This window comes from Protomyctophum bolini (genome assembly GCF_963924005.1).
Source record: "Protomyctophum bolini genome assembly, chromosome: 8".
NCBI classification, from domain to species: domain Eukaryota; kingdom Metazoa; phylum Chordata; class Actinopteri; order Myctophiformes; family Myctophidae; genus Protomyctophum; species Protomyctophum bolini.
The window spans coordinates 4,820,680-4,964,858 of NC_137869.1; the positions used below are offsets into that span (position 1 = coordinate 4,820,680).

Genomic DNA, 144,179 nt, shown 5'->3' on the forward strand with positions numbered 1-144,179 from the left:
TTTGTTGGTTCGTAAATTGTTGTCAGTGTTATTCAGCTCCTCGTGATTCCTTGTATTTTCCTAGTCCTAGTGTTATGTCCTTGCTCCTAGTGTTCCTAGTTTATTTTCCTGTTCCTGTGTTTGTTCCTGCTCCCCTGGTTTTTGGTTAATAAACCACGTGCACTCGACCTGCCTTGTGTCTGCCTCATCCTCTGCCTTGTCCTGCGCTTGGGTCCTACACACCTCTGACTCTGATCGTGACAGTGGAGTTGCTGGCCGGCTCCATATATGCAGATCTAGGTGATGATCCAGTCTTCTTCTTGTATGGTTATCCAGGGTTAGATGAGGTCAGTGTCGTGATATTCATATATGGAGATGGCCATATATGGTGGAATGACATGTCACGAGGCGTGACCATATGGATGTGTGATGTCATTGGTCGTGACATATATGGAGGTGTGATGTCACGAGGCATGACCATATGGAGGCATGATGTCATGAGGCGTGACCATATATGGAGGCGTGATGTCATGAGGCGTGACCATATATGGAGGCGTGGGTGACTATAACGGACGGACGGACGGAAGATTCAGGTTTTCATAAATGCGAACTACAGTCACAATTAACTAACAATCACATATAAACTAAAAAAATAACAAGTGAAAGTGACTCCCTGACATTTTAGTCTAGTTTGAAGTTTCTATTTGTCGACGAAATTGTCAATATATTTAGCCTTAATTTTAGTCATCAAAGCTTAGTTTTTGTTCCGTTTTTCATTTTGTCTCAGTCAAAGACGGACGACAAACCTTGTTGTGTGAAGCTACATACAGACGCCCCTGATCAGCCTGCTGCATGCCAGGCTCACTTCACATCATGTTGCTACAAGTCAACCTTATGTCATCTGAAAGTATTCACATAACGTTATGGCCAGAGGCCTGTGGCACTTACCCTATAGCTCATCTACAGAGGAATGTACTGTGCCGTTTATTCACTGCATCTCATAGGAAACTATGAGATGTTTTTTACTCCATTACAATTATTTGGAGATTATTTTTTTGTTAGAGGTTACTTTTTAGATTTGGATTATTATTATTACAACACATACATTAAACACCCAATAGGCCTGCATATACTTTGATTATCTTTTGACAATGGCAGATCTATAAGCTCACAACACGTGGCGATGCGTTGTGAGCCTGTAGATCTGCTATTTTCAAACGATGTATTTGGAAACTTGAGAAATGGGACATTATACTTAATGAGTACCTTTAGTGTTGGTACTTTATGGATATTATTTTGATGCCAATATTGATGTACTTTTACTCAAGTAAATTTGGAATACAGACCTTTGACTAGTATTTCTACATTGCGGTATTGATACTTTTACTTAAAGATACTTTTCCCCCCCTAAAACATGATCATTCATCTGCTGTGGAAAACTGAATTATCTCTGACATGATATCCCTTCTGTTTGCTTATTTGTGGTTCTTGGAAGTTGGAATTGTCAGAATATCATATCAGACTCATTTTGTGGGAAAAAGAACATTGAATGTCAAATAGTCTAGTCCCCGATTATAAGACCCTGTTTTATTTTAGGATATTTCCATTGGGGGGAAAAAACCTAGTCTTATATTCAGCACAATAGGGTAAATAGAAGAACGTTTAAAAAATGACATTTAAATATATGATTTTGTGTTCTTTCTTTTGGAACATTAGGCCTACTTTAACTATGCACTCAACCTGGCACAGGTCATTTTATAGGCCAAAACATATCTCTATGTTCTGATAGTACTCATTACTAGACTGTTTGTTCATTACGTTTGTTCAGTACACCCAGCTCTTTATTAACCATTCTGACCTGAGATCAGATTCTAAAAATGTCTTCTACATCCTGACAGTTTTCTGAAAAAACTATGTTTCTATGTCAGTCGTCCTTCGATTTTTCAAAAATAGCAGACCTACAAGCTCGTAGCGTGCCACTCGGTGGCGCGCTATGAGCTTGTAGATCAGAAGGATGAAGTTATAGATGCAGACTTCCAGTATGCACCGTGGGAAAATAGTAATTATTAGTTTGCGCTCAGAGACAACACTCCTTATCTTAGCTGTCTCTATTCAAAGGAGTTTTGGCAGAAAATAACGTTCCTGTGATTACCACACCCCTCTGTAGTCAGCCCATCTGGTCCCCTGTGGTTTGTGTTTTCTGATCCCCCCAATAAGCCAACGTGAGGCTGAACTCCTGAAGGGAAGGAGATGGTTTGAGTAACGCTGCGACCGCGTCCATAATAATGATACAGATCTAAAGACACAGAACAGTTTGAAGTCTTTATAGAACGTTGCTTCTGAACATCGCAGCGACGTTGGGATAAAAATAGACATTTCTAATCAGCCTCTCGTGTGTATAAAAACAATACAAAGGAAGGTGTCATTTTACACGTACTGCCTGGCCCTGGAGCATCCTGTCTGCCAGCAGCCAGACGATCAGATAGATATCTCACACGTTCGTTTGGTGTGTGCCTATAAAAATGTGGAAATGTGAGTAGGCCTACTTTGAGATTTGGGATGTGCGTGCTACCTTTTGGGGATTATGTTTTTCTTTTCAATTCTGATAGATAGCTCACATCTGTGACCTGTCTGGGGCAAAAACAATGGAAAAGTATAGTCAATGGACCTAAAAGATGAGTGTGAGTGTGTGACATTATGAATTGACATAACACGGAAGACCAGTGGTACTCAAACTGACAGTGGATCTACTGTATGACGTCTCCAGTAGATTATGGAAACCGAGAAGAACAGAATGAGCAGCAACACGCATGCATCTCATATCATATTGTACATATACAGTCAGTCCAGTCCCATTGATACAGTATAGACAATCAATACATCATCATGTCATATGCTTATGCAAATAAATGTGCGCCAATCAGAGGCTTACCAGACCTTTTTCCCCGGGAAAACCTGGACATGATAATGATTTGTGATTCAGAGCTGATAAGGATCATCTGACTACATCATTCCTCCATTGATCATCTCCTGCAGGGATTTTCAAACTTGTCACAGATGGGAGGAGAGGACGCCCCCAAATATCATTAATTTATTGTTTGAATTAATTTCAGAAATTAATTGGATTATAAAGTGACGTTACAATACCACTACCATTTTGACTATATAGACCCATGCCTGTGAAGTTAACCACCCAAGGACTTGGGGGTCCCTATAGGCTGAAACCCAGGTGGGCGCCCTTTCTTGATGTCTTTCCAAATGATGTTGTTGGATCTTCTTTTGAGCTTTTCCCCACATTGTCTGAGTCTCCCCATGTAAAAAGGTGGCGAGAAACAATAGAACAGAGGAATGTCCTTCTCTTTTAATTTGAACCCAAGGAGCAAACAAACAATCCCCTCCCAGTGCCCCACCGATGATGATGATGGTGCTGTGGGGGGGGGGGGGGGGGGGATGGGGGGGCCTTTGAAGTAAATAGAGGGCTGGTGTGAAAGCTTGCAGCTCCTTGCAGGCCGGCCACTGAACAGCAGGCCGGCCACTGAACAGCAGGCCGGCCACTGAACAGCAGGCCCACTTCAAAAAGCTTCCCCAATTAGTGTTAGCAAACATGCGGCTCCTGAGCGCTCTGCAGCCGTAGGTCAGGGATGACTAGACTGCAGTGTTGGAAAAGGTATACTCACATGTTTTACTTAAGTAAAAGTATCAATACTGCGATGTAGAAACACTCCGTGTTCAATTGTTTACTTGAGTAAAAGTGCAAAAGTATCGACATCAAGTACAAAGTACTAATTATGCAGAATGTCCCATTTCAAGTTTTGAAATGTATTATAAATCTTTTGAAAATAGCAGATCTATACAAGCTCACAATGCGTCACATCGCGACGCATTGTGAGCTTGTAGATCGGTTATTTAGGGCTGAAGTGGGTAATGTATGATTAAGTAATAATAATCTAAATCTACAAAGTAACTAAAGTTTTCAAATTGCTGTAGTGGAGTAAAAGTACAAGATTTGTCTCTGAGATGTAATGGAGTAGAAGTAAAAGTACTGGAAATTGAAAACACTCAAGTAAAGTACAAATACCTCAAAATTGTACTTAAGTAGAGTACGTAAGTAAATCTACTTAGTTAATTTCCACCACTGGACATGTAACCCCCAGGGAGAGTTTGGAGCAGGTGACTAGTTTGGCCGGGACTGTCCCGGCTTCACGCTGGGTGATTGTGGTGAACTTTTTACTTTTTAGTACTGACAAATATCTCTAAGAACTCTAAAATGTTGTCCTGCAACATTCGTAACACCAAATAATAACACCTTTGAGTTTCTTAGATAAGTGATTCATTAAGGGTCCCTGGTTTTTGAAAATATGGTTTACCTCCCTCCACAGAACTGCAATTTCTATAAGAAACATGCAATGAAAGCACTTGTTTTTCCACTCTTGTGCTTTTCAAGTTTTACAGGCTCTGATGTCTGCTCTTTGTTCACAATGCTTTGGGGTCAGTGACAAAACTAAAACAAATTTAAAAGCTTATTTTAAAGACATGAATCAGGTGTTGTGTTGGTTTCATGTCATTTGAAAAGGCAGAGTAGTAGGGCGGTTCTTCAGACAGTCTTCATATAGTTCAGATCATGTCTTCTATCATATTGTGTGCTGTAGATTGTAATCTTTTTTTACCTGCCACATCTCCCTTCAACCTCAAATATGTCTTAGTTATCACATCTCAGTGATGTGAAGAAAGGCCTGCAAGGCAAAAGAGAAATAGATTCTTCACAATCTCATGATTGGGGGTTTGACACCATCAAGCAGGATGTAATTAGGTTGATTGAGAGCATGCCAGTCTCAGAAATCCCCTTGGCTGTGTCAGTAAGTCACTATTCTGTTTACTTAATGATTCAGTGATTATATTTGGGATTATGTGATGCATAAATTTGATTAGGCTACTTACACCTGCATGGCTGATAGGTGTAGGTAGACCTTCTATATTTTTAGTAACATGCTGGAAGGAAAACAGTTACTTAAACCTGGAGAAAATGTTACAAAATGCAGTGTGGTTGCCCACCTAGCTGTTACCCCTGTAGTGGTTTCCTTTTAAATATTTGAGTATCATCTGTATGATTGTTTGTTTTCAATGTCAACTTTTCTTTAGGAAAATCCTGCCAACTACTTGCTAGCATTAACTTGAATTAATTCAGTTCCTGCTCACTTCCTGTTCATGTCATAAAAAATGAAGTCATGTGCAATACTTGCCAAAAGGCTACAGTACTGTTAAGGTTATAATGCCATAATACTTGTAGGTACTTGTTAGACTAAATTGATCACAGCACCACAACTTTAATCACATCTCTGTTCAGATCGCCATGGTTCAAATTTGAAAGATTTATTTTGACTTACCGATAGTCTCATCAGATCTACAGTAGGCCTACATGCAGATACATCTTACAAAAGGTGGGTTTTATCTTTCCATTTTTATAAAGATGTCTTTTGTTTTTTCTGCCTTTATTGATAGGTTCAAGTGAAGACGAACAGGAAAGAGGGATGGGGAGAGACATGCAGCGACGGTCGTCATGAACGGGACTCGAACACGCAACGCAACGTCAGTCCAGAGCATATGGCATATGCCTGGACCGCTAGGCCAGCAGGCACCCCAGGTAGGGTTTTATCTTATCCACTGTATACAACCATATGGTTCCTGTTAAATCAGTTCTCTTTCATGCTCTTCAGTGAATAATAAAACCACAAATGTTAGACTATACTAGTGGATACTCAAAAATAATAAATAATGCAAGTAACTTGTAGCTCAAAGTGGTTTACACAAACACAGCAAAAGGCCAAATTATATAGAAGAAACGGCATAAAACAACGTTAAGATAAAAACATGATGAAGAACAGAACATGGCGGGCTGGTGTGAAAGCTTAATTGCGGCTCCCTGCCTGGAGCCTGCCCAATGGAGTGGTTATTAAACCACTCTCCATTTTATTATCACATCTCTGTGCTTTCAACTTCCTCTAGTATGTCGATGGTGTGGCGCTGGCCTGGGTGGTAAATCATAGCTATACCTACACTGTCAGCTCACATATCGTTGCTGCGGGGCAGAAACCTCACATCTTTAAAATTATCATGTTTTTAAATTTTATGTAAATTTAATGTCCTACTTCATCATATAAGTGTCACACAAAACCTACAAAGATTATTATGACTTTGAGTTCCTATACTGTACCTCAAGTCTAAACCCTGAGCATTGTAATGCAATGCATTTTTCACAAACAAACATTATCGTCAAGGAGCCCCAATTTGATAGGCCTATTTGTCCAAATGTCAGCGCCCCCCACCCCCACCCCTCCTCTACAAAAATGGACCAACACATGACCCTGAATTTCACAGGCTGACACCAAAAGGCCCCATGGCTGCACTTACAGAAGATAAAGTAACCTACCTTATTGTCAGCTCGCACTGAAATTTGTCTTTCCGACGCAGCACAGTGACATTTATATACCGTATACTCGCATGCATGATCAAGAGGCAAAGTAGGCAAGTAGGCTACCTGGGGGCAAGATAGCCCTGGTCCAGAGTAGGGGCAAGACAAACAAGGGTATAAATGTATGTACTGTATATAAAGTAGGCTATTAGGCAAATCCCATTGCAAATATTGAGTGTTTTGGAAGTCCTACAAGACCAAACTAGTCACCGTGCTCCAAACTCTCCCTGGGGGTTACATGTCCATTAACTAAGTAGATTTACTTACGTACTCTACTTAAGTACAATTTTGAGGTATTTGTACTTTACTTGAGTGTTTTACACTTTCAAAGAAATTGGAGAAACGGCTGGATGGCACTTAATTACACCCGCCTTCTAATGAGAGCACAACATCTCTCTTGGAAGAGCCACCCAATGACTAATCTAATATACGGCAACCTTGCCTGTGTTGTCCGATCCAGAAGAACACAGTTTGCTGGGCACTGATACTGCTACAGAGCTGACAATGAGGTTATATCTTTGTTTGTTTGTTTACTCAACAGTAAACAAACCAACATACAGTAGGCTTAATTAAGTGTATACAGGCTATCTGCACACGTTAAAATGTAATGACTTGACCTTTTTAACACCAAATTGGCCAAATTGCTATAAGGCTTTCTTACCTTTATTTGTAGTTGTTACGTCCCCACAAAAGAGGTCCAGGTGTTATTTTGTGCAAAAGCGCATTATTGGCTATTTCCCCTACCATAAGCCCTCAATGAATTGAATTGAATTGAATGGGGCTATGGGGTGTCATAAAATCTATTTATTTTGTATATATCCTCTCTTCATAATGTAAATAGTATCCAAGCGGCACACTTTACTACTTTATTTAGATGGAAATAAGCGAAATAGCACAAAAACACAACCGCCATTGAGGGCTTATATTAGGGGAAATAGCCAATAATGCACTTTTGCACAAAATGGACACACCCATGGACCTCTTTGGTGGGGACGTAACGACTACAAATAAAGGTAAGAAAGCCTTCTAGCATGGAATTCTCTTTTAAATATACTGACAAGCTTGTCAACAAACAAACTAGACTAAAATGTTATGGAGGGAGTAGTGGAGACGTGGAGAAGGTTTGGGAGCCCTAATTGTCGAGTAGAATGTTTGCACTTGTGGGTGGGAGGGGGTAATTTGCGTCTGACATATTAGCCTGAGACTCCTCACAGACTCCTCACACAGCCCACCATGACTCCTCACACAGCCCACCATGTGCTAAAAGCATACGTATCTAACGACCCCACCTGTGTACAGTACTTCTGCATGTATGCATTGTCATTATGTACTGTACATCTTGTGCTTGTTGGAGGCCTGCTGTGTTGGGGACGTAAAATCAATAACCCTGGGGGATTCAGTTCAATGAACAACTTTCTTTTCCTTCTTTCTGTATGCTGAGCTGATCTGGCCTTGGGGGCACTCCCAAGAGTCGCTGAAACAGGATCATAATAGTTACAGTAGGATTGAATGTTGGCTCCTTAGATCTGAGAAGTACAGTCGTTTGAATCGAACCGTACGGTACTTTCTCTGGTGATCATCCGAACCACGACTCGCATCACCAGAAAAACATGTCCGATTCATCATCATTCATGTAACGTAGACTATTGTGAAATCAAATGATTTTGTGCCACTTGTTCGTACAGTAGGCTATCCGGTGTCTGCGAATGCATCTTGAATTATGCAGTCACCTTCACAAGGACAATGGAAGGGGGGATAATCTGCTTAACCCATTTTGTGCGGAAACCCCTTTTGGTGTTTTAAACATTGTTATAATTTAGCTATTGAAAAATAGCAGATCTACAAGCTTGTAGGTCTGCTATTTTTGAAAAATCGCAAAAATATTTATTTCAGAAAACTGGAGGATTTAGAAGATTTATTTTTTAAATTTTGAGGTCAGGCATAAATGGGTTAAGCTATGCTTTTTCTGGCACTATCTACAGAGAGACAGAGTTTTTCTTCTGCTTCTCTCAAAGATAACATCCTTTATGTGACTGCTCTGTTCCTGCATGAAACCGTATATAGCCTGGATCCAGTTTCCTATGGCTTTCTTACCATTGTTAACCTCTGCGACAGATCGCGAACAATAACGAGAGTGTAATTGTTTTGTTTTGCGATGGCCTGTTTGTCTTTTTGGGCCAACATAAAGCACGTTACAATGCGCTCCACATCAGCTGGTGGTATCGCTGTCGGCGCAGCGTTGCAGAGTGAAAAGATACACAATATCTCGCAGGGAAGAACAACATAAACAATGTGAAATCACACACCATGTGCAACCTTGTATAAACCTCCATTTTGGAAAACCAATACAACAGTGATTGTGGGAAGAAGACTAAGAGAGAAGAAACGGAAGAAAGGGTTTTCTAATTTCGAAGAATTATAAATGCTGTCTTATATTTCTTAGATTCAGTATAAAATATAGGGTTTAAGTGGTTTATCGGGCTTATTGATTAGACAATTATAAAAGATATAGATTTTTTCTTGTTGCATTGATTCATTGATGTATAAACAAATTAATTATTAATTAAATATAAAGGAATCGATATAAATAATTGCTCAGTTTATGTGTCGCTGTAAATTGAAAACATTTCTTCAGTCTTAAGCTATGTTCAGATATGGATACCATTACATTTTAAAGAAACTAATTCATATTCCCTCGATCTCATTCTTGCCGGAATAGTCGAGTACACTACAGTACTTGCTACTCATGTGAGATATGACAGTAAGTGCACAGATGAGATGAGAATTATTATCAATATAATCACGTGAATTAACTTCCCCTGCCAAATTCTCATTTAGATCTTAATGCCATAATAACACTTAGATCTATTCATGAAGAAATAAATGAAAAAAAAGGAAGATGCTTTATGCAAAGACTTTTCCGGCAATAATGTAGGTTTCAAGCAGACATGAATACTGAAACTCAAAATCCGGTGCACGATCACACACGACACCAACATCAAATATGCCGACACAAATGTTGTATATCTTAACGGGGCTTTACTGTGATTGGCCTAGGAGCAGGAGCTGAGCTGTGACTGGTCTACTCTTGTGAGGGGAGTAGAGACAGATAGCCTACAGAGTACACAGGACAGATCCCTGTCTCAAGGCTGCCAGACCCCCCCCTCGGTGCCGTGTCACAAAGATGTCGAAATGTTGACCTGAGCAGCTGAAGCAACACTTTTGTCCCACAGACATGTTTTCGGTGATCGTCAGAAAAACAACAACAAAAGAAAAAACATAAATGGAAGTCTTGCTCTAAATCAGGGTTTCCCAAACAGTGGGTCGGGACCGGTCAAGAGTTTTGAAAAAAATAAACGGTTCAGAAGAACTCCAAGAAAACCCATAGACTTCATACACGTTGAAATGGGCCTTGAGTTATTCATCCATATATATTCTTGTTCGTTTGGGTCTGTAAAGGTTTGCGTCCCCGGGGTCTCTAAATGACCACTAATTGAGTCAGTTACCTGAGGCTAGTATAGGCTATCTATCTGTCATCCGACTCACTGGCAATGTAACCAATACAGCTCCTTATCATATCTTTGATCCTGTGTCACTGCATCCATTGTCGGGTGACCCGTTTAACATCGTCAAAACCTGCGATTTCCACTGATAAGTCCCAGACAAACAAAACCAAGACGTCTAATCTAGGACACACTCTGGGAAAGGACAATGGTGAGGAGGGCCACGCTTTTCTTTTTCTTCTGGCGTTTATTTACAAACATGAGTCCTATGTACATTTTGATTTCTTTCAATCAAATCAATGTATTTACATCATCCACACATAATCACCACCCACTACACACCTTCAACATTCAGTACTATCATCAGTGAACATCATTGAATTAATACCATTAAACTCCCCCCACATTAAATTAAACGTCACACACCCTTGCCTGCCCCTCAAACCCCCTGTCGTTCTTTTTCCCAGGGGGAGGGACTATTTAAGTTAACATGTCATAATACGCAGTACCAGCAGTAGTTACTAATTTGTTTCACAGTTTCATTGTAAACCCCTCAACCCCAAAGTCATGTCAAGTATATCAGCACATTCAAATTCAAGGACGACATTACAGTTTAGACAAGTTTCTCTTTTTCTTTCATTTACAGTAGTATGTTAGTAGAAGTCCAGAGCATTGAGCTTCACTGCAAAATCCTGAGGGTTAATTTAACAGTGGAAAAAAAAAAGGTCAAAAAATTGACCCGTAAGAGTAAAATGTTTAACCCCCTCAAGAGTCAAATTAACACTCAGGATTTTGGCAGCGTGTTAAAAATATTAACATAAGTGTAAGTTCTCCTGCTTACATCAGCCAGGCTAAATCTCACTGGAGACGTGAAGAGCTACGTCTGTTAGGTGATGGAATCATGGAACAGTTTTCACAAAGAGGAAAATATTTCAAAAATATTTAGCTATGATGAGCAGTAGTGGTGGACAGTAACAAAGTACATTTATTTGAGTACTGTACTTATTAGGAAAACATTTTTACTAGTATCTGTGCTTTACTTCATAATTTGTAGTCTTTGGGTACTGATGACTTAAGTTTAACTATTTCAAAGACAAATGTAATTTAACTAAAAGGTACATTCTGAAATAACCACTTAAGCCCTGTTCCAATTAAGGAGTGAAAATAGCTGACCAACAAGCTCACAAAGCGACATGACACATTCTGAGCTGGTAGATATGCTATATTTTTTATTACATTATTTTTATTGTTTACTATTATTGATATTTTTGAAAATTTCTGGAAACTCTTAAAATTTTGTGGGGAATGTCCAAATGTTGGTACAAGTAATGCATTATTATTAATAAATACAAAAAAGGAAATTAATTTTCTGAATACTTAAGTCTTTTTTATAAGCATGTACTTTAACATTCTTTTTAGTAGTATTGCTGTTACAAATCTAACAGAGCAACTCTCAGCCTGCTTTACACTTGGTTGCACACTGGTGTTGCCTGCGGTAAATAGCAGATCTACAAGCTCACATGACATTTGTGACGCGCTGTGAGCTTTTACTGAGCACAACACCGGCACACAACCAGGCTACAGTGATCAAATTCGACCATGAGTATCCATACATTGACTCCAGTACTTTTGTCCACCACTGAGGCCCCTTTTCCACCACTTTGGTTCTAGAACTGGTTCTGTTCTACATTCTTGGAACCGTGGTGCTTTCGTGGAACCGGAGGCCATTTTTTTTGTTCCAGGTCCGAACCAACTTTTAGGATTCTGGTTCGATATTAGGAAAAAAAGAACCAAACCAGTTCAACCCCCGGTGGAAAATGGGCCTGACTATGCTGAGATGAGTGGCTGTTTAGAACGACACACCGCTGAGGTAGAGACACAAACGTTTCTTTCTCTGGTCTTGAGACCCAGTCGAGGCTACCAGACCAGCGCATGTCGAGCTCTGGTCCACATGGAGCTCAGGTACAACACTCAGTACTTAAGGTCAAAAGCCTGACAACGTCGGCGGAGCAACAGGCTGTTGTGTCCTTTGTGTTGCAGAACTTAATGCCACACTGGCTGAGCCTTGGGGTCATTATAGTCTCTGGGATTTGCCTGCTGACAATAAAAAGAGTCCTTCAAAAAAAAAAACTATGCCACGGAGAATATAAATAATTCTAAAGTCAACATAGAAAACTCCATATAATTTACTTTGACGGCAGTGGCTGCCACTCCACACAACCTGGGTGTCGCCGTACTTAAATAGAAATTCAAATATTGAATTGGTCCTTCTCCAAATAAAGGAGAACTTTGAATCACAGTTAACTCGGAAGTTAACATTTCCCCCCCTCTCTATCTCTCCCCTCCGACTCTCGTGTGCGTATCATGTCACGCGCAAACACTGGTCGTACACCGACCGAGGCAGAGCTGTATGGTCCGTATCGCCTGCGGGCGACCTGCGCTCTGGGGGCTATAATAAGATCTCCACTTTCTGCGAGCAGATCAAATCGCTGCTTTTCACCAGTTTCCACATGTGCTCCAGGTCCGGCGGCAGCAGCTTGTGCACCACGATCATGCTCCGGAAGAAGCAGGGTTCTCTGTTCAGCTTACTGCTCTTGTTTTTCACCAGGCCGAACGTCTTGAAGGCGTTGTGCTTGACGGGCGTGACCTGGAGCACCTCCAGGCACATGCCCAGGAACACGTCGTCGATGGGGTACAGCTCCAGCGTGTCGGCGGCCCCGTGGAGCCGCCGCGCCAACGGCCCGTCCATCAGGAAGCCCCCGCCGCCGGCGTACGGCGGGTAGTTGGTCTTGTTGTAGAGCGCGGGCGGAACGTAGTACTTGTTGTCCTTCTTGCGGATGGGCTTGGCCTTGAAGAGCACGTCGCCCACGAACAGGTTGCGGCGGGCTCCGCCGCCGCCGCCGCTGCCGCCGCTGCCGCCGCTCATCTCCAGGAACTCCAGGATGTTGTCGACGCTCACGAACACGTCGTCGTCGCCCTTGAAGACGTAGCGCACGCCGGGGCAGTACGTGTCGAACCACTTGAGGAAGTGCGTCTCCTTGAGCGTCAGGTTGAAGAAGCTGTCCAGGAAGTCCCACTGCAGGATGTCGCCGTAGATGCGGTCCTCGTACTCCAGCAGCTTCTGGTGGTTGCCGCGCTCCGCCTCGCTGGACGGCGTGCCGAGCAGGAAGAGCGTGCTGACCCTCTTCCCGTCCACCGTGCGCTCCTTGCCCCACGTGCGGCGGATGGTCTCGCGGCGGTCGTGCTGCGTCACCACCGACTTGACGACCATGAGCAGGTGCGTGTCCCCGGCGCACTTCTCCGGGTGGTTCATGAGCATGGGGAAGTAGCGGCAGTGGCGGTACAGCAGGAACTGCTTGAAGTTGGCCTCCAGGCCGGCGAACCAGTCCTGCCGCGACAGGTTGTGGTTGGCCGTGCAGTTGGAGCTCGTCACGTCCCAGGTGCGGGGGCGGCCGTCCTGGGTGACCGCGGGCGCCTCCGTGGTCTCCGCCGTCTCGGGCGCCGCGGGGGGCTGGGGCTTGCTGGTCTTCCAGAAGCTGCTGGGGTAGCCCGGGTAGAGACCGCCGCGCCTCTCCTGCGAGGACGCGCCTCCCGCCTCCCTGTCCCCTCCTCCTCCTCCTCCTCCACCCAGGGAGCCCTCCTGGCGCGTCTGCCTCTCCATCGTGAACGGAGCCCCCGTACCCACGTTCCCCCGCTGCATGACGGTCAGCGCCACGACGGCCAGGAAGAACATCACACTGACCCGCTTGTACACCCGCCAGCGATCCCTGGTGTTCATCCTGGGGGGGGGGGGGAAACACCACACACACATTTCAAAGTCTGTTTGATAGGACAGTGTGTGTATCTGCTGGGTGAAGTACAACAATGTGCAAACACAGCAGCAAGATTTGTGAGTTGCTGTGATAGGAGAAGGATATCAAATGGAGCACAACCACCCTAAAGACTAATCATTGTGTATATTCCTGCACTATACCTGCATCGAGTGATCTTGGTACATAGAATTTGATCTATTGAAGATTCTGACCTTCAAATGTACATCATTTTTGTTTTGATTGTATAGCTGTATTGTTGTATTGTTCTTTCTGCTTTGGCAATGTAAACATATGTTTTCTCATGCCAATAAAGCCCTTTGAATTGAATTGAATTGTGTGTACAGTATAAGGGATATATCGTTGCTGTCAGGCAGAACGCTCTCATCACTACTGCTTCACACCAAAGCATCAAAAGTAGCAGTTCCACACGCTCAAAGTGTTGAGCTTGTAGACAAATTTTGCCATTCTTTGAATTTGAATCATGAAAAGTTTTGCACCCGTCAGAGATGATATACTGTATATATACCGAATATTCTGCTAAGAGGTCCAACTGTATATATTTCCGAGTGCATAATAATAGTTGCGGTGGCTTGCTTTGCAATGAGGTGCCTCCCTCTCACTCCCTCAATTTGTTCATTGCCCACAGGGGAATATTTTTACCTCTACATGTATCTAGCCTGGAGCATGGAACGCGTTAGAACGCATGAGTGCAGATTTCCATGTCCCAACAGTGTATTGCATATTATAAATAATGATGTTGTTATGGTAGCTTTTTGGATGGGCCAAACATTTAACAACATAAAATAAACCAGTAGTGTATATAGGGCCTAAAATGACCAAATCACTGCATGTTTTGACCAACTTAAAGCCTACATTTTAAACAAAATGTTGTTGTTTTTTCTAGGACCACAATGTAAACAAGCCCTTGTGTTATCCTTTTAGCATCATTGTATCCATTATATAATCTGTATACAATACAGTACATACAATACATACTATATGCAAACTGTTATTAAAGTATTCAATCAATAAATCAATCAATCCATCCATCCATCAAAAAAACACGTTTTCCCCTTAAGAGTATGTTTTCCCCCACCTAGATCTATAATTATTAACCATTTTGTTTTATTAGATCGACCTTCTACACTAGCCTACTTATTTTCAATAGGATATCTCACATAAATAGGCCTACAATGTGTTATTTTCAAGTCGGATGCATCATTCTGTCAGTGCTCTGATTGATTTATCGCTTATTTGTTTTAAGTTAATCACTTTTTAATCACCAAGCCTACTGTATGCGAAGCGCGCTTGGAAAAAGGAAACATTTCCCTTTGCACTTGTTCACTCACGATGTCATCACGCCACACACTGGGCTCGTGCAGCCCCGACACTCCCTACGACTGTATAGCCTACATTAAATAGGCCTACTAAATAATAAACATCCAACAAATCCACCAAAACCTAAATGATGTAGTAGCCTAGCTCTATACTGTACTGTAGGTATGTAAACTACTTACAAAGTAGCCACAACAAAGATCCACCTGAGATAAGATCTGCATTGCAGACTGTTAATTACTTTAATACTTAATTAGTTTGACGCCAGCCTTGGTCTTGGATCTAGAAAGACTATCATTTAGATTTGATCGATTTTCACATTTTTATATCGTAGATAATATAGTAAAGTAAAAGTCAGATTATAGTTTTCCAATCAAGGCTAGTTTGACGCACTTGATGCTGTGTGTGAATCTGGTGTTGCTCTATTGCTTAAACACCGAGTAGAGAGATTCTGTTCTGTGCGTAATTACGCTTTCACGGAACGCACGAACAAGCTAACGATCACACCGGGGATGTGTGAGAACTGAGAAGTTCAACGTAAAAGACCATTTATTTAACAAAGAAACGGTTGTAAATGATGAATGCCACTTACATTGTCTCCTGTGCCTTTAGAGATCTGTAGAGATTTGTAATTCTTGCAAGACACGTAAAACGTAAAACAAAATCGATGGTTTGTTGAGCCCAGCCAGAAAAAGAAATCGGGGATAATTATAAATGCAGTTATCCGTTTCAGCAGTTTCTCAAGTTATATCCGTTCCATTCGAGAGAGAAATCTAAGAGCGCTGTGGGCGAGGAAATGCAACTTTTCTCTGCCTGGTCCACTCTCGTCTCGGGGGGGTCACTCAGCAGCGCGCCGGGGTGGGATCTGCATTAACTAAACGCTCCTGCGGGCTAACTGGAGCTTTTGAAGGCACGGTGGGCGTTCCTGAGGCCGGTGGGGGCTGTCTGATAGAGAGGAGGATCGTCCCAGCCAGCAGCATCATCTCCGTCCCAGCCAGGTGTTATCTAGTTGAGATCTAGATCTACTCGACCTCTCAGCGTCGTACTGTATAATAAGAGACCTAAACTAACTGTATAATAAGTAGGCTGCAAATAGCCACATGGTGGAAATTGGAATGCAGAGCATAATAGCATATTCATTACTCAAACACAGTGCCGCCTGCTCCAGGCAGAAATCACCAAGGGGACATTGGGCCCCCCCCTCCCCCTATGAAAACAAATACTATTAACACAGTAGGCAGCACCAACAACAAATACAATTATGTTGAGCAATTATAATGTCTTCGGCATATATTAGCCTACCTTGTGTTTCTATTAACTATTAAATTAATTAGAAAATGTATATATTTATAATAATCAAGAAGAACACATAGGCCTAGATTTAACATTTTGTAAACATAAAATATTGGTAGGGTACTATAGGCCAATCTGGACTGGGCAGTGCCCCCCAATATGCCCCCCTGTAGAGCCACCACTCAAACAAACTGTCCATGTGGCAGCAATTCAGAGGTGCATATCCCTCTATATTATATAGCTGTACTTTATTTGAGTGTAGACTATTTCCACTTCTCTAGCCTACTGCACTGGCACCGTCATAGCTCTAAATTACTTTGTCAACAATGTAGATATAGATTATTAATGCATACGTTATAAATCAACCTTATGCATTATGATATCTTTTCATATAGTCGGTGGTTCTCAAACGTTACAGATCACGACCCCACCCTCAAATTAATCATATTTGAACTGGGACACCGCGCCCCAGTATGCTTATGCATATTGATAGTTCCATGACATGGACAACTCGGTGGCAAAATATTTATTTGCATAAGCATATTGATAGTTCCATGACATGAAGACTGTCCACTGCATGCTTGTTCCTGCTCCTTATGTTTATAATCTGCTAGGGACGCCATAGATCCACTGTTCTTACTGTATATATTTGTTTATAATCTGCTAGTAGAGACGCCATACTGTAGATCCACTGTTCTTACTTTATATATTTGTGTGTGTGTGTGTGTGTGTGTGTGTGTGTGTGTGTGTGTGTGTGTGTGAAAAACTTCAGAATGTACTCATGGACACTTCTAGAGACCTCATAGAAGGCCAACCTAACAGGGGTTACATTTTCTTTGACTCGGGTCCACAGATAAATATTGTTTTGCGAGGCGTTGTGAGCATGTAGATCTGCTATTTTCCATCGTACTTGGGTAACATTTGACAATGTTTGACTATTGTTTTGTTTGCATAATTTGTTGATTTAGTTTTGACACAGTAGGATAATGACATTTATTTATATTTTAGAGGTAGTAAAACGGTCTTAAAAGTCCTTAAATTGTAATTTTAGAAATGTGCAGTTACCCTACATAACAAAGTAGTATAGGAACGCACACCACTAGTGGGGAGGTGCTGACCACGGGAGACACAACTTGTGAAGGAAGGAGAGGTCGCACAGCTCGTAGGCAAAACACTTGTAAGACCAACGTTTTGGCACATATTATTATGCCTTCTTCAGGTGTATATGTACCCTAAATACCTGTACACTTACACTGTATGTTGGTTTGTTTACTGAGGAGTGTATGCCTTCTTCAGGTGTATATGTACCCTAAATACCTGTACACTTACACTGTATGTTGGTTTGTTTACTGAGGAGTGAGAAAAGTATGTTGCACATTAAGCTAATCAACTGGGTGGGACCCCCCTGGGGCTGCTCCTGACCACCCGACCCCGCAGTAAAGTCATTAACATGAGCTCCGCCTTTACCAGCAGCAACATTAAAGCCATTAACACGTTGATGATCATCATGGGCTATAACCCATCGTTTTTTTTATTTTTTCATTTTTGTCAAATCATCAAAAATGATGAAAAACGGCGCGCTATAGTATGCCGTACGATATAGGCTATAGCCCATGGTCCAAAATGATGAGAAACGAGGATAACTTTTTTTTTCAAAATTTCAAAAAACATGGGCTATAACCCATCGTTTTTTTCATTTTTTCATTTTTGTCAAATCATCAAAAATGATGAAAAACGGCGCGCTATAGTATGTGGTACGATATAGGCTATAGCCCATGGTCCAAAATGATGAGAAACGAGGATAACTTTTTTTTTCAAAATTTCAAAAAACATGGGCTATAACCCATCGTTTTTTTTTTTCATTTTTTCATTTTTGTCAAATCATCAAAAATGATGAAAAACGGCGCGCTATAGTATGCCGTACGATATAGGCTATAGCCCATGGTCCAAAATGATGAGAAACGAGGATAACTTTTTTTTTCAAAATACTATTCCAAATGATGGAATGATTCTGATTGTGGTTCTGAAATGGGCATTCTTCTTCTACTGCATAATGTGTTCAATAACCAGGAACCAGATTCACTGTTTCCTCCAGGTTTCATCACAGGTTTATAAGGTCAGGTGTAAAGAAGTGTGTGACATTTGCACAAGCATGCTCATTATTATCGTTTGTTGTTTTCAGAATGGTAAGAACAAGGATGGGGAGACGGGCATAGAGGGAGAGCAAGTAAAGACAGTAAAGAAAGTGTAAAGAAATGTCAAAGGGGCAGAACAAGCACATGCGGTTAAACAATTTAACATTTGGTGTTTTTATGTAAATTAATGCCCTACGTGATGATCATATACAGTGCCACACGAAGGTTTCAAAAGTAGCAGATCCACAAGCTAGAAACGCAACTTTTGTCGAAATAATAGGGTCCAATACTTTTCTACTTTGACTTGAGTATATATTTTGAGTCCAGGTCTTTGACTTGTAACAAAGTATTTGTTTACACTGAAACATAATCATCTCAAGTGCCTCACTCAAGCCGCTCCACTTTGTTTTAGTTTTTTCTTCCCCCGGTCCTATATGTAAAAACAAGGCTTGCTCCAGCTAGCTCACTGTGATGGAACGGGTGGTTCTTGAGGTGATGGATGCCACACTCGGGACGACACAATCTCAAGTGGACATGTATACTTTGCCGTACAACTAGAGAGCCTGCAGTGTGCGCCGAAAAAATAACAGATCTGCAAGCTCACGACTCGTCACATCCGCAACGCGTCGTGAGTTTGTAGATTTGCTTTTTTTCCTTTTTTTGCATGCCAGACACCATTGTATGACTAAGTATAAATCACGCATATTACTGGCACCCTGTCAGCTGTGTTTATCAGCAGACAGCCATGTGCTTATAGCTGATAAACGCAGACGCCATGCCTTAAGAGGCAGCTTTTACGCCTCTCTCCATCTCCTGTTCCCAGTGCCGTCTCCAGGCACAAATCAGTTTTTTCCAAAGGGGGCACTTCATTTTTCAAACCCCCCCTATGTATAACAAATACTCGTCTATTAACAAAGTGATGCGTTGAAAATGGCCTACAATTATGCAACAACACCAACAACAAACAAACAAATACAAATATGTTGAGCGTTGTCTTCTGCACGGCATCATATATAACCTTGTATTTCTATTAACTATTCAATTAATTTGAACATCTAGACTGGAGGGGCACAATGCCCCCCAATGCCCCCCTGTAGAGATGCCACTGCGTGTCCCCCCCCTCACTCACTCACTCACTCACTCACGAGCAGCTCTCCTTTGAAAACAGCCCAACACAACTGGACACCCCTCCTTCTTCTTCACAACAACCGCTTCTTCTCGGCAAACATTTAAGAAAGCGGGACTGTGTCCTCCTTTTGAGATTGATTTATGTCCCGTCCGTGCTCAACAAAAGGGCAACAAGAAGCCCAACGTGAGAGAAGGTTGTCCATGGCGATTCCTTATAAACATCTCCTTTTCACAAGGGCCCGAGAGACCCAGCCCGGCGCGTTATATGCCACTCGGTCACGAGAAAACCATACGCAAACGTTTGCGAGCTTATTTGGAATTCGGTCCCCTTTATTTCTTTTTTTACATTTGTGAATTGTGACCTTCTCGGGAATGCAACCTGTTAACCGTGCCTGTATACGACTGTATGTACAGTACATAGCTGTGGGTCGGTGTGTTTGAAGGGCCGTGGTGGGTCAATGTTGACCCAAGGCTGCATGGTGGCTTCAACCGACGGGACAGGAAGGAGATAAAAGTTTAATCATTCTCCGTCACACTGCTCGCTTCGGCCTGCATCAATCCAACAGCAAAAAGGCCACCACGCTGGTTCCAGCTTCCTGTGGGCCTTCCTGTGCAGCCGCTGCGTGACGTCTTGCTGTGTGGACCACAACATGCGTGAAGTGGCGCACACACACACACACGCGTCGCACACACTACGCACACAATCACAGACACACGCACGCACGCACGCGCACACTAACACACACACGCGACCGTTTCCACTGAAGGACCATTTTGATGTTGCAATATAAGTTCAGGAAATTACCGGTTAGCGACAGTTAAGAGAAAGTACACCGCTGTGTAAATCATTGATACTTTCAAACCTGCGACTCGCTGCATCTAAAAGTTATCTGAAGGTCACTCACGCTGTCAATTAGCCACTGTTTTGTACTTCTCAAACAATCAGGAAATCCGTATATTTTTTAAAACAATTCAATACTACCTATACTACTGTCAATTACTTGCATGAGAGGGGAAGAGGTGGTGGAGTTTGAGGTTCCAATGGACTGGGTTGTCCGAAGTGCTTTTTCATACTTTTATTCACTTCATTTGTGAATATATATTTTTAACCAGCACACATATGTAAAGGGTGTTCAATAGCATTGATTTATTAAAGGAATACAAAAGAAAAAACTCAAATTGAGTTATGTGGTTTCCTACTGACAGCGACATATTATATGGGATTGGGAACATGATGAAAGCTCAACAAAGCAATAGGCCCGGCTACGTGTCGTGCACGGCAAACAACTTGTAAAACTGTGTAACTGCTGCATAAACTCCATTGCTCTGTTTTAGGTGCCTCTGGCAGGTTTGGAGCATTTGTTTCCCTAAGCTGCCTGTCGGGGGCAATTAAGGGGGGGGTGTTACGCAAAGCTACAGTTGACAGGGATGTTCACACAGCGCAGCCTGAGCGAACTAGGGCCTTGCTTTATTCCATCAGCCAAACCGGCAGTAAATTCTTGTTCAGTGACTGAGGAAGGCTGCATGCCAGCTAGGGCCCCTTACATATCCAAAGGTGGATGGGTTGGGGCAGGGAGGTGCATTGGGGAGGGGTGCAAATCTACCAGAGGTAATCCTATACCCTTCAGTCTCCCCCAGGTGAGCTAAAGCCTACAAAGGATTAGCACAGACTTCCTTCGGGCCAAAGGTTACCCAGCGAGGTTTTCCACGTCTTATTAACGGTGTACTTTTTGACACCCAATCCTCTCCCAACCCCCAGATGACCGTGATCCGCCGCCATCCCACCCCGCGTGGCTGAACTTCCTCATTCCACACACACAAACACACACGCGCAGAACAAGGCATTTAGTGAAAGTGAGACGCGCAGTGAGAGAATGTAGAATTATATAAGTCAAGGGGTCGGTGACTACTGACTTTGGGCAAAGGCACCTGTGTCTGCGGCGTGCGGTGGCTGGGGCAAAGGGAACCGAAGGGCCTCACCCGTGTAGGGAAACCGTTTCCATTAATCCACTCTCCTTTCCAAGAAACACACTGTTCTCATTCAGTGACACACCTTGCAGGTAGCCTGGAGTGGAATCTTAATCATTGTCTTTGGCATGGTTCTTGCAATCTTGTAAGGTATTACCCCAGGCTTATTGTGCAGTCCATAAATACAATCACACATTGAAATCACAAAATATCTCTTGATAACAGCACCCCGACCTCTCTGCTTTATTTCTGCATATCATCAACTGATCCTCTCATCTGCCCCCAAATTCTAATCACGGTTTGAAGAACATTCAACACAAGAACGAACTTCCCACTGTGTGGAAACCTGTGATGTGACGATCATCAATTTGATTCTGATTCTGAACCAATGTTCACACGGCCACTCATGTGGGGGAGGCAGAGTGTGTGTGTGTGTGTGTGTGTGTGTGTGTGGGGGGGGGACCAGACCAGTGACAGGATGCACATGGTCCGTACAAGGATGACTGGCTGGATGCAGGAAAGGAAATGGAGAGAAAAGAAAAGGAAGGGGGCTGAGCTTTTCGGATCACAGCTGTGTTCAGATTGGGGAAAAAAATCCTGTTTTGAAGCATGAGGGGGACATATTGTTGTTCTTTCCCTGGGTTGGGGGAGTGGGGGGTTGGAAGGGGTGACTTTCTGAAGCGAGGGTTAAATGCGGCCATGGGATATTTGTTGTCGCTGCTGTGCTGTGCTGTGCACTCAGCAACTGTAACTGTTCTCACACCAACCGGCCCCATTGTTTAGGTTTAAAAGCATTTGAAAATACAAATTTTACACATCAAGTTGAGTACTTTGTTGACGGCCCTGTGTGGAGATATGCATATCTGTGATCCAATATAAGACGATGTTTACTGGCTGGAAATAAAAACCTGTTCAGTACAGACTGTACCTGTCTCTAGAATTCTAAGCTGTGTACTTGTAAACTGGAGGTGTTATCCGTGGATGAACTAAGCAGGGGGCTCCATCTCTTTATCCATGGGTTCCAAGTTGCAGGTTTGGTATGTATTTAAATTACCAAATTAATTGGTAAAATATTGAGTTGTTTGAAAAGAGGGGCAGAATGAGCAGACCAATCACTGTATGTGGCAATCCTGCAGAACGTAATAAGTTTACATTCAATGAGACCATGCTGAGAGAAAACAGAAGAGGTGTGTTCCCTTTTTAATGCCTGTTCCCATAGTTCACCAAAAGATTCCTGACCCACTTCCTCCTCCAGGATTTTATATCATTTAATAAGGGGGGGATTAGTAAAGCACAAATTATTCTGTAGATATTATTATAGATTATTGTCAAGATACCTTTCAGAGTCTGAAGTGGGGTAAGAACTCGGTCAAACTCTTTCACCGCGAAGGCTGGGTTGGGTATCGACGGATCAAATGCAACTTTGGATGGGTAACTTTACTGATAGTCGGTCAAACGTACAGTAGTAGATGTATTGTCAATACAGAACAAGGGCATGGATGGATTAAGGACCGGGCCAATGGGGCCAGTGACTACCCTATATGTATTACAAGACATATAGGTTAACACGACAAGATTTGGGATGTAGTAATAAGTCCTCGCCTACATATTGCAGCAGTTAGTCTACAGGACTAACTTCTGACTAACTGAGCAGTAATACTGTTTATTTGTACCTTTTTACACGCAAGTATCATGAAAATACTGTATAGTAGGTTATAGACTGTAAATCCTGTACGATAAAATGTCTACAGGGGCTTTCTTCAGCCCACACATGCATTACAGCTGGAGTATTACAGTAGCATGTGTGTGTGCCCACTGCCCACCCAACTACGAGTATAGCTTGGGGTTCCGGCTGGAGCATGGGGGGCTAACAGATCATTGGGCCTCCTTGAGCCTTAAGGCCTTAATACTCCAGTTTCATGTGATAAGGTGACCACTGTGGTGGTTGGGAAACTACGTGATGTCACTGAGCTGCGGTGATAATTCACCACTGACCATAGCACTCCTCTCTGTTTTTACTAAAACTACAACCTAACTTCAACTCATCTCACCCTAGCACTTCTCTCTGTTATTACTAACCACCACGTTCAACCTGGCTAGCTCCGGAGGGAGGTGAGGCTCTCCTAAACCACGTTTAGGTGATGGACTATGAGCGCCTAGTATTCAAAACCACCATTTAGGTGAAAACGTTCCCACCGAAAAGGTACTCACCTTTTCGGTGGGAACGTTTTCACCTAAAATCACCTAAAACAAGTATATGCGTGGGCCATTCATTTTCCCTGGACCGGAGTTTCCAAAATGTTTTCATCTCGAGACCCAAAAGAGAAATCAGGGAGGTAGCTGACCATTTGGTTGCCCTACTCATAGGATATGTTTGTGAAGCCGCTGAGAAATGTGTTATTTTGAGGGTCGGCGTGGCACTTTTTGGCACATTTTGTTGCCCCCCTTGTCGCCCTACTCGCAGTGCGTATTGCGCGTATAGACAGCCACGGCACTGAGAGAAATTATGGTGTCTCCTCGATATCCAAATAATACATTATTGACTTCCAATATAAAATATACGGTAAGCTAAAATATAAACCATACTGTACAGTATACAGTGTCGCGTGGCGACAAGTTGTGAGCTTGAGCGATCTTCAACAATGACCGTGCCCCCGAATAGGGATGCTATTCAAATACTTAAAGAAATGAAAGCGATGAAATGGGTCTTCAGCAATCGGCATGTACTGTACGCTGAAAAGGACATTTATGTTTGCACGGATGCTTTTCCAATTCTTTTCCACGTCCGTAAGCTTAATTCCCTCTCACTCTGTGGCCACGGCTCTCTTGTGTTTGGCTTGGGACGCGGTGTGCTTCCTCCCAGGCCTGACGGCTGCTGGGAGGATATCGGCCTGCAGGCCGGCCCTCGGCAGACGGACACCCCCCAGGGTTATACGGCCACCTGCGTGTACTGTGCATGCGTCACGCTGTCATGTGCTTGTGTCTGTTTCCTCACATTGTGCTGCTGCAGCCCGCTGGGCTACAAGCATGACATTGATGGTGAAGTATATAGCGTCCCCTGGGCTGGCTAAATGCAGATCTTAACCTAGTGCTGTGGTGACACTGCCATCATCATCATCATTATCATCAACCTGTCCTCTCCAACAAGACCTCTCCGAGGCACTGTGCATGAGGGAGAGGATTGCAGTGGTGGAAGTACATTTACTTACGTACTGTACTGTACTGTACTGAAGTACAATTTTGAGGTAGTTGTACTTGAGTATTTTCAATGTCCAATACTTTTACTTCTACTCCACTATAAGTCTGGTATGCAAATATTGCACTTTTACTCCACTACATTTGTTTTAAAACTTTAGTTACTAGTTACTTTGTAGATTTTGATTATTATTACCGTACAAAACATTAAGCATTTCAGTCCCATGTACATTATGGCCATTTGAAAATAGACGATCTGCAAGCTCACAATGCGTCGCATACGGACTTTTACTTGTAACAGAGTATCTCTATATTGCCGTATTGATACTTTAACTTTTTCCACCACTGGAGGATTGTGAATTTCCACTCAGCTGACATACATACTGTACAAACGGAACAACGCACGCGCTCTCTGTACAACCTGAAAACATATTATCTAATAGTACATTTAATGTAGAACAGCACCGTGAATAAAACCACATCAAAAGAGATGGATGTACAAATACCAGTACAACTAGTTCAAAGCAATTCTCTGTGGACATCATTGAACGTTTTTCCCAATGCATGCATGGCTTTTGAAGATTACGTCATTTGCCAGCCAAGTCTATGGACTTTGATGATATAGGACTCATGACAATAAACAACATTTTTTGGGAAGAAAAAAAAAGGGCACGTTTTGTTTTTCTTTTGTTCTGACCAACAATTGTGTTTATTGTCATGATTTGTCACCATCCGAGTTGGCTTTGTCCAAGGCTTACAGGTCTTTAAATAAATACTTTCTGAAACGTCTATGGGACAAATTAATGGGAAATTCTCTTCCGGGCTGCACGTCGCCATGAAATGGGGTGGGAGTATTATTACAATGTTTATTATTACAATATATATATTACAATGTTTGTTTAGAGCAATTAAAATCAAAGCGTGCGTGCGTGTGTGTATAAATTATAAATAAAAGGAAAACTTTCACATACTTAACGCAGCACTATGTAACCTTTTTCTGAATAAAATGTTAACTACCGGTAAACCAAAAAAGTGGTCACAAAATGTGACTGGTGAGATTAAACAGCTGTGGGTGAGGCTTAATTCAGGTGGGTGGTGCTATAAGGTGAAAACCAGGTATACTTAATGAACTGGTGGGTGTGGCAATTTTAACACTTTCAGTACTCACAACACATTTAATTGATCCAGTTATGCTCTTTTCCGTGTTGTATTCTGTCCTCGCATTGTTTGTGCATGTGGTACGCCAACATGTGCGTGGCTCTCTCTCTCTCTCTCTCTCAGCGCTGGTGGTACCACGGCCCTGTGAGGCTGATGTGCAGACAGTGCAGCCGTCAGATAATCAGATATACGAGCCTGCGTATGTCCAGCAGGACATGAGCACAGCGTTCCTACCGAAGCGTGACAGTTTTACTGCCTGCGCACACAAAGGGCTTCTCTGTGGGGGGGAAACACGGTGCCCTCAAACCCACCACCACAGCCCACAACCCACAAGGCACCGAGTGGGCAAAGATATGCTCCCTATGCTTGTTATGCCGGGCTGTAATTATTAATGCGGGGGCTTGTTGCTCATGATGGGCCATACGTTTCATCTGAAGCCAAAGAACACTCCTATTTGTGTCCTCGTAGTTTAAAGGAATTGTCTGTCACTTAAAAGAGCGTCTTAGTTTATGCTCTTAAGTCGCTATCTTTAACTCCAATGATGGGTCTGCAGTGCACAAGCTAGAATTGAACCCTTATTACTTGTAATGTGACATGACAAAGGTTGATTTGATTACTTGCATTCCTATGAAATTCCTCTGGCGTCCATAGCATAAAAATCACACCCGTGTGAACTGAGTGGTGCAATTCCCCCCCCCCCCCCCCCCCCCCCCCCCACCACCTCTCTCTATCTCTCATTAGCAGGCAACAGTGCAGCACTATCCCTCTCTCTGTTTCTGGCACAACAGCGCCCCTACTGGTACTCATACTCATAATGGTGCTCATTAAGGTCACATAGGTGAACAACACACGGACGCGGACATTGCTGTTCCTTAAGAGTGGTTGCACCACTCAAAAAGCCTAACCCTGAGTACAGCTTTGGACCTTATTGCCACATTTTGGTTCTCGACTTAACATTTATTCAATATAACTTCAAATTATTTCATGTAATATTGTGTACAAACTACAATTAAAGGGACACTTCACCCTTTTTGCAAAGAAATATATGTTAATGACGTTTAGAAGCTTTAGAACACTTTCCTGGGGGTCTTTATGTGTGTAATATGTGGTTTTAGATATTTTAGATTGTAGCAGTGAGCTACATCATTTTTGAGGATTTGAAAAAAATGACGAAATGACAAAAACGATGGGTTATAGCCCATGTTTTTTGAAATTTTGAAAAAAAAAGTTATCCTCGTTTCTCATCATTTTGGACCATGGGCTATAGCCTATATCGTACGGCATACTATAGCGCGCCGTTTTTCATCATTTTTGAGGATTTGAAAAAAATGACGAAATGACAAAAACGATGGGTTATAGCCCATGTTTTTTGAAATTTTGAAAAAAACAGTTATCCTCGTTTCTCATCATTTTGGACCGTGGGCTATAGCCCATATCATACGGCATACTATAGCGCGCCGTTTTTCATCATTTTTGAGGATTTGAAAAAATCCTGTGTTACTGTGATAGGCATGTGTTAGGATATTTTTTTGTATTTGCATATAAACATAAAATCACAGTCACAGTGTAAGGGTTCATATACATCAGGGGTGGGCAACTTTGATGATGCCACTACATTTCCACACTTACTCCAGAGGGCCTTGCATATTACTGTCGTAGCAATGTCCATTCTGTATTCAGTCAGGATATTGATTTTAATGTATAATATTTGTTTTTTCTATGTTTCTTCTTTCAGGTGCACTACCCTTCATCTTCTCTCCAGGTTAGCCAGTTGTTTTTCCTCACTGCACGCAAGTGTGGCCTTTTTGGTATCCACTGTGAAGGATTGGCGAAGCAAGTGAATTACCTGATTGACGAAGGCATGGCATCAGGAAAAGGCAGTAATGCAGTCATCAGCTACTTGCATCATTTTTTCAACAACTATGGAGTTGGAGAAAAATACGTTGACCTTCATTGTGACAACTGCAGTGGCCAAAACAAAAACAACTTCATGCTCTGGTACTGTGCGTGGAGAACCATTCACAAGCTCCACTTGAAGCTGGGAGTCCACCTGCTGATTGCTGGCCACACAAAGTTTGGTCCTGACTGGTGATTTGGACTGTTCAAACAAGTCTAGAGGAGAAGCAGAGTTGACACCCTGGCAGACATCGCGACAGTGATGGCTAAAAGCTCTGAGGAGAAGGGAGTGAACCTCTCCCAGCTTGTCGGACATGAAGATGGGACAGTGCTTGTTGAAGGCTTCGACTGGCAAAAACACCTGACTCCCTACTTCCGCAAACTCCCACAGATAAAGAGCTACCAGCACTTCCGTTTTGACACCACGAAGCCTGGTTTTGTGATGGCCCAAAAACACCGTGACTCAAAAGTAGTGGAGTTTCAGCTGCTCAAAGATCCCAAGGTCTTACCCCCAGTACATGGTCTTCCAGTACAACCCCCACTGCCTAGCTTTTAAACTTTATGTATTTAGTCCCAGGCAAAGTGTAATTTAAAACTTTATATTCTGTATACTCTTTAGTCCCAGGCAAAGTGCAATTTGAAACTGTATATATTTCTAGTCCACAGACAAAGTGAGATTTTAAACTTTATGTATTTAGTCCCAGGCAAAGTGCAATTTTAAACCTTTATACTTTTTAGTCCCAGGGAAAGTGCAATTTGAAACTGTATATTTCTAGTCCACAGACAAAGTGAGATTTTAAACTTTATGTATTTAGTCCCAGGCAAAGTGCAATTTTAAACCTTTATACTTTTTAGTCCCAGGGAAAGTGCAATTTGAAACTGTATATATTTCTAGTCCACAGACAAAGTGAGATTTTAAACTGTATATTTATTTAGTCACAGGGAAAGTGCAATGTTAAACTGTTAGTTGTAGGCTATTTTATTCTTATGCCACTCTTATTTGTCATTGTCACAGTATGCAAATTCAAGTATGTGAAAATAGCAAAGTTCGCTTTGGGCCAATCATTTCTCAGTTAGTAACAGTATGGAGAGAGGCTGAAAAATTGCGCAAGATTGATTTGAAATGGAATTCGTTTTCCCCAGTGTTCAACAATGATGGTTTGCTTTTGGACAATCGTCCTATTCGTTTTCCCAGATGGAGTTCCAAGGGGATTCATACTTTGGGTGATTTATTTGATGTCAATGGTTTAGCCTACGTTCTTTCCAGAATTTATGTGATATTTTTAACTTGACTGGTAACTCTTTCTTTTTCTATCTACAATTGAGAACTGCCATGAGGACATACGGGGTTCCATGGCAGACCCCCCTTGCAATGCACCCTTTGCATAGACTTATCTGTGATGTTAGGTCAAGAGGTTTTGTTTCCATATTGTATGATTATTTATTAGAATCTAGTTATGGGACCTTGGCTGTCGATACTGTATGGAGGAATGACATACCAAATCTAGATCCAGATTGGAGCTGGGATACAGTGTGGTCTAATGTTGCCCTATCTTCTAGGAATCCTGATCATCAGCAAATTCATCTAAATTTTGTTCATCGGACATACTTAACTCCCCGCAGATTGTGTGCTATGCGGATTTTAAATAACCATAACTGCACTTTCTGCACTCCGAACACCATAGGTACATTCTTTCATATGGTGTGGGAGTATCCGGATGTCCTCACATTTTGGAATCTGGTTGCTGCTAAACTTTCGATTATTCTACAAATTAACATTACACCCTCCCCATCTCTATTCTTATTAAACGATGTATCCCAATTGCCTTTAAATAATACCCGTATTCGTGTCTTCTTTGCTGGCGTAACGGCCGCAAAGAAGATGGTTGCTTCGCACTGGAAACCACCTCACACATTGATGTTTCGCCAATGGGCTTTGACCTTTTTAGATATCATCTATATGGAATTGTCAACAGCAAGATTGCACGGAGCGAAAGAAGTAAACATTGATATTTGGTCTGATATTGCAGATATGGTTAAGGACATGATTTAGTCATTGTTATTTATTTATTTTTCCCTATTGCACAGTGGTAGGAGTCCTGACATTTTATGACATCTTTGGTCCCGGGGGGAGGGGTGGGTGGGATTGTCTGTTTGTTTTTGTGTTCCTTTCTTTTGCTGTTATTTGTTTTAATATGTTTTGTTTTCTTATTTTATTTCATTCATGATGTTAACATGTTTTATTGTGATTTTTTGTCTTTAATAAAAAACAATTGATAACAAAAAAAAAAGTGTGAAAATAAACAAACTAATTCTAATTCCCATCTCTATTTATTCTTATTCTAAGAGCCCACTTGGTTTTACTAAGTGTCCACTCAATTCATTCTGTGCAGTTGACAGCTAAGTGGGGGGAGTGGTTAGTGAATGGGGGGAGTGTTTATGCAAGTATCTAGGCGTGGAGACAAGTATCTATTGTCACACCCATTCCTGGGCTCAGAGATGCTAAATACTTTTAAATCTTAGAATGGCAAATTATGTACTTTGGTGTTTACAGTTCAACAAGTTTCAAATGGTCATATCTTCTTCATTCCCCCCCCAATTTCAATGAGCAATACCTCATATGAAAGGTTACAGTGTGCAGTTTCATAATATGTAAAGAACTGAAAAATGAAAAATGCCCCCTTGTATATTAAACCACTGGCACTGGTCACATATGGCTGACTGAGTAAAATAAAACAATCTACCTGAAAATAAATAGCTATAAGTGAAGAGCAATTTCCGCAATTACCATTTCCGCAATTTCTATTTCCGCAATTTCCTCAATTTCCATTTCCGCAATTTCCATTTCCACCATTTCCGCAATTTCCACAATTACCATTTCCGCAATTTCCATTTCCGCATTTCCGCAATTTCCGCAATTTCCATCATTTCCGCAATTACAATTTCCGCAATTTCCATTTCCGCAATTTCCATTTCCATCTATTAACGGCAGCTGGGTTTCATCATTCAAATAAAATAGAATTCTGTCCGTTTAGCTATAAAATTATGTCAGGGAATAGGGATACACAGTATATGTCTTTCATTTGCATTGCATCTCCCCCCCCCCCCCCCCCCCCCCAAGCTTTTATTTTCGTTCGAGTAATAGTACAACTCTAATAGTATTACTTATAATAATGTAATTAAAGATAACTTAATTCAGATTTATTTATTTTTATTTCATTTTCCAGATCTTTTTTTCCTTCTTTTTTTTTAGATTTTCATTGGTGGGCCAGTCATAATGGTCCCGCGGGCCTGATGTGGCCCGCGGGCCTGAGGTTGAGTATCACTGCCATAGCCCATGTCAAAACCCAATTGGGCCCAGATGGGCAATGGGCCAAATAAACTATGCTAAAGGCACAAGGTCATTCAACATATCACAAGTTTATTATAGAAAAATATTACACTTCATTGCCGTCTGTCAGAACACTTGTCACATAAACATATAGAACAACATAAATAAGAGTACAGCAACTGTGATCACCACCGCATGCAATTGCAATTGAGATACAGCTATGCAATTAAATCCACAATGTATTGGTAATAATTAACAATCGTGACAATTATAATATATACATTCGGTGTTGCATTATGCAACAGGCTGGACACTTATAACTTCACAAATGCTCCATAAATCGACACCGTTCTCAAATCAAAACACATTTTTGAGATGAAGACAATGCTGGTATACATTCATTAATTTAACTGTTTAAATATATGTATAATTTTATTAAGAGATTCAATTCATGGATCAGTGACTCAAAAATAGCTCTTCATTTACATTAGGATTTCATCGTCTGTACAAAAGATGAAAATAAAGGACGGTTTTGTACCTGAAACTGAACTGATCAAAGCCTGACTGTAAATCCAGGAGTAAACCCAGGGCTCTACAGCCTACTGAGCCCCCTCCTGTTTTTCGCTCTACTAAATGTCTTCGTCAAACATTTTTGCCGATCTACAAGCTTGTACGTAGATGGCTATTTTTGTCAAAATGTGTGTCCCCAGAATAGGGATGCTAGTGTACACACAAGTGGTTAAAGAGTAGCTTCCAGAAAAGTCTGGAAGCCCAAAAAGTCGTCTGGGAAACTAAAGCATGCGAAGACCAATGCTCACGCTAAATGTGATTGTAATGGTACTGTAGAAAATTCCCCATAGCTTAACTTATTTGCCTTATTTTGTACGGGCCAGTTTTGGGCAACCTCTAGTCATTCTTTAGGACCCCGTTTCCAACTCCAATTCAGGCATCTGTTGGGGCACTCCCTAATGCTACAGGACCCCAGTTTTGTGACTGTGCAGTTCTAAAATGCAGATAGACAGATAAACCTGACCAACAGAATGCGTTCTTGAGGAAGTAAGATACCATTCATTCATTCATTTCACCATCCATGTCTGTCAATCAACTAAACTCAACTATAAAACCATGAATGACAAAACTGTGTCAACCTTCTTCATGCTCTCTGACTGGAGCCCCGTGGTGGGCATAGCATCAACCCCCCTAAGTTTATACACGCCTCCATTAAGCTACTAATACTTTACATGGTCCTTCGAACCCGGATGCTTCACTCATCACGGCAAGATGACACAGGATTGTGACTCAAGGAGGATCCCATCCCATCTACTACCGTATCAGGTCAACCTTCATCATTCCTTACTGCCACGCCCAGTCCCTACCGGCATTCAGGCGAGAGTGCGTGGGGACACCCCGATCACCAGCACAGCACTGATGTGGCCAATCAGTGGGCAAGCCGAGCTTGCCTCGACTGCAGACCAGTATTCAGCTGTGCCAACGTACCTCAGTGGGCAGTATGGACCGGACCCCCTAAGCGGTTTCAACCAACAGATGGCGTATCCTAGAAATCACATCGATACCTTGGGTCCCCTAGCGCCCAACCAGCAGCACCATGCGCCAGCCTCACCGGAGCTGGCGTACCAGCAGCACCCAGCATACCAGCAGCACCATGCGCCAGCCTCACCGGAGCTGGCGTACCAGCAGCACCCAGCATACCAGCAGCACCATGCACCAGCCTCACCGGAGCTGGCGTACCAGCAGCACCCAGCATACCAGCAGCACCATGCGCCAGCCTCACCGGAGCTGGCGTACCAGCAGCACCCAGCATACCAGCAGCACCATGCACCAGCCTCACCGGAGCTGGCGTACCAGCAGCACCCAACACACCAGGGAATTTTCTACAGGTACAGTAAAGTCTGTAAGCTCTGCCCCATCATATGTTGTCACTAATGTGTTAACTGCTGTAACAGGAACTTTGTGAGATCATATAAATTGTGGGTATTGTGTTTATCTTTTTTTTTTTTAGATTAGGGGGGGGGGGGATTTCACTCAGTCACACCTATCTAACAGAGGGACAAAGGAGAAGATTCTAAATTCACTAATTGTGATGTGGGTGACGTCGATTTGCACTGTGTGACAGGAACTGTGACACACATGATTTCCTTTGACACAGAACGCAATCCTTTTTTTGTTTTGGTACCAAATGTTCAATATAATTACAAACTAAATGCTGGGGTATTAGCTTATTGGCTACAATACAAATTACTGAACATGTTTGAAAGACACTTGAAAATGTTTTAAGTGGTTAATATGCCACACATTCTTGTTTTATAGGCTATACTGTATATATGGCAATACAGACTGTCCCACGACCAGTAGTACCCCATGGGTTCAGTCTGTCTATGAATATTGCACATATCTGACAGTATGTTGAAACGTACCAGCATAGTACATGTACCTTCCCTTTTAGAGCAATCCGAAAATGAAACAAACCATTCATTATTTAAACATTATTATTAAAAAAACCAAACAAAAACATACGATTAAAAGTCAAGTTCTTAAATTGGCTCAATGACAAAGATCCGTTCCAGACTGGACGCATTTTTTTTCCAGATCTGTGAACCGCAGCAGTGCGCTGTGCAGAACACCTAAAATAATGAAATGACCCCAAAACATTTTGCTATTATGTGCGATAGATAGAGCAGTGGTTCCCAAACCTTTTCATGTCAAGAACCCCCAAATTGACACTAATTAGCCCACGGACCCCCATTTGAAAACATATGCCAGGGACCCCCGCATAAGAGAAGATTTGTACGGCCCTAGCAGAGAGTTACAGACCCTTAAGGGTCCATTTGGTTCCTATAATTATCATTTAGCTGTGGACCACCTGGAACTCTCTCAAGGACCCCTGGGGGTCCCCGGACCCTACTGTGGGAACCAGTGTGATAGAGCAGGGTTCATTTTTAGGAAGGCGGAGGTTAAGCCAGTTCTGTTCCTGTCCTGCAGAGAAGACAAAGTGGTAGCTTGTTACGCAGCAGGGCATCACATACTGTACCACATGTACCACATAAGGCTATTTATTGCTCCGTTACAATTTGACTTGAGTCTTTGCTACAGTACATGGCATCCCCATCTCTTTCATGTTCTCACTAACTATGAAAAATACTGTAAGCTAAAAATGCTGGATAAATAGATACATGAAATAGCTTAATTGAAACTCCCATCACATGACTGTGTCTGCTACAGATTATGGACCGGGTAGTAATGGGACGTCCGACTGGTAGTCAATGCAAATTGGGGTATTGCATAACGCGGTTATGCAATACCCGTCTGTCCGTGTCCCTCTATGCCCATATATAGACATCCCCAGCGTCATCAGTAGGCTATAAATATGCCCATATCGGTTGGATTGACATGTGAACTACTTGAAGCCGGGCACTGCACTTCATGCGGTGCATGCTCACCTTGAAAATCAGATCTAAGTAAATGACACTGTTCACAGAGTACTACAGAGTATAAATTAGGATTATGGCTTTTTGTACCAAGTGATAATTGCAGTCCTTACTCGGCATTCATTCTAACGCTAGTGATCTAGAAACCGAAACCTATTACTGTTGCACTCTGGGTAAAAAATCACCATCGTCATAATTCTTGGAAATGGTAGTAAAATCAGTTCTTGCCCTTTTCCTCATATTATGTATAAAGTAAGCCAATATTACCATGAGAATGGCACTTATCTATCACCCGATATGTGTGTTGTACACTGGCCTCTCTACCTTTTGGACAGGTAAACACAGCTGACAGTAATACAGTTACGTTTGAGTGTGTTTTCATTTACAGTAGGTGTTACTGTGGCACATAATGACCTTCAGCTGCGTTCACCTGTCATGCATGCACTGCTATGATTTTTTTTGTCTGGTTTGTTAACCATTCAAGGCCAGACCCATTTGAAAGAGAGTTACAGTTTACTGCACACTTTGGTCTCGCCGCTTCATGTATCACATGAAACAGCCATTAACGAGAATTAAATGTATGGAAACATTACAGTAGTATTGATGCATTTGTGAGACGCTGTAGGTATGTATGACCAAGTAGGGCGTTAATTTACGGGGGAATAAAACTATGGAGATAAGGTTTCTGCCCGACAGCAGCGTTTATGAACATTCTTTGTCTACGGTTAGTGTCGTAACTCTCTCAATAGGTCTGCTCAGGAACTATTGTGATTCTAACTGATGTATTGACATGTCATCGATAGATAAGGACAGAAGAAGAGGGGGGGGGGGGGGGTGGGGGGGCATGGGTGCTTGTTGTCGCTTATTGGCCTAGCCGTGTTATATTACAGAAGAAAACCTCTGTGTTGACGTTGAAAAGGATTGAGTGCAAGGGGGGAGGAGTGTGTGTGTGTGTAGTGTGTACGTGGGGGCACACTTGGAGCCACAATCCATTGCATTGTTCCCCCCTCCTCGCCCCCTCTCTCCTGTGTCCTAGCATGCATCTATCTCTCTCTCTCTCTGTCTGCCCCTGACCCTGATCACTAAACTGGAAGAGAGGATGAAGTTTCAGGAAGCTTCAGAGCGAGATAGGGCCCGCTCCGTGGTGACAGCCCACTCCTCTTCACTTCCTCTGTGACTGGCTGCCTGGAAGAGATTTGGAGAAGGGAGGGGGAGGCGGGGGGATATCGGGTTGGGATAGAGAGGGAAGGTGACACAATTTTAGATTTCCATCAAATGATTGCCTGGAATGAATGAAACTTGCATCTTGCTCCCCCGTGTAATGTGATACATATACGTTTTTGTCTGGGGGGACCCCCAGACATGCTTTGGCCATGTCTCACGACCCCTTGGGGTGATTTTGTACTATAAAATAAAATGAGCTGAAACTGAGCATCAATAGGCTACATATGAAAGAATAGGAAAGTATATGGCCTCTACTAGCTGGCACTATGCTTCACTATATGACAGGGCATTCCATCTCCGCAAAAAAGAACAGAACAGGTGTGGTGAGTGTCAGATGTAAACATGACAAAAAAAAAACATTAAAGAAACTAAAAAAAGAAGAAAAAAAAGAGAGAAGAAAACCTATAAAGTTGGACTAAACCACCTGGAATCCCGGGGAGGTCGGACTAGGAATTCATCCGTTTGAGGGATAGGAATGTGTCTTATCGGTGAGATCTCAGCCCCGAGGGTGCGAGATAACCCTCGCTGAGAACTGCCCTAAATACATGACAAAAGGCAAGAAATCCGCAGCCAGAGGGCTTAACGAATGACACCCCATGCACTGCATGAAGCAACACCTCATCAGACGGAACAGAGACATGAGACGAGAGAGACAGAAACAAAACGACTAAACCAGTGGCTTTCAACCTCTTTCAAATCAAGGACCATTATTTGTTCAGCATTTGAGCCACGGACCACCATTTGATGACATTTAAGTTTAACCTCTCAGACCCAAAACTTTGAATATTTTGTTGTCATTGGATAAGAGTTTGTCCACAATGAGTGATAACAAGGTACACGTTGTATCAAAATAGCAATTCTTCTACATTCTCTAATTATAGTAGTATAATGCTGATGTTTAACAATCATTTAATTCATGAGAGTGTGAAATGAAACCAAATGGACCCGTATATAGGGGTCCAGTTGGTTAAATTTTTACACTCAAGAGTTAAAGATCTATATAAGGGTCCATTTGGTTACCAACACTCCATCATTTAGCTGGGGACCGCCTGGAGATACCCCCTCAAGGGACCACTGGTGGTCCCCGGACCGCTGGTTGAAAACCACTGAACTGAACCATCATTTCGTCATCAGATCTCCTCCTCCTCGTCATAATACCCCCCCCCCTCATTACTATTCCTCGGGCATTCTTCCAGACGCTCAGGTGAACACATCACAAAGGGATCTGTCGTCACCATAAAGACACACAGAGCCCCAGAGGGATGGTGGATGGATGGATAACACCCCTCTGTCATCATCACACCATGCATGCATTCCACCATCTCTCTTCTTTTTATACCTTCTGGGTGGGTGGTCTTCACAAACCCCTCCCTCCCACCCCCCTCCCCCTCCTCCTCCTCCTCCTGAGGGTTTATAGATCAGTGGTTTTTAGCCATTCATTTTTGAGGGCGCTAGCCCCTCCTATATACAGGTTTAATGTTTTGTTTTTAGTTCAATGTTTGTTTTAACCCATTCTGACCCGAGATCAGATTCATACGAGGTTTCCACTGGACACACACTGGTCTGATTAGCCCATTCTGACCCACCACCCATTTCCTTCCACGAAACAGTGCACTAAACCTTTTGTGCACTGTTCCGTGGAAGTGTGTCAATGTTGTCAGAATTACTGGGAAGTCTGAGGTTAAGAAATTACACAGAAATTGGGAAATAGAATCTCAAGAAGGTGTACCATGTTACCTCATTGAGTCATCATTATTATAGGAAATGTGCCCATATAATGTCATGTGCTATATCTTGCACGTATTTGACATTTTTACTATATATATATATATATTACTATTATTATTACTATTATTAAAATAGTTAAAATAGCAGATGTACATTATCATAATGTGTGGATGTAGATCAGCTAGTTGAACTATTTTTAAATATTTTTCAAGATAGTAAAATATGGCAAAAAAGGTTTAGGGATAAAGGTTTGAGAGACAGCATTCCATAGCAAGTGTTACGAATGCACTAATCTTAGCCCATATCCCATTCCAACACAACAGTGGTCCCCAGGTTGATTCTTAGTCAAGGTGGTGGTCCCTGGTTCACTGAGTGGCAAAAAACTACTTTTCTGGCCTTGACAGCCCCTGTACATCCAAACAGAAAAGTCCTATCTGATTGCATTAACCGTTAAACGACATTAAACTCACTTTGCCAAGTCACTTTGCCACGCGATTAACCACTCAATTTCCCATTCACTTTATGCATGCGCAATTTTGCGCCTCTATTGATGTGGTACCTTTAGGAGAGATGTCAGGCAAACTATAACAATTAGGTGTTTAACGATAACTTAACTCTTGAGAGCGTAAAAATGAAACGCTCTCTCAAGAGTTAAAAGATGGATAAGGGTCCATTTGGTTTCCAACTCTGCATCATTTAGCTGGACCCTCAAGGACCACTGGTTGAGAACCACTGGGGTAGATGTATTTACCAAAACGTGGACCACTGAGGGTGGATAGCCACAGTTGTATCCTTGAGTTGCACCTCTGTATTCCGCGCCCTTCTGATGTCATTGGTTTTTCGGGCACTAAATGACGGCCGACGTAAGACATCTATGTGGTCGATAGAAATACAGTTGTGAAACACAAGTGTGATTATTATTTTTTTGAGGGGCGCTAGCCCCTCCTATATCCAGCTTTTAGTTACCATCCATTTGTCTTAAACAAACGTAAATTCCCATTGACATGGAATGAATGGAGAATTTTACGTCATACAGCGTCTGAGCAAATAGACACAGTGTCTTACTTTACGTCATGTTAATTTAACTTTGAAAGTGGGCAAATGTAACCAAAATGGAGTCAGTCTGGGCCCGTTGCGGTCCATTAGGAACCTTGGTGGACCCCGGGGGGGCCCGGACCCATAGTTGAGAACCACTGTATAGGTACAGGACCCAGCTGCGTGGGTGACCGACCGGTAATTACATCACCAATATTACATAATACAAGTATACAATCTCGCCCCATCGCAGTTACGTATGTGAGCCAATCACAATGCCTCTTCATAATTGTTAGAACACACGTCAATTCGGAGGTCCTCGACAGCCACTGCGCTACGACACGACTTCCTGTGATAGCCATGACTCCGTCTTTAACCCATTCTGACCGGGGAACCCATTTATGGTGTCAGCATCATGTTATGCTTTAGCTATTGAAAAATAGCAGATCTACAAGCTCATAGCGCGCCACCGAGTGGCGCGCTACGAGCTTGTAGGTCTGCTATTTCTTTGAAAAATCGAAGAACGACTGTGACATTTTTTTAATCTGATCTCAGGTCGGAATGGGTTAATCAGACCAGTGTGTGTCCAGTGGAAACCTCGTATGAATCTGATCTCAGGTCAGAATGGGTTAAAGACAGTAAAGACGCCAGACGGGTACAGAGGGAGGATAAATCATCAGGATGCAGGGGCCTTCGGGCAGCCATTAGGCCTCATAACATAACAGGCTTTGTTTCCAGTCAGCTGAGCCTGGGAGAGCGGCCGGAGGTAATCACCCATCAAATGCAATTAAGACTTCTGGAGAGAGAGAGAGAGCGAGAGAGAGCGAGAGCAGATGATATCTCCCCCGCTAAGAGAGGACCAGGCTGCACAATCAAACCGCGCATCCAGCTCCAGGTTTAAGATGTTACATCGACAATCAAAAGAAAAGCTGTGAGTCCAGGGAGGGACGCGATACCAGTGGGGGGGGTAGTAGTAACTAAGTACATTTACTTTATCCCATTTAGACCTTTAGATTGGATACACATGTCTTCTAAATCCTGACAGTTTTCTGAAACACCTATGTTTTCTTATGACTGTCAGTGGTTCTTAAACATTTTTATGTCAAGGACCCCTAAAAATATATGAAATTGGCCGCCGACCCCCATCTGAAAATATGTTATTCCAGGGACACCCCCAGAAGCAAAGATTTGAGTTAAAAACTGAACAGACGGATGGACGTCATTTGTGTTTTAACCGGACACTGTGGAGGTTGACATCAGTTGAGCAATCAGCTCGTCAATAATAATAATACAGTATTGTGTACAGGGAGTCACCACTGCTTTTCATTCCCGTGCTAAAGACTGCACCTTTCTGGTAACATGTAAGGCAGGGGTAACCACACTTTTTTGTCTTGCGAGCTACTTTCAAAACGACGAGCTCACCAAGATCTACCCACCAAAAAACAGTATTATCCCATTTCTGATTTATTTTTAAATGTACCTAGCGGCGCACTTGAGGAATAGATGGGAGGAGGGGAGGAAATGGAACTGGTAGGGTTTTAAAAATATATATATAACTGTATAATGCTACTGACATCTGCCCAACACACTTGAAAAGAAAGACTTGCATTGTGGGTTTGAGCTCACAGGCACTTTTTGATGTCAATCAATCAAGTCACCTTAATTCAAGTGGCAGGTGCAAAAATATTTTTTTATATTTAAATTATATATATTTTTAGGGGCATGTCATGTGTTCTACCTGCACAGCCTTTGTGATCTACTGGTAGATCACAATCTACCTTTTGGGCACCCCTGATGTAAGGGAACTGCACCTTTATATCTGGGAACAAGGTGCAAATGTTGGTAAGGAACAGGAAAAGAAAATAATTTGTGATTCCCGAGGGGGAACCATGGACTCTAGCCATTATGAGTGAACGGACAATGAAGGTGAAAGAGAGACAAAGAGAGAGAGATGGAGATAAAGGTATAATGGGGTTAGGTGCACTTCCCTACAGTATGTATGTTCCCTATGGTAAACTTCAAGTGAAAAAACAGACCTGTCTGAAGTGAGTGGTGCTGCTGTGCTGTGCTGTGCTGTACACACCCTCCTCCCTGGCCTGTGTGTGTCTGTGTGTTAGGCTGTGCAACAGTGACACTTGATGGTGAACAAACACTATCTTTCGTGCTCAGACACAGCCAGGGACACATGCAGGGACACAGCCACACACATAGCTGTCTATAGGAGTGGTTGCACCACTAAACAAACAAAAGGTAAACAGACCACCACTGTGGCAGATACAGGTGTACTAGTAGCGCCAGTACATCATCTGATATTCCACTGGGGTGAAAAGAGAGAAATTGGAATGAATTGTAGGCAGAGAACAAGAACCCCGCCAGACAAAGACCCAAACGGGGGCTGAAAAGCAGCCTGACAGCAAGGAGACAATACTACAGACGCTGGGCAGTGAACTGGCCTTTGTCTGTTCGCCGGCCAAAAGCATCAGGCGGTCTCAAAATTCACAATCCACTTGAACAGGTTTCAATGGACTACTACGGTTTTAGAATATAAAACTGCTTCTAAATCGTGGTTGGCAATCTAGCTTTTAAAAGGATTATTGCCAGCAGTGAGACAAATTGGCTAAGTGAGCAGGTAATCACAGCCAAAATTTGCCAGGATGTAGTTGCTGGAAATGACCTACTTCCTTCCAGTAGAGTAGAGGAGAATTTCGGGCTAGAAGGCTTTCTTACCTTTATTTGTAGTTGTTGCGTCTCCACCAAAGAGGTCCAGCAAAAACGCATTATCCCAGCTTTTAGTGCTAATTCGCGTATTTCCATCGCTCGAAAATCATTTTTTTTGTATCCTCTCTTCATAATGTAAATAGTATCCCAAGCGGCACACTTTAATACTTGTTTAGATGGAAATAAGAAATTAGCACTAAGACTCAACGCCCCATAGAGCGTCGCAGTCACAGTCTTTCATGACGACGCTAGACCCAGGAAATAATTCCCAATATATTTTTCCCATAGACATTTCAAAAAGTATTTATTTAAAGACCTTTTTAAGTGTCGTACAAAGCCAACTCGAGTCGTGACAAATCATGACAATAAACACAATATTTTGGACCAAACAAATAATTACAAAGAAGAAAAACAAGAAAAAAATTAGTTTTCTTCTTCTTTCTAATTATTTGTTCGGCCCGAAAAATTGTGTTTTCTCACAACTGGAGTTGGCTTTGTACGACGGCTTAAAAGGTCTTTAAATAAATGCTTTTTGAAATGTCCATGAGTAAAAGGAACAGGGAATAATTTCCTGGGCCCTGGTAGAGGGCGGGACTGCGAAGCTCTATTGAGGGCTTATATTAATTAGGGGAAATAGCTATAGCTTTGTGCACAAAATAATACCTGGACCTCTTTGGTGGGGACGTAACAACTACAAATAAAGTTGACTCCCACTTCTGGCCCAGAGTAGCGAGGCTAAGGGGAAAGGCACTGGTCGGAATAACGTGTTCCTGTGAAACTCTTCCCCCCCGTCAGGTGAAAGAAAGCATGAGGTCAGTCCGCTGCCCCCCCCCCAGGTTGGAAAAAATGGGTTGCAAAATTGTGGTATAAAAAGATTAAAAAAAAAAATATATATATATACAGTTATATATACAGTATAAAGTGTGTCAGTATGGTGTTTTGGACTCACTGTGTCCTCTGGTGGAGTTGACCGAGGCGGGCCGGCTGCTGTGCTGTGGCTCGCTGTGGGAGAACTGGGGGGCGAGCGGCGGGCAGCGACCTCTCCGCGCGCTGCTGGTGTTGCTGCTCTGTCCTACGTTGTGCCGTTCCGCCGCCGCTGCGTCGTCATCGTCGTCGTCCTCGGGCTCCGGCGTTCGTGACATCTTTGGACGGCTTGAGAAGGACTCGGGGCTGTCGATGAGGACAGAAAGGAGACTCATGTTATTGTCTGTTATTTTGCGAACGCAGTGAGCACTTACTATGAGACCTAGCAGATCATGTCTGTCTGGCTGTCTGTCTGTCTGTCTGTGTGTGTGTGTGTGTCCCCTTTGTGCCCATATATGGAGCTGAGTGATTTGTTTGTGATTGATGCAACACACTCCATATTTGGACGTATAGCTGCTTTGGGGACTCCTTATATGGTTATGGCTGAGTCAATATTTGGACGTATAGCTGCTTTGGGGACTCCTTATATGGTTATGCGTTCGCTTCCCGCGTTTGCGCGTCTTACTCGTAATAGTGAGTGTGTCGAAGCTGCACAAATCGCAATGCAAGGATGTCGAATTTCCCCTAGTTCCACTCCAGCGGGGGCATTTAAGGTGACCACAGGAAGTGTTTGTAGAGACCATGCATGCATGAGCTGTGATTGGTGTACTTTTTGAGGTGCTGACCAGTGGTTCCCAACCTGACCTAAGATTAGAACACACATATTTTGTCAAGGGTCCAAAGAAAAATAAATGCCATGATTATTATTATTATCTTTCCTTTAAATTTAGAAGATTTATTTTTTTATTATTCATATTATTCAGCCTCTCCTGTGTAGCTTACAAACATAAATCACTGCCTGAATGAAACATGGATTCTATTATCTCCTGTCTGGATCCATGGATATAATCGTGTCAGTTCATCTCTTGTACACCCGTCTCCATCCAATTGACCTTTCAACATTTTCATTTTTCTGTGTGTAAGGAGACTACATTAACCTTGAACGGACTTCTCAGCCCCAACACCTGATAGCAGCCGGCTCGCTCCTTTCCAGCTGATTATGGTCCATTTCTGGGGACACAGTATCCGGGGCACACGCACGCCATCAATACTTCCCAGTCACCCGGTAGTCCCTAAAGCCCATGGCAGGCATATCCAGTTATTACAGCGTGGGTATTTTAAAATATGAATATTGGGTATCGGTTCGGCGTGAGCACGATGAACCAAAATGGGATATGTAAAGAAGATACATCACTAAAACTGCAGACTTTAGCAGCTCTACAGACACAAACCGGGTAGGCCTATAGTCACAACAATCATTACATAATCGCCTGATCGCAATTATTTGAGATGATCACAATTATTATTTGTGCATAATTAATCGGCAATCGTTGTTGAAAAAACAAACATTTCAATAGCATAAATAGCAGATCTACAAGCTTATAAGTATAACACGTCACTTTGTAGATCTTCAACTATTTCCGCTATTGTGTAATTGTTTAAAAAAAAAAAAAAAAAAAAAACATGTATCAGTGATTTCTCGATTTATTGTCATATCTGCCCTGTGTAATTTGTGTTTCCGATGCTTAAAAGGCAAACAGAAATACAAATTGTAACGTTCCATTGTTCAACGCAAGAAATCGTTAATCGCAGTTATTTGCCGTTACAAATTAGTCGGCTTACACTGTAACCTTGAAATGGTGACAGCCTTAAAAGCGGTCTGGGTTGGACTGTGCGGAGTAGAGGTCCCTCTGCCACCAATCCCACATCCCCAAGAACACATTCGGCCAATGGCCTTAACTGACCCATTCTACCAATGGCCTTAACTGACCCATTCTGCCAATGGCCTTAACTGACCCATTCTGCCAATGGCCTTAACTGACCCACTTCCCACACAGCCATTCTATACCACATGTCTTGGGTCTGAAACAATGCAGTGGTTCTCAAAGTGGGGTCCAGGGACCCCCCAGGAGTCCTTGAGTGGAGTTCCAGGGGGTCCCCTGCAGCTAAATGGTAGTTACAAAGCAAATGGACCCTTATGGATCTGTAACTCAGCTGCTAATCCAGCCTGACGGTGTGTCGCGGGTTCGACTCCCGATCCCGACGGCCTTTGCCGTGTGTCTTCCCCCCCCCCATCTCTCTCCCCATTTCCTGTCAGATTACTTTCAACCTACTGTATCAATAAAGGCAGATTTACAAAATAATATATATATATATTCACCAGGCAGGGTAGTGTAAAACTGACTGGCATGGCCAGTTTTGAGCCACACTGTTCGCAAACACTAATTGTTTCTGATAACTGCTTTCAAACGACAAACGGCCTTTCTACTCTGTACTTGAGCGCCATTTGTCTCAAATTGATACTGTAATATCGAACTGTTGATGTCACAGTATGCAACTACACGACTGTAAACACTAATTGCACACAGACAGTAGATCCTGATAAGGTTACTGCTACTACACTGTATATGTGCTGGTTTGTTCCACTATGTCGTATCATTGTTAAAGCCAAACCGACATGACCAAAATCAAACATTATTTATTTGACTATCTTGACAAAACTGCTCAATTTGTAATTTAGACATTCAGCAGACACTTTTCATCTAGAGCGATTTACAGGATCGTATGATGTATAGTACCTTGTAAACACACGGTAATACATCAAATTCATAGAGACAGTGTAGTGCCCCAACAATCTAGGATACTTTGTCCATACCAACAACAAAAGAAAGTAAAGAAGAGAAAATAAACTTTGATTCAAATTGATTAGAAAATGACAAAAAAATGTTGCACTTTTTCCATCAGCAATGGGTGGTCTAGGTCAGGACAGGACTCTACCAAAATGGCGATTGGCATGGGAGCCAGACATGTGTCATCATGGGGCTGGAGACTCTAATCATTGTGTTTGTGTCCCAGTGCTCTGGGCCATCGTCATGTTTGTGCTGCCAAGTGAAATGTTTTACTGGTCGCTACTCAACTTGACTTATACGAGGCCTTCACAACACGGCTGAATAGGGCATGAACGACGAGGTGTTTTAAACAAGTAAACAACTCCATACAAGTGACAAGTTCAAATGGGTACAATCTTGTGTCGCTTGGTCACTTTGAAGCCCAGACGAAAAAACAAACCAAACTTTTATAGGCGTGTCATGGATCCGAAGTACGAAGCCAAGAGCTGCCGGTAAAAGGAAGTCTCTCTGTCGACATGGGTTTAAAGGTATATTCAGTGATTTCGCTTGATTCAAATATCACTTTTTCTATAGAGTGTGCTGACCACATAAAGAGTTCCTCCCTGTCCCCAGTTAAACCTGGGGGGGGGCCGAAAAACCTCGAGCAGGGGCCTTGGTCACCCAAATCACTGAATGCTCCTTTAACCCATTCTGGGCGGGAACCCCTTTTGGTGTTAGCTATTGAAAAATAGCAGATCTACAAGCTCATAGTGCGGCACCGAGTGCCGCGCCACGAGCTTGTTACGTGCCTGCTATTTTGGAAAAATCGTGAAAATGTGCCTCAAATCGTGCCTCTAAAAAGAGAACGTTTTTAACTCAACATCTTTGCTTCTGGGGGGGTCATATAACTAATTACATATAACTTTTGGGGTCTTTGACAAGTATAAAAACAGGTAAACTGCAGCAAGATTTCTGAACTGTGATAAGAGAAGGTATACCAATGGAATACAACCACCCTAAGGCCAGTCCACACCGATATAACTCTTTGCAACATGCAACTTACTTACTGCTGATCTAGAAGCTCACAACTATTTTTGGAAAATAATTGAAAAATCTTGAGAAATTGTGACAAGCTTGCGCGGATCGGCTATTTTCACTACTTCTTAAACATTTGTTTTCTAATTTATGGAATTTCTCCGATTTTTCTTTGATTTCTCCATGCACATTACTGAAACAAAATGCTTTGAAATAATAATATAAAAAAAAACTAAAAATGTAGGAAACACAAATGGGTCCCGAGCCAGTGTTTGGGAAACAGTGGTCTAAAAAACCCTCACCGGGGTTAACTGAGGCAACCCACAGTCAAGAAGAGCGAGAGCCAGAGGAGTGTTTTTGTTCAAGAAAGCAACTGGGATCCAACTGGGACTTGGCTGTGCTATTTCCTGTGGGGACTCATTACAGTCTGGGGACAGTTTCAGGAGGTGTCCAGCTCCTCTGAGATTTGGGGAGAAGAGGAGGAGGAGGGGAGGGGAGGGGAGGGAGGGAGACAGAGACAGAGAGAGAGAGAGAGAGAGCCAGGGATTGAAAGGAGCCCTTTGTGGTGGCAGTTCGTTTAAAACGCATGTCACAGAGAGAGGAGAGGAGGTGCTGCTGAGTCACCCCTCGCGTCGCTGAGGTATCCCACCGCGCACCGTGGCCGACCACCACACATGCACACACGCACACACTCGTATCGCTATAGTACGTCAACATGTTGAGGAAGTGGAATTTCACGAATGCCTTATTTACGCAATTGTCCTTTTCCAAATCCACCTGCTTGTAGAAGTGCTGTTTTCGGAGCACGACAATGTGTATTTAACAATGTGTATCTCTCTAATTCTACTATAGAGACATTGGGCCGTCACAAGTATAGTAATAACACGTACGACATGTGCGCATGTGTGCATGCATGCACGCACACATGCGAACACTCCTCCATCCAAATGTTCTTGGATGGTGCCGACTCATGTCGTATTCTTTATTTTTATTTTTTGTTTGTTTTCATGGTTCCCTTGGTTCAATACAGCTTTCATGTTCCTGGTGCCAAACTGAACCTGCTCTCTTTGTCTCCGTACCCCCCCCCCCCCCCCCCCCCAACACCCCCCTGGGTTTCCTCCCCGACTCTCAGTGCTTGTTGTTTGTGCTGAGGTCAGCTATGCTGAGATAAAAGCAGAGAGAGAGAGAGAGGGACAGACAGGACAGGAGACACGAGGAGTGGACAGATAAGATTGTGTCTGCTGCGCTCAGACCGGCGTCTACATAAGTGGTTCTCAACCCTTTTCAGGCCGCGACACCCCCCCCCCCCCCAATCATATTTTAACTGGGGACCCCCACCCTGACAAGCACTTGGAATTGTAGGAGTTGAGGCAGCTCTTGTCCAGCTCTGAGTTACCTTCCAGCGTCTCCATTGTCCCCTCTGACTGTCCCCTCATATGGTCTGTCCAGCTCTGAGTCCTGGGACGCCCGGCCACACTCCGACGCTGTGTGCGGGTAGAGACACAGAGAGACAGACAGAGAAAGAGACAGAGAGATTCATGTCACATACATGTTTAGGAAAATTAAACTGTACCACACATACAGTACATGTAAAGCCAACTCCACATTGCACAGATTCGTTCACGATTTTGCGTCACAGCTTGTCGGCAGGAGATTCCCGACGACAAGCTCCCGTCGCTTGCCGTCCATATCGCCTTGCCGACACGTCGGAACCCGTTGATGAAGAACCGAACATGTTCGGTCGGCTGGCGGCCCTCGCTAGCCGACGCTATCCGTGTTGTGGTGATGAGGGGGTAAATACTCCACTGTAGAGTGGTTCTCTACTGCTGTTTCTCTGCTCGTCTGACTCGTCATGTTTCAGTGCCGACTACTTGTGCAGTGTGAAACTGCAGAAAAATAATGTTTTGTCAGGCGACTGGTTTTGTGCTGATCACCATAATACTTTTCTGCACAGTGCAGGTTACAGACGCACGCACACACACGCACGCACGCAAAAAGTAATTTGGTTGCAAAAAAGGTGTTACACTCACATAATATCACACTCACAATGCATCACAACGCAAGTGTAAAATCAGGCATTACGACGTCAACAAGGCCTGCCGAAATACATTTTGCTCGACAACTGTAGATTTAGTAAACTAAAATCCTATATTAATATTATTAAACACAAACATTCTAAAATGACTAAAACTAGAATTACATTTTATTCAAAAGACTATGACTAAACTGAATCCACACACACACACACACACACACACACACACACACACACACACACACACACACACACACACACATTCTGTCACTCACAGATGCTGTGATGGTGCAGGGAGCTGCCAGCGCTGCTGGGTCGGCTGCCGGAGCGTGTCGGGGGCCGCGAGCCGTAGCGCGACGGAGGCAGGCTGTCTTCAGTCCTCTGTCTGCCCAGCGATGGGTGCTCTCTGTCCCCGACACCCTCACCTTGCCCCTGGAAGTCCCTGCACACACACACACACACACAGGGGCACATGGAAACACATCAACGCTGGGTGTAGGGTGGGTTGTCACAAATGTTTGGTATATTTCAGTTGTTTGTAATATCTGCCCTGTGGACGTTTTTATTTACGAAGCCTAAAAAGGCAATCTCATTCATAATGCTCCAATTTCCAGTGGCAAAAGAAAATCGCCAAAAATCGCCAATCGCAATTACTTAATAACTAAAATAAATCGTCAACTTAAATGTGCAATGATGACGGCCCTACGTGTCCTTCTCCGTCTCACCAGCAGGGAGTGTTTTTAAGGACTCTGCACAGTCCTGGGAAACAGAAGTACTCAGGAGACTGCAGACAATAGCCACAGTGGCAGAGAGGGGGGGATACAGGTGGGACAATGCAGGGGTGAACCTGAGCTCCCATGAAGGGCACTAGTGGGACGTGTAGTGAACTAGTGACACATCCTCGCCCGTCCGCAGAGGCCTTTTGTCTTGGTTTCCAGGGCAGCCGTGCGGCGTGACCTCGTTCAGAGGACCGTGGCCTATCGGCCGTCACGCTCACCAGAGGTCTCGCACGCCCAGGTCACATGACTATGACCTGGCAAAAGCTGGCTTTGGTCCTGTAGTCCCAAGGGTTCTCTGACCACCCCCCCTCCCCCAAATGGATAATAAAATCAAAAAGAGACACGTGTATTTGGCTGTGGACTGGAGACCCCAGGGCTCCAGACTAAGGGGGTACCTGCGCCCCGGGAACTATAAAATATCTGTTTGGGACTTAAATTAATCTCAGCCGGGACAGTTTTCGAGTTTTTGAAAATGTGCATATCGATATCGTGCGCACATACGGGCAGCATGAGGCAAACAGCGCTGCGTAAATGTTGCAGTGGAAGAAAAGTGCTGCGTTATTATTAGTGCCCACCTATGCCGTCGCCCCCTCAAGGACCCCAGGGGGTCTCTGGACCCCACTTTGAGAAGCACTGCGTAGCGAACACAGTTACATGTTACAGCAGTCATATTTCCTTCTATGCATGAGGAGTCCACGCCGCTTCTTTTCACCCGACACGTTATTCCAGTCCCTTTCCCTTTCCATCACCCGCCTCGGGTTTGGGCACTGATGACGCGGAGTAGAGAACATGCTATACCGACTGTGCCACTGTGTCCCTTTTATTAATATTTATTGATGGCGTCTCTTGTCCTGCACCAGGCAGGATGATTGCATACTGTAGGGGGTGTGTACTGTGTACGTCTTGCATAGGATGTATTTACTGTGACTGCATAGGGTGTGTACATCTGTATACTTTATTCATATTTAGTTTGAGGATGTCTTTACCGTGACTGCATAGGGTGTGTACATCTGTATACTTTATTCATATTTAGTTTGAGGATGTCTTTACCGTGACTGCATAGGGTGTGTACATCTGTATACTTTATTCATATTTAGTTTGAGGATGGCTTTACCGTGACTGCATAGGGTGTGTACATCTGTATACTTTATTCATATTTAGTTTGAGGATGGCTTTACCGTGACTGCATAGGGTGTGTACATCTGTATACTTTATTCAAATGTGCTTGAGGATGGCTTTACCGTGACTGCATAGGGTGTGTACACCTGTATGCTTCATTCATATATGTTTGAAGAGGTCTTACTGTGACTGCATATGGTGTGTAAACATCTGTATACTTTATTCATATTTGTTTGATGGTGTCTTTACTGTGACGTAATTCTATACCGTCTCCTTCTGAACTCCTTTGCCCTGTACTGTGTTGGTATGTGTAAGTAACCTCTTACCGCTGTGCTGCCGTCTCTGTACTGTGTTAGTATCTGTAAGTAACCTCTTACCGCTGTGCTGCCGTCTCTGTCACCTGCATGGGCCAGGGATGTGCGTGCGTGCAGTGCACTACCTCCTTTGTGCGATTTCTCCCAACGGGATCCATCTATCTATTTACAGTCAGACATTTAGCCTCACAAAGCTCCCATCCAGAACAACTACTGTAGATAAGACGGATGGACCTTTTAGCGGTCCCACGGGGCAAATTCAGTGGCCAGAGGCAGCACAGCAGTTAGAGCACAGATACACACAGGAAACTAAGTAAGATAAGATAAGAGTATTATGCTGCATGCTATAGCTTAGGAAGAAACGGTATCACAGAAAAAATATCAGCAATAAACAACAGTATATTTTGTGACGGTTTAGGACCACAATGGAAAGTTCCCGGGACTTGTTTGTGTTATCCTCAATAATGACTGTCATTATTACATCAACAGAATACACTGATATCAATACAGTGCCAGCAGCATTATCGGTACAATAACCTTCCACACCCTACGGTCTAATTGAGGAATAGGAAACACCTGGTGGTATTATTACAGTGTCCATGTCAGAGTCAGGACATGTCGGGTCAGGTCAGGTCATTGTTCTGGTGTGGAGTCCAAAGGACACTTTAAATCGGACACCTGACCATTCATGGACACAAATCAATCAGTCCTGTCAGTTTTCCAGTTATATGGCCATCAAGACTCACGTTTTCTCTGTGGCCTTCGACAATGCCTGATGTAAATGTTATACTGCCTTTAGCTCTATTTATTCTGGATTAAGAGCGTCTGCTAAATAACTAAATTGTAAAAAATTGTAATTCTGTCTATAACTTCCTCCATATTGTTGCCATGTACTTTTGTTACGTTTGCATGTACTGTTCTGTCTTTTCTAATTTTAACCTGTACAGCACTTTGGTCGACCATTGGTATATAGCACGTGATACGTGCTATATAAAATAAGTTTGAGTTGAGTTGAGTGGCAAAGTGTTGGCAAAGTGCCAACACTTTGTTGTCATTTGGTGCCCTACAATGTATAGTGTCCCATTTTCAGACAGACACCTATACTTATTGCCTCTTTTGTCTCCATGCCACGTCGACCATTAGCGAGCCATTGTCTCGCTAAGTCGAGGCAGCTCAATGGAATGCTCGCATGTCCTCTAAGAAAACAAGTACAGTAGGGCAACGCCAATGTAAAGAAGAAACGTAAGGATACACTATAAAAAGGAAGCATGCTAGTTTATCTAGGTTGGTAAGTGAACCCCGCCCCCGGCCACCTGTTTAGCTGCAGTGGGTAAAGTTACTCTTCACCACAACATGTCACCTGAAGGGGTCTAATTTATACAACTAACTACCAAAGTTGTCTGGAAGCCGGGCGGGCGGGCGGCAGGGGCGTCATGTTTCAATAATGATCGTGAGTGCTCAAAGTGAGGGCAAAACAGAACAAAAGCCACCTTATTAGCATTTGAATGCCCACGTTGGGCGGCCCAACACCTCTTGCCCAAGCGCCCCCGTAAAAGTGTGTGACTTATACGTGACATTTTGAGCAGGGGGAGGGGAAAGGGAGGCGAAATTCAGTCTTCATAATACGTGGGACGGTGGGTGCATATTGGCTTATTATTTTAACCGTGGGTGTTTCAGCTACCAGGCACCCCCGGAGTCTCCGCCACTGGCGGGCGGGGAGGGAGATCTTTTGTGGCTGTGCGTACTTCCTACGGCCTGCAGAGGCGCTGCTGCGTTGGCCCGGTGGGGACTGAACACTGGCTGGCAGGGTGAGCCAGTATGGCACAACGACAGTGGGAAGCAATGTTAGAATATGTATTGGGGGGGAAAAAGACGGGTAAAAATAATGTAATTAATAATTAATTAATCATCTAAATGTATTAAAAAGCTAAATTCGATTTTATATATTGGTGCTTTGTGCACACTCAGTCATTTCCAAATACAGAGACATTCTATACCCTAATATATTCCCTATCGGCGGCATGTCATTATTTATTTTTTATTTTTTATAATTCTTAATCCTTGGGTTCCCCCGGACCACACTTTGAGAACCACTGTGGTTTGTTTGTTTAACTGTCGTATTCTGACCCGACTCAGATCGCAAGATCGAAACGTCGGTCATTTTTTTCTACTAGCACCTGAATAAAAAAGGCTTAAACTGTTGGAGCTGGTCCAGTCCAGTGTCCAGCCCTTCTGGTGCTGCGATGCCGTTTGTTCCTCGTGAGTCGTAGCTATCGTGTTGCTACTGTTTATTCGAACTGCTGTGCTGCCTCTAGCCACTGAATTTGCCCTGTGGGACCGATGAAGCTCAATCCTTCTATCTTCTACAGTATCTTGATTTAAGGAGCTTTGGCTTAATATGTCTAAAAATGTAGATGGATGGTTATAACTTTATTGATCCATGCACCAGAGACAGCACAGCAGTAAGATCATGGTTACAGACGTACAGGGCAAAGAAGTGCAGTGGGTACAGTATACAGAAGAACAGTAAAGACACCCTCAAACAGATATGAATTAAATTAATAACATATGTGTCTATACACATAACACACCCTATATACAATCCTGGGTGGACAGGGGAGATGTTGTATACAGCTGGTACACAGCACAGGTGTGGTCGTACTGCCTGGAGCATGTGGAAGGAATCAGACCATGGCTACACTGTCATGTTACACAGGACAAGCTGTGCCATATAATATAAACAATAGCTTTCGGGACTAAGAAAGAGAAGACAATAGAGAGAGACAACGGGCCATAATATGATAATAGCAGACCATAATTCTTCCTCAGACAGTGCGCGTACAGTATACAAAATGCTCCTGTTTGATGGGAGTAGAGAGATAAGCCGCCTATAGTTATGACATGGTTATGAAATGGTGGGCAGCACATGTTCCAGCCGACCGCGTATAGCCGCTGTTGTTGTCGTGGTGTATTGTATACCTGTCCTACTTACGGTCGCATACATACATGTATGCACTGTGCACATGCGTGTACTGTACAGCAGTGGCTCTCAAACCTCATGTCGAGGTCCCCATACATACAGTATGCAATGCATTGTGTGTGTATGTTGTGTACAGTACGTGGGAAACTGAACTCACGTGGCGTGGGCACGTGGGTGAGCACTCGGGGTGGCAGGCCGTTGAAGAGGCTCGTCCACACTATGCTGGGGCCCAGGTGCAGGTCTCCTCCTCGTCATGTTGGTCATGATCTACGCGTACACACACACACACACGCACACGCACACACACACGCACACAATTAGGGGGTTGAACAGTTATTTAGACTAATTGATTTACAGTAAACGGAATAATTGCGACTGCAGGTCGCAGTTAACTATATGGAATCTAGCATTTCCCGTCAGTGTGTGTGTGTGTGTTGGTTGGTTGGTTGGTTGGTCACCCCAGGCAAGCCCCCATAGGCCTATATGCTGCCCAGGTCATCGTGACATCACGTGACATCATCAGGGATGGATATCCATAGTAAATGTGACCTGCTGAAAGCTGAAAGCCTTTGACTCAAAAGGCTCAATGGAAATACTCTGCTTTAGTACTACTTAAGTTCAGGTGGGTGGTGCTAAGGTCAGAACATGGTATACTTAATAATGAACTGGTGGGTGTGGCAACATAAAAACGTGTGTGTGTGTGTGTGTGTGTGTGTGTGTGTGTGTGCATGTCAGCTGTACTGTATGTAACGATGCTTTGCCGTGCATGCACGACAGTGTTTATGTCCTTTGTAGATTATGTGGACATAAATAAACATGTCACGTGTGTGTGTGTGTGTGTGTGTGTGTGTGTGTGTGTGTGTGTGTGTGTGTGAGACAGTAGGAAGTATGTAGGCCTCCGGCCCATGTAGGGAAGTGACTGTACGATGCTCTTTGATCAGTTTACACATACAGTAGCCTGACGGGGAGTGTGTCTGTCTGTGAGATTCTTGCCACAGACGAGACGTGGCGATTACACATGGCTTAGTGTGTATCTGTCGGGCTACACCAGTCAGACCTACATGCTGTTTCTAAGCTCATTTCTATTCTAAACGTTACGTGCCTACCTACCATAGTGGCCTATAGCATGTCTTCGTCTTTCTCTGCCTGCATGCCATTAATGTGAAAATCAATTATATCCTGGCTGATAACTTCTAGGAGGGCAGGTTGACTAAAGTTTAATGTATACCGTCACAGCTTGAAGCCAAGGAGAACTGCTTTTCAAGCCACTATTATGGGAACTGTGTTGACGAGCTCACAAGGGACCCCCCTACAGAGGGTGTGCGCCTAAGTGCATGCATTAAGTGAGTGGCAAAGTGAGTTTAACCCATTCTGACCTGAGATCAGATTCATACGAGGTTTCCACTGGACACACACTGGTCTGATTAACCCATTCTGACCTGAGATCAGATTCTAAAAATGTCAGTCGTTCTTTGATTTTAAAAAAATAGCAGACCTACAAGCTCGTAGCGCGCCACTCGGTGGCGCGCTATGAGCTTGTAGATCTGCTATTTTTCAATAGCTAAAGCATGACATGATGCTAACACCAAAAGGGGTTCCCGTTCAGAATGGGTTAACGTTGTTTTATAGAATCAGATACTGTAGTATTTCTTTGTTTGGAGGTACAGTATGGGCTGTCAAGGCCAGAGAGTAGTATTTTGCCACTCAGGCGGCGTTCCCTTCCTGCATAACTTCGACGTATGATGAGGACGATGATATCACGTGCATACCTTCTATTCTGTCCCTCATGTACATGTAGTCCTTCACGTCACACTGATAATACCTTTGTTGATTCCCAGCCTTATTACTCATCTCTGAGGAGAAAAGCCTGACTTCCGTCATATACGGATTTCCCCCGGCAAAAATCTTTCTCCCTGAAAGCTTCTTTTCTTCCTGAAAGCTGAAAGCCTTTGACTCAAAAGGCTCAATGGAAATACACTGCTTGTGTGTGTGTGTGTGTGTGTGTGTGTCTGCACGTGTGTGTGTGTGTGTGTCCGCACGTGTGTGTATGCGTGACACACACACGCACACACACACACACACACACACACACACACACACACACACGTCAGCTGTACTGTATGTAACGATGCTTTGCCGTACATGCACGTTGTAACTGGCTGCTCTCCCACTGTCAAACTGCACTGGCAGTGTTTATGTCCTTTGTACAAGGTTCCCGTGCTTCTCATTATGTGGACATAAATAAACATTTAGTGTGTGTGTGTGTGTGTGTGTGTGTGTGTGTGTGTGTCTTAGGCCTCACTCACACCTTCGCATCTAGCATACATTGTTGGATTGGATGCTAGATGTAAACAAAGGGTAAGTGTCATGGCCGCCCCAATGCATTTCCAATGGAAGTCACATGGTTTGACACAACATTTTTGTTGTACGGCTTCCGGCTGTGTTTCGACTGCCCCCCCCCCCTCCCCCTCATACAACACAAATGTTGTGTCAAACCATGTGACTCCCATTGGAAATGCATTGCGAGCTTGCATCAGTAAACAAGTCTCATGCATCAGCTGTACAACAATCTGTTGTGACCCGTGTGAGTGAAGTCTTACTCCCAGGTACTCTGTGGTCAGCAGGCTGTGTGTGTGTGTGTGTGTGTGTGTGTGTGTGTGTGTGTGTGTGTGTGTGAGAGTGAAGTCTTACTCCCAGGTACTCTGTGGTCAGCAGGCTGTGTGTGTGTGTGTGTGTGTGTGTGTGTGTGTGTGTGTGAGAGTGAAGTCTTACTCCCAGGTACTCTGTGGTCAGCAGTCTGTGTGTGTGTGTGTGTGTGTGTGTGTGTGTGTGTGTGTGTGTGTGTGTGTGTGTGTGTGTGTGTGTGTGTGTGTGTGTGTGTGTGTGTGTGTGTGTGGTCTTACTCCCAGGTACTCTGTGGTCAGCAGTCTGTGTGTGTGTGTGTGTGTGTGTGTGTGTGTGTGTGTGTGTGTGTGTGTGTGTGTGAAGTCTTACTCCCAGGTACTCTGTGGTCAGCAGGCTGTGTGTGTGTGTGTGTGTGTGTGTGTGTGTGTGTGTGTGTGTGTGTGTGTGTGTGTGTGTGTGTGTGTGTGTGTGTGTGTGTGTGTGTGTGTGTGTGTGTGTGTGTGTGTGTGTGTGTGTGTGTGTGTGTGTGTGTGTGTGTGTGTGTGTGTGTGTGTGTGTGTGTGTGTGTGTGTGTGTGTGTGTGTAAAGTCTTACTCCCAGGTACTCTGTGGTCAGCAGGCTGTGTGTGTGTGTGTGTGTGTGTGTGTGTAGTCTTACTCCCAGGTACTCTGTGGTCAGAAGGCTCTCTCCACACAGCTCTCCAGGCTGTGGTTGCAGTTCCTCTTCTTTATCCAGATCCGACTCCATCAAATCTTCCTGTCAGAAAAAGGACGAAAAAAAAAAATAGATCAGTAAACCAAAATGGAGGAGGTAATTAACAAAAGAAGTGTCATGTAATGCCGCTTGTATTCACAAGAGAGCCTTTGTGGTCCTCGGAGTGGTAAAAGTACAGGACCCTGGGGACTGGGGAGGTCACAGGCTGGGTGTTGTGCAGTGCAAAAAACAGATCTACAAGCTCACAACACGTGCAACTACGTATGCATCTGAATGTGCCGTCCATGTGTATTGTTAATTTGTTGAGTACTGTATGTGTAGGAGCATAATTATGAGAAGAGTATATTCTACAAAAACACAAGACCAAATTAAAACCTTATTATACACCATGCACTTTTGGGTGTCAGTCAACAAGAACATAACGATTTATAAGTCAGTCAAATTTAAATTGACTTGAATTGCACTGAAGTTCTAAAGTACACTAGCTTTTGGTTAGCAACATACATACAGTATGTAATATTCCGGTGACTGTTAAGTTTTACTTAGTTTCATTGTACTGATATTCTACTGTTAGACGGATGTTAGGTTTTTAGTTTACTGATGATCCTAGATGACTATTTCTAAATCGCTCTGGATTAAGAGCGTCTGCTCAATGCCTAAATTGTAAATTAAGCGCTGCATGGCAACCTTGTTATAATAAAAGCATTGACCACATGAACACTAGCATCCCTATATTCTCGGCATGTCATAATACCACGGCCAACACGTGTTCGGTATTTTCGGCGAGGAGGAGGTGTATAGACCCCTGCGGGACCCCGCAGGTTTAACTGGTTAACCCATTCTGAACGGGAACCCATTTTGGTGTTAGCATCATGTTATGCTTTAGCTATTGAAAAATAGCAGATCTACAAGCTCATAGCGCGCCACCGAGTGGCGCGCTACGAGCTTGTAGGTCTGCTATTTTTGAACGACTGACATTTTTAGAATCTCTGATCTCAGGTCAGAATGGGTTAATCAGACCAACGTGCGTGTCCAGTGGAAACCTCGTATGAATCTGATCTCAGGTCAGAATGGGTTAAGCCCCTAGCTGTATAGTTGTTCAGTATAGTGCTGGACGGATGGAGTGACCGACTGACCGACATAATAACCATCCTCAAAGCACGGCCCCCACGGCGGGGCTAAAGGCACTACGTGGAAGAATGAGGGGAGGGGGGGGGGGGGGGGGGAGGTGGGTAAGTGGAAACACAAACAAACACTAAAAAACCCACCCCACCTTTGACACATTTCCCAAACATGTAGATGGCAATCTGAAAGTGACACAGATATTGGGTGTCTCCACCTCCACCTGCCACCTGTGTGTGTGTGTGTGTGTGTGTGTGTGTGTGTGTGTGTGTGTGTGTGTGAGACTGTGTGTTTGTGACGGCGATAAGCCTGGCATATTGAATTCTCTAGGAAAGTGGGTTAGTTAGATAAGTTGCCGTGTTAAGAGTGGGGGTCGTACAGGGGGTCACCCAGACGTGTGTGTGTGTGGTTTGCGTGTGTAGAGCATGTGGCCATTGTTCATTGACTCATATAATATGGGTAAAAAAGCAGCAAAAGAAAATCTCTGGAAATGTGAGTGAGTGCAATAGAACAGGGAAGATTTACACCGAATCTGCATTTACCCATGGCCCCTGTATTAGTCCAGATTCACTTGTATTCTGGTGGGTTATGTTTGTATGAAACCTGTTTGAAGTTGTATTCATATTTATTCAACATAGATATGCATATTATTATATTAATTTTTTTGTACCCTGCCTACCATATTGTGTTGGTGGCTTTACTCGTGGGAGTAAGCAGCCGTGACAACAACAAGGACAAGCTCTTTTAACCCATTCTGAACGGGAACCCATTTTGGTGTTAGCATCATGTTATGCTTTAGCTATTGAAAAATAGCAGATCTACAAGCTCGTAGCGCGCCGCCGAGTGGCGCGCTACGAGCTTGTAGGTCTGCTATTTTTGAAAAATCGAATAACGACTGACATTTTTTAGAATCTGATCTCGGGTCAGAATGGGTTAATCAGACCAGTGTGTGTCCAGTGGAAACCTCGTATGAATCTGATCTCAGGTCAGAATGGGTTAATGCTGCAACAGCTCACGAATACCACACCCTGACGCTTCCTACATATAGTCATACGCACCTTCAATGAATAAATGGACGACATTGATAACATAATAACACATTACGTTCCCATAAGAGATAAGACATTCCCGTAACGCAGTCCCAACGCTAATAATTACACAATAAAGCAACGTGATACGCCATTGCGCCCAGGAGGGCACGCTGCGGGATATACTCTCCAGTCCCCTCCCACTTACTAATGGCCAGGGACGCGCAACACAAATGAATCTATTCATTTGGGAAAATGTTTTCTATATGGAGTGCAGTTGTAAGGAGGAGGAAACGCAAACAATTATATACGTATACTTTCACGCAAAGTCTTTGAATGCTGCCGCTATTTGAAGTGGAACTGTTGTGTTGAAGTCACCGCCCTGAGTTGCTTGTCTCTCGATAGAGAGCAACTTGTTGAAAAGCTATGACTTAATTAGTGTAAGAGTTAGTGAACGTGCACTCCGCCTGGCTGCATGGGCATTGCTTATGGGCATAGTGAAACAGACGAAACATGATACTACTTTAGATAGATAGATAGAATCTATCTATCTATCTAAAGTAGTATCATGTTTCTATCTATCGCGCATTGCCAAGGTATTATCGTGCGCAACCCTTATTTTGAAGAGCCAAACATCCGTAACCGGATGTTACAATGACAGAATGCTGTGTGTGGCGTCTTGACCGGTTGTTGTTCTCTCGGTCGGTGGTGTAAAAACCCGACTGCGAGTATCACAGCGCCTCCTGCTGTCAGCCGTTGAAAAACCTTGTTTTCACCAGAAACGACTGTAGCCGATTTGGAGATACAGGCCCATACATGTCCCACTTTGACTGTTATGCTAACGAGCGGCAGCTAACGATTCGATCCGACCAAACCATGGATTAAAGAATATATAAACCCTGGAAAGCGTAGGCTACTGTTCTGGCGGGCTAGACGATTAGCTTAATCCTACGGTTACTACGGTTCTGGTTGGGCTCCGTGTTAATATACTGAAATGTCACAAATTATATAATGCCATTTCTTATCTTCCACTTGTCCCATATATACTGTATACCATTAGGCATATTGTTTTTCAAGAAGAATAGCGAAATGTGTATGTTGTACAGTAGACAACGTGAGGGTGTGTGTACAATAGATGGGTAAATAATGTGTTGGTCTTACATCATCATCCTCCTCTTCCTCCTCGTCGTCTGACTCGGCCCCCTCTTCCTCGACTGCATTGCACACACAGACAGACACAAAGTACACAATCAAATACACTGACCGACAAAATACATTAGATACAAAGTAAAGTATATACACATACACAATTATGCCTCATATAAACACACCATATATAAGATAGCTTCTTCTAGCCCACAATATACAGTTGAAAAGGCAACCGTAGTCCGTATTCTATTACATTTTCTTATCTTTGCAGAATATTGTAATACACACCAAGAGCCAGTTGCACCACCTCGCACTAAGTTCAAACGTAGCCTAGTTATAGCTTAAATGGCTATGAATGGTATATGCATGTACAGTAATTATTATATTACATTTTCTTATCTTTGCACATACCGGTCATATTGTAATACACACCAAGAGTGTGTATTACTAAGTTCAAACGTAGCCTAGTTACAGCTTAAATGGCTATGAATTGTATATGCATACAGTAACGCATACGCCATTTAACACCTTGAGTGGCATAAACGGAGGTCTCCGTCCTATCAAATAGATTAATCACAGGACGGAGATTAATCACAGGACGGAGATTAATCACAGGACGGAACATCAATCATTCCATAACCGAGCGCACCGCTCCACAGTCTGGGAGCGCCTTTTGGGCAACATTCCATGTCATTTCCTGTTGGGACGTCATCCAAAGTGGTCCCCCTCCATTTTAGTGGATGAGATCGAAAATCTTAAAACGTGAATAACTCTTGATCTAAATCAATGCTTTCCAATTCTAACCAAAGATTGTGTTTTTGACGGCCCGTCGCGGTCCCGTCGCTTGTCGCGTTAAATTCAATTCTTGTCGATTCCCTCTGGGTTTTTTTTGGCTACATCTAGCTACTTCTAGCTACTTCAAAGATGGCGCTGTGCCACGTTGAAATAGGCACGCTGCGCGCCCTGGTTTAATGGTCCTAAATACCCCCGGGCGTTCTGGGCGTGTTAACCAAGCTAGATGATTTCCATTTTTCTTTCTTAAATAATGAAGAAAAAAAAGTCTCCCCAATTTTGTCATTGCCAGTTCCCACGGAATTTCCAGTGGATTTCCAGAATTTCCAGTTCCCAATGGATTGCAGAACAAATCAAATGCATTTCTCTCTTCATTTGGGGAACCAAATGAACAGAGAATTTGATCTGTTCCTAAAGATGGTTCCTAGAAGCCGATATGGATATACTGACCCGAGTTGAGTTGCTTGATGATAAACTCAATCTGCCTGTTGAGAACGGGGTTCTCTTCTTTCCTGTAGCAGCACAGGATCTCTTCCACACTCTGCATGAGTGTGACACAAAAACACACTGTGTCTTACATTCATTTATAGCTACTTGGCATACATCGTTGTTGTCCGGCAGAAAACCCATTTTTACACACACAACCCAGCAAGCCAAATGGCGTCATGATCTTTACGTAATTTCCAGGACATCTTCACTACTTGAAATAATATATACGGTAGCTTATTCTGGGCCAGACTAGTTATGATATGACTTAAGTTGGTCTGGCCTCGAGCGGACTCTCTCTGATTCATCCAGGGACGTCCGACTTAAGGCTCATTCATAGTCTGGATTTTTGGTGGTGAGCTGACCACCGGAGCTGAAATAACGTTGAGTGGTGGTGGGTAAAAACAGAGAGAAGGGCTGGAGCGGTGGCGGTGGTTTGCTCTTCACCGCGGCTCGTGACGTCATGTTCGGTGGTCACCTCAGTGACGTCATGTTGTAGTTCGGTGGTCACCTCACCACCGAAAATCCAGACTATGAAATAGCTTTAGTGGGCAGGATTTATGTTGGTTGAAATCAGGTGATATTCTGGGACAGATGTGACTAGTCTTGGTTTGACTTGATCTGGCCCCAATCGAGACGTCACTAATTCGTCCAGGTCCTGACCGTGCTTGCTGGGAAGTATCAAACGTTTTGGGTCTGCTAACACTCGCATGACTGAAGTAAAATGTGACGGAAGTAGCATGTGCTTAAATTCATTTAGAAAATGTTTCAGATGTCCTTAATCCACACGCTACAGTACGTCCAACCAGGGAAACTCCCCCCCCTGTCAGGTGTAAAGGAGCGACTTGGACACTCAGTCATGAAGGAAGCATGAGTTCAAGTCCGTTGCTCTCCCCATGTCCCACATATATGGGGACTAGGGTGGCGGAGGGTGTGTAGAGCCCAGGATCACATTAGGTAATTGACACAGGGGTGAAAAGTGGGCTACAAAATCGTGGGATAAAAATTATTTAAAAAAAAATTCTAAAAGAATGACCTCAGTAACGGTTTTGAACAAGAGGTTTCCACCCAACAAAGGTGATTGCGAACGCAGTGAGCACTTACTATGAGACCTAGCAGATCATGTCTGTCTGTGTGTCTGTCTGTCTGTCCCGCTTTTGTGCCCATATATGGAGCTGAGTGAGTGTCCCGCTGTTACGTCACCATGACTCAGCCATAACCATATAAGGAGTCCCCAAAGCAGCTATACGTCCAAAACCCAAATATGTACGAGCTGCGTTCGCTTCCCGCGTTTGCGCGTCTTACTCGTATATGTGTATATTTATATTGTTTGATTATGAACACCTTGGAGTTCCACAATTTGCCAAAAATAAATATGTGGAAAGTGTTTAATCCCATCTCACCATCTCCCTGGCTTCCTCTCGCACTGAGGGAACAGACAGGATGCTGTATAGGGCTCCATTCACATATGGACGGATCTGGAACACACGCACGTGCACACACACACACACGCACACACACACACACACACACACACACACACACACACACACACACACACACACACACACACACACACACACACACACACACACACACACCAAATGTTATCATGTCTGCTTATCATAAGCAACTTGGGGCTTGTTTCTAACTTCTTTGTGTTTCACCCTACTTGATCATACTAGTGTCACACAAAGGCATCAAAAGTAGCAGATCGGCAAGCTTGAAACCATTCTGACCTGAGATCAGATTCATACGAGGTTTCCACTGGACACACACTGGTCTGATTAACCCATTCTGACCTGAGATCAGATTCTAAAAATGTCAGTCGTTCTTTGATTTTTCAAAAAATAGCAGATCTACAAGCTCATAGCGCGCCACCGAGTGGCGCGCTATGAGCTTGTAGATCTGCTATTTTTCAATAGCTAAAGCATAACATGGTGCTAACACTGAAATGGGTTCCCGTTCAGAATGGGTTAAACATGGTGCGAAGCCACTCATGTTGAGCTTGTTGATCTGATACGTTTGCATTTGAATCTTGGAAAGTAAGTAGTTTTGGACAACCTATTGTTCTGTCCTGTCCACTGACATATGTACAAAAACATCACAAGACCTCAGCTATAACTCGTTGTGTTTACACAAAAAGTAACAGCTCAATAATTGTTATAAATCAGCGGTCAGGATGACATTAAAAACTGCATGATGCAACCATTACGACAATAAAGAGATTGTAACAGCTGTTTGTTTGTTGGACCGCCGGAGAGTGGTTACCAAAGATTCACAGCTTCTGTTTGTTGCTTTTATATCAGTGTTTTCAACTATGAAAGTAAAACATACATAAACACACTTTCTTTTTCTCAGCCACATGTTGAGTCGACCTCGAGTGTCCTAGACAAAGATGCCAAAAGCTTTAAGCTTGTTCTTGTGCAATGTGCGTGCGCGCGCGTGTGTGTGCGTGTGTGTGACAATATCGCCGAGACAGTTTGTTCATTTTTGGACCACAGTTCTTATACGAGACGATTTTAAGATGACCCCATGTTATTCTCCATAGAGAAAAACTTCCATGAACCAGGGGATGAGCGAGTGACATCAGTGACTTCGGCGCTCTATTGAAAGCAGCCATAGGCTTTCTTGGCATTGAAATCCTCTTAGCAGACCTCGTATTGAACTGTTCTTTCCCATGCTTTTTTTATGCAAAGTGGTAATGAAGTATTCAATCAATCAATTAAATCAAAAGATTCAGGTTGGGGTTAAAATTGGGATTATGCAACATTAGAGGTTGGCTTTAGGGGTTAATGGAGAGTTATGCGTGATTTGTACCTACAGTAGTGCCTGTACTGTATGTGTTGCTCACCGAAAATAGCTCACCATTGTCCTCTATTTACAGCTTAAGGGTTTGCTAAACAACAATACCAGTCATATAATTGCCGTCTTAAAACGTTCATGTCCTCACAAGTATAGTAATACAAGTGTGTGTGTGTGTGTGTGTGTGTGTGTGTGTGTGTGTGTATACTGTACCTCATGATTCTCATGTCCCAAAAGGTCTGTTAGGACTTTCAACACGTGTTTAGCATTCTCTGCACACTTCCTCTTTCCTGTACACGCGCACACACACACACACACACACACACACACACACACACACACACACACACACACACAAATCCCTTTAAATTAAATTCCCCTATGATGCAATTAATGTTATTAATTAAGTCACTGTCTGCATTCCTGCGTGTTTTTGCATAATTTCGCCTTCTTGGAAAACGAGAATGAGGCCTTTGAGTTTGTTTTCCTCCTGCACTGCAGACTAGTGTCAATACATTTTCTGTTAACTCTTCCTCGGTTTAGATTTGATTTACTGCGTTTTCCATTACATCAAAGGACCTCCAGTATTAGATTGACAAATTCTATAAAGAGGCCTGGAGCAATGAGAGAGAGGGAGGGAGAGAGAGAGAGAGAGGGAGGGAGGGAGGGAGGGAGGGAGGGGGGGGGGAGAGAGGGAGAGAGAGAGAGAGAGAGAGGGAGGGAGGGGGAGAGAGAGAGGGAGGGAGGGAGGGGGGGGGGAGAGAGAGAGAGAGAGGGAGAGCGAGAGAGAGGGAGGGAGGGGGAGAGAGAGAGAGAGAGAGAGAGAGAGAGAGAGAGGGTGTTCTCAGTGTGAATTTAAAGGAGAATTCCATACTAAAAGGCTTTCTTACCTTTCTTTGTAGTTGTTTCGTCCCCACCAAAGAGGTCCAGGTGTTATTTTGTGCAAAAGCTCCTTATTGGCCGTTTCCCCTACCATAAGCCCTAAATGAATTGCATTGAATTGAATGGGAATTGAATGGGGCTATGGGGTCGCTTATTTCCATCGCTCAAAATTATAATTTCTTTGTATATATCCTCTCTTCATAATGTAAATAATATCCCAAGCGGCACACTTTACTACTTCTTTCGATGGAAATAAGCGAACTAGCATAACACCCCATAGCCCCATTCAATTCCCATTCAATGCAATGCAATTCATTGAGGGCTTATGGTAGGGAAAATAGCCAATAAGGAGTTTTTGCACAAAAAAAACACCTGGACCTCTTTGGTGGGGACGTAACAACTACAAAGAAAGGTAAGAAAGATAAGAAAGCATTCTAGCATGGAATTCTCCTTTAAGTCAGATACACTCTAGATATCGTTGCTGTCAGGCAGAAACATATTACCGGTATCTACTGTACATGCCGGTATTCAAAAGCTTTCAAAAGTTTTTTTGTTGTTGCCCTAATTCATACTACAGTGCCACTCAAAAACAGCAAAAGTTGCAGCTCTGCAAGCTCAAAACGACATGTTTTGAGCTTGTAGATATTGCCGTTTTTGTGTGAGGACATGTGAGGTTTGCCACCCGACAGAGACGATATGACGCATGAGGTCAGAATAGTGCATTCTTATAAGACACCATTTTCTGACAGACCGCAGCAGACAGATCCAATTTGATTGGAGGGCTTTATTCTTCAGGCTAAATCATAATGGGCCCATAACTGTGTCTTTAATGCAATTATCCATCAGAAATAACGCTGGACAGAAGCCTCGGTAAGTTGACATCATGGCCTTTTAACGGATTTCCTCCCCAGAAAACGATGTATTATCGTTTCATTTTATGTGACAGGTTCTGAGCATGAGGTCACAAACCTCTTACATGACGTGTATTTGACTGGGCAGACGCAGAGCACTGTGTTAAGAAAAAAAATATATATATAATTTGATTTGATTCGTATTGATTTTCCATTTGTGTTGGTTGGTTAGTTCTTTATCAAAAGACATCACATTGGAGAGAAAAAGTTGCATATTGTTGATGTCGGGTAGAAACCTCTTATCTCCGTGTTAAAACTTTTTGTGTTATCATTCTACAGTCACATCAAAAGTAGCAAAACAATGAATGATGACATAGTCATATATTGTTTTCCTGACGTTTCCTATTTTTTGCAACGTGTATGTTGGACTCCTAATGTAACATAGTGTCATAACAAACAATTGTCATACTTATTCTGGTAGAAAACCTGGAGATTGTCATTCAGTAAGTGGATGTTATGATACAAATTATTACATTATAATAATGGTGTGTAAAACAGAAAATGTAAACTTTCCCACGGACATGACCGAGTCTTTGCCACGTCCGTGTATTGCATACGGACATGTTGGTGCCCCCTGCAGGACAGAAGGCGTACTGTACCTTGCGTTCGCAGACACAGGTTCATGAGCAGGGCCACGGAGTACACCAGAGTGTAGTCGTTCAGGCAGTCCGAGTCCTGCAGCTCGTCCACCAGCAAGCCAATCATATCGTCCGCTATCATGGCCGTCTGTTGGCTCCGCCTATATCGAAACGTGACAGTAATTAACGAGGGGATAAAATCGGCGAGACGAGGCGACGTCGTCGTTGTTCTAAGCCCCGAGGCCGGCTTTGTTTTGCCCACAGATTTATCATGCATATACAACGACATCTGATACATGTACATGTATTACACACTGTGTAAATGATGTCCCTCTGCCAAGAAGCGAAATTAAAGTTCCATTGTGTGACGCGCTGCCACAACAAACATTGGGGAATTACAATAACAAGCCATTGTGGTTCAAAACAAAGCAGCTCTGCATCTCACCTGAGGAAAGAAAAAAAATGAATTACAGTCGCCCAAAAGACTGGAGCACTATAGTATTCACACAGGACTAGTATTACCCAGGGACCCTGTGTCCTTTTCACCCCTCCCCCCGCGTCTGTGTGGCACACGGGCCGCATTCACACAGGACAAGTGTCTTTTACTCTAATGCACTGGTTCCCAAACTTCTTCCTGTCAACGACCCCCAAATTGACACTCATTAGCCTGCATGGACCCCCATTTGAAACTATATGCCAAGGACATATATGCTAAGAGAAGATGTTTATGGCTCTAGCAGTTATTTTCAACCAAGGGCCCCCCGCGGTTTGACCTGAATTAGGCTACAGGTCCACATTTAATGGCATTTCTATCTCTGGGACCCCAATATATACAGTATTGTAAAATCACTGTTAATTTAACTGAGTGTGTACGAGTGTAATTTTTTTTTACACTCTCTGAGTTACAGTCCCATAAGGGTCCATTTGGTTCCTAACTATCATTTAGCTGGGGTCCCCCTGGAGCTCCCTCAAGGACCCCCGGGGGTCCCCGGACCCCACTTTGGGAACCACTGCTCTAATGTACTGATATCGATCGCCTCAGATTTGACTGGATCTGTTCATGACGTCCACTTCCTGTACTAGGGGGTCTTCAACTAGGGGGTCCGGGACCCCTAGGGGGTTCTCAGAGTTACTAAAGGGGCCAAAATGTTTGTGATTCCTCCACAAATCATCATTTGAATGTCTGAAAATACAATATAATAATAAATATAATCTGACTCCAACATAAAAGGAACAAACTAAACACGAAAGTACATTTAAATGATCATCTAAATATACCGAGCAAGTTTGACAGCACAATCTCACGCAATGGTAGTGTGTGTGTGTGTGTGTGTGTGTGTGTGTGTGTGTGTGTGTGTGTGTGTGTGGGGGGGGGGCTGCATCTCTCTCTCTCTCTCTGCTAAAGGGTTCTTGGCCTGTAAAACGTTGAACCCCCCCCCCCCCCCCCCCCGCCCCCCTGCTGTACACAATTTTCTTGAACAACACGAGCATAATAATGGCTGCTGGGAAGAGAAACAGGAATGGGATGCACAAAGAGAGACTCATTGTAATTGTGGTGGTGGTGGTGAGGTGGTGAGGTGGTGAGCGGTGAGCCACGATTACAAAAAGCACCTCGTTTGGAATAGTAACGCTTCTAGAGAGACATAAGACGAGGTAGTGTGAGGTACTAATATAAGGAATTAGTATGCATATATCAACTAGCAGGTTTCTTTGCATCCCCTACATTTAGCAACTATAGCAGGTTTCTGTGCATCCATTATGTGCTTACTGTAAATCGCTCTGGATTAATTATCTGCTAAATACCTAAATTGTAAATTGGACTGTGACCGATGTGTGGGTCCATTTGGTTCTATTTGTTGTACACTCTCAGAGTTATTGTGGTCCTTACAAATAAAACATTTGAGAACCGCTAGTACTAGTTGGACTCCCAATATGCCATAGTGTTGTAGTAAATAAGTGTCATACATATTCTGAAGAACACCTGGAGACTTGACATTCAATAATTGGGTCTTATGATCAAAATAAGAACATTTGCCACTGACAAGACCAAGTCTTTGCCACGGACACATTGGTCCGTCAGTGTATGGACGTATTTATGAAAGTACCATCAGTGTTACCTGAGGCTGAGTTTCTGCATGGCTACCAGGATGTTCTCTCGTATTCATGATGACCAAAGTACCATCAGTGTTACCTGAGGCTGAGTTTCTGCATGGCTACCAGGATGTTCTCTCGGCCCAGCGAGTCTTTCTCCTCCCTCCGCAGTGTCTCCGTCAGGAGTCTGAGCAGAAAGGGGATCTGGGAGAGGTACACGCGACCTGGAAGACAACACATGAGGGCTTAGCGTAGTGAGACAGACAAGCAGGGGTCTTCAACTTACAGGGGGTCCGGAACCCCTGGGTGGGGTGTGGCAGGGTGGGGGTCCACTCCACAGAGTTATTACAGGGGGTCTGGAACCCCTGGGGGTCTGCCGTTGTGTGAGCGATTGTTTTCCCCCACCCTTTTTATGAACCACTTGTACCAAGAATCCCTATCCTGAGGAGAGCAAAATGCCAAAATGACCTTGAGCTTATAGATCGGCTATTTTTGTTGTTTGGTGTCGATGGAAAGAAGGAGCAAACAAAGTACAGAGCCAAAGGTCAAGTTTACTAAGTATAGAGGGTATGCGCATGCATATAGTGAATGGCAGATCGAGTGGCAAAGTGAGTGACCAAGTGAATTTAATGTTGTTTAAAGTCATTTCATGCAATGAAATATGACTTTTCTGTTTGGATGTATGGGCTGTCAAGGCCAGAAAATAGTTTTTTGCCACTCAGTAGGCGTTCCCACATAACTTCCTGGTATGATGATGATATCACGCGCATAGCCTCTATTGAGGGTTTATGTCAGAAAAAAATAATAAATAAACAAACAAACAAACTACTAAAATAAATAATCTGCACTGATGATAGTGCTGTCAAACTAGTCTTTGAAGCCATCTATGAAATGCTCTTACTTCATCTCTCTCTCTCAGCAAGGGGTCCTTTCCTTGGCCTGAAAAACGTTGAAGACCCCTGCTCCAGAGACGAATAATAAGACCCCTGCTCGAGAGACGAATAATAAGACCCCTGCTCGAGAGACGACTAATAAGCTTGCTTCACTGGATAAATGGTTTTTCCCCTGCCATGCCATGCTCTAAGCCCTTGTCATAATACCACATAGAGGAATATAGCTCATCAATTTTCCGCAGCATGGCAGTAAATTCAGACTTTGTGGATTGAAACTAATAACAACCTCTAGCCCCCCAAGCTATAGATTGTTGGCTAGAGTAGCTGTGCCAAATAGATTTTATGAGATTAGTTTTAGCAATCAGTTTACGAGGTGACTCGGGGGTAACTTGCTCCCCTATACTTGGCAGAGAACAATGAAACTGAAAGTTATTTTTGTGTGTGGGTGGGGGGGGGGGGCTTTATTCAATAGAGAGAGAGAGAAAGAGAGAGAGAGAGAGAGAGAGAGAGAGAGAGAGAGAGAGACAGGGAATGGCAAGAGAGGGAGAGATGGGAAGAACACACAGCCAAGAGCCTTGGGTCGGATAGGATTGGACTGAGCTTTGATATGCTCTACCAGGTTTGTTTGTGACTATGAAATGGGTCTGAATGACTTTGGTTGTAAAGTTTGTAATACAAACCGTTCCAATGGCATTAGTGTAAGTGCTTATCGGCGTTGCAAGGATGAGGGGGGGTACTTGGAAACAATTCTCCCCTCCAAGGGGATCCCGGTCCAAAAGCGTTTGAGAACCTCTGTTGTATTGTGAACCAGAACCACTGTTGTATTGTGAACCAGAACCTCTGTTGTATCGTGAACCAGAACCTCTGTTGTATTGTGAACCAGAACCTCTGTTGTATTGTGAACCCCTCTAAAGGTCCTCTCAAACGGGCAGCGATGAACGCAGACGTTGTGTCCTGGATCAACGACCGGTCTGCTCATGAGGGGCGCGACAACGCCAAGCGTAAAACAAAAAATCACACCTGTGTGAACTGAGTGGTGCAACTCCCCCCCCTCCTCTCCTCTCTCTCTCATTAGCAGGCAACAGTCCAGCACTAATACTATCTCTCTCTCTCTGTTTCTGGCACAACAGCGCCCCTACTGGTAGTCAGTAGGTGCTCATGAACACGTACATAGGCACATGCATAGGTGAACCAACACATAGGTGAACACGGACATTGCTGTTCCTTGGAGTGGTTGCACCACTCAAAAAAAAGCTAAACATAATCCAGGTCTGGTGAGTCGTGGGCGTGTGCACGAAGCGAGCACGCGCGTGACAATTTCACGGGACCGCACCCACGTAAATACGCTTGCGTTGTTGCCCCTCGACTTCTCTCCGCACGTACAGAAAGAAAAAAAACGCAATGAAAATGAACTACAGGCGCGTTAAATCACTGCCCGTTTGAAAGGACCCTAAGATGAGCTGCTGCATCTCAAGGGAATATCCTCTCATTAAATTCTGACCAATACATTCTGACCAAAGCCTTAATGACCCGTTTCAGTAGTACTCCTTTGACATAATTATGCAATTATTCATAGGTGGTGTTATGTAGAATATTGTTTCCAAATGTGCAAATGGCCGTGCATTCTCCTCATGGAATGAGGTGGTGGATTCATAAAGGGTTGCAGCTTGTCTCTCTCTTTCTCACCCCCCTCCTCCGATGGAAGGATAATTGGGCTGACATTTAACCACAACCACTTTCTGCATGATGGGGTTAGGCATCGTGTCAGCAAGATGATAGTTATTGCAAAACAATTTAAAGAAGTAAATACATAACCTTCGTAGTCTTATTGTAGCTAATGGGGCCTGCCCCTGCTATGGAATACATTTGCAGTCTCTCAGTCTCTCTGCCCAGTGGCCACTATATTAAATCAACATCTATTCAATAATCTTTCACGTGAAGAGATAAAAGGTTATATCACATGGCTCTTACACCGAAGAGAAACTTCTGCCGTTGTTGGAACCAATTAAATTATAATATAGGTCCGTGCAAGTACTATATAACGTTGTTGTCGGGAAAGAGACCTCTTATGTCTTATTATCCAAATGGACCAATTAGAGAATGTAGAAGAGTGGTTATTTTGACGGTAACATTAGCCTGTCATCTCTCCTAATGGTATCACATCAATACAGCATGGACTTGTGGTACAAAATGTTATCCAACAATAACAGAATATTCTGTAGTTTTGAGTCAGAGATTCTAAATGTCATCAAATGGAGGTCAATGAATAACCCATTCTGAACGGGAACCCATTTTGGTGTTATAGCATCATGTTATGCTTTAGCTATTGAAAAATAGCAGATCTACAAGCTCATAGCGCGCCACCGAGTGGCGCGCTACGAGCTTGTAGGTCTGCTATTTTTGAAAAATCGAAGAACGACTGACATTTTTAGAATCTGATCTCAGGTCAGAATGGGTTAATCAGACCAGTGTGTGTACAGTGGAAACCTCGTATGAATCTGATCTCAGGTCAGAATGGGATAATGAATAAATAATGGACCTTGATATGAAAAGAGTTGAGAACCACTGACGTACCGTATACTGCTGGAGCACAAGTGGTGGACTAAGTAACTAAGTACCTCTAAGTACTGTACTTAAGTAAAATGTTGAGGTATTTGTACTTCACTCGAGTATTTCCAACTTCCAGTACTTTTACTTCTACAGCCACTACATCTCAGATCCAAATATTGTACTTTTACTCCACTACATTTATTTGAAAACACTAGTTACTAATTACTTTGTAGATTTGGGTTATTATTACAAAACATACATTACATGACATAATAGCCGATCAACAAGCTCACAATGCAACGCATACGTATTTTCAAAAGGATTTTTTTTTTAATACATTTTGAACTTAATGAGTACTTTAAGTACATTTTGACGCCAATACCGTAGTACTTTAACTCAAGTAAATTTTAATTCACCGACTTTTACTCATAACGGGAGTATTTCTACATTGCAGTATCGGTATACTTTTCATCATTTTTCGACCGCGGTCGAGATCATGGATTCCACAATGCTACGCCAGACTTCCCGGTCCTTCATTGCCACTCCCAGTTCCTGCCTACTGAAGCACTGGTCTTTCATTGGCACTCCCAGTTCCTGCCTACTGAAGCACTGGTCTTTCATTGGCACTCCCAGTTCCTGCCTACTGAAGCACTGGTCTTTCATTGGCACTCCCAGTTCCTGCCTACTGAAGCACTGGTCTTTCATTGGCACTCCCAGTTCCTGCCTACTGAAGCACTGGTCTTTCATTGGCACTCCCAGTTCCTGCCTACTGAAGCACTGGTCTTTCATTGGCACTCCCAGTTCCTGCCTACTGAAGCACTGGTCTTTCATTGGCACTCCCAGTTCCTGCCTACTGAAGCACTGGTCTTTCATTGGCACTCCCAGTTCCTGCCTACTGAAGCACTGGTCTTTCATTGGCACTCCCAGTTCCTGCCTACTGAAGCACTGGTCTTTCATTGCCACTCCCAGTTCCTGCCTACTGAAGGACTGGTCTTTCATTGCCACTCCCAGTTCCTGCCTACTGAAGCACTGGTCTTTCATTGCCACTCCCAGTTCCTGCCTACTGAAGCACTGGTCTTTCATTGCCACTCCCAGTTCCTGCCTACTGAAGCACTGGTCTTTCATTGCCACTCCCAGTTCCTGCCTACTGAAGCATGTGTCCCTAACGATGACATGCAGGGAACGACAGCTTTCTACCTATCGTCCGCTCTGAGGCAGGACTCCAGAGAAGAAGGGAAGATATAACCTCATTGTCAGCTCTGTAGCAGTGGCCGGAAAACTGCGCTCTTCTGGATCGGACCAGTGTAGAAACACAGGGAAGGTTGCTGACTGTATATTAGATTAGTCAATGGGTGGCTCTTCCAAGACAGATTTTGCGCTCTCATTAGAAGGCGGGTGTAAGTACCATCCAACCGTTTCTTTGAAAGTGTCCATGTCTCGGAGCCAGATACTTTTACTGTCTGAAGTATCATGTGCGAGTACTTTCCCCATCCCTGTGGAGCACTTACCCTCGGCCAGGGAAGCAAAGGCGTGGACGAGGCGAGCCACGTACTGACGGACGACCTCGTCTCTGGACCTCATCAGATGGAGCACGGTTTTCTGCCAGCACAGGGAGGGACACAACACACAACATTTAGGCTTCAGTGCATTGAGGTTTTCTGCCAGCACAGGGAGGGACACAACACACAACATTTAGGCTTCAGTGCATTGAGGTTTTCTGCCAGCACAGGGAGGGACACAGCACACAACATTTAGGCTTCAGTGCATTGAGGTGTTTTCTGCCAGCACAGGGAGGGACACAACACACAACATTTAGGCTTCAGTGCATTGAGGTTTTCTGCCAGCACAGGGAGGGACACAACACACAACATTTAGGCTTCAGTGCATTGAGCTGTTTTCTGCCAGCACAGGGAGGGACACAACACACAACATTTAGGCTTCAGTGCATTGAGGTGTTTTCTGCCAGCACAGGGAGGGACACAACACACAACATTCAGGCTTCAGTGCATTGAGGTGTTTTCTGCCAGCACAGGGAGGGACACAACACACAACATTCAGGCTTCAGTGCATTGAGGTGTTTTCTGCCAGCACAGGGAGGGACACAACACACAACATTTAGGCTTCAGTGCATTGAGGTGTTTTCTGCCAGCACAGGGAGGGACACAACACACAACATTCAGGCTTCAGTGCATTGAGGTGTTTTCTGCCAGCACAGGGAGGGACACAACACACAACATTCAGGCTTCAGTGCATTGAGGTGTTTTCTGCCAGCACAGGGAGGGACACAACACACAACATTCAGGCTTCAGTGCATTGAGGTGTTTTCTGCCAGCACAGGGAGGGACACAACACACAACATTCAGGCTTCAGTGCATTGAGGTGTTTTCTGCCAGCACAGGGAGGGACACAACACACAACATTCAGGCTTCAGTGCATTGAGCTCGCCTAGATTAACCCATTTCGACGATTCTACAAAGAAGAAAGAACGGGCGCGTGACAATTTCACGGGACCGCGTAAATATGCTTGCCCCTCAAATTCTCTGCGAGTACAGAAAAGAAAACGCAGGTCTCATTGAAAATTAACTAAACAATTAACTACTAAACCGGGCCTGTGCCACCGTACCCCCACACGTTTAGTTTTGACGATGACAACAGGCGACAACGTCTGCTGTCTGGAAGAAAGCACCTAAATCCAAAATGTTGATTTTTTTTTCAGCAAATTAAAACAAACAAAAAAAAACCATCCAGCTCAAGTGGAGTTAGGTTTTTGTCAAAGCACTTTTTGAGTGTTTGTGCCCCTCACTTCACACGGGTGTGATTTTTAACCAACAGGTTCAATTATCTTTATTCACACGGCTGCCATCTTGCCAGCAAGGTGATACCTAGGTGACACTTCCCATAGACAGCGCATTCATCCAAACAGAAACGTCCCCTCTAATTATATTAAACAACATCAAAATCACCAACATTGCAGCTGTAGGGAAAGCTTGAATTATCCTCTTTCAATCTGTGAAGTGTTTGTTTCATAAAAATCCACCGTAGACATTTTATGAGCTACTTGTTTGGATGAATGGGCTGTCTATGGGAAGTGTCACCTAGGTATCACCTTGCTGGCAAGATGGCAGCCGTGTGAATATCATCAATAGCATTGATTTATGGAAGAAAATAAATCACACTTGTGTGAAGTGAGAGGTGCCCTACATCACAGTGATGACGTCTGATGTCAACAACATGATGTCCAATCATATGAGCACATTCCGTGCTCAGACAGACAGACAGACAGACAGACAGACAGACAGAGCTTTTCTTTTTTTTCTCAAGCTTAAGTCAATACTTGATCTGACCACGCACAAGGACACTCAACTCGTGGCGGTCAAACATTTCCTTAAGAAAAAAATCACTTATGGAGCCAGCCACAAAACCGACACACCACAAAGGTGTCAATATACAGTAGGGCCACATGACACAGGCGGGGTCAAGTCCTGCCCAAAAAAACATAAAGCCAGTTTATGTTTGAGGTTTGATGACAAAGTAATGTACGCCCCGGTGCTATTGTCAGGCAGCATAAAGCCGTGTAAACTGTAAGGTTGACTTCAGGCGTCCCGCGGGGACTCACCGCACAGTGGATCGCGGCTTCGCAGACAAAAGGGTGGAGGGGGAGAGGTGAGGGACATTTACACTTGTGATTGTGGAGAGAAAAAAAAAGGCAAGCTCTTCTTAGACACATTATGGCCCGGGGCTATAGGTTAGATGAATGGGAGTTGTTGGTGTGGCTCAGCTGCACGAAGCAGGGGGGGGGGGAAGAAACCCCAAACAAAACTAATAAAACAAAACACAATAAAGACAAGAGTTAAAGGTAAAGGTAGTCTTTCTTCGGGCCTCTTGACGATCTTCTTGAGCAGGTGGAAAACGTTGGATCATGATATGAGGAATGTGGCGTGGTTACCCAGGCACTAAAGAACTGTGCTTAACAGACGACGTCACACTGATAAGAAACAGCATGCACGCGCATACCGGCAGCAGAAGAACCCTGCCTCTCAAAAGATGCAATGGAAAAGTTCTGACTGCACTCACATGTAAAAAATGCCCCATCAAAACATTGTCCTCAAAACCACACCTCCAGTCGCTGTCATAACAACAGGCAGCAGAGCCTGTTTGTCCATGGCTGCACCGTCGCGCACCTGCAGCCCATCAAGTTTAATTTATGCTTCGTCCCACGATGGTGTCGTGCCATGCAGACCTCTACGCTCACAATAGTCACATCCGCGATTCCGCGATGCGATGTGAGCTTGCATATCAGCTGTTCTCTGTGCGCAACACTGTTGCGGATCTGTTGGGAATTGATTACATGAAACTTAGGTTGAGGTCATTTCAGAAGAAACGGTTCCATTATGGGGCGGTGATTAGGGAGTTGACCTCCGATGGGTTCCTAGGCCTCCATCTAGTGCAAAAGCAATTGAGGAGGGAGACCACTGTAACAATGCAAACGAACATATTTTCACTACTTTTTGCTTAGCCAAAGGAACAAACAATTGGCTACTTGGCAACACATTTCGAGTACAAGAACTCTTCCACAGGCAGCAATGGTAAGCGTGTGAATTCCTGTCAAATATAGGTTTACTAGGCCCTAGGGAGCTTTCTGGGGGAAATTATGGGCAATACTGGCAGCAATGGTACAGTAAGCGTGTGAATTCATGTCAAATATAGGTTTCCTAGGCCCTAGGGAGCTTTCTGTTGTCAGTTATTCAATTCATCTCAGGAGTCAGTCAAAATAATGTGGGAATGACACTCCACACAGCTGATTCAAATGAATGACCAACGCTTATTATCAAGTGATGACTTAACAAGCACCATCTAATCCCCATGCAGAGATTCGGGTGTCACAGAAGCCGGAATGTTCCCTTTTTAATCAATGAAGGGTGGCTCCACTGCCTACGATGCGTTGTGTTGCGCTGCGTTCGGTGACTGCTTTAAAACTGCCCCGGTTCGGTTTTTGACCCGCGTCACACACGTCCAGACGGTCCAGTGGAGCCCCGCCGTTAGACTGCTGCTGTCGAGTGTCAAGATCCGAGCATTGATCATTAATTTGAATCAGCCGTGTGGAGGGAGATCTTGTAGTAGACAGTAGACAGACTTAACCCATTCTGACCTCAGATCAGATTCATACGAGGTTTCCACTGGACACACACTGGTCTGATGAACCCATTCTGACCTGAGATCAGATTCTAAAAATGTCAGTCGATTTTTCAAAAATAGCAGACCTACAAGCTCGTAGCGCGCCACTCGGTGGCGCGCTATGAGCTTGTAGATCTGCTATTTTTCAATAGCTAAAGCATAACATGATGCTAACACCAAAATGCGTTCCCGTTCAGAATGGGTTAATATGCCCCCTTTTTGATATATCTCAGGCCGTGTTCTCATATTGTTATTGACTGACAGACACAGATCACTCATCATGGAACACCGATCTACACACATACATAATATAATATCTCTGCTGTCGGGAAGAAACCACATAACAGGAAATGACAAATGTGCATTTTTCAGGAAATGAAGAAATCCTTATATATTTTTTAAACAAAGCAATACTGCAGTGTGCCTCATCAAAGTTGGTGTTGTGACTCACTTTTTATATTGTCAATTTATTGCATGAGAGAGGGCGAGGTGGTGGAGTTAGCTGCTTTAGCAGACAGTTTGAGGGTCCAATTAATTTAAAAGGTTTTGTTTTTCCAACTCATAATCGCTTTTCACTACTTTTCATTGGTTCAATATTTTTTTTAACCAACACACAGACGTAAAGGGTGCTCAATAGCATTGCTTTATGGAGAAGGAGTTAATGTAGTGAAATGAGGTGGTGATGACCACACCTGTTTGGTGCTGTAGCGGTCCAGCAGGTCGTTACTGATGTACGCCTGGAGCACCGTGTCTCTCTGCTCCCCCTGGTGCGAGCGGGTTAACCTCTAGAAAGGACAGACACAGATGTTCATGGAGGCTCCAAAGACTTGAGCTTCATTCAGCTTTAACACTTTCACTTCAATGCATGTAAACAAGGGTCAGTTCGGAGCAAGCATTCCCAATCGGACAAAACATGTTTTCGAATGTTGTTTGACCTGTGTGTCAAAGAGCAGACTTGTCAAGTTGGAGGTTGAGAGTTGGCATAATTGTACACAATATATAGGTATGACCGAGGGGTCTTCTGTATTCTAAAGCGGACAAAATTCTGGCATAATTACACTCTATGTCTGATTACAATTTAAGCAGTAAGATGCTTATCGAGTGGGACTGCAAGACTTCAAAGAGTAAATGTCATGGACCCTATAGGCCTATACGACAGGGGCTTTGCAGTCAAGTAAGTGCCGAGAAAACAATCAAGTGCTACAAAGTAACTAGGTAAATACAGTAGGAAACCTATAGCATCTGTCTAAACAACATATCTAAATAACATACTTAGCATCTGTGGACACTGGACACGCAAATATCTCATAACAGATGTTATCCCCGTTTGGAACCTCACCCTCCGCTATTGGCTTCCAGAAGAGTTTCCGTGTCAGGATATATCCCTCTATACTAGGTTCCACTTCCAGAAGAGTTTCCGTGTCAGGATATATCCCTGCATACTAGGTTGAAATGGGATGAAATGGGTCCTTTCCTGAGAGCTACGGATGATAGAATTTGGAGTGGAAAGTAAAACATTTGGAGCGGGGTGAAACAACCGCTTAAATAGCTTATTTAGTCAGCCTGTGTCCAGTCAACCCTCGTCCGCGTCATGCGTATTAGCCTACTAACTACCATAAGATTGCATTGGGAAAACATGGTACTGGCTGACTTCATGAGCTTTGTATAAGTGGCTGTTTCATCCGTTCCAAATGTTTTACTTTACACTCCAAATTCTATCATCCGTTAACCTCGCCTCACCAGGCTTTCCACCGCCTCGGAGGAAAGCCTGGTCTCTGTTTCAAAAGTCCGTATGATCCCGCCTGGGGCCGGATAATGTGGTTACGTCATGTTGTAGTATTGTTTTGTAGTCGGAACAGGCGGCGACAACTTCCTTTTCCCTCTCAATAAAAGCTCTCGCTTACGAGAGCTTTTATTGCTTTTAGTTGTAGGCAAACCATTGCCTACAACATGACGTAAGCATATCATCCGGCTCCAGCCCGGATCATATACCGTGATGAAATGGTGCCCAGGCTAATCATCCGTAGCTCTCAGGAAATACCTTTACTTTTTGGATACGATACTGCGAAAAGGGTGTTTCTCCACTGCTCTTGGAGGGCTCAGCCCATTTCGACCTATGCAGGGATATCCTGACATGGAAACCCTTCTCAGCGCTAATAGTGGAGTGTGAGGTTCCAAGCTGGGCTAGATACTGTAGATGTGTGAGCAAGTAACCAACTGTACAGTACATCTGCATAGGATAACCGACATATCGTCTCTGCATCGTGATCTGCAGCCGTACACTCACCCAGCGCAGGGCCTGAAGCAGCAGGCACCGGAGTCTGTCAGTACCTCCTAGAAGGTCCTTCCTCAGCATGTCATATTCCAGAGAGGGCAGCAGAGGCACCTCTTTGGTTCTAGACAAGAAAATAGCATTTGATCAACACTTTAAGTTAATATAGAGAATGATACTGCAGTTTTAATTTCGTTGATTAAAACTACGACGAAAAATGGGTGTCGACTCATCGAGTCGACCTTTTTTCACTGACAAACAAAATAAAATAGAAATATAAAACATGCTATGATGACAACAACTATGATTAAATATACTGACAATTTTGTCAACAAATGTTGACCCAAAATGTTAGGGCAGGACTAGTGACTAGCCGATCTACAAATATGTCTAGTACAAATATGGCATTACGATGCTATTAAGGCCTGCCAAAATACATTCAACAAATACAGTCAACTAAATCTTAATCAACTAAAACTAGACTAAAATAATTGGATGACTAAAATATGACTAGACTACTAAATGGAATGTTATTCTCAAAAGACTATGACTAAAGTAACCAAAATCTAAATTAGCTGCAGATCGTTAAAGTTGATGAGGAAGTGCCCCATTGAACACAACAGGATTTCCCCACCGAGTGGCTAAGGGAGTTGGCCGAGAACACAGCAGGTGCTTGCTTGTTATGCACTCTGCAGCCATTCTGTGAATTGCCCGAGGGCTGATATGGCTTATCACCCTCTCAATACTCCCATGTATAACTCCATGGGTTTCTATAAGTATGGCAGCTTAAGATGAAGACTTACTGTGGTGCGATGGCTGCTCGAAGCATTGAGGAGGCCTAGGCAGTGACAGAGAGAGAGACATACAGAGAGATAAAGAGAGACATAGAAGAGGTTGAATACGCCTCATTTATTACTAACTCGCAGTCGGACTTTGCTGTCGGACAGAAACCAGCTATGCGCAAAATAAATACTTTTCAGGGATAAAAAAAAAAATTGTTAAAGTTGGTATGGACATTGACGGATACTTGTGTCCTTATTTTATTATCATTTACCCAAATACAGTCAAGTGTAGTTAGGTCTTTGACCATTAATGTGGAGATGGGTATTTTTTCCGTCTGACTTCATCATTCTAATCAAAGGGGAACAGACCCCCTAACCTTGGAGTTAGGTGGTTTGAACCGACAGTTTGAGGATCCAATAGAGTTATGAGGTTTAGTCAGAAGCATTTTAATACTTTTCTTTGGTTTATTTTTTTAAACGTGAAAAATGTTGTCTGATTTCTGCCCGACAGTGATGATATTTACTACCGGTATTTCATTAGATAAACGGGTGTGGATTCATGCATCCCACATCCACATTCCTTCATGCTTACTGCCTTGGATCAAGACGGGCATCGGTCATAACGATGTGTCTTGTATCAAGGCTAAATACTTACCATAGTATAGAATCATGTTAGTTTCTGTGCTAGAAGGTTTTTTTTAGGAGTCTTCCTGTGAGTGAGTGCATCATGCGTGATCTACTGCAACATGCCCGCTGAATCCCTGAGTGTAATCTATGCCATTTAGAAATATCTCACCATGCAGAATGAGTGACAAGGACACCGACCCAATAGGATGAGAGAAGGAGGCGAGAACGTGGGGGTTAGTGAGTTGAGGCATCTCTCATTCCTTTTTTTGGTGGTCACTTCTCCCTATGGGCTATAATCATAGCATTGGGGAATTCCAACGGAAGTGATTCTTACGTATGGAAAAAGGGGACTTTTTTTTGTTTGGGCCCTGAAATGTAACCTGTAGACTGAAAGGTTTCATGACCTTTTCCCTGAGGAAGTAAAAGGTCTCAGGCGTACTGTGCCTCCCTGAAGCATGTTTCACTTTGTGACATTTGACCAGTGAGAGGGACCCGAGCCACGCAGGTGAGGTAGTACACTGCTACACCGTGCCCTGGACTCATAGGTCACAGTGTGATGTGACAGGTCACACAGGCGTGTCCTGAAAGAAACCTGTTTTCAGGTCTTCACCTCCTGTAGCTGTAAAAAGTACTCATACTGGCATTATATTTCCCCACAGAGAACTTTAGTTACTCAAGCAGCTTGGGTTCGAAGGCCAGCCCAGGACATGTTTGCAATCCCCCCCCCCTCCCTCCCCTCTACTTACTCCCCACTGTAGTCAAATACAATTTACTCATTCAGCCGTACATACAATGGGCGGGGAACTCAATAAACGTGCTCGTGTAGTGTTCATATAATTGTACTGATGTTAACTAGCAGTACAATACAATATGCATGAAGCATGTGGTGAGTAAGTAGGCACCCATTGTTGGGTTGCCATTGTTGTTTAAATGGATGGCAGAGCTGTGAAAGTTTTGGTTTCTCCCTCTAGCTAAGTAAACATAGAGAGATAGTGATAAATAGAAAAACAAATGAGTGAGATAGCTTTTTTTTTAGGAGGAGGAGATGGTGTTGGTGGTGGGGGGGTTATAATTGCACCTCAATTATGGTGTTATGTTGCGATACGGGGAACAATCAGTCTTTATGCCAGTACAAACCTGATCCTGAATTCTGAGAAGTTGTTTATAAGGGTTTATAAGGTTATGGAGTTGAGTAGAGGGGAGACAGATCTCTAATGCTATAAAGTAGACTATGTGGGTTTGTTTGTGGTCATGGGGCCTCCTGCTATGCTGCATTTGCTCATCTGCTTGTTCTAGACCAGGGGTCTTCAACAGGGGGTCCAGGACCTCTAGGGGGTCCTCAGACTTACTACAGGATAGGAACCTTTTTTTATTTTTTACATTATCCACTTGAACCCTAGAAGTATTCTTATTCTGAGAAGAACTATTTTCGGCAAAGAGGTTTGGTGTAGAGGAGGGGGGAAAAAATCACACTTGGCTGCCACATGATGTCAAGAGTGGGCGCCTGTTTTTATGGGAGGAGCTTGCTGATTTTTGGGGGTGCATGAAAACATAGCTGAGCAGCCATCTCTCCTGTCCGACTGGGTTGAGAAACTGCACAGCCAACGGGGAATGTCACTTGGCCAAGGGAAATATCAAGCCTCATTTACACAGTGTAAGACAACCCTTGTGGGCCAGATTCTTCTGGCTCATCATTGGAGTAATTGGGAATGTCTGTCACGCTTGTATCGAGTATGAATGCCCAGAACTCTGAGCTACGAAGCATGGCTTACAGTATCTTACACAGTGAAAATTAGGCTCTAGGCGGGTCTACTCTGTTACTGTAGGCAGTTGACTCTCAAATAGCGTAATCATAATCATAGTAAACTAGACCAGCGATGATTGGGAGTACCTGCCCTATTCCACAAACACTAGTTACTGTGGCCAGTGGGTGTCAGGTTTGACCCTAACCCCAAATCAAGAAGTGCACAATTAGTTGGGACTTTCACCAGCAACAACAACAACATTGAGAACCATGCTGGCATCAATGATTAATTATTAACCAACTTGAATATTGTCAGCTCGGCTGACACACCCACGGCACGCGGACTGCATTCCTGCATCGCCTTTACCCAAAGCAATTAGATTCACCCGCTTTACAAACATTCACACTGACAGTGGAGGCAGCCCCATGCAAGGAACCACCATCACTCTATCCCCTGACCCACTGCTGCCACACTTTTGGAATACCACATCTATGGTGAGCATTTGAGCTCACAATACACTGTGCTGAAGGGAGATTTTCTCTGCAGCATAGGCTACTTGTGTACTAGTAGCTTAAGCTTTTACATGAACAGAGGAGTGTAAAAAGTGTAAAAAGCGAAAGCCACAAAAAAAAGTCCAACACAGATTATGCATTATCCAAACAATGTCATGATGCTGCCGGCACAATGTTCACACCTGTTTTCCACTAAAACTAAGGCTGCAATGTTGTAGGTCCCAAGCAGGCAAAATTACCAAACAAGATTCCTGACACTCAGAATCCAGTGCACGTTCACACACATTTCCTACAAATCATGTCTATCTGGGGGGCGGGCTTTAGCAACCTGCTTTGAACACAGGTAAATACTATTCTAAATATTAGTAAAGACCTCTGACATCTGTCACTTTGACTAGTGAGCTGCTCTGTCATTTTGAGCAGTTTGAAAAATGCTTAAACCTTCTAAAGTTTTCTCCTGGGATCTTTGAAATGAATGTTCTACACACAATCTATGGACCATTATCTGAAATCCCAGTTGAAGAGAAGTTTGCACATGAAAATTTGTACAAAAGATATAGCTGCATTAAGCAGCGATAACAGGCACTTTGAACAAGCATAACTCATGCTGTCTGTCTGTTACCGCTGGGTGGACCTAAAGTGTTGTCCTGTCTGACCATCGGTCAGCGCTGCACTCGTGCCCCCCAAAACGTCCTGGCCACATGACAGGACGTACCGGGCATATTCCCGGTGGGCCGCGAACCATAGGGGGCCGCCATGATAAAAAAGGCAGGCAGGCCAATAGGCGGCAGGCCACCAGGAAAGGTCCGGGCGTGTTGCCATTCTGCCAGTGCCATCATGATAATTTCACTGTACCTGTATCAGTGAGTGAAAAAGAAACCCTCTACAAAAGGGTTGTGTAGTTAGTTGTCTGTTGGTTTGTATCATTTATGTTGTTCTGTAAAAGTGGTGGTATTATTAGGGCTTGTTTGTGTGTGGTGCCTCGACGGAGCGGGCGGTAGAGTTTCTGCTATCTGCGCGCTGGTTGTGGTGGGCCGGTCTGGGCCAAATTCATGCGAAAATGACTTTTTGTCCAAGCCCCACCTACCCCTGGCCTAAAGATTTTAAATTCCCCACTAGCAGCCCCTAGAGGCCGCGTGCTCACAAATACTTACCATAGTATAGAATCATGTTAGTTTCTGTACTAGAAGGTTTTTTTTTAGGAGTCTTCCTGTGAGTATGAGTGCATCATGCGTGATCTACTGCAACATGCCCGCTGAATCCCTTGAGTGTAATCTATGCCATTTAGCAATATCGCACCATGCAGAATGAGTGACAAGGACACCGACCAATTGGATGAGAGAAGGAGGTGAGAGAGAGAAGGTGGGGGTTAGTGAGTTGAGCCATCTCAGTCCTTCTTCTGTTCTTTTTTTGCCACCTGACCAGACTCAACGAATTGACCAACATTGTCACCCTGTGCTCTCAGTAGTGTGGGAGAAGTCACAGAATAAATGAACAATTACAAATCATTCTCACTGATCACTATTGGATTTCAACCGAATTATTCAAGTGAAATAAAAAAAGTAAAGCTAAAATCAGTGGGGTTCATCCTGCAACATATCTGTGTGCGAGGTTGACATTTTGGTCTGAGGGGAATTAAGGCCAATTACGAAGTCACTCAAATAATTGTCGGCCCAGATTCGATTCTGAGACAGTATAAATGCACATTTTGGCTAAAGGACATGGTGCCACAGTAAAGGCCATGGGGGTCAGCAAAGTCTCAATCGAACCAGTCACTTCCTGAGATCTCTCTCTGCCAGGTAGGTGGAAACAGGCTTCAAATTCAGGATCAGCGAAAGTAGCAGATCTGTTGCTTTGTGCCACGTTTCGAGCTTTGCAGATCTGCTACTTCTGATGCTTTTTGTGTGATGCTGTATTGTAGTATGATCAAGAAGGACATTAATTTACATGGGGGGGAAAAACAATATCATTAACATATAATGTTAATGATATTGTGTCGTTGCAAGTGTCAGACGAACATTGCTCCCCTTTCCATCAGTGGAACTAAAATGTCCAGGTAACCATCACCAGACCTAAATGACCAGGTAACCATTACCAGACCTAACGGGTGGATGGGTAGTGGGGTGACAATGAGGTCGGCGCTCGGGGAGCAGGGCACGTTTTAATGTCAGCGACATTCTCAGAGGTAAGCCCTTTCTTTGTTGGAAGAAGCGGCTGGGATAATAGGGCCCATTCTTGCAACGAACAAGGGGCATACATTGCATTAAACTAGGGCAATCTAAAGTCTCCAACTCTAGGGAAATGGAGCAGAATGTAGGGCAAGTAGCACAAAGGCAGATGAAGAAAGATATAGGAGTGGTAAAGAACCAAGAGACTGAGGAGAAAGAGATAAAGAGAACGGCGGGAAAATGAGGCAAGACAACTAGCAGTTTGGGTGGGGTTAGTATGTAAAGATGAAATTCTATAAAACTTACATAGCCGTCATCATAGGGACTCATAGAGTAATATCCCTTTATGGGCAGAGCATCACATGCATACACACACGTGCGGACACACACACACACACGTGCGGCCACACACACACACACGTGCGGCCACACACACACATGTGCGGCGCCCCACACACACACACACACACACACACACACACACACACACACACACACACACACACACACACACACACACACACACACAGAAAGGAGTTTTTGAGTTATAATGGCATACTATACAGTGAGAGAGACAGATGCAATTACAGCTGATTTTGAAAGTCAAAGGCTTTAGACATAGTGAAGATGATTCATACGGTCTTAAAGCTATACACAATGTAACTATTGGTAGAGTATGTTAATACACTGGTTCCCAAACTGTGGTGCGTGGTGCACCCCTTGTGGTGCGCGGGCGCGACATGAACAGGCTAATGGTGGTGCTATGGTTTTATTTTAAATATATTAACATATTATGCCAATATATGGCAAGTATATGCAGAATATAGCCTATATGCTGCATACATATATGCCATATTCAGGTTCATATATGTGCATATATATGGATAAGTAGGAAATGTACTAGTGTACACAGTAGTATATAGCTTATGAAATGTATATTTCCATGTGCGTCAGCTAGGTCAGGAGGTAACAGGGGGTGCATGGCCAACAGGTTTGGGAACCGCTGTGTTAACACAATATAACTAACACAGCTGCGGGGTGGTAGTATTTGGTCGGGTAGGAGGACCAAAACAGTTTTGATACTGCCTGTATAATATGGTCAAAGTTCAATTTCTCCCCTGAGCAAGCAGGCATGCTCAATTGGCGCAGTGGTAAAAACTTCCTGGGTTCAAATCCCAGGTAGACCTGAAAGTTACAGAGTGCAGCCGTAAGTTCTGATTCCGGAGAATTAGCAGAATTGCTCGGGTGCATATTCTTATTCATAGATAGTCCTATTCTATAGGGCATATAGAGCGCCACAGGCCCGCCCCCTTTCAGAAAAACGAGTGGCCCAGGAAATGAAACCCCCAATGCATTCTTCCATCGGCACTTCTAATATAATTTATTTAAAGACGGTTACGCCGCGGACAAAGCCAATTCGGATCGTGACGAATCATGACAATGAACATAATGTTTTGGGCCGATCAAATCATTAGAAAGAAGAAAAGAAAGTCAGTTTTGTTTTTCGTCTTATAAATTATTTGATCGGCCCAAAACATTGTGTTCATTATCATGATTCGTCACGATCCGAGTTGGCTTTGTCCGCGGCGTAACCGTCTTTAAATAAATTATATTAGAAGTGCCGATGGAAGAATGCATTGGGGTTTCATTTCCTGGGCCACTCGTTTTTCTGAAAGGGGGCGGGCCTGCGGCGCTCTATAGCAGTGGTGGCCATTTTCTGGTTCCATCGATTCAGACTACATTAATTTATTTCCTAAGCCTAGAATCAAGCCAATCAAAGGTTTTATGGTCATGACTCATGATTCATCAGGATCCTGGATGGCTTGATTCTAGGCTTAAAATAATTGATATAAAAAATCAATATTTTTGTAAATCAATATTGGAAAAATGTATGGGGTCTGGATGGATCGATGGAACCCACTGCTACTGTACGCCCTATTCCATCAGACAGCGGCAACAGTGACTATCTCATAACTCCACGGTGAATGAAAGAGTGGTTTCCTGACCTGGTGCTAGTATACGCTTCGTAAAACGCCTTTGGGCCTAAAAGCACAGTTTGTGCTGACTCACTCACGACTCGAGTGAATTCTAAGAAACTCTCAGATGACAATACTTTCTATTGAGCCTGTTGCACTTTGTTACGTAAAACCAGGATGCAGAATGCACGTGGCTTGACAAGCACTGTCTGGCTTGATTTATCTGTCATGTCCGATTCATCTGATCATCTCAACTCAAAACTAAAGGAGAGCCACTCAATAATGTTCTTTTGTCAATAGGACAATCGTCCGCTTGCGTAGGTGTTGACGGAAGGCATATTACACATTATAGCCTACGCCGTTGCTTGACTGTGCAGAATTATCCGTATACACACAGTGTAGGCTGGCTGACGGTAACTGGAGAACTTGATGCGGTTTAGTGCATTTTAGTTTTACTTCACCTTTATTTAAATTGCATTAGAGAGAGAGAGAGAGAGAGAGAGAGAGAGAGTTGTTTAGAGTTTACACTAGAATGAAGTAGGAATGCTAAAGTTTAAACACCAAAGTACCGAAACAATGTAATTAATTAGTAAACAATATCCTGAAATATCATTGGTATTTACATGCTCTCCTTTTTATCATTATCTAGCTGACCATTTAATTGCACAAAATAATTTGATCACTTTGGAAATGAACAACAACATCTGTGGGTTTGACATACTATACTGATTCTTCTCGATAGTATCGGTCATGTAACTAACTACTGATAGTAGTATATCCATGACAGATGTATGGTCATGTAACTGTAATAGTATTATATCCATGACAGATGTATGGTCATGTAACTGTAATAGTATTATATCCATGACAGATGTATGGTCATGTAACTGGTAATAGTATTATATCCATGACAGATGTATGGTCATGTAACTGCTGATAGCATTATATCCATGACAGATGTATGGTCATGTAACTGGTAATAGTATTATATCCATGACAGATGCATGGTCATGTAACTGGTGATAGTATTATATCCATGACAGATGCATGGTCATGTAACTGTAATAGTATTATATCCATGACAGATGTATGGTCATGTAACTGTAATAGTATTATATCCATGACAGATGCATGGTCATGTAACTGTAATAGTATTATATCCATGACAGATGTACGGTCATGTAACTGTAATAGTATTATATCCATGACAGATGTATGGTCATGTAACTGTAATAGTATTATATCCATGACAGATGTATGGTCATGTAACTGTAATAGTATTATATCCATGACAGATGTATGGTCATGTAACTGTAATAGTATTATATCCATGACAGATGTATGGTCATGTAACTGGTGATAGTATTATATCCATGACAGATGCATGGTCATGTAACTGTAATAGTATTATATCCATGACAGATGTATGGTCATGTAACTGTAATAGTATTTATATCCATGACAGATGTATGGTCATGTAACTGTAATAGTATTATATCCATGACAGATGTATGGTCATGTAACTGTAATAGTATTATATCCATGACAGATGTATGGTCATGTAACTGTAATAGTATTATATCCATGACAGATGTATGGTCATGTAACTGGTAATAGTATTATATCCATGACAGATGTATGGTCATGTAACTGTAATAGTATTATATCCATGACAGATGTATGGTCATGTAACTGTAATAGTATTATATCCATGACAGATGTATGGTCATGTAACTGTAATAGTATTATATCCATGACAGATGTATGGTCATGTAACTGTAATTGTATTATATCCATGACAGATGTATGGTCATGTAACTGGTGATAGTATTATATCCATGACAGATGTACGGTCATGTAACTGTAATAGTATTATATCCATGACAGATGTATGGTCATGTAACTGGTGATAGTATTATATCCATGACAGATGTATGGTCATGTAACTGGTAATAGTATTATATCCATGACAGATGTATGGTCATGTAACTGTAATAGTATTATATCCATGACAGATGTATGGTCATGTAACTGTAATAGTATTATATCCATGACAGATGTATGGTCATGTAACTGGTGATGGTATTATATCCATGACAGATGTATGGTCATGTAACTGTAATAGTATTATATCCATGACAGATGTACGGTCATGTAACTGGTGATGGTATTATATCCATGACAGATGTATGGTCATGTAACTGTAATAGTATTATATCCATGACAGATGTACGGTCATGTAACTGGTGATGGTATTATATCCATGACAGATGTATGGTCATGTAACTGTAATAGTATTATATCCATGACAGATGTACGGTCATGTAACTGGTGATAGATTTAGGGATGCACTGATATATCATCGGCCACATATCGGTATGTGCCGATATTTGCCGTTATCTGTCAATATCGGCAAATAAAACTGACATCAACCGATGTTTATCTGCTGTTGATAAGCATACTGTCCATTTTGCATTATGGTTATCTGCAGCCTACCAAGCTGTAGATTCTGAACAGTTATTTCTTGTATCGAAGATGTATTTGTTTTCCTGGCACAAAAGGGGGAAATAAAAGCAACAAAAACAAACGTAATAAACATATCGTTATATCAGTATCAGCTAAATTGTTATTTTTTAAACAATTGAATTATCATATCGGTGCATCCCTTCTATCTGACTAAAGGTTCATCAGGCCTTTAAACAGTGAATACAACTAATTGAGGATCTTTTAAAATGCATGAATAACTTAATTTTCCACTTCCACTTTCACCTAAATACCTCGGCTGCCTATTTTAGTGTTTTTTCTTTCGTGCGGAAACAGTTGCTTCATCATATAAGACAATCCACCCCGAGTGAGGCAATTGATCCTGACATCACTAATAAAAGTGAGGATGTGCCGAGGAGACGTACTTCATTTCACATACGGTTGTTTTGCAGGAACACCTTGACCTGAATGCCTGTAGGAATTAAGTGTTGTTGTCCTCTTGTGTAGTGTGAAAATGAGAGATAGATGGAAGGGAGGGGGAGAGAGAGGAGAGAAGAGAAGAGGAGAGAGAGAGAGAGAGAGAGAGGAGAAGAGAGAGAGAGAGAGAGGTAGGTTCTCACTCACGGTGCCAGGCCTGGTGAAGTCGACACTCTGTGACGCACTCTGCCTCATCTGGCCGCTGAACAGGCGAACGCACACACTCTGCAGGTACTCCAGGGAGATCTGCGAAAAACACGCCAGGCCTCTTGAGATTTCGTGTTGCCGTGTGTGGAGGCAGAGAAGGCAGGCGGGCTGCTGTGTTTGTCTGTGTTTAACCCATTCTGACCGGGCACCCATTTCGGTGTCAGCATGTTATGTTATGCTTTAGCTATTGAAAAATAGCAGATCTACAAGCTCATAGCGCGCCACCGAGTGGCGCGCTACGAGCTTGTAGGTCTGCTATTTTTGAAAAATCGAAGAACGACTGATTTTTTTTTAATCTGATCTCAGGTCAGAATGGGTTGATCAGACCCAGTGTGTGTCCAGTGGAAACCTCGTATGAATCTGATCTCAGGTCAGAATGGGTTAATATAAAGGACTCATTTGGTCGTGTGAGACGAGGTTCATCGTCATTTCTCTGTGTCTGTGTAGTCGCCCAAGTTGTGTGAGAGTGTGCATGCAGGCACGTTGTAATGTGTTGGGAACACAAGTCGAAGGCTACTGTAGCAGCACAGGTTCAACAGTCCAGGTAATTGACAGACCACAGATATAAATGGTAAATGGTGCATTTAGCACCGGACAGCGACGAAATGCAGACTGACTGTTACAACGTGCACATGATGAGCATGTCTGTGTGTGTGTGTGTGTGTGTGTGTGCACTGTGCAGTGCACCTATTATGGGTGGCGAGTTAGTGTGCCCAGGCTGCGGCCCTACCGTCTTCCCGCTGACGGTGGCCTCCAGCGAGTCCACCAGCTCGGCCGCCACTCCTATCAGGTTGTGGTAGTCGGCCTTGATGGCGTTGAACCGCCTCAGGTAGCTGGCGGCTCGCCGCTCTGACTCCACGAGCTGCAGCTGCAGCTGCTGCATGGCCTCTGTGTCGGAGACGTACAACACAGTATACGCACGTTGATAAAAGGGAAATGAAATGCGCTCACATCATTTATTCATTTTGCCCAGTTTCATTAATTTGCGGTGCTCTGTTAGCTGCCTATTGGACATGCACATGTCCACAAACGAGTCAATGCAAAAAGACGAAGAGAAGTGCAACATGGTGTCTTTTCACAGTATTTCATACAAACCACAGATATATACAGTATATATATTATATTCATGACAGATACAGTACCTTTGGTAGTCCTCCCACCATCTTTCTATTCACAGTGTGGTTAAGGAAATACACACCAAATAAAAGGTTTAACACACAATGGCCGCTCATCACAATAAATTGTTGATATTGTAGGCACGATATGGTGTACTCATTCAAAACAATTTCCAATAAGTGAACAGATTCAATTTCAGCATTCTGCCAAATGATCCTCGCCACACACAGGACACACCTTGAATGATTCAGCACTACATTATTATAACCAATAACTAACCATTTCTTTGGCAGAGATTATAATATAATATTACTGTAATGTTAATCTGCCAGAGCGGGATAGAATTTTACAACGCGAGGAAGCTGATCCACTGTAACAATTGTCTACTGAGGTAATCTTTTTCTCACTTGACCTTAAAACCCAACGTGAGTTCAGGTGAGTTGCGGTGAGTCATACCGAGATCGGATGCTGCCGCAATCGAACGTATTGTAGCTCGGGATAGAATTTTACAACGCGAGGAAGCTGATCCACGGTAACAATTGTCTACAGGTAATCCCTATCTTTTTCTCACATGACCTTAAAACCCAACGTGACTTCAGGTCGCAGTGAGTCATGCCGAGATCGGATGCTGCCACAATCGAACGTATTGTCTGTAGCTCATTCTTAAACAAACAAACAATGAGGAGCAATCTGAGAGGGTGGTCCTGGATTACGAAATGTCCAGTTTTGAGTGACCTGTTGAATGTCCTTAGTTGCCTGGAAAAAGGTTTGGATTATTATATTTTTTTGGCATCTTCCATCCATACTTAACTTTAAAAGACACATTTTATTCGGTTCGGCTGGATGAGGACACACCGGCCAGCGAGGACCAGTCAGATATGTGTCCGCTGTGCGAAGCTCATTTCCCGGCCACAAACATATTCATGTAAAGGACCTCCAATATTTACAAGCGACTTCGGCACTAATGAATTTACTTTTATAGAGACGAACTAAGGTCGGGTCAGGGACCCATCCATAACCGACTTTATGTCGGCACTAAAAATCGGCCCTTGGACGTGCTTCTCAGCCAGGAGAAGGAGGCGGTGGCAGCCAGTCTGTACTTGAAGTAACGTGGCTCGTTCGCCTCTTCACTGGATGATTTATTATTTAGAAAGTCTTTCTCTGCCTGCGGGGGGCTCAAAAACTTGTACTTAATGTGAAGGCTGTTGTTTTGTGAGGCGACTCTGCGGAGTGTCAAGAGTCTCAGAGTGAGTTTTGACCGCTGGCCATTTGGCAGGATCACACGCACAGACACACACACACACACACACACAGCGCCATGGGGCACAATTCAGCGCTAATGTGAAAAGTTGATCTGTGCGCTTTGTTTGCAGCTCAGTGTTTGACAGAGGTACTGCTACTGATATTACACCCCTGGTGAATAAAAGGAAACCTCGAAGAAAAAAAGACCAAATTACCAAACATTTCAAACATTACCCCAACATGTCTAGACCGCCTTATTACACTGTGCCAATTTGTAATCTTGTTCTATTAGGGTTGACTGAACACACACACACACACACACTCGCTCTTCAAGCTCCCTGCTTTTAAACGCACACAGCTGCAGAGGGGAGCTGCCCAGTAGTACCACTGTTCCACTGTGGAGGTTCAGAGGGGAGCTGCCCAGTAGTACCACTGTTCCACTGTGGAGGTTCAGAGGGGAGCTGCCCAGTAGTACCACTGTTCCACTGTGGAGGTTCAAGGCACTCCACCGAGTGCCTTGCTAAAGTGCACTTCCATGGAAACCACTTGTGCGGTACTCATTTCGCTGCCGTCGGGGAGAAACCTCTCATCTCCGTATTTTAACTTTATGCGTAAATTAACGCCCTATACGTGATCATACTACAGGGTCACACAAAAACATCAAAAGCAGCAGATCCACAAGCTCGAAACGCGGTGCGAAGAGACGCTTTTGAGCTTATAGATCTACTACTTTTGATGCTTTTTTAATTGGAATCCTGAAAGGTAACAGGTTTGGGTATATGAGGTTTCCAGTTTCCACTCTGAGACAATTTACTCTTTACCAGAACAACCCCCCCTCCAGGGACACAAGTCCTTCCTCGTCTCTCACATTTCTTTTGGTACTGCCGTCGTCATTTTCCCAAACATGACAGCCTTTGGCCACAGCGGACAAAAGGATACATATAAACTAAGCAGCCGTGGAGTGTTGGACGCCTTCAGTGTCGCCGAGAGAAACGGCTCCAGCCTCCCCCTTAATTGTGGTATCCAGGCATCCTAAACAAACATGACTTATTAGTAAAAGGGCTCTTGAATAAATACAGCTGTGTACATTCAGGGTGGTGGGTGGGGAGGATAATAGCCATGGAATACTGACTGTTGTTGAAATTTTTTACATCTGTGTTTTGTTATGTAAAAGAACAATATTCTGTTCCGCTCACGTGAGCTGTGCCGTGGTTACAGTGTTCTTCTGTGTATTGCCTTGTCTGTGGTGTTCATGGCATACATGTATTCATGTGATAACATGTTATGCTCTGTTGATGAGTTGAATACATAAGACCACAATGGTAACAAGTTATCCTTTTATCCCAATTTTGTTACTGTACTTCTACTACTTCAGTGTCTTCAGTTTACATTTTTGCGTAATAAAGTATTCCAAATCAATCAATTTAGTTGTAAAGGTAACTACTACTACTACTACAACTAACTTGTATTGCAACTACTGCTGTCTGCTGCTATTGTGACTGGTACTAATTGTTGCTGGAGCTTCCGCTATACAAACAACAATGCCCGCTACTCCTCCTATGTGTGGTACTAGTACTACTTCTATTCTTACCACGAGCAGTATAACCCATTCTGACCTGAGATCAGATTCATACGAGGTTTCCACTGGGGACACACTGGTCTGATTAACCCATTCTGACCTGAGATCAGATTCTAAAAATGTCAGTCGTTCTTCGATTTTTCAAAAATAGCAGACCTACAAGCTCGTAGCGCGCCACTCGGTGGCGCGCTATGAGCTTGTAGATCTGCTATTTTTAAAATAGCTAAAGCATAACATGATGCTAACACTGAAATGGGTTCCCGTTCAGAATGGGATAAACTGCTGCCAAAAAGATCCAGTCTATAGGGGCTCACTCTACCCAAGGGAAAGCTACGGCACTGAGCGGCAACAACACACTCGGGGCATATCAAGCTACTCTGAAGGAATGTGCCCGGGCGGAGAGGAAATGTAAATGTGCCCGGGCGGAGGAGAGGAAATGTAAATGTGCCAGGGCACCTGGAAGAGCTCCCTGAAGGAGGGGTGGATGGTGGGGTTTGGGACGAACGGCAGGGCGTAGTAAGGCAGGAACTCGGTGGTTTGACTCAGCGCTGCCCCACACGTCTCCAGGTACTGCCTGAAGCGGGGTATCCGCTCCTCGAACGCAGCCTGGTCCTGGGGAGAGAGAGACACAGAGAGAGAGAGAGAGAGAGAGAGAGAGATAGAGAGAGCTGATATGATCTAAAAAAAAAACAAGCACCCGGAACGATCCTGGGTCACGGAATATTTTTTATGGGTCACGACTGGAATAAACAAAAAAATCCCATTTTTCTTTTCCTACTTTTCAAAGTATTTAATACATTTCAAAACAAACAAGCAAACAAATCTAAGAAATCCCATGAATAAAAAATGAATTAAAAAAAAACCTGGAAGGTTTGGGATGCACTGTTCTAGCCTAAAGATGCAAGACACAAGGGTCAGGACAAGAAGTGATTATCAAGAAGAGAGCTATGACAGTTTTTAACCACGTAAGACCTAGTTTATATACTTTCTGGATAATTATGGACAATGTTGCATATTTCCACCTATAATGGCATAGTAGATTCACAAGGATCCTGGATGGATTGATTCTAGGGTTAAAATAATTTATGTAAATAATTTTGTAAATCTCTATGGGGAAAAATGAACGGATGATTTTTCAGTGGAACCCGGAAACCCACAGCCACTGCTATGCCCTATTCATAATGTTCCCATTTCCAATGCCCAAAACACAATTAAATTAATCGTTAATCGCAATCATTCGTTTGAGGGTACTAATAAAGTCCACACGAATTATCCATAATGTATAAATGATGGATAAGGGGTCAGGACAACAAGGCCTTTTCGTGGCGGGGTCAGATTAAAGGACTTAAGGCGAGACACCCCAGGTGAATAGGGAAAAAAAGTTAAATAATAGCTATCACAATGAAACTTCTCCAGTTGATTACTTATATTAAAACTAAGATTTTTTGTATTACAAGTTTTCTGAAATTATATGTTTAAATATGCAAATTAGGCATTATATGCGCTAATTTGCATACATTTCGGGACGATAAATCTGAAGATCGGATAAAGCCAGGTTCAAAATGATCATTTCATTTTGTTGACACATTAGAGACAAAGAAAATTACACATGGGATTTTTGATATCTCTAATTATCACTCCACAAATCAGAAAATAGTGTCAACAGGCATAAAAAACCCAATTTTCGGCATTTTTTTTGTATAAAATGTGATGTAAATCAGGCTGTGAATGATATATCAACAAATCCATGTGTAAATGTCTGCGGAATATAGTTATGAATAAGACTGGAAAGTTTGGTGTATGTGAGTTCAACTGAAGTGGAAATTCTTTGTCCCAAGTATGAGGAAAACTCATTTTGAGAAAACGGCCTTTAAAGATTTGTATTGTAAAATTCCAAAACGTTTTATTTGAAGCCAAAGACAAAATATCTCATCCAAACCTTGGCAACAACATATAATGGCATATATCATTGGAAAGGTCTGGACCTCAAGCTGACTGTGGTCTGATCCAAATATGGTCACTTCCTTTGTACCAACAACCAATCATGAAAATAGAGATGGTGGCTTTTCACCCCGAAAAACGAGCTGTCATTGGCTAAAATAAACTATCCAACTAAACATCTAAATCTGTATTTTTTATGTGTATTTTGCTTTAGTTTGAAAGAAAACATGTTTAGGAAGCAAAATAGCAAAAAAAAAAAAAAAAGAAAAATCATGATTTCACCTGGGGTGTCTCACCTTAAGCTGTTATTCGTCTATAGTTAACCGTCAACTTATAATCGCGACAGCCCTACAAATAGCACACCTCCACTTTATCTAAGCACTTCGTCAAATCAAACTGCTCAATGGAGTACAGTATTGCTGATAAATGGATGCTCCCATAGTGCAACGCGGACATCTAGTGGCCAAGGATGATTTGAAATGCTTGTCTGACGTTATCGGGACATGCATAGTTTGCATACTTTATGTCTAGATTGAGCGGACATATTTTGATACCGAGTCAATGCACACGCATTATTTAGTTTACAAAAAGTATGCACGCCGAATGCATGTGTAATAATGTGCTATGAAATATAATATAAGAATGCATTATCTGTGTTAGGAGATTGTTATGAGACTACACTGACTGGACAGGCAGTATTCAACCACTTACAAGTTTGAACTGATACACGTATTAGTGTATAATATTATATTCCGATTATACTGATTCCAAAATTGGAATGCACTCGATAGATGCTTATAATAAGGTTGTGATGGCTTACAGTAGTGCTTCGCATAGTGTTGAGCTGTGATTTAACGATTTAATTGTATTTTTGTCATTGAACACTGTCTGCAACTTATGAAAACAAATTATATTTAATTCTTGCCCTGATGAAGACTGGTTAGGTCGAAACATGTTGGCAGTTGCCTTTTTAATTTAATAAAGGCTATCCTCCTCATTTTAACCTTGAGTACCCGGATCGTTTCTTTTTTCTTTATGCCTTGATCCCGTTTGATCCATGTGACTGAGAACCTTTTTTATCATCATCACATGTTTATATCTCCATCGAGCACCTGGTTAGTTTTTATTTTTTCAAATTGTATTTCTGTTTTTCCTTTTAGGCTTGGAAGTCGCACGTGGCAAATATGACAATGCAAAGAAATTTGTGACATACCAGTATCTAATGGAAAAAAAGGAAAAGAGTGGAAATAGCAGAGCTTGTATTGCCATTTCCACTATTTTTGAAAATATTCATATTTTCAACATGGAAACATTTTATGACGATTAAAACAATATTGTGATTATTGTAATAATATTGTACACCAGTTTGTACACACACATTTTAGCCCGTGACCCAAAACAGAAATCAGACATTCACCCAGGACCCACACTAGTGAAAATAGCCGATCTACAAGCTCACAACGCGACGCTTCGCACCGCGTTGTGAGCTACAGGTGGCTCCTCAGTATAAACACAGTGTACATACAGGTCTTCCGAGGTGGCTCCTCAGGGGGTAGATGGCAAAATGGATCTGGAGGTAGAACTCGAGCCTCTGGGCCTGGGTGTCCATCTCCCTGAGGTCGGCGGGGACGTTCTCTGTCCACAGCTCAAAGAACACCTGGTGGTCTCCGTCTTCGAAGGAGCTGAGGAGGTCTCTCTGCAGCGGTGGCAAGTCAACGGGAGCAGGTTGGTTAGCCCAATTACACCTAAGTTCGATTCTACAAATGTCTTCTAAATCATGACAGTTTTCAGAAAAAACCTATGTTTCTATGTCAGTGGTTCGCAAACTATTTCATGTCAAGGACACTCAATTACAATTTAGGTGAAAGCTGGTATCACATGTAAACGAGGAAATAAAACAGTGTATAGGCACAGACAGGATTAAAACACATATCTATTGAAAAATACGGACTAACACAGTGCACACACGGTCCTAATGTCGAGTTAACATTCATTTCCGTGACATTTTATGTTTTCTTATGCATTGGGGATAGTATGGGATTTTAATAAACAGCTTTATTGTCACATCACATGTTTACAGAAGTAAAAATGTTATTGTTGGATAAGTTGGTCCATAGTTTTATGATGTGGTACCATAGGAGAGATAACAGGCAAACGTTGATAAAAATAATTATTTTACATAATTGTGTAGACTTCTTGTCATGCACATTTGTAATGTAACTGTACATGTTCTCATGTAGCATGGGGACCACCTGAACCCCCCTCAAGGACCACTGGTGGTCCCCAGTCCACTGGTTGAGAACCACTGGGTTATTAGGATAATATTAGGACTAGGACAAAAGTAGGATTTTTACCTGAACGATTTTATTCTTGGCGTCTTTAAGTGTGTTTCCTTGAGGCTTGGACACAAGCTTGCCTTTGTTTTTGCATTCCTTGTCAAAGCTGTAGACTGTGTCCTCAAATTTCTCATACTTTAGGTACTGGTGGGAAAAAAGAAGAAGAAGGAAAAAAAAGATGGGTACAGAACAAACAAAAAAGGAGTATGTTGCGCACCTGTCACCTGATGAAGGCCTACTATCTGTGTTTTAAAATAAATGAAACACTGTGGAGCTGAGCCTGTGGGAGGACTTTTCAATTAAAGAACAAACAAATAGTACAATTCAAATAGAGCGCACAGACACCTTTAGAGATACAGTGGAACTTCAACATTTTAAATATATTGTGAATGTAAATGGTGCATTTATCTAGCGCTTATATCCAAAGCGCTTTACACAGATTGCACATTGCATTCACCTATTCAAGTGGTTGATGTAAAAATAGTCCCTAATCACACATGGGTTTGGCAGTAGTAACTGAGGACCCCTTAGGCTAGGGCACTGTTTCCTTGGCAGTAGTAACTGAGGACCCCTTAGGCTAGGGCACTGTTTCCTTGGCAGTAGTAACTCTGAGGACCCCCTAGGTTAGGGCACTGTTTCCTTGGCTGTAGTAACTCTGAGGACCCCCTATAGGCTAGGGCACTGTTTCCTTGGCAGTAGTAACTCTGAGGACCCCCTAGGTTAGGGCACTGTTTCCTTGGCTGTAGTAACTCTGAGGACCCCCTATAGGCTAGGGCACTGTTTCCTTGGCAGTAGTAACTCTGAGGACCCCCTAGGTTAGGGCACTGTTTCCTTGGCTGTAGTAACTCTGAGGACCCCCTATAGGCTAGGGCACTGTTTCCTTGGCAGTAGTAACTCTGAGGACCCCCTAGGTTAGGGCACTGTTTCCCAAACAGTGGGTCGGGACCCATTTGTGTTTGTTTCCTGCACTTTGTTTTAATTATTTCAAAACATTTTCCAAATATATTCCCCAAAAGAGCTACATTTGTCATGAATTAAAAACAATTTGATTAAAATTTCATCAAGAAATAAAGAAAAATTAAATAAATTCCATGAATTAGAAAACAAATGTAGTAATGAAAACAAACAAAGTAATGAAAATAGACGATCTGCTATTTTCACTAGTGTGGCTCCTGGGACAAACACGATCATTTCTCTTTTGGATCACAGACTAATTAGCTTGGGAACCACTGCCCGGAATCCCAGTTGAAGTCTTGAAGACCCCTGCATTAGTCTATTTACGCACGGCAGAGCAGAGCATCTATTAAACGGCAGTGTTCATATTTCATACCTCCTTGATCATGGTAAGAAGATCAGCCTCATTGGCTAAGATGTCTCCCATCTCGCCTGCTTCCCTGGAACTCATGGGAACACCAACAACGCCTATGGGTTATACAGGCCCATCACACAGCTTTCCTCAGTAATAACAACACTGATGGTGATGACAGACCACCACTCTCCTCAGAAGCTGCAGAAGAAATGCATGAGAACTTTAGTTTGCTGTTGCTTTGTTTCTGAACTGCTCGACTTCTTTGTGCAGCTTCATTTGTTACTAGCACACAACGTTTGGTTGTATTTGTGTACTAACATGTTCTGGCCTTTAGATTGATTGACAGAATACTTTATTAACAGTTTGCAGGGGGGGCACAGGAAAGGACAGTTCAATACAAGGTCTGCTAAGAGGGTTTAAACCCAAACCCAAGAAAGCCTATGGCTGCTTTCCATTCATATCCAATTCACCGAATATTAGTGATAAACGCTTTAATTTGAAGTGTAATGACTAGTTAGTAATGGCATGTCAACAATGGCAAGATGCTAAGTAGGTAGCAAGCAGATGGTAAGTTAGATAGCTACACAGGCTACGAAAATGTTACAAACAACTATTACTGTCTCACCTTTTACACCAACATGTCTTTGCCCGTGGATGTTAGTTCATATGACAGTGTGTCGGTAATGATAAGTAATGTGTAAGTATACAATCCATAGTGCTATTCATAAACCACATAGATAAATAAACCATGGTACATGGCGGCTAGCAACAGGACGCCACAACAAAACACCTAGCAACCAGCTGTCCCTCTGTCTTCTTCCGGGTGCATTACCGCCGCCTACAGACTCGGAGTGAAGTTACTACAGAAATAAGTCAAAACAACACGATGGTCATTGGTGATCATTTAAAAGGAATAAAAATCAACCAAATTAAGATGTTTACTTAAACTATTACTACATTTGCTATCTTTGGCGCGCGACGGAAGTATAGGCTACCGTCACCCAGCACACACGCGCTAGCCCGGGCTGAATGTGAAACCCACGCACACTTGACTTAAGTTGTAGCTCATCGATAATATTATTCACACTAGCCTACTATTATTAATTTGTCAGAGCGACTGAAAGCAAGCATGGCATTAAACTCCACGTGGGTTGATGTCGACAAGCTCACGGACCGCTTCGTTCAGTTAGAAAAGGTAAATTCAACCCGTTTTATTTCATGGACCCCCCCCCCCCCCCAGTTTGACATGCATATTAGTCTAAATATAGGCTAAATCTATGCTAATCTCATGTGCTAATTAATTCACACAAGAACAAACAACACAACATTGACCTACATTTAACAGGATTATACGACAAATGAATATTGACATTATAAAGATCATCATTTTTGCATTCGAATTCCTGTTTTCCTTTGTTGTTTTTGATTGATTGATATCGGTTGGTTGCTTGATTTATACTCTCAGGAAAGTACAAACTACACATTTCAGCTACTTATTTAAAGCCAAGATAGCCAGTGACTTGTTTCCACATTTGTGTCCTTCATATTCAATTCAATACAAAATCGTATATAACAAATAAATTGTTTTCCAACAGAAAATAATAGAACTGAATGGCCGCAACATCCTTTTGGACATGAAGCTGGATGACAATGACAGAGCTCTGAGACTATCTCTCTCTAAAGAGAAATGTTTAACTGAGGGTGAGTTTACTCATTACATTGTATTTAGTCTGTGTAGACCTATCATATTTTAAGTTCATGATGAGTTTTTAGGATGAGTTTGATAATAGTTTTTTTTCTCGTGTCATGAGTTTCTAGCTGCATAATATGAACTTCAACTTGTAAATTGTACTTAAAACAGCTATCAGATATATTAAACAGATAGATAAACAGATATCTCGGTATTTGTCGCCCTCTTGTGGGCTTGTTTGATTGTTGAAAACTTTTACAGTTATATGGTTGAAACCCCCTGTAAACCATGGCTTTGGCTGATAAATCACATTCACCAGCCTCTTTATCTACCGTATATATTAACTAAAACAAAGATATTTATAAAAAACTATTTGAAATGGAAATGGATAAGTAACCAGCAAATAGCCTTACTAACCTATTTTTTTTACAGTCTATGTTACTAACATATTTTTTTTGAGAGAAAGTTATATTTTATTGAGCTCTGTAGGCCTATATGGACATTTGTCCTCTGCATTCCCATCTAAAGCCCTAACCACACCAAAGGGTCGAGACGGTTTTAGCGTTGTCCCAGCGGTGTGATATGTCCAGTTCTGTTGCACGTTGACGCACGTGACGTCGTCCCAAGTCATCCCACGTGATTCAACTGGTTGAATTCAATGGCCCAAACCACACCAAAGGGTCACTCACCATGCAACTCCTCACAACCGTTTGGACCCAAGGAGTTGCATGGTGACCCTTGTGGTTTGGGTTTTAGGAGCCGAGCTCACATTTATGTTGACATTTCACCTGAAATCACTAGTCTGACACATACTCGTTGTTGTGGACTGTGTTGCAGACAAGCAGAATATGCTAAGCCTAGTGTCAGGACTCCAGAACGCTGTCACGCAGCAGTGTAAACTCAGAGGTATGTGTGTCACATACATTGTATATTAAGCCATTTTAGAATTAACAGAATCAAGCAAGATACTAAAGCTTGATTCTGTTCTGTTTCTTAGTTTAAAGTGAGCTTTGCTTTATTTATTTTTACTTTATTTCATTTAAACACTTTCGTTACTTTGTAGACCTTGATTATTATTACAAAACATACGTCAACCACTTAAGCCTATACATTTAGGATATTTGAAAATAGCATATCTACAATGCATTGTGAGCTATAGCTGAATAACACAGGCCAACATTGCATGCACAACATTTGCAACCAGCCAAAGACCAATGTTAGTCTACAAGGATCACAGGAACATTTCTGACCACTAACGGGTCTGACCAGATACTACTTGTGTGTTGTGTGTCCACAAGGTGTAGACAGAAAAAATATAAAGATAAAACAAAACTCCAGTAGTGCTGCTTGAACAATCGGAAAAAGATTGTGATCTATTCAGGCGCCTATGCGATCTCATTTCTAAATTTGAGCAAGAATCGTGCAGCCAGCAATAATTGTCTGTCTAATTCATTTTAGTTTGACTCTTTAAGAGAGGTTTAAGTCAAGCTCTTTGATGTTATCTCAGTTCTTGTGGAGGAAAATCGAGATTCACATTAGAGCAAGAATCGTGCACAGATACATTAAACACCATTGCTAAATTAATCTGCAGAGAAAACTCCATGTAAGGATCTGCATTGTCTTAGATTTCTTCTTGTGGCTACTTTATCCTGATGACCTCTCACACAGACATTCTGTTTATATTGCAGAGGACAATGAGAAGCTGAAGGACGCTGTGGCTGACATGATAGAACAGAATAAGCAGACAACAGAGGTCAGGAGATAATATTTAAATTCATCTGCGACCTGTGGTCGCAAAAACAGGGGTTCCCAAACGTTTATAAGACCCAAAAGAGAAGTTTGACGGGATCCAAACGAGTGAAAATATCAGGTCTACAAGCGCACAACGCATCACTTCGCACCACATTGTGAGCTTGTAGATTGGCTATTTTCACTACCTCTTAAATATTTTTTTTCTACCTTATGGAATTTTTTTGATTTTTCTTGATTTTCTTCATGACATTACTGGAAAAACCATGCTCTTTTAGCAATGATTTTTTGGAAAATGTTTTGAAATAATAATAATAAAAAACAAAATGTAGGAAACCAAAAATACAGTAACCCATACAAAATGGTGTTTCGGGAACCAGTGATCTATTAAAAAATGTAAACCTTTTTATTTGCTTATATAAGCCTGCAAGGTCATCAATGGCTAATGTTGGTGACACTAGCGACATTAGATATTTAATTTGATTGAATGTGGATGCTGTGACTGTGTTCTGTGGGTCTCTCCTGTGTTGCCAGTTCCACGAGGCTAAGATTCAGATGCTGCTTGATGACATGAGAGCAGAGGAAGAGACACACCAGGGGGAGCTGGAGGCTCTCAGACAGCAGAACAAGGCTGAGTTTGAAGAACGCCGTAGGGATTTCCTCTATCAGCGTGAGCCAGATTGATGATCCACAGAATATAGACACTTTTAACAGTGCTGTATATCCATCCATAAGTAAATCCATCAGATTTGTTCACATTTATAGAGCATACGTTACACAAAGCCAACTGGTTTACTGAAGAAAACATGGTCTACTCTATAATCATAACCTACATCGCGAGCAAGTGAAATGAGACAAAAGGGGAAAAATGAAAGATGGGAATATTTTATTATTATTATTATTCACTGCTTGAAAAATTCAGCTTCAGCATGTCACACAGAATACAGAGACACACCGACTTTCCAACATTCAAACATCCTGCACACCCCTGTGTCACTCTGAAATAATACAGAATTGAGATACTCCCTTGAAATGCCTTTTCATCTGGAAGCTGTGCCGTTGTCCTTTCTTTGCACAGTGGCGGTTAAGGATGCAGAGCTGAAGAAGGTGTTGGAAATCAAGGTGGCTGACATGGAGGAGCTGAACATCAAGTTATGCACTCAGGAGAGAGAGAGTCAGAGTGAACTTCTAAAGCTGCAGTTGGAGGTAAAGAGAACAAAACTTAAATTTGACTTGTTTTTACTATTATTATTATTTGTATTATGATTGTGATGTGATTTTTAAAGAAAATTATATTCATCATTATATTATACTTAATTTTTATGAGCACAACAGCACTTCACTAGAAGAGACAATTAAGGCAGCAAACAAGCAAATTACCATGCAAAGTTCAACATTTAACCACTCTTAAACACTATATACTTTGTTGAGCCGAATCCCCCGGGGGTCTATCCTTGGTAGTGCTCACAGCATGTGTCTTTAATTACCATGTGGCCCTGCAATCTTTCCACATCATGAATGGAATCCTTGAACTATTCATAATCAAAAATCCATGCCAAGGCCACAGATTTCTGCTGAGAGGATCTCAGACTTTCAGCATCAATACAAAATACAACAAACCCATCAGAACAGATCAGAAATGAACTACACATGTAAAGTCACACCTGTATTAATTCAATGGAGGGTGACATCTGTGATGGCATCTGTTGCATTGGTGAACTGGTGGTGGCGTGATTTGACTATCCGTATATTTGTATGTTTTACCACCTGTCTGCCTCTTGCAGCATAATTAGGTTGGTGTTTTGATTGTCACGGGAGAACATTCATTACTTTGAATGAATCACGTTAAGCCTGGCATCGCTGTTTTAGACATGTCGTGATAATGTAAACCTCTCTCTGTTGTGGCAGTTTGGGACAAAGCTCAGCAAGATGCAGAATGCAGCTCAACGGGGTCAGGAGAAGTGCTCCTGTGTGTTTCCTCAGCACATGTTCAAGAGGGTGAGCCGTTACCACACCTGCTGCTGCTGTACAAGTCTTTTGTTCAAGGAGATAATCCAAACAAGTTGACACTCGCATTCTTAACCACACAAGGAAATAATTGCAATTCACGATTGAGTGTGTGTGTGTTTGGTGTGCATGTTCTCAGAAGCTACAGTGCTTACAAGAGGAGAAGAACAGGGAGATTGAGGCTCTGCGTCAGAGAATCAAGGAACTGGAGGCTCACCAGCAGCAGCAGCAGCAGCAGCGTGCCAGTGCCTCCACTGACAACCGTCTGAAGAGGATGAAGATGTAGCTTTGAATTTAGTAGCCATGTCATGGTAGCCATAGCCATGCCAGTCTAGCAGGGTTACCTGCTAAGTTACCATGTTGTATAGGCTACAACAAGAATGGACTGTGAAAGAAAAGCGAATGTCATATCCACACGTTTCATTCGTGAATATGTTGATTTTGTTGTTATTTGCCAAAATATAAACGAGCCTTTTGAGGCCAGTGTGCAACTTTTTTGGTTTGTTGGCAGTTTACAGTTGTGATGGCTTTTGACACATCTGACAGTTGTTTTTGTTGAATGTATTTTAGAGAGAATTTTAGAGAAAGTGTTTGCAGAAACAAACAATTCATTGAATAATAAATGATTACTAACACGTTATTTCGACCAGTTCCTTTCCCCTCCATCAGGCACCTCGGCTGGCCAGGGGGAGGTAGAACTGTGTGTTTGCAGTTTCACAAGCTGCCAGGCTGGGGTACATTAGTGATGTTATTTTAATGATCAATCAATTGATCGTGTCCCGGCTTTCATTAGTCTACTTTAAAAGTCATATTCATCACAATGAAAAGTCATCTTTCAAGGTTATACTTATAAAGAAAACATACCAATATTTGTTTTTACATTACTTTTTTATATTAATGTTATCAATAAGATTGTGGCGTTTCACCAATAATTTAAGGGGCCCACTCGCAATGTCCTCAGTTTCTCAAGGCCCACCACAGGTTGAGAACCAGAAATGCACTCTGTTGAGGTGAAAACTTGCGCCTTGCACACAGGTAGGCCTACTTGTGCTCACAAGCAGAGCACACAAGCACTGCTACTAACTCACGTCTATTTCTCTATTAGAACTGCTGTTCTAAATCCTTTAGACCCGTTATTGACCTTAGGCTTATACCTACCTTGAAGCGTACCTTAGTTACGTCACCATCAAGGCCAAGGACCACTCAGGTCCATGCACCAGGCCAAGTAGGCCTATAGAGTTGCTGGTCATTGCCAATTGTCTTGTGCACCGACATAGCCTATCTCCACTCATCTTTTATTACATATATATGATCCTTTTTGAAATATTTATTGTATTGTAATTGTCTAATGGACGTCAGTGGGATTACAAGTCAACACCATTAGATTTTCATTGTCATATCTCTTGGGGAAATCTGCAGGAAGGTTGGCACATTTTACGATGCCAAATTGGAGAAGCCTCACCTAACAAATAATCACCAACCCAAATCTGTGTATTATTTACATGCCATGTTTGGGGGAAATTTGCTTTGATAATGATCTCCTGGTCCTCACAGTCCAGCCCAGTAGGTGGCGCTAATGCACTGAACTGGTTTTCCAAAGAAACTCTTCCGGCTGCAAGCTTGAACCGGAAACATTCATTTGTTGACCACATTGGCTGAGCATTCGCGCGGCGCAGTCAGTGTGAGTGTGATTTGTGACTATATGAATGAATGGTTTACATTATGAATGCATGTATGAAAACGTGTGTCTCATAGATTGTCAGACATCAGAGTTGATCGTGCTTTGGCACAAAGCAGTAGCGAACAGTACTGGGCATAAAAAGTGTCAACTTCATCTCATTCTGAGGTAAGTTGTGTTGAAAGAACCGTTTACGAGCAGAACACGAGCTAATGCTAACGGCTAAAGCAAAGACAAAAGTGAAATGCAAAGTCTCACGAGTCACAAGTACTAGCTCTGGTCCATAGCTCTAAGCCGCATTATTGCTATGGACCAGAGCACATAACTGTGAAACATTACATCACTCGGTGGTGCCATTGTATTGAGTGGAGGGTACATGTCAGATTGTCAGTAGCCTACTGAACAGTGGCTCTCAAACTTTTTCATGTCAGGAACCGCTAATACAGGAACTGTATTAGCCTGCCGAGGCGCCGTCCCCATTTGAAGAGGTTTTGCCAGGGACCCCCATTATGAGAAGATTTTTGCAGCCTCTAGCAGTGATTCTTTCAAAATGTCAAAGACCCCCAGTTTGACATGCAGCATAATTTGCCTACAGGCCCCCATTTAATGGCATTTCTATCTCTGGAACCCCAGTTTATACTGTAAGTGTAAAATCAATGTTAATTTAACTCTTGAGATTGTACAAAATAATGAGTTACAGACTCATAAGGGTTTATAGCTATCATTTAGCTGGGGGGCTCCTGGGGGTCCCCAGACCTCACTTTGAGAACCAATGCCCAGGAGGCAAGAGTTTACCAGTCAGTAAACGCAGTCGACTGCTTTGAGATTTTGGAGAATAGAAGGTGGTAACAAGATAACTGCCCATTTGAGATAAGATAAGATTTGGTGGGGAGAACAAGGCACTACTTTTTTACATTTATGTTTTACATGTTTATGTTTAAGACCAATTTTTAACCAGTCATGATTAGCCATCGATCAGGACGATCACTAATACTATAGATATGTTATAATATAGACTCTCAGTCTGACATTTTGTTTATGTATAGATGATACATTAACATCTATCATAGATACAGTACTATTGTATTTACGGTATGTATATCATAGTTATACATAAGAATTTAATCCGACCCCAACTCAGTCATGACGAACAATGAGTTGCATTGTTTGAGTAGTTCACCCCCAAAATGGCTTATTTCCTATCAATTACACACCCCATGAAGCCTTCATATTGGCTCAGGATGCGAGAAAAACTAAAACATCTCCCTGAATTCAAGGCTTCATGGGATGAGTAATTTATAGAAGAAAATGAATCATTTTATAGTGAACTATTCCCTTCCTTAAGACAAAAACATGCCTACAATGTGCCCACTTAATTAGCGTTCCCAGTACTGCCCAAGTATCCTCCTGTAGAAGTTCCCAGTTCTCCTATATCCAAATTAATCATGTGCTTTCTTGTATCCCCTGAAGGATCATAACCCTGGACACAAATGGCTGGAATATTGTTTGAAGATATTTTCGACGTGAAAGACATTGATCCAGATGGAAAGAAGTTTGACAGAGGTGATTATTTTATTGTATTAATTTCCCTTTAACAAACGTATAGTAAATCTGTAGATGTGTCATCGAGCAACTACAGCATTCCTTTTCTTGATTTGTGGAGATGTGTTGCCTTCAGTCAATTCTAAAACAGTTAAATGATAATATGATGCCTTGATTGCTTGTTTTCCTAGTGTCACGTCTCCACTGTGAAAGTGAATCCTTCAAGATGGATCTCATTCTGGATGTGAACGTTCTCATCTATCCTGTGGATCTTGGTAAGCAGCAGCTTTTCATCTTTATTGACAATATTTTGTTTATGCATGAGAGAAAAAGAAAGATTGATATTATAAATAGAACGAAATTGATCAAAAAGCGTAAAAATGTGGCACAAATCTTTGAATACCGTATATATTCTTTCAGAGCGAACGTTTTTAACGTTGGGGGGGTCCATGGAACAACATATTTTCAGATGGTGGTGGTGGGGGTCGGGGATCAATTTCATATATTTTTGGGGTTTCCTTGACATGAAAATGTTTGAGAACCATTGACATAGAAAGTTTAGAAACACAGGTCTTTCAGAAAACTGTCAGAAGGCATTTGTAGAATCGTCCTCAGGTCTAATTGGGTTAAATGTGAAGCGCTGATACCTGCAGATACTGTGAGTGTGTGTGTGTGTGTTATGAATCCAAAATACATTCATGTGTCTTCCACATCCAGGTGACAAATTCCGATTGGTCATCGCCAGTACATTATATGAGGATGGAACGCCCGACGATGGGGAGTACAACCCTCAGGATGACCGGCCGTCTAGGTATCTACAGTAGTGCAATATATTTATTGCATTTTTTTTGGACAAACAGACAATCCAACAAAACAACACACAATACAGACAATACAACACAATTACTCAAAAATGAAAAACAAACAAAAAACAACATACAGTACATACACACAAGTACAGTATAATAAAATAATGGCACTTGAAAAATGGTAACAACAACAGAGTCAAACAACAAACAAGACCAAACAGCTGCAGAGAATACAATTAGACAATTTCCACCATTAAGTAAGATAAATCATTAACCGTAATATATTGGATAAAGCTTCCCCATATCTTATCAAACATCTTCTGTTTATTCTTTAAAGTATACGTGATTCTTTCCAGAGGAAGACACAATGATAACTCCCTAAACCACTGAGCAATACTGGGTTTGCCTATCTTTTTCCACGATAAGGCTATAGCCCTTTTGGCTTGTAGTAAACATAAATCCAGAAATCTTTGTTCGCTACTCTGTATCTTATGGCCAGGTGGGCAAACAGTAGTGCTTGTTTGTTGTACTTTGGCTACCTGAAACAGTGCAGAATCAATGCGGTACTCTTCTCTTTCTAGTCCTATCTGTGTATACGGAATGTCCCAGAACAGAAAAAGATACGAAAGATGAGGACGCCATTATATGCCATTTAAGGAGTGTTTCCAATCCACCCCCTGCCCGACCACAATGAATTAATCTATTTATCATGCATTGGCAGGGTTTTCCCGCTCTCAACCCTTATTTTTTGAAAGAGCCAAATATCCGTAACCGGATGTTACGATGACGTAATGCTGTGTATGGTGTCCATGCTGTGAGACATGTCTGTCATCCATGTCGATGACTAAAAAGGCTCATCAGATCTGTGCTCTCATTTGCAAGGGCGGACCAGTTTGACTACGTGATGTACGGGAAGGTCTACAAGATCGAAGGTGACGAGACTTCAACAGAGGCTGCCACACGCCTGTAAGTTATGCATCCTGGCTTTTCATGGAAAATAATATTATATATCGTACTGTATGTGTTATATAGGGAGTAGGATAATGTTACTTTGTTTAATTGATCGCAATTCAGATCACGTTATAGGACCACTGTTTTCTTGTTTCCTTTTTTCTTATTGGGAAGTACAGAGTAGAGTGACAGGAAATTGAAAGTGACAAAGGCCGCCGGTCTCGGGAATCGAACCCACGACTCGCTGTTAATGGCTTTTTTGTTTTGTTTATATTTAGAGTAGCCAAAAAAAGTTTACTGTCCCTTTTTTCTCCCCAATTTAGTTGCTATGCCAATTATTTCCTCCCCACACAAATTTCTGTGTTGTCGCAGCTGTTGTATCCTACTGACTCACCTGCCAGTAAGGAACGCAGTGTTCGCCCGACAAAGCCGGTTGCACCACGGTGGATTCGAACGCACAGCCTTTTTTCTTTTTTGCATTACAGAACATACGTTAATAATTGAGCTAGGGCTAAACATCGCTGAACTGTAGGTACGGTATATGGTTCTTTTAATGTCGTTGTGTGGTTTTAGTTTGACTGTCTTGCCCCCATCCTTGTTTCAGCGCTGCGTACGTGTCCTACGGAGGTCTCCTCATGAGGCTACAGGGAGACGCCAACAATCTCCACGGCTTTGAGGTGGACTCCAGGGTTTATCTCCTGATGAAGAAACTGGCCTTCTGAAGCCTTAGCTACATACACCACCATGATGGTTCTTAGTGTCGAGTCTGGGGGGGTGGGAGGGGGGGTGAAATGGACCCTTTCACGGGTCTGTAACTCTGGGAGTGTTCAATGGGTTATCTTGTGGACCCCCCCCAAAATAAATACATCTACACTGTAGAATCTGCAGTGTTGATTTAAGGCTGCGTTCACACCGGCAGATACAACGGCATATCTGTATATTTGTAATCAGTTGAATCCTGCTCGACAAAGAAATGGTAGCCTGTATCTTTGTAGCTGCCAGTGTGAACGCAGCATACTGTAACTGACAGTGTACAAATGGATAAGGGTCCATTTGGTACCATTTGTTCACTCTGCAAAGAAGAGATATGGAAATGGTTTCAAATGGTACCAATTCCATTTGTGCACTCGGGGAAAAGGATTTTTTTTCATTCCTTCATTTAAAAAAGGGTTCTTCTAATGACATGGCCTACTTACTGAAGACTGTGACATTATGGAATAACATTAGCTCTATGTGTTTGTCATAGAATATGTAAATAAATGTTTTTTTATGTATTGTATATAATTGAGTTTGGCTTGGTTGCTGTTACGATCAGTTTGCTACCTGTCCTATATATATACACATCTGTTTGTATACAGTATGTCACTGTTGATAACAAAAAGAGCAGGCATAATGTCTGAATAATGGAGGAGAGCATTATGCAAGTTCAGGTTCCAAGGAAAATTGGGTACACAATGAGGAGTGGGAGCAGGAAGGAGTGGAATGTCCTATCCAAGGCTAAAAAGAAAGACATGCCACCTGCTGTTTACTTCCCGTATCTGCGTGAAGTACAGAGGTGGCTGCCTTTTTAGGAGACTGGAAGAATCTGAACCATTTTTTTGTGTCATGGTCACTGAAATAAATGTTGTACCCAAACGTCAAGCCACACAATCTTCCCAAGATTGTCATACTAAATTTGCTTTTTTCAGAGAGACCATTTAGGAGAGAATCTACTTTTGTTATCGACCTGTCTCTGTGCTCATACTCTCATGGGATCTATCACTAGCACCAGTGAACATGATAAGACGTTAGCAAGTTCAGGCAGTTCCCGCTTAGGGCAGGAGACCATTTTGTGAGATTTGTGTACCATTTTGTCTGGGATGGTTTATCTCACAGGGGGATCCTCAGAGTTACTACAGGGGGCCTGCCAAATCTTTGTGTTACAGTTATAGGAACCATTAACAGGGGGGTCTTCAGAGTTACTACAGGGGGGCCACCAAATCTTTGTTTAAATTAAGTGCTTGAACACTAGCCTCCCTATTCTGAGGCGAACATTAGCCGAAGATAGCACATCTACAAGCTCTGGGCTTGTAAATCTGCTATTTTCGGCAAAGAGCAGAGTGTTCTAGGTGTTCTAGGTATTGATGGATGTTTGAAAATACATCAAAATCCAAAAAAAAACAAAAAGGTCTATGAAGCCATCTAGGAATTTGTAAAGTTTAATCTGCAACATAATTCTATACAATATGTAGTGGGGGACTGGGGTCCTTGCTTCATCTCTCAGCTAAGAGGCCCTTGGCCCGAAAAACATTGAAGACCCTAGTCTGTTAGTTACTGTTACTGCGAGGGTGAGGTCTCCTGTATATAGCCAACACCATCTCGGGACTCCTGGATCACTGCCCTACACAGTACACACTTTCCTGTCAATCAGGTCTTAGCTAAGCTGTCGCGCCGCAGTGAGTCTGCGTAGGTGGTGGGCTTCTTTCCCCTCCTGGCTTTTCTCTGGGTTGGCTCCCATAGAGGCAATTTACTTGCCTCAAGTTCTGGGTGCCTGATGCAGTGCCCTGCCAGCCTCATCCTCTCTCTGACTTTGTCTGTGACCCGTGGTCAGGTAGATAGACCCCTTGTCTGTCTTCATAAAACCAAGCTGTAAAGAGAGTGAAGGGGCACAGGGGCTAGGGCATAGGAATCTTGTCTCATACATGCTAGGGTCTAGCATTCATTGCGAATCGGAATCTCCAAAGTAACTATAAGCTAAAGTTTTCAAATAAGTAAAGATTTACAATATTTGCCTTTGATGTGTAGTGAAGTAAAGTTATTGTGAAAATAAATAAACTTAAAATTGTACTTATTTAGGCCTACAGTACTTAGTTTACATGTACTACAGATTGCATGAAGTACAACAGTACAGTGAACAGTAGGTGGCGGTAATGCGCAAATGTGTTTGGCAACTGCACATAAACCCCAGTAGAGACAGTAGAAGAAGAAGAGGGGCGGGGCAATATCCTCGTTGGAGGGAAGTTCAAAGACAAAGAATGAAAACACTTTTATTATCATTTATTATTACCAGTTTATAAATAACCCTTTGCAAAGTCAAATACATTACAATCCGGTGTAAGCTAAATAATTACATGCCGAAGGAAGGGAAGAAGGAACGTCGCGAGGAAATGCTACAAATACACTTCTCTTGTCAACAACATACAACACAGGACATCGTTAGCATAATAGTTAGCATCGCTAGCCGACACGGCGCTGGCTGCTGAGAAGCTTAGAGCTAAATGGTGACAAGACAACAACATTAAATACAATCAGCTAAAGATGACTTGAGGAAGTTGAGGGAGAGATGCATCGAAGCAGGACCAGCAAGCGGGATTCTCTGGAGTCCAGGCTGCGTAAAGCTGTGAGCAATGGAGACACCAGGTGAAATACTATAGCTATTTAATGTTAGCCATGGTTCACATTAATGTAGGACTATTGTGTTAATCTGTATATGTATGTATGCATGTGTACTAGTGTAGCTGCTATGGGCCAGAGCTAGCACTGGTGCAGTGGTGTAGTAGTAGCCTTGGATCAAGTCTATCGTGGATGTATTATTATTATAATTTTGTAATCGATTGCAATTAAAGTACATCCGATCTATACATGACATGATAGTGTTGATCCAAGGCTGCTGCTACTACTATTCTCCACTTAGTATGGTTGATGCAACTTTCGCTGACATGACCATTTCATTATAGCAGTGATTCTCAAACGCCCCCCACCACCCCCAATTTGATATATTTGTTCTATTGAGCACAAAGGACCCCAAAGGAATGTATCAACCCTCTTATCAAAAGGTGTGTGTGTGTGTGTGTGTGTGTGTGCGTGCGCGAGACCGCGAGTGTTATAACAGTAAGGGGGTCCCCATATCATTGTTTAAAATTAATATAGCATTATTATTAACCCTATATACAAATGGCTATTTAAAAGTAGACTATCTTTTCTGCAAGCATAGAACTATTGATTTTCTATTTTTGTAATCTTTGTAATTTTGTGATCTATTTTCTGATGGTGGTCCATGGTCAAATAGTAATGTTAATGAGAAACACAGTTGTATGTTAGTGTGTAACTCAACGTAAGCAACTTAGAGGCTACCCAACCTCTAGCCTCCATTGACAGCCCCATTCATGAACAAATGGATGGAAATGACAATAATAAACTCACCAGTATTGCTTTGCACCTCTAAAGACCCTGTGGGTTCTCCTGCAGTGAGTCATGATTATTTGAGGGAGGGGGATAGTTTTTTTAATGAACACTAACACTGAAAACAAAGAAAAAAACAAAGCCTTGTCAAAGATAACCCAAGCTATCTTTAGAGGTGTAATATTGATGAGTTTGTATTTTTTTTTTTTAATTAATCAGGAGATGTAGTAGCCACAGGATAATCTAAGCGGTGGATATTGCTCATGTCTTTATGTATGTAAATTGTCTTGTTCTTTGTGTTTGTATATGTGTTTCTGCATACTTGGCTGCTGTGTCGCAAGACAAATTTCAGTGTGAACTGACAATAAAGTACTATATCATATCAATAGAATCAGATATGACCTTCCTGTTGAATGCATCTTCTGCAATGCTGAGAGAAAACAATTATTTTATAATGACATACACCCCAGATTATCTACCATGATGAATCACATTAATAGTGTGAAGTAAACCTAAATATGAAGCGATTTCTATGTCTTTGACAGAACTGTCCAGACACTCCTTTCCCAGGGTGTCAGAGCAGATGTTGTGGACAGTACAGGGGTGGCTGCTCTCCACCTGGCGGTGGGCAAAGAGACGGAGAAGATCACACGCTGCCTCAAGTTAATACTGCAACATGGAGCAGACCCCAATGTCAGGTAAAGGTACACTTTCTGTCTAATAACCTGTGCGGTGACAAGGGTGGGAGTCGTGTAGGGGGGGGAGTCGTAATCCGTAAATGGCGGGAGACCATCTTCATTTACGACCTGTTTTTGTTTACGACAAATGCTGACTGAAATGGACCCTGGCCGGCCCACGGACAATGCTTGCAACTCTTCACAATTCATCATTTTATTCTATGTAGGCTGGTGGAGATTTTCACACTGTCAACAGTAACACACAGACTACTCTGGGAATGGGAAGTGTTTCTCACATCCTCCTCACATAACTGTAGAATCGAGATAGGATTCATGTTGACAAGGTAATACTCAAACATGCATTGTGCTGATGCTCTTTCTCAGGTCTGAAGACGGACTGACTCCCCTTCATGTTGCTGCACTTTACGGATGTTATCAAAACCTCAAACTGCTGCTGATGAATGGAGGGAACCCTAATACTAAAGATCAGGTACGATGTCTTATGGTCGTGTCTTATGTCTTATGGTCGCGTCCGTTTCTTATGAATTGCCTTCCAAAAAGAAGGATTGAGCCTTGGCTATAGATAGGAAGGCTTACTTTTGTTACAGGGTTTCGGGAACCTCTTAAAGGACCACTTCACCACTTTTCAACCCATCTTCATATAATAGGTCCTCACTAATAATAAATGATAAAATGGCACGATTTTTTTCTACTCTGTCTGTGTCTCATATAGGAGGGCTTTGGGCAGTTTGGAAACCGTCCTCCAGTGACATCATCATTAGGCAGATTATTTTTTAAACAAAAATGTTTAGATTTTCATTATCGTGAGAACGATGGCTTCCATTTTCGCATTGCAACTTTTCAGGACTAGAAAGCCTGCAGTTTTTATTAGCTTGTATTCCCCATCGATGATGTCACTGGAAGACGGTTTCTGAACTGCCCACAGCCCTCCTATGAGACACAGACTGAGTAGGAAAAAAAAATCGCCATTTTTCCAAGATTATTAGTGAGGACCTATTATATGAAGATAGGTTGAAAAGTGGTGAAGTGGTCCTTTTAAATTATGTCAATTAAGTCAATTTAGCAAAACTTCCTTGAAAGCCCCTGAAAAGTATCACAGAGTCAGAAATACTAATTTGAGTTGTCTTAAATAGTCTGATTTAAAAACAAAAATAATATATATGATGGATAGCTTATAGAGACTGTTTAATAGGAAATGAGGTTTGTTACCTACACCTATTCCCTTCTGTCTGATTTGGTTGAACATTGACTAGGTTTGTTTAACAAAGTAAACCGTACCGGAGGGGTCATACCACTTTAGCCACCTGGTTATTTCAGAAATCACGTCTGCTGGAGTGTTTATGGTGCACCATCATGGTTGGTAGAATTCCTTTTTGCACTGTATATTTTGGGAATAATAATAATAAAACTTTATTTGTATAGCACCTTTCATGACATGAAATGCAGCTCAAAGTGCTTTACAGAGCAATGGAGAAAAAAAGAAAAGAAAAGCAAGGCATAAACATTAAAAAACAAGCAGTAATGCAATACAGTGAGGACATGAATAACAAAAAATGTAAAAGATCAATTAAAAGCAAGAGTGTAGAAGTGGGTCTTGAGCTGTGCTTTAAAAATGTCTACAGAGGCTGCCTGTCGAAGGTACAGTCATTTTAGTCAGACTGTGTATATGTGGATCATTCTGAGTGTACTCTGTATATGAGATGCCTGCTGCAGCCCACCACACACTTGTGATTGGCGGCAAGTACAGTTCGATTGATGTCTGGTTTGTCTGCTCCGGTGACTGACTGATTGTATTGGTATATCCTTATCATATGTCATGCTGGCAAGTTAAAATAGCCTTCAACAGCAGCCTGTGCTTATAGTATCACATTTACTTGTCAACGAAACTAATCCATCCATCTTCTGTTGTATTAGTATTTAGTAATACGCAATATGACAACATGATTAACGCAATATAAATGGTTTCAAGTGTGTTTATCTGAGCCATGTGCAATTTAGTGTTGATCCGATGCTGCATGCTGGTAACAACTAACAAGGACATCACAGTTCAAGTGTACCTGACAACAGGAGACATGACTAACTAATGCGGCAACATGTAAACACTACTCTTATTTTATTTATTATTTATTTGTGGCTTCAAGGAAGCTCTGAGAAGGAAGATAAGTGGTCACGTGACTGGGCTGCGCCATGCCACTTTCATGGACACTTTCATGGGAGCCAAACTCACACCGGAAGTGCAATGAATACATGGCAGTGAATGGAGCCGGCTGGACCAGCTCATAACAAACATTATTCATGAACAATTGAGACCTTTGTCATATAATCGGTTCAGGAATATAAAAGAAGACATATCATAGGTTGTTTTCTAATCTCTAAATTTTTGATGTGCACAGAGTGCACAGTATATAATTTTATCTGAGGATCCTGAGATACCATACCTTCTATAAAAAGTACAGTGTACACATCGAAAAGCAACACGGCAGACAATAATGTCTTCTGTTATTTTCCAGAAGTGATTACTTTACAAAAGGTCTCAGTCATTCATAAATAATGTTTGTTCATGAGCTGGTCACTGAGCTCTCATTGACTACAGTGCATTCTGCCAAACTTCCGGGTAGTTTGGCTCCCATGAAAGTGTCATGGCGCAGCCCAGTCACGTGACCACTTCTCTTCACTTCTCTACATGCCCACATTTGTGCATGTACAACTTCCTGGTCTTCCAGGGAGCAACATGGCTTCCACCGTACCACAAGTGCCACAGATTCTTCTTCTTAGGGATTCTGAGATGGATGAGCCCCTCCATTGTTTGAACATGCATGTGGTCACTCAGTACTCATGTGTGTAATGTACGGAGGTAGATCAAAGCCAATGCTATGCCTTCGGTACCGGCGTGTTCCTGTCTTCCGGTCCTATTTTCAATCGCTGGCACATGTTCTGTCCGAACGTGTACGGGTTTGATAATCGTGTGCAATGAAGTGTTTTGGCAGGAAGAGGCCCATGGTTATTTTGAGGAACCAGTGGTTCTGCACTCTCATTCATGAAGCGCCATCATATACAGTATTCCTGTGTCAAGTGCGACACCAAGTGGTTGAATGTGGTATTACTTGTCGATCTGGTCTTATTCTCAAACCTGTTTGAGTGCATAGTAGACAAAAGCGGTGACAGTCACGTGGGCAATATATGACACTGGGTCCCCCCCGCACCCAACTTTGAGAACCAATGTACTACACTGTTTCCCTGCATTGGATGTACGGTATGTGTTCACCTTGCCTAAATGCCTAAATTGTGTCCAAGCAGGATGGAAATACACCCAGACAGCTGGCAGAAAGCATGCAGAAGTTTAAACCAGACAATAGGAAGTGTGCCCAGCTCCTCCACGAGTACCAGTCCAGTTCTCCGGACGCAGAGGAAGAGGAAATGCCTCAGTTTCAATACTGTAAGTCCTTCAATTAGAGAGAGACCTGTATGTATTTTTTTTGGTCCCGCAGTTCTGTTGCTGCATGATTGAACTGATTCTGGTCACTCCACGCACGCACACACACACACACACACACACACACACACACACACGTGTGTCAATACAGAGATGTGTGGGAGGAATCAATTGTCATGGCGACTAAATTAGGGAGAAAAAGCGGTACTACTAAATCTTTTTAAAAGTTTGCTGAAAACGTTTTATTTCGGGAACATTTTTCTGATTTTATTTGACTTGATTATGTTGTTCCTTTTTGCTTGTTGTACTGTCCTGTTTTAATTATGATTGATTTTATTGTGTCACTGTACAGCACTTTGTAACATTGTTAAGAAAGGTGCTATATAAATAAAATTGACTTACTTACTTACTACAACGGGTGGAAAAATGCCATAGGAATGAAAAAGAAAACATTGAAAACAAAATGTCCTTTTTGTTCTCCACAGCCCTTTACTCTGGCACGGACACGACGAGCTGTCAGGAGTCCGACTGCAGCATGAGCTCCCACTTGTCCATCATAAGTGACTTTGGAGAGGCCGCTCTGAGCAGCACGAGGCGCTCCTCCATGTTTGACCTGTCTGCCCACAGCGGAGTGCCGTGGAGCCGAGAGTCTGGCCGCGTGCACGAAGCCCGCTCCATGCTGTCCAGCACTCGCATGTCTGTCGATATGTCCGCCCCGTCGATGCGCCAGAAAGACGTCCCGTTTGACGATATCGGTGCTCTACCGTCGGAAGCCGCCGAGGTCGGGTTCTCCCGTCCATCGGTGGGTGCTGCTCTCCCGGCGCCACGTAAGAGCGTGAGCTTCCGGGGCGTGGATGAGTTCTTCCCCGTTTTCGCCAGTCCCGAATCTCCCAAACCGCAGCCGGCCACCGAGGCCGACGACGGCAGCCCCACCCGCGACTTCACCTTTGACCTGTCCGAGTACTCGGGCTTCCTGGATTCGGAGCGCATGGTCACGGTCTTACCCCAGCGCCAGGGCATCGACGTCACCTCCCCGGACCACGTCTACGTCTTCTGCACTCAGAGCAACGAGAACTCGGAAGAGGACCTGGAGAAGACGGTCATCAGTCTCAGCAGTAGCAGTCACTACAGCAGCTGTGAAAGTGACCAAGACCATTACACCACCACCCTGGAAGGGCCCCGGAGCCCCAGACCACCACCGCCGCATTACACCACCACCCTGGAAGGGCCCCGGACCCCCAGACCACCACCGCCACCAAGCCCCGAGGTGGACGAAAGAGATGCGAGTAGAAGCGCCGGTGTCGAATATGACGACGACGAGACCCACATCTTTCCACACGCCGACTCTGCATTTAGACGGCAGGGAGGACACGTTCCTCATGCCGACACGAGAACCAATTTAGAAGAGGTGGTGTCAGACTTGATAAATAAACTGGTATTATCCGACCAAACGGCCCAGAGCGACGACGCTCAGGAGGCTCCAGTCTGCCCTCGAGGGGTGTGGTCTGTACACGCCGCGAGTCAAGAAGACACGTGCACTTCTCCCTCGGCCAGTGTGCCCGCGGCAGCACCGGAGGACGACTTTGAAATGACCTTCACCCCGAGTCCTTTCGTCACGGGAAGGTCGCGGTCGAGGCAGAGCCGCTGCTCGGCGTCCGAGAGCCTCCTGTCCTCGACCAGTCTGTTTGAGGAGACCCTCCCCACGCCGGTGCGGTCGAGCCGTCGCACCCCCAGGTCCCAGAGCGGCAGCGACAACGTCTTTTACAGTCCGCCCGCCGGGCGTTACACGCCGCAGTCCGCTGGGAACGTGGAGCGTTTGCCCTTTGACGAGGAGGAGGAGGAGGAGGAGACGCAGTGCAGCACCCTCGGTGACACACTTATCATCCACGGGAGCCAGAACGGCGACGACACACAGACTCTGTCGGACACGGTCGTACTGGAGAATAAAGACGACTCCTCGACAACGGACGACTATGAAAAACACCACCAAGAGATTATTCTGGCTATGCGGGCCGAGGCGAACGGCAGAGACTTCCTCACCGATGACCTGACGAGCACGGATGACGCTGCAACGAGGAGGCGCGGCGCAAAATGCCTGCCCGACTCGGACGGACCCGCCGGCAGCCAGAAAAGACCAAACGCCTGGATGACCGACGACGGCGGCGGCTCTCAGTCCTCCGCGTCCGCGTCGACGTACTCCTCGTCGTCACAGTCTTCATCCGGCGCCTCCAGCTGCTTTTATTCCCCGCCCGGGAGGTCCCAGGGGGACAACGACCCGCCCTGCACCCCCGGCACGGGCTGCACGCCTCGCTACAGCATGAGCAGGCTGTCGGTCGGCCGCGGGCGGCCGGCGCGGACCCACAACCTGTCGAGTCTGACGTACACCCCCGGAGGGCGGCCCCACCTCCTGGACCTGGACCAGCCCGTGGAGTACCTCTACACGGACAGCGAGCGTGGCCTGGAGCTCATCGAGACTCACATCCCCTCCTCCTCCAACACCTCCGTGTGCTCCAGCAGCGACGAGACCATGCTCTACGACTGGCGCGCCATGCAGGTACGTAGATTAGCATTTATCGTGATGTAACAAACACTCACAATGATCCTATCGTATTTTTTGTTTACCGTGGAATTGTCGTCATACACCAGGAGGAATTAGCTTTTGTTGAGCTGCAAATTCAGTACCACTTAAACCCTCTATTCTATACTTCTCTAAAGAGCGCACTCTTATTTCACTCTACACAAATCGATTCACCAAAAATAGCAAATCTACCAGCTTACAGCGCATTGCGTTGCAACGCGCTGTAAGCTTGTAGATTGGCTATATTTGGCGAACGTCCCCATCCCCCACCACTGTAATATGGATACAGGGGATTCATGTGTGGTTAACAAAATTGGCATTTTAAGTTTGAAGCACATCTTTATTATCGCGACAATTCCGTTCATTGCCACAATAATCCTGACATGTCATTTTCATACGGTCCCGTCCGTACGTGCAGGCCGAGGTGGCGAGGACACTGAGGAGCAAAGGGAAGGAGAACCGGCAGCCGCCGAAGGTGAAGGTGTCGGAGGAAGAGGAGCTGCCGGCCGTGGTCAGAGGGCTGACGGACAGGGATCTGAGGCGCAGGCTCCTGGACCTCGGGGAGAGCCCGGGGCCCATCACGGGCCGCACGCGCCCCACCTACACCCGCAGGCTGGGCCTTCTGCTGCTGGAGGCCAGCTCTCAGTCACCGGAGAGACCGCTGGACACGTCACAGAAAGGTACTGTAATGCTGCTAATCACATGTTGTCTCTAAAGGTACACTACTCGCAGACTGCTGCGTTTTGTTTTGAACTTCCCGGCGTTTCTTCTGCCTGCAAGGACCTTTACTGTCTTTTATGCTTTATTTTTACCACCATGACTCGGATACTGTGATGAAGATCTGCAGTTCACCATGGCACTATTTAGATGCCTTGAAAGTTGAAACTTCCCCATTTAAACTGATTATAGACGATAGTACTATGTATACTAATCCATGGCTGTTCTCTTTGATTGATATACGGGGTGAAGAAAATCTACAATTGATCTATGGAACTTATTTCACCACTGTTTAGAATACCCTTTTCTTTTTACCCATTCACTTGAATGACTCAAAAATACTTGAAAAATTTAAAATTAATCTAAGTTAATGCCATACCATGGCAATTAAACCTGAGTTCTGTTTAGGAACACATATCGTGGACTACTGTTTTGAAATGATTTCAATTTAATGTACACGCTCTTTAAAGTAAAAGATATTTGCCTGTTAATCCAAGAGTGGATATCACTCATAGTTAATGTCCACTGACGCCACGCATGGTTTTCTTTCCTTTCACTGGATAGCTTTGGACCTCTCATAGAATACTGCCACATTTTGAAATGATTTCAATGAGATGCTTATTTCATTTTACACGAAAGAGCTATTTAAAATGGATGTTAAATGTCAAAGTAATTGATAATTTGCCTGTTTTTCGAAGAGTGGAAAATCACTCGCACAATCGCAGTAACATCCGCTGACACCACGTGTCTGTGATTATCTTCATGTTTCCACTAGATAGGTGTGGAGGAGTACAGTGTAGAACTGACACCACGTGTCTGTGATTCTCCTCATGTTTCCAGGTTTGGAGGACTACAGTGCAGAACTGCGCCGGGTTCTCCTGGACTGCCAGTCCCTCCTGGACTGCCACGCTGACGAGCTGGTGCTCAGCCAGGAGTTTGACCAGCCGGACGCCAACAGGAAGTGGAGGGAGGGCATCATTAAGTCCAGCTTCAACTACCTGCTGCTTGACCCCAGGTCAGTTGCGTAACTCTGTCTTACTCTATGGCTCTCGAAAAAGCAACCATACATCTAAGTCTCTGTGTAGATGTGTGGGTGTGTGCCTGCCACTCAACGGGGTGGTGGGGGTCATAGGATACATTGTTTGGATACAGACTACCAACGTAGCTAAGGTTCCTGTTGTTAAATATTCCCCTTTCAGAGTGACCAATAACCTGCCATTCCGGAGTCGCACTATGACGCCCCAGGAGCGCTTCCAGACCTTCATCGGTGCCATCTTCTATGTGGGGAAGGGCAAGCGGTCGCGGCCCTACAGCCACCTCTACGAGGCCCTGGAGTACCACAAAGGAGACAAGACCTCCAAGGTACTGTAGGACATGTTGCTCTGTCTGTGTGTGTTCTCTATGAGCAGGCAGAGGCCCTGGAGTACCACAGAGGAGACAAGACCTCCAAGGTAGGACATGTTGCTCTGTCTGTGTGTGTTCTCTATGAGCAGGCAGAGGCCCTGGAGTACCACAAAGGAGACAAGACCTCCAAGGTAGGACATGTTGCTCTGTCTGTGTGTGTTCTCTATGAGCAGGCAGAGGCCCTGGAGTACCACAGAGGAGACAAGACCTCCAAGGTAGGACATGTTGCTCTGTCTGTGTGTGTTCTCTATGAGCAGGCAGAGGCCCTGGAGTACCACAAAGGAGACAAGACCTCCAAGGTAGGACATGTTGCTCTGTCTGTGTGTGTTCTCTATGAGCAGGCAGAGGCCCTGGAGTACCACAAAGGAGACAAGACCTCCAAGGTACTGTAGGACACGTTGCTCTGTCTGTGTGTGTTCTCTATGAGCAGGCAGAGGCCCTGGAGTACCACAGAGGAGACGAGACCTCCAAGGTACTGTAGGACATGTTGCTGTTGCACACACACACACACACACACACACACACACACACACACAGTATAGATACAAGTAAGACGCGCAAACGCGGGAAGCGAACGCAGCTCGTACATATTTGGGTTTTTTTAAGATTTATTTTTAAAGTTAATCTTTTTTTAAGTTAGGTTTTTGACCTGGCCCCTTTTGTGCCCATATATGGAGCTGAGTGATTTGTTTGTGATTGATGCAACACACTCCATATTTGGGTAACAGCGGGACAGACACACAGACAGACACACAGACAGACAGACATGATCTGCTAGGTCTCATAGTTAGTGCTCACTGCGTTCGCAATAAGCAAACATTTTTAACTTGCATCTTTGCTTCTGGGGGGTCCATGGAACAAAATATTTTGTCGGTGGCCAGATACATATCATTTGGGGGGTCCGTTTAAGCACCACTAATATAGCAATATAGCATTTTTGTCAGGCCTTCATGGGTTGAAGTGGTTCTGAAACGACCCAGGTTTCTCCCACCAGAAACTGTGCTCCAAGGTCCAGCACATCCTGCAGGTGTGGAGCGGCGGGCACGGCGTGGTGTCGCTGCACTGCTTCCAGAACGTCATCCCAGTGGAGGCGTACACACGGGAGGCCTGCATGGTCGACGCCCTGGGTGAGTGACTCAGGCTGCTGCTGGGAGTTATTGCAGGGGTTCTCCACCAGGGGGTCCCCAAATTATTTTAGGGGGTCCCCAAATGTATTTATTTATTCATTTTTTGCAAATGAATGGCTGGACATTTTGAGTTTACATAGTAGATATAGTGCATGCATAAACTTTCCTTAAATGATTATATCTTGTTTCATTATTTATTTATGATGTATTTTCTATATTACTTTTTATTTCTATTTTTTTTTCACTTAATTTTTATTGAAGGAAGAACAGACACAAACAAAAACTCAACTAACAAGACAATACGGGAAAGAAAAAGAAAAGAAAAAGGACAAAAAGTAAAAGACAATAAACATTCAATGAAATCCTATTGCAATATCGCTAGGCTGAGAGAAGAGATTCCACTTTTCCCATTTTTTTTATAGAATTTATCCTCTTGTAATCTCAGTATGAATGTTAGTTTTTCCATAGAATGTATTTTCTATATTATTAACGGTCTTGTAGCAGTCAATTTGTATTGGTGGTGGGGAGGGGAGAGGGGCGAGGCGCGAGACATGGCCAAAAGACTGAAATCTCCTGATATTTAGTCGACCAAAACGAGACTAGAACGAAAACATTTCAGATGACTCAAATCTGAATTTATTCAAAATGACACACAGGGTTGAAGATGCTGACCAACAAGAAGCGAGGGGACTTCTATGGCGTGGTGTCCACCTGGCCGGCCCGGCGGAGACGCCAGCTGGGCGTCCACCTGCTCTACAAGGCCATGCAGATCTTCCTGGCCGAGGGGGAGAGGCAGCTCCGACCCGCAGACATCAGACAGTAGGCTGGAGGTAGGTGACCATATCCAACACTGTTCATCTAGTATCGCTTGTGTGGGACGGGATGGGACTGGGTTAGCAAGAAATCACAGTTTGCCTAGGACGACATTGGACAACTTATTAGGTTAATAGGTTATAATGCATCCAGAATCGGCAGTATTATATTTACCGGTTCTTGGCGTCTCTGTCGCCTGGCAACACTTTGCTTCCGCGTTGTGACGCCATTGAATGTTTTCACTCTGTCCAGGCGTCCACTATCTTTAGCTAGCGCTCGCCCCCGGAAATGGCTCGTAGCTGAACAGTTTGCAGTGACAGACCTAAACCTTGAACGTAAACTTGGCAGAGAAAGAGAGCTATTTAATGCCTCTATGTCATATTTGACCATAGGCCTAATATTGCCTATCATTTTGTTATTATAAACTCCTCTGGTGTCTCACATTTTGTTGGGTGGTATGGCCGACTTGGTACTGTAGCCTTAGCCTAGGTTGACATTTCTCATGTTATTTTAACAGGCTTTAAAAACACATCTTGCAGGAAAAGAGACCATGAGAGAGCTTTACAACAGAAAGCCAACTATTAGGGGAATAACTATTAGGGCATTTGAACACTGATGCCTGTCAATCACAATGTCACACTTATTTTGCTCGCAAAAGTCTGGCAACACGTTACTCCACTGTAAACAACAAGACAATAGGCTGCCTAGTGCCTGCAATGCTAGCCATCAGTAGCTGATTGATTGTACACTTTTAATGCCAAAAGCTATGTGAACGGAACGTCAAAGGACATGCTAGCTTTAGCGTGGCCATGTCCTGTGTAGCAAGTAGCAACACCACTGTCGCTGCTCTGCCAGTGCTGAGACTTGTACGGTCTAATCAGTACAGATATTTCTCATGTGATTATTAATCCAAATCGTCTACTAACGTCTAGGTGTGCTGTCAGCACAGCTTGAGCTTGAGACAACCAATTGCCTGTAGTATAATATTACATATTTCACTCCACTTTTTTTTGTCTTGGCTAGGTGCCAGAGATTTTAGTCTCGGCAACACAGAGGCAAAAAAAAAGATCTGCAGGAAACACTAGTCTCAATTTGTGAGATGCCTGAAGAGTCTTGGAAACCAGGGACTGTCCCACGCGAAAGGACTGTCCCACGCGAAGGACTGTCCCATGCGAAGGACTGTCCCATGCAAAGGGACATGCATCTGGTCACCCTAGCTGGAGACATCTGGTCACCCTAGCAGGGCAGCGTGAACTGCAACGTCCAAGGACGACAACCCCACCGTCTTTTGGAGAAAAGGAAAACGCCACTTGTATTATTATTTAGACTTTTGTGATGTTTACTTTCCGTTTCCTCAGCACTTAGTTCTGTGTCCAGTCTGTTAGTTTAGGGCTGTGGAGAAACAGCACCGTAGAACATTTTCTCTGTTCTCCACAGCTTTCGTTTAAAAAAAAAAAACATTTTATTTTGCGCTCTGGCAGCTTAACTGTTTGCTTGGTGCTTGCGCAAGTTCAGACACGCCGACTTGGAAATTGGTAAAAGTATGTGTTTGAAAGATCTTTTAGAGCAAAGGTTGGAGAATGGAGCTCACTGGCATCATAGAGAACAGTTGTTCACTTGGGGCAAAAAAACCCTTCAGGTACTTCATTGATTAGTGATTAGTGTTATTTGTGTTTTACTAGGGCATTGAGATTATGGCTAAAATGTCGATCCACATTATTTGCATATTGTAATCATGAATGATCATTAATAATGATTGGTGATCATGAGGTTTGTGGTAGAAATATATTTTTTAACATTCCCTTGATGTCTTTGTCACTGTCAGGCAGAAACCTTGTATCTCCATATTGAATCTTTTTATGTTTTATACAATGTTCTGATTATTAATCATTGTACATGGTTACAGACCTGTAACGGTCCATTTGGAACCGGATTGTTCCGATGCAATTGTTGATATCCTGAAGGATCCCAACATCCCTACTCTTGATTAAGGACTAGTTTAGTGCAGTTCATCTGCTAGAATGGAAAACTCCAAGAATTTTACTTGGAACCAAGATGCAACATTAAAAAAAAAAAATGAATGTGTATAATTACACAAATCGGTGGAAGCAGTCATTGTATTAACCTTTGCCAAGCCTATTCTCTTAACCATGACGTGTGCTGCTGACTGGCCTGATCAAACATGTTTCTTTATCTTCATTCATCCTCGGTCAGGAATGTCATTTCGGAAATGCAGGGCGTCCACATGTCAACAGAAGTTTACATTGTTTTCCTGTTAAAACATTAAGCATTATGTAGTTTAGGGTATCAGTGGACACTTTGGACACAAATAACATGGCAGCTGACGTGTTTGACTTCATTACCCAAGACTCAGAGTCTCTGCAAGCAATAAGCATGCCTGGCGAAGATGTGCCGTTATAGGCCAGTCTTCGCCTTGACTAGCAGTTCTGCGTTGCCAGGATGAAACTCACATTGTCCCACATATACTGTACATACAGTCAAGTTCAATTCATAGCAGGGACCCCCCTGAGTCTATACATTTATGGAAGAATGATTGTTATTGCTTAAATATGTAAATTTATAATGTTGTACTAATATGCTATATATACCGGTAGTTGCTAAAAGTTACATAGTCCTGATAAATGAAACTAGCCAAGGAAAACCAGTAATTGTCTCCACCAGGCCGAAGGCATGGGGAGAGAGTATATTTTGCACTTCGTGTGCGTCCGTCCGTCCGTCCGTCCGTCCGTCTGAACAGCTAATTTACGGCACCTTTAAAACCTGGTCGCTGCCAGATTTTGCGCACACACTCCCTGGATGCCAAATTTCCCAGAACGGCCTGTTATAGAGCCACCAGGAGGCCTGCTTTTGTAAAACACATTTGATATTACTACTCCAGATTCTGTCCAAAAATCCCGCAAATCGTTACACAGTTTCTCTATAGTCATGTGTTCAAGACGGATCTGTCCGATATTTCATATTCCATCCTAATTGGCTAACATTGGCTTTCAAAGTTTGCAGGACTGGCCCATTTTGAACAAAAAGCCTCAAATCATGAACGCAGCGTGCAATTTACGTGAAATCTTTCACAGACATTCCTACTAGGCTGAGGAATATATCCCACCCTTTTCACATTGGCCTGTTATAGCGCCACCAACAGGTGGATTTTTGCAAAACACATTTTTGGAACAAAATGCCTCAAATCATCCAATTGCCATCCAAGGAGTAAGAAGAAATGGCACCCTTTTCACATTGGCCTATTATAGCGCCACCAGGAGGCCACAACCTGACCTGGCCTGGTGGAGACCTGAGGGGCACTTTTTCTAGTTTATAATCTAATCCAAAGTCAACTAAAATAAACATTGTAAAGTAACTCTTAAAAACACCTTGCTGAAAGAATGTTTATGAGCAGCAGAATCATATTGGATTCTGACACGTTATATTTTAAAAAATATATACAATCCTAGAAAAATGCAGCAAATGTTTCGTTGTGTTGCATTATAATCAGGATCTGAATTGCCCACCTGCCTGACACATGTCTGCTTTATATCGAAAATAAGCTACAACCTCAGAAATGTTTTATTTGTTTTTAAACATTATTTGTGAATCTGTTTTTTTTTTACACTTGTTTAACATGTTTACCTCTGTTTATGACATCCCCAAAATAAGTCGAAGGTACTGAAGCAGAATGTGATGTATTGTTATAGTTGTAGAGTTTATAATGTACTTAACTGTAGTGAGATGATCTGTTATCAATGCCAGTAGGCCTAAGGGCCGATTCATACTCCTATTTTACCCATGTTTCGGCGCTGTAGTGCCGAAATTATTTCAGCACGTCAGAAATTTTCAGTAGCACCGAAGAGACTACTTTAGGACGGTACCCGCCCTCCCCGAACCTCAAATGACGTCACATTGTAGGCTCTACAGCGCCGAACCGACTTTTATTCGGCTCTAAAATAGGAGTATGAATCGGCCCTATGTCTGTTATTTCCATAGTTGTTTCAAAATGATAGTTATTGTTGTTGTTTTGACAGTCTGATATAAATGTATTAGTCTATTAACATTGGGTCATTGCACTCACACAGTGTTGATGACGTTTAATGAAGTTTAATCTGCATTACAAACTCACATGCAGCTCACCACAAAGAAGCATTTTGTAAGCATATTAAATACAGTGATGAAAAAATTTGAATAACATGATTTAGTGAAGATGAGTCAATCACTTGAATTGTGCACTCTAATGCCCAATTAAAAACAGACGAACATTGACATTGAGTTGAATGAATGATTGTGATGGTGGAGTGTAGCATAACTACACTACATACTAGTTTTATATGCCTATAATTGCTGTTAAGTATGTCAACTGTTTGTTTATATAGCTTGTTATGCCTGTCTGATTCTTTTTGTAACGTCACGATGGGTGGGTGGAACAATGATTTGTAGATATCTTGTATTTTTGTAGCATTAATTGTCAACCACTCAAGCTAAAATTTCTGTCAAGTTAAATAATTTCAGCCTCATTCTTTTTTTATGTTATTGATGGTTTTATAATATGCTTACTGTCTTATCATGTTTCTTTACATTGTTTTATTAGTATTACCATATGTATATTTTCTATTTTGTACTTTTTTTTTATACAATAAATATGTTAGCTGAAGTGGGCATCAGCTAGTTTTTATTTCCTGGCTTCTACCTCCCTCTAGTGGACTAATGTAAACCTTTCAACCAAACCACATAATGCTACATTTAACTTACTATGAGACCTAGCAGATCATGTCTGTCTGTCTGTCTGTCTGTCTGTCTGTCCCGCTTTTGTGCCCATATATGGAGCTGAGTGATTTGTGTCACCATGACTCAGCCATAACCATATAAGGAGTCCCCAAAGCAGCTATACGTCCAAAACCCAAATATGTACGAGCTGCGTTCGCTTCCCGCGTCTTACTGGTGAGTTGTAATGTGTCGGTTGTGATACACACTAATGCACTCTTCATATGAAATGTATTAACATTATTACATTGAGATTACATCAGTTTTACAATCCATCTATGTAATTATTATACACGTATTAATCAAGGAGTTAAGTAACCTGCTATAGGGCGTATGGTGTCCTTAATTAAACGGTATTCTTCTTTAATGTGTTCACAATCTTCAGCCCCATTAAATATACAGTATGATTCTTATGCAGGATTTTTTAATTTTTTTATCACTGCTGAGCTGTAAATTCAATGTTTGTAGGCAGTGAATTCTGAGGCAGCCAGTAAGCCTATCTGAGCGCAGTATGTGTGAAGGTCTGCGCTTCATTAGAACAAGGGTTCCCAAATCTTTCAGGTTGCGACCACCCTCCACCCCCTCACACACACACACACACACACACACACACACACACACTATCCTATTTGAACTGGGGACCTCCCCACCACCCTGACAAGCACTTGGAATTCTAGGCATTCGTTTGACTCGACTCCACAGATGAAAATATCCGAACTACGAGCTCACAGCGTTGTGATCTTGTAGATCGGCTATTTTCACAAGCTTTGCCTCTTTCATATGTAAAATTTGACGATTAAAAAGGTCTTTAAAAAGTCCTTAAATTGTCACTTTAGAAATGTGCATATATACCCTGTATGCTCTTATTCTGTGTGTTGGTTTGTTTACTGTTGAGTGAACAATGTTGCACATCAAGCTAGTAATCTGGAAAATAATTTGGCCCCCAGTTTGGGATCACTGCGTTCAATTAAAAAAAAAGAAAAAAAGCTCACCAGCCCTCACTGTGTGTGACCTCTTGGTGGCTTTGCTAGATTTATTCGGAATGTTATGGACTGTTATACCAATCCCAGAGACATTATAATGACTTATGTTGATATTTGACTGGGTTACTACATTGGCTGGTATAGCAGGCACAATAATTCATGACACAACCCTTTTAAAGTTTAATTAGTCTGCAAAAATGACTCCAACAGCATTAAAGGCTCTTATCATGAGCCTTTCATTCCTATAGGCTAAGTCATTATTTATTTATGACACTTTTGCCATTTGAATGTTTAATAAGAAGCTTCAAACGTTCTGGAGAATGTGTAGACTGTAGAGAAGGGGGTGGGAACCTCATTCTGTAGATCAGTGGTTCTCAAACATTTTCACGTACGCATTTTGACCTGAGATCAGATTCTAAAAATGTCTTCTACATCTTCAACAGTTTTCTGTAAAAGCTATGTTTCGATTTTTCAAAAATAGCAGACCTACAAGCTCTTAGCGCGCCACTCGGTGGCGCGCTATGAGCTTGTAGATCTGCTATTTTTCAATAGCTAAAGCATAACATAATGCTAACACCTAAAGGGGTTCCCACCCAAAATGGGTCAAGGACCCCCAAATTCATTATGTATTTGGCCACGGACCCCCCCCCCCCTTTCTAAAAACTGTTGTGCCAGGAGGAATCCCCCAGAAAATGTGTGGTGTTAGAACTGTCTTCAAAATTATTGAAATATGTTTGCTAAATTCTTTAAAATTAGACAGGCTATTTATAGATGCTGTGTTAATTAACCAATTTGACCAGGGACCCCTTGAAACCCCCTTTGGACCGACCACACACTTTGAGAACAACGGCTGTAGAAAGTGTATCAAAGTGGGACGGCAGTAACAAAAGGCCTTATTAGTCTGTACTTGAATTGGTGACAAATGGAACATGTTTCTAAGGAGAAACGGCGTTCATTATTTTCACAGGAAAAGGATTGCTTCAAAGGACAATGGGTATGAAATAAATGACTCCGAAGGAGCCTTGCAAGTGAGACATAATAATTCACAAAGAGTGAATAACAGTATATTGTTGCTGTCTGGCAGAAATGTCTCATCTCCATATTTTATCTTTTTGTGTTTCGTAAGTCATACTACAGCGTGTCCCAAAAGCATCAAAAGTATAGAAGATCTGCAAGCTCGCAACGCAGCAGAACGCGACACGTTGTGAGCTTGTAGATCTGCTACTTTTGCAATTTTTTAAATTTGAATCCTGAAAAGCAACTGTTTTGGGCCTACAGGGTTTCCACCCTACAGGGACGATATGCTATACGAGAACATTAATGTTGCCGCTTCCAGTCATTTGTAATGCTGCTGCTTCCAGACATTTCTTACATGGCTGTTTTCATTTTATATGTCGCCCTTGATTAAACTGAGCAGACTCTGACCTCTGTGCCGGCACTGCGATCCCGCTCAAATCTCCCTTTGATCAAAGTGATAACAGAGTAGACCATCACACACCACCACTTTTGTTCACTGGGATTTATTTATTGTTTATTAAATGAAGCTTACAATACACCAGAGACGTACTCTGCAGCATTTTCAAGTTTTATTATAATGACATTAATGTGCGGTCCTTACCTGGTTTTAGAGAGCTGGCACTGGCAGGCAAAACGACGAGACAATACATTTACACACAACAAAGTGACAATTATCTACCATTTGATAGTTAATTCACAGTGACGTCTTTACTTACACAATGGTCTTGATTACAAAAACTAAATGTCTACTCTTATTATATTTGTCATGGTTTGTAGGCAGGATAATTCGCCTTGTTGACAAATTGCAAATTTCAAGGATAACTTGAAGTGGGTGATTTTGCTTTTGTCATAGATCGGTAGCATTTTACAAAATATTTATGGGCTCACAGTCTCACACAAACCATTTAATAGTGTTTTCTTTTGGCATTGACCATTGGAACATATACTTACAAAATACATTTCTGTTTACATTTTGGCCCGGCTTTGCAAACAAAACATGCACAGGGCAGATGGAGATGGAGACAATGATGTAATGTATGAATAATCAAAATAAATTATCGAATTTGAATCAAACAAATGTGGAAACAGATGGATATTATACGATGAACAACAAACAATTCTGACGGTTATGGAAATAAAATAATTGCGATTATCTCAAAGAATGCACGCTCATGTGGTAATTACGACAGGCCGTATATATATATATATATATATATAGCTCCTGATATACAATGATTCAACTGTTTTTGCACCATTTATAACATAACTTCCAACCCACTGTATTAGACCCCCCCTCCCCTTCTCTTCCCCTATACATAGTCGGTATTAGTCACACATCAGGCCCCTCCGGCAAGTACTGATGGAGACGCATTCTGACCCGGCCGTCAATTCGAATCCCCCTGTGCGAGTCTCTCGGGGGAAGGAGGGAGGGAGGGAGGGAGGGAGGCAGACTAGACATAAATAACACCATCATCAGTATATCGGGGCTCTATTCCTTGTGACGGTTCGGCCGGTGAAATCTGGGCCACAGTTGGCATTCATTGTTCAGTGAGCTCTCCACACAGCTAAACCCACCGACAGCAATGAATGTTGATTGTGACCTTTTTAGATGTTGTTGATTTTTTGATCTCGTTTCATTTGCAGGCGGTTGATGTCCAGATGTGCTGAAACTGAAGGATATACTCGCAGGTCACACAGAAGACAAACGGTTGTTAAATTGTTATTTAAAATGGCTATATGGTTCCATGAAGAGCCTTCACCAAAGAACCATGCATTGCATTTAGTGAATGGTTCTTCATATTCCTCATATGGTTCTAGACCTATAGAAACACCCTTTGTTTTTTTTGTCAAAGTTCTTTTCGAAACCAGAAATGGTTCCTCAAAGAACCATTTTGACGGTTCTTTCGCCTTTAACCACTTAAATCATGTCTATATAGCAGATCTACAAGCTTGTATTGGAACTAGGATTTGGTCAATATTGGTTGGTTGGACGTACATGGGTTTCAGTGGTCAGGCAGCGTTCTTCATGGAAACATTTAAAAAGAACGGTCCTATTATGGCGTCACTCTGAAGAAGCCATATTTTTCTGCGTGTACAGGGCGGGTGAGTCGGGGGCAGAGCGATGGCGTGACAGAGAGAGGACATGGTGGAAGGGCAAAGATATGTTGTGGACGTGCTGTTTTTCACATCGTCGGCTCTGGGCGAGGTAGGAGGGAGAACAGTGTGTCTCCCTGTGTGTGTGTGTGCGTGTGTGCGCGAGCACGTGCGTGTGCGAGCAGAAGTCCGGCAGAAGAAGTGTTGTTTGTTTTCCGAGACGTTATTGAGTGACAGGGGCTGGCCACAGGGTACAATCAACGGTCGATGGTTTTTTCAATTTAGCTGAAAACTCACCGACAGCGTTGAATGTTCACCGGGGCGAGCAAGGACCTGATGGTGAGCCGGGCTGACAGTCTGCTTAGAGTTGCGGGGGTGGGGAGGGGAGGGGGTATCTCCGTAGGCGAAAAAGCTTCTCTCTCTTTCTCTCACACACACACACACACTATCGCTTGGCCTCTATCTTTTTTTTACTCTAAGTGCAAAGGGGCACACAAAAAAAGTAATGAGGGCCTGGGCCGTGGCTCAGCGGTCCAGGCACCTTGGCCGGTATAGCCCGAGTCTGGCAGTGTGGCCGTGGGTTCGACTCCCGATCCCGACGGCCTTTACTGCATGTCACTCCCCCATATCGCTCTCCCCCATTTCCTGTTAGCCTACTGTCTGTCTCTCTATAAAAAATATAAAATAAAGGCGAAAAACAAACATAATGAGCATTTCTTACCTCCCGAACCACTCCCCATTTCTGACCAGACTAACGTCTATTTGGAACGATAAGATTAGCCATCTTCAAGAGTATGATGAGGTTTTTTCTTATCATCTTTAATATTATCAGACTATGTTGCAGAGGGTATATAGTGCTTTTCACAACACCTGCACTGGGATCAGTTAAGTCAGACCAAGAGTGTTAGAAACACTGTCTTTCCGGGCCTCGTCTTGCAGCTGGTGTCATCAACTGGATTTAGGGGGGGGTAACTTCAAAGTTCAAAACATGGTAGGATGAATACATATCGATGCCTGTGGATTTTAAATAACACCGTCAATGATTTATTACTTTCATTATTAAGAGAGTTTCATTCGTCTGAATCCTCTCCCACTGGCAGTGTTACTGTGTTGCACTTTCCACAAGCATAAAAGCTTGTCTTTTTTTTTGGCGGTTTGGCCTTTTTCTGACAGTTCTAAAAAGTCATAAATAACGTGTTTTTCTAGCGTCTAGGAGACTGTTTGCATCTGGTCATCTTTACCGCGAGACAAAACTGAAACGTGTGTCTTCGTCGTCTTGTGTGGGGAGGGAGGAGGAAACACATTTTGTTTTCGCTTCCCGGCGGCAGTTTGGAAGTCATCTTGAAACTCCTGACTCACAGTGAGGTTTTAGTGAACACAGCACTTGGGTTTCTGACCCTGGCTTTATCAGCATGTGAGCTAGCGAAGCAATGTCTGCATTTACAAACAATTTACAAGCACATAATACATTTTCAAAGTAAGAAGTAATAAGTAAGCACATCCTGATGCCAATATATATATATATTTTTTTTAACTTTGAACTCAAGTCATATTTTGAACATAGAGTATGTTTATATTGTGGTATACGGCCTATATTTTTTTACTTAAAAAAGTAAGTTACTTAAGTTCTTCCACCACAGGCAGGATGCAATGAGGGCCAAAAACGTGAAGAGGTTTGACGCATCTACGAACCGCTTACGTACGTACGCAGCCAGATTGATAGCCATGTGGCGTTTCGCTATGATGTGGCAAGGATTTAAAGAGGAAGTGTTCTTTTTTCCTTTTCGTCACATCCTTTGCCCGTAAGGGAACCGTCGCGGCCATTCCTCATGAGAGGGATGCATAATTAGTACACGACACTACAGCGCTGAATCATTTTTTTTTAATATATTTTTTATCCCACGATTTCGTAACCCATTTTTCACCCCTGTGTCAATCATAACGGTTACTCGTCAAGAGTCGTCATGAAAGGTATAACGCCGACATGTTTACGAAGACAAAGGAGAAGCCACTGCGCAGCATTGCTGCGGGGCTGAGTCAAAGTGTGGTTGACTGATTAATGGGGCGTGACAGACAGCCAGCGTCATGGGAGTGACTAAGAGAAGGCGCGTTTGGTTCGTCACCCATCTCTGTGTGACACCATGTGTCTGTACAGCTTTGTGTCCTCTCCGATATTTAAACTTTTTGTGTTTTCTTTTTTCTTTTTTTTTTAATGATTAAAGGACATTCATTTTTTAAATGAATGTCCTACTTAACCCATTCTGACCGGGAACCCATTTTGGTGTTAGCATCATGTTATGCTTTAGCTATTGAAAAATAGCAGATCTACAAGCTCATATCGCGCCACCGAGTGGCGCGCTACGAGCTTGTAGGTCTGCTATTTTTGAAAAATCGAAGAACGACTGACATTTTTAGAATCTGATCTCAGGTCAGAATGGGTTGATCAGACCAGTGTGTGTCCAGTGGAAACCTGGTATGAATCTGATCTCAGGTCAGAATGGGTTAAATGAATGTCCTACTTAATCATACTACAGCGACGCACAAAAATCATCAAAAGTAGCAGATCTACAAGCTCAAAACATGGCGCAAAGCTATCTGCCGCCGATCAACACAATCGTCCAAAGACAGAAACTCGAGTCGAAATTCTTTTAAACAACACTTTGCAACTTTGTCGTAGCTGCTACAAACTTCGGGCGTCGCTCTGTGTCTTCACGATGCTGGCGTTCATTGAACTGAGTTCATAAAATCGAAACCCGCACCAACCAAAATACTAACGGTATAGCGCCATCCAATCCCCTCCTAATTATTTTGTACCGTATCTGTCCCCAGCTGCCCTTTGAACAGTTTGGGAGCGCTGAACCGAGGCAAATAGAAATGGGACAACTCAACCGGCTCAATCTAAAACACGGAGACGGGAGACGAGAAACAGTTTGAGGGCGATTGTGGAAGCGTGGGCTCCAAAAGCACGCTGCGAGGGACTCCACGAACAAAGAGAAACAGCAACGGTTGATCAGACGAATCAATGTCATCTTAAAAATAAAATAAAATCTATAATCGATTTCACAATTGCATTATGAGCTTGTAGATTGGCATATTATGTTATATGGCATCTATTTGTTGATCGAATTATCGTGAATCTCATTATAGTGATTAAACCCGGGGAAAAAAAAACAAATCGATGGAATAATCACTACGAAAAGAAGGGGATAATTGCAGCTCCCGCCTAGACAAACGTGAGTTGAGTGACGTTGTTGGAGTGGACAGGAAGGAAGGGGTCTTGATAAGGTCATGTTTGACCCCGAGGATGGAGGGAGGGATGGACAGGGACCAGGGCCAAACTATAGGAAGACAGATCACAGGAAAGGGTAGAGAGGGAGAGAGAGAGAGAGAGAGGCCCTGAGCTGACAATCTGCTCCAAATCTAGATGACAAGTGTCTGTTCGTGGGCCCTTAAAGCGGCCTGGTTTGGGGGATTGATGGCAGGCAGAAAGAGAGAGATGAGTGGGTACGGAAGCGAGACGGAGTCGGGAGGAGAAGGGCAAGGCGTGGGTGGGTGGGAGAGGGAGAAGGAACGAGGCGGAGGAGAGTGAGTCGGGGTGTCCATCTTTCAAACGCGCTGGCCTTAATGGCAACGACAGCCGTGACATTTCACTACTGAATCATTTTCAGATAAGTGGGTGGTGGGGTCGGGTCGGGGGTGGGTTAAAGATGTCAGAAAACGACAGCCTTGAGAGGTGACTCGAGGTGAGTTCCGAGACATCTTTTTGTGTACGGAGGGGACTTGACAAGAAAGGTATTTTAAAAGGGTGGCACAGGTCATTGTTAGCATGGGGGGGGGGGGAGAGACAAAAGAAAGTGGTTCCTTAATTTGCATCCCTCTCTCTATACATACAGTATACTGTACACATAGATCGTTTCAGCAGCGGTGAGGCTTGTCAAAACAGAAGCGGGGCAGTAACAATGACACATCATTCACAGGCCGGTCAAATGACTGCGAGAAACAAAATGGGGACGTCTGCAAATAGTACAAACAGTAGGCCTAATTCAGTGACTATACTTCTCCATGCGATGGTAGCAAAAATACCTGATCTACAAGCTTCCACAACGTCTAGCATCATTGTAAGTGTTAAGTCTGTTTGTGGGTTTCTAGAAATTATTGAACTATATTAACGAGAGCTTAACGAGAATGTGAATAATTAATGCCTACATTGGATCCATGATTGGACCATGGGTTTCTGTTTCCCCACATTTCCTCTTTCCAGTTTGGACATACGAGGTTTCTTTTTTTTGTGGTTAAATCTTTCTTTTCTTTATTCATTTCAACCCCGGAGGGGGGTGGGGGACTCACGCCTTGGCTGAGCTGAGAGGAAGGGACATTTGGCTGACAGGTGGAGGATGGGGGGAGGGGGTGGAGCAGGTGTCCGTGTAGGACAGCTCTTCCTTCAGGCGCTACTGCAGTGATTCTCTGTCAGGGAAGAGACGGGTTAGTGCTCCTCTCTCTCTCTCTCTGTGTGTGTGTGTGTTTATATTACCATATTTGTGAGGGCCAAATGTGCCCACCAGTATACTGTATAGTAGACATTGCGAGGGCTATTTTCCTGGACCTCACAAAAGGAATAGTCAAAGTCAAAGTTGATCGTGCCGTGTTGATCGTGTTTTTTGAAATTTTGAAAAAAAAAAGTTAGCCTCGTTTCTCATCATTTTGGACCGTGGGCTATAGCCCATATCGTACGGCATACTATAGCACGCCGTTTTTCATCATTTTTGAGGATTTGAAAAAAATTTAAAAAAACGATGGGTTATAGCCCATGTTTTTTGAAATTTTGGAAAAAAAAATCCGCAATTTCCGCAATTACCATTTCCGCAATTTACGCAATTAACATTTCGGCAATTTGTGTGTGTGTGTGCGTGCGTGCGTGCGTGCGTGTGTGTGTGTGTGTGTGCGTGCACATGCGTAGATTCCAGTGTCCTCTGCATGCCTGCGGATATCATACTGTCACATGTACTGTGAAGCTGGCCCTTCCTTAATACTCACCTGCCATGCACCTCCGGCTCTGTGTGTGTGTGTGTGTGTGTGTGTGTGTGCGCGCGTGCGTGTGCGTGCGTGCGTGTGTGCTTGAGTTGGCTTGTTCCATTTCCTGACTTTCGGCACAGCTGGAATGATGTCTCTCTTTGCCTCCTGCCTTGCAATTACACACACACACACACACACACACACACACACACACAGTCACACACACACACACACACACACAGGGGAGAGAATGAGGAAATGGACTGTTATTGCACAGACGAGGTATTTGAAAATCCATCAGCTGTCTGGCATGAAGAGAAACGCGTGCACACACACATGCACGCGTTGGCACACACACACACACACACACACACACACACACACACACACACACACACACACAGTCAGGCTGGCTTTGTATGGGGCAGATTACAGTCATTTGGATGGTGGGATGATTGAACAACAGACAGAACCACCGCGACCACCCGGCACGGTAAATGGATGCACTTGTTGTAGTCGGAGTGGTTGATGACAGTGCTTTTCATGTCAAGGACCCCCACACTGATATTTAGGCCGCGGTCTCCCCTCGGAAAAGGATCTGTGCCAGATTGGTCATCAATGGGCTCTATGCACACAGAATAATTAACTATTCCTATACTTCCGGGGGCCCTTAACCCTGTACTTCCTTCACAGGTGTTACAGATGATACTAATTAAGGCTCTGTTCCATTTAGTGTGCAGCCGTTTTTCAAGGACCCCCATGACTCTGTGATGCACAAATGGAACCAAGTGGACCCCTACATTCTCACCCGTACTGAGGTGAGACGTCTTGAAAGTGATTAAGTTGTGTGGATTGTCTGAATTTAAAACTATTAACAAGAAGAGCCTTGTGACAAAGTGATGTCTACATTGGCTGCATTGGAACACAAGTTATTTATTTTATCTTATTTTATTTTAACTGTTTTATTTTTCTTCCGATTTCCTAGCATATAAATAATGCACAGATCGTGAGAGGGTTTTAGATGTACAGAATGAAATGATCAATCATGGGTGAGAGAGAGAGGGGGTTGGGGTGGTGCTCCAGGTTGAACCCGGAGGGGGGTCCGACTCCCAAGCCAAACCTGCAAAGCAAGACCCACTATATTCATGTTCATCACACACACTCGCTGATTGGAACTGACAGGACACACACACGCACCCGCCCGCATACATGCGCACACACACACACACACACACACACACACACACACACTTCCATTCGGAGGGTAAATCGATATTTCAAGGGTGACCCGCATGCATCGCCGCTCCGCTGGGTTTTCAAAAAAACACCAGAAACGTATTTTCTGCCGACTGACTGACTTTCACTGCTGGTGTTTTATACTCTGGGATTTTAACCCATTCTGACCTGAGATCAGATTCATACGAGGTTTCCACTGGACAACACACTGGTCTGATGAACTCATTCTGACCTGAGATCAGATTCTAAAAATGTCAGTCGTTGTTCGATTTTTCAAAAATAGCAGACCTACAAGCTCGTAGCGCGCCACTCGGTGGCGCGCTATGAGCTTGTAGATCTGCTATTTTTCAATAGCTAAAGCATAACATGATGCTAACACCAAAATGGGTTCCCGTTCAGAATGGGTTAAAAGAAAATCTATTTCAGTTTATATTAATTCAAAGAGAGAAGGCGAGATGGGTTAGACGAGAGAGAGAGAGAGAGAGAGAGAGAGAGAGAGAGAGAGAGAGAGAGAGGGAGAGGCAGGGAGAGAGACAGGGATAAGTGAATAATGGCTAATAGATTGAGAGTGAGACATACCGTACACAAACCCACACATAATACACACAGACAAACTGCATGTCCACACACACACACACACACACACACGTGCGCACGCCGCACACACACAGAACACGCATGTGACATGTCTGTCTGTGAACAACACATGTGACAGGGGGGCCTATAGCACGATTTGCCTCAAGGTGGCATTCCTGAAATCGTGTAAATCATGAAAATATAGGTTATTTCCGGGGGCGGGGTATAACCCATTTGCAAGTCTAGTATCTTTGGCAATTGAGTCACATTATTGTCTAGTACGAGCACACACGCACGCACCCATGCACACACAAACACACACACACACACACACACACACACACACACACACACACACACACACACACACACACACACACACACACACACACACACACACACACACACACACACACACACACACACACACACCTCCCACCCTGGCTTCAGAAACATCAATAATAACACTGTCCATTAGCACAGCTCCTCCATGATTCTAGGAGAGCTTTAATAGCCATTCATGTGTGGCAGTATAGTGTGTGGCAGTATAGTGTGTGGCAGTATAGTGTGTGGCAGTATAGTGGCTCACAGCCTCTGCCTGACGAGCAAAAGCATAATATCTCCCCCCGCCCGGCCAAGTGGGAATTCCCCTTTAGGCTATACTAGTGGTTAACAGTTTGACTGTGGAACACGCTAAACCCCGCCTTTTGTTTTATACGTTTTAATTCGCCAGTTTTTGATAACTTTTAAGACATACATGTGGGTCATCCGTGAGCTTATAAATTTGCTATTTTCAAATACTCAAAGTATAAATTAAAATATGGCTTAAGTGGTTCATGATCAATCATTTTAATCCAATGACATGATTCTGAAAATGGCTTGAGACTTTTACTTGTAACAATGTGTTTTTCTTTTGCATGCACTGACTGTGGTATTGCTATACTTTTACGCCCAAGTCCAAACATGGGAGTAAAAGCCTCACTTCTTCTGGCGCTCATGGTAAATGAGCCATAAATAACATCTCATCATGGCATGTTTGTCTGAGCATCTCAGGCAGCATTACTGCCTTGTCCTCCCCAGCATTACTGCCTTGTCCGCCCCAGCATTACTGCCTTGTCCGCCCCAGCATTACTGCCTTGTCCTCCCCAGGCTAAATGGGCCGTTAGCATCGTACCCACCAACGCGCAAATTAATGGGGGCCAATCGCTGACAGTTTGAATCACATAAAAAACCGAGACCCCCGCCCTCGGACCCCGACGGCGCCTCGAAATGAGAAACAGATAGCGAGGAAGGGAGGGAGGAGAGACATGGAGGGAGGGAGGGAGGGCGAAAAGACAAGAACGAGAGAGGAGGGGAGAGAGAGAGAGAGAGGAGGTGAAGTCAGCCCATAAATTTGCAGCCTCCCATTTTCTTGTCTGGGGAGGAGGAGGGGAGCCCGGGGTGGGTGGGTGGGTGGGTGCGTTGGAGTGTTGCATTGTGGGAAATGCGGTGCAAGCTGTTCGGTTTGACACATGATGGGAGGTGGTTACGAGAAACAAACTATAAGCCAATTACAAGCACACACGCCCACCCACACACAGACACGCACTCACGCACACACACACATTACACATACTATACTATACTTTTGAGAACATCAACATTTTCAGGATGCCGTTTTTACATTTTCTTGACAATTTTAACCCGAAGCCAAAACAATTGCCGATCTACGAGCTCACAACGTGTCACAGCCACGGAGCATTGTGAGCTATTTCCGCTGCGCGACATCCGCACTCAACTATGACTCAGCAGGCATATAACTCGACCTGAGTCTTTTCCTTTTATTGTAAAACCTAACTCTGAAATTGTTCTCTCGCCATAAAGAAAACAACCATTTGTCTTGTGAGGGCCATGCAGGCAAAACGTCCTCACAATGTCGAATGCTTCTGCTAGACGCACGCACGCACACACGCACACACGCGCAAACGACACACAACACAACACAGACTCCCAATGAGTATATATAAAATGACTGAAAAAATCTAACAAACGTTTTAGCATGTATTTACATGAATGAGAGGTCGACAGGCATACGCGTTGTTCTTTCTAACCGACTCTCAGAGATGCAAAGAGTGGCTGGATGGATAATGGCCTTGTTTTCCTGCAATCACACAGTCATTACGTTACAAATGCACTCCTCGTCCTACGACTTGGTGGTCTGGGGGGTGGGGGGTGGGAGGGGGGGGGGCTCCTTACCGTAAGAGGTGTGTGTCTGTCTGTGTGTGGCAGGAGGGTTGGTGGTAGACCAGAGACAGACGCAGGGAGCCACTTCACTGTGTTTGTGAGAATGGGTTTTGTGGTGCGTGTGCGTGTGTGTGTGTGTGTGTGTGTGCGTGTGTGTGTGTGTGTGTGTGTGTGTGTGTGTGTGTGTGTGTGTGTGTGTGCAGTGTGGCGCACAGCTCTTTCAAGTCTGGACCTGGACAGAAAACAAGCAGAGAGACAGAAACCAGAGGATAAATTCAGGTGTTGTTTGGTTAAACCATGTTATTAAAGAGTCATATACACTCCTGTGAGACACACACACACACACACACACACGCACACACACACACACACACACACACACACACACACACACACACACACACGTGCACGCACGCACACACACAAAGCCTGCGACAGTAAAACAACTTACAAGCACAGTCATTTAGCACTCCAGAAATCAAGCTCTTCTTCTGCCCACACATAATAACATACACTTACATTTTCAAACAGCTCGGTTTATACTAAGTCTACCGCCTGCATCTTATATCATCTATTAATGGACCCTGCAGCGTGATACACTGCGCCTGGATGCACCGGATCAAGTCCTCTGAATAACCCCATGCAGTATCCTGGTCAAGTATTACAGAAGAACCACTTAAACCCTCTAGAGTAGACCAGTGGTTTGTAAGGTCCATTAGGTACTCTGCATTAGAGCCATCGTGGGACCACCATTTGATGAGATCTAGCCTCTCAGAACCAAGACTTTAGAATATGTTAACATTGGTTATGATTATTACGCACGTTTCCACGCTGTATGGATGTGTATACCATTAGGAGAGATAACAGGCTATAACGTTGATCAAAATAACAATCATTTTACATTCTAAGTAACACAGATGTTTAAAATAACTCATGAGGGCGTGAAATGAAACCAAACCGTTTGGTTTAATTTTACACTCTCAAGAGTTAAAGATCTACAAAGGTCCATTTGGTTATCAACTACCTGCAGGGGACCCCCCGGAAGGCCCTCAAGGAACACTGGTAGAGAACCACCAGTAGAACCTGGTACCA

General features: G+C 43.1%; 4 protein-coding genes across 5 annotated transcripts; 2 read left to right on the forward strand and 2 right to left on the reverse strand.

Moving 5' to 3' along the window:
* Positions 1-12,400: 12,400 nt before the first annotated feature.
* b3gnt7 (UDP-GlcNAc:betaGal beta-1,3-N-acetylglucosaminyltransferase 7) lies at positions 12,401-15,802 on the reverse strand (the record flags this gene model as incomplete). Its single annotated transcript, XM_080769676.1, has 2 exons — positions 15,691-15,802; positions 12,401-13,730 (listed from the first exon to the last, which is right to left on the reverse strand). Coding segments are annotated over exons 1-2 (1,332 nt in total). The 5' UTR covers positions 15,693-15,802.
* Positions 15,803-35,729: 19,927 nt separating this feature from the next.
* armc9 (armadillo repeat containing 9) lies at positions 35,730-100,548 on the reverse strand. Of its 2 annotated transcripts, none has more exons than XM_080770365.1 (26): positions 100,447-100,548; positions 99,843-100,019; positions 98,531-98,656; positions 97,702-97,872; positions 94,692-94,847; positions 93,596-93,688; positions 91,441-91,465; positions 91,029-91,186; positions 90,239-90,337; positions 85,461-85,496; positions 80,124-80,158; positions 79,336-79,444; positions 77,741-77,833; positions 73,382-73,472; positions 68,531-68,654; positions 66,361-66,500; positions 64,182-64,258; positions 62,567-62,641; positions 61,128-61,218; positions 59,898-59,950; positions 56,530-56,628; positions 53,405-53,514; positions 48,331-48,497; positions 47,417-47,504; positions 42,303-42,523; positions 35,730-35,833 (listed from the first exon to the last, which is right to left on the reverse strand). In XM_080770365.1, the coding sequence occupies exons 2-26, from the start codon at positions 99,915-99,917 to the stop codon at positions 35,811-35,813; spliced, it is 2,535 nt and encodes an 844-aa protein (XP_080626491.1). In that variant the 5' UTR covers positions 99,918-100,019; positions 100,447-100,548; the 3' UTR covers positions 35,730-35,810. The 2 variants fall into 2 exon arrangements, with proteins under 2 accessions (XP_080626491.1, XP_080626490.1); XM_080770364.1 differs by having other exon boundaries at positions 35,739-35,829; positions 99,843-100,011; positions 100,447-100,535.
* A 6,381-nt stretch (positions 100,549-106,929) lies between these two features.
* On the forward strand, positions 106,930-111,865 carry polr2h (RNA polymerase II, I and III subunit H). The gene is made up of 6 exons (XM_080770368.1): positions 106,930-107,113; positions 108,416-108,508; positions 108,679-108,762; positions 109,205-109,298; positions 110,179-110,262; positions 110,852-111,865. Exons 2-6 carry the CDS (start codon positions 108,436-108,438, stop codon positions 110,967-110,969), a joined length of 453 nt encoding a protein of 150 aa, XP_080626494.1. The 5' UTR covers positions 106,930-107,113; positions 108,416-108,435; the 3' UTR covers positions 110,970-111,865.
* Positions 111,866-113,327: 1,462 nt separating this feature from the next.
* LOC308319575 (uncharacterized protein) lies at positions 113,328-126,294 on the forward strand. The gene is made up of 11 exons (XM_080769677.1): positions 113,328-113,646; positions 114,954-115,106; positions 115,470-115,575; positions 118,404-118,542; positions 119,025-121,093; positions 121,536-121,797; positions 122,675-122,849; positions 123,034-123,196; positions 124,233-124,365; positions 125,022-125,195; positions 126,202-126,294. Exons 1-10 carry the CDS (start codon positions 113,570-113,572, stop codon positions 125,186-125,188), a joined length of 3,444 nt encoding a protein of 1,147 aa, XP_080625803.1. The 5' UTR covers positions 113,328-113,569; the 3' UTR covers positions 125,189-125,195; positions 126,202-126,294.
* The last annotated feature ends 17,885 nt before the right edge of the window (positions 126,295-144,179 follow it).

Coding starts and splice junctions, on each gene's coding strand:
- armc9 (XM_080770364.1), bottom strand. CDS start 99,917: ATGAGTTCCAGGGAAGCAGGCGAGATGGGAGACATCTTAGCCAATGAG. Junction 91,187..91,440: donor TGGTGGGAGGACTACCAAAG/GTACTGTATCTG, acceptor TCTCCGACACAG/AGGCCATGCAGCAGCTGCAG. Junction 68,655..73,381: donor CTTTGCTTCCCTGGCCGAGG/GTAAGTGCTCCA, acceptor GTTGTCTTCCAG/GTCGCGTGTACCTCTCCCAG.
- polr2h (XM_080770368.1), top strand. CDS start 108,436: ATGGCTGGAATATTGTTTGAAGATATTTTCGACGTGAAAGACATTGAT. Junction 108,763..109,204: donor CATCTATCCTGTGGATCTTG/GTAAGCAGCAGC, acceptor TTCCACATCCAG/GTGACAAATTCCGATTGGTC. Junction 109,299..110,178: donor CAGGATGACCGGCCGTCTAG/GTATCTACAGTA, acceptor CTCATTTGCAAG/GGCGGACCAGTTTGACTACG.
- LOC308319575 (XM_080769677.1), top strand. CDS start 113,570: ATGCATCGAAGCAGGACCAGCAAGCGGGATTCTCTGGAGTCCAGGCTG. Junction 123,197..124,232: donor AAGGAGACAAGACCTCCAAG/GTACTGTAGGAC, acceptor TTCTCCCACCAG/AAACTGTGCTCCAAGGTCCA. Junction 124,366..125,021: donor CTGCATGGTCGACGCCCTGG/GTGAGTGACTCA, acceptor AATGACACACAG/GGTTGAAGATGCTGACCAAC.